Source organism: Gracilinanus agilis, chromosome 2 (assembly GCF_016433145.1).
Source record: "Gracilinanus agilis isolate LMUSP501 chromosome 2, AgileGrace, whole genome shotgun sequence".
Taxonomy (NCBI): domain Eukaryota; kingdom Metazoa; phylum Chordata; class Mammalia; order Didelphimorphia; family Didelphidae; genus Gracilinanus; species Gracilinanus agilis.
Genome location: NC_058131.1, coordinates 348,780,463 through 348,924,641, shown reverse-complemented (window position 1 = coordinate 348,924,641; position 144,179 = coordinate 348,780,463). Strand labels below are relative to the sequence as shown.

The window sequence follows — 144,179 nt, the reverse complement described above, 5'->3', positions numbered from 1 at the left end:
TGGGGGGCTGCCCTGATTTTGGAGGGGTCCAGGGCTGCTCCAGGGTGGGAGGTGGATGCTGGCCTAGGACCTTTCCCTTGTTGCTTCTGCCCCCCCCCCACTCCTGGGTTTCCTTGGATGCCATGTGGCCTTGTCTTAAATGTGCCAAATAAAAAAAGACGAGACATGCTGCTTTTGTAAGACCACAGATTGACTTCTGGTCTTGCTACCCACAGGACCCCAACCATTTCAAGCAATGGAGAAAGAGCATGGAACTGAACAATGGCCCAGACATCCAAAGAGAAGCAACAGGAAGTTCTTCATTGGATCCAGGGCTGCACAAAAAGAAGTTCAGAGACTGTAGACACAGGTAAACTCGTAGGAAGCTCATGGTAGCACTCTAATTGGGTAAGCCCCAGAGGAAGAAAATGTTAATACCTTAGTTAGAAGAAACCTAGCGGGAGCTGAAGACCACCCAGAACACTGACCAAATAAACCCCAGAGAAGACAGATGACCACACTAAAAGAACTGTAAGAGATCATTTTGTCTAACCTCATTTTGAAGATAAGGAAACTGAGGTTCAGGAATGTTAAGTGACATACATGGTCACAGATAATAGGCACTTGAGGTAGGATTCTATCCTACATCTTGCTGATTCTTTTTTTTTTTAAACCCTTACCTACTTTTAAGAATCAATACCGTGTATTAGTTCTAGGGCAGAAGAGCTGTAAGGTCTAGGCAATGGGGGTTAAGTGACTTGTCCAGGGTCACACAGGTAGGAAGTATCTGAGGCCAGATCTGAATCCAGGACCTCCTGTCTCTGGGCCTGGCTCTCAATCCACTGAGCCACCCAGCTGCCCCATATCTTAATGATTCTTAAACCAGCCCAGAGATTAGAGGGCAAGCCTTGGAGTCAGGAAGACCCAAGATCAAGTGAAGAGTAGTAAGAGCTGGGCAACTAGAGTTAAGTGACTTACTTTAGGTCACGCAGCTAGAAAGTGTCTGCTGAAAAATTAGAAAATGAGGGTATGTCCTTTGATTGGGGAATGGCTAAACAAATTGTGGTATCTGATGGCAATGGAATAATATTGTGCTCAAAGGAATAATGAACTGGAGGAATTCCATGTGAACTGGAAAGACCTCCAGGAATTGATGCAGAGTGAAAGGAGCAGAACCAGGAGAACATTGTACACAGAGACTGATACACTGTGGCACAATTGAATGTAATGGACTTCTGTACTAGCAGCAATGCAATGACCCAGGACAATTCTGAGGGGCTTATAAGAAAGAACGATATCCACATTCAGAGAAAGAACTGTGGGAGCAGAAACGCAGAAGAAAAACATAATTGATCATGTAGTTCGACAGGGATATGATAGGGGTTTCGATGTTAAAAGATCACTCTAGGGGGGCATCTGGGTGGCTCAGTGGATGGAAAGCCAGGCCTAGAGACAGGAATCAAATCTGGCCTCAGATACTTCCTAGCTGTGTGACCCTGGGCAAGTCACTTAATCCCCATTGCCTAGCCCTTACCACTCTTCTGCCTTGGAGCCAATAAACAGTATTGACTCCAAGACAGAAGGTAAGGGTTTTAATTAAAAAAAAATCACTCTACTGCAAATATGAATAACATGGAAATAGGTTTTGAACAATGATGCATGTAAAACCCTGTGGAACTGATTGTCAGCTTTGGGAGTGAGGAGGAAAGAGTGGGGTGGGATGGGGGGAATCATGTTAACCATGGAAAAATATTCTAAGTAAAAAAAAAAAAAAAAAAGAAAAGAAAGTGTCTGCTGTCACATTTGAATCTAGGACCTCCCACGTATAGGTCTGATTTTCTATCCACTGAACCACCTAATTGCCCCCATCCCCAGCAATGCACCTTAATCTCATAGATGAGGATAGCCTAGTAAGATCTGCATGTAATCATAACGGGGCTTTCTAGTAATAAATTAAAGCTATTGGGAAAAAAAGAAATCTCTTTTGGGCTTTCCTATACCCTATGATACCCTATGACCATCCCAGAGGACAGAAAATGGGGGAAAAATCCATCTGGTTGGGGCTCAACAGTAGAGCCCCAAAATGCCAACTCTGGGAATCATTCAGTCCTTAAAGTGGAGCAGACCAGACAGCTTCAGATGGGGAACATTTAATAATAAAAATTAAACACGGAGGGCTAAAAGGTGGTGGGGTCAACTGGAGCAAAGCTGTCCTGGCCTGGCAGAGCAGACAGGAATGCCACTGGCCACCCTCTGCACCATATGGGGATGGGACGTGCCTGGTGCCTGAGGAGCACATTTTAATCCGGGGCTAGTTCTTATGATAACTCCCCACTGTGAAGCAATTTCCAGCTTCTGAATTTTTATAAAGGTCCATTTTTTATACCTGGAGAAAATAACTCTTTGGCATTAGTTAAATTATAAATGGGGACAAAAGAGGAAATGGGGATGACGCATCTCAGGAATAATAATCACACAGCTGCACTGAGCCAACAGTGCTTCCTTAGGTTGGTGGCATCTGGACACTCAGTGTCTGCCTGATCGTGGGAACTTCTGCCTGGAGGCTGAAATGGGCCATACAATGTGGCAGCCTCAAAGCCACGCTGGATGAAGGGGCTGGCCAGGAGCCAGGTAACTGGACCAAGCCGGGAGGAGGAACGATTGACTGAGTCTGTTCTCCAACTGGCCCAGGGAAGGAGATGGAGAGCACGAAGGATAAACTTCACCCACTTTCTTGACAGTACCACTGTGTAAGTCTAGAGTTCTTAACCTTTTTGTGTCCTGGGGAAGCCTCTGGACCTCTTCCTGGAATAACATTTTTAAATGCACAAAATAAGTTACTTAGGATTACAAAGGAAACCAAATTTTATTGAAATAAAGTCATCAAATTAAAAACAAAAAAGAAACTAAAAAGTCACACAAGCAAGTTCATGGACTCCTAAATCAAGAATTCCTATAAGGAAGGAAGGAAACAAGCATTTATTAAGCACCCAGCCAGTATGCGCCAGGCACTGTGCTAAGTACTTTATAAGTATTATCTCATTTGATCCTCACAATAACCCAAGGAGAAAGGTTCTATTATTATTCCCATTTTAGGGCAGCTAGATGGCACAGTGGATAAAACTCCAGGCCTGGAGTCAGGAAGTCTTGAGTTTAAAATCTAGCTTCAGACACTTACTAGCTGTATGATCCTGGGCAAGTCTCTTAACCCTGTTTATCTCAGTTTCCTTTTCTATAAAATGAACTGGAGAAGGAAATGTGGCAAAACACTCCAGTATTTCTGTGCAGAAAACCTCAAAAGTAGTCACAAAGAGTCAGACACAAGTAGAAACTACTAAACAACAACATAGTTGAGGAAACAGAAGCAAAAAGAATTTAAATGACTCAACTATGGTCACACAATATCTGAGGCCATTTTTCAACTCAGGTCTTCTTGATTTTATATCTAGGACTCTATCCACTGTATTACCAAGTTCCCAACCCTCTTGGTAGTCAGGAGATCTGGATTCCATGTCTGGAGCTTCCAGAAACTCATTATGGGACCTTGACCAAGACTCTTTTCTTCTCTGGGTCACAGTTTCTCAGTTGGAATGCAAATTTTCTTAGGTCCCTTCCAGCTCCAGGCTAACTGTAGCCAGCGTCAAGAAGCTGGCTAGGATCACAGATCTAAGACTGGAAGGGACTTTAGAGGTTATCTAGTTCAGCCTCTTCATTTGATAGGAAATTGGAGGCCAAAAGAGTTTTAGATGACTTGCCCAGGGCCAGGCAGACTGTGTGAGTAGCAGAGACAGGATTTATATCTAAGTCCCCTGACTCCAACCAAGGCCACCTAAGTCTCTAGCATGATGTCTGGTCCATTGAAGGTATTTAATAAATACTTTCATCTATTTTTCTACCATACCATGCTATGTTGCCTCCTTGCCAGTAACAGCTTCCTGGGCCTTGCCTTGTGATCTCAAGATCCTTGACTAGTAGTAGGGTCTTAGCCTCCCTTGGAGAGTGAGGCAGAGGGGACAAGGAGTCCTCTCACCCTGCTATTTGTGTGTGAAAACTGAGGCTAATAGAAGTTTGGGAGCATGGCAAATGGACCAGTGCTATAGGCCAGAGACCCGATTCTCCAGAACAAGCAGGAGCTACAGCTTCAGGGAATTTCAGTAACATGTTGTCCTTTAAAATGGATATATACACCAACACACATACACGTGTGTGTGTGAGTATAAGCTTGTGCATGTGTGCATTTGTTTGTTCGTACATATTCCTCTCCCTCTCTTGGCCTGTATTGTCAGAGCTTGAAATATTTTTTTTGATTATGAGAACATTTCCCATTAAGTGTGCGTCTCCAGGTTTTCTCTCAATATTTATGAACCCATAATTCTAGAATGTGTCACAATCAGTGTTCCAAAAGTGTATCTGGATGTAATGAAATCATTCGGAAAGAAATGTGGCAGAGGAGACACCCTGAATCTCTCCCACTGAATGAGTAATTCCCAGGGACGTGTATTGATAAATCAGTGTATCCCTTAATTAAGTAAAACATTTTAAGGCAAGGGCATTAATTACCCATGCCTGGTATAAGCTTGGCCCATTATCGCAGGGGCTCACAGGTGGATGAGTGTCTTTTGAGCTAATTACCAGCCCCAATTTGGCTGCCCGTGTTGCCCATGCCCTGTCCCCTGCAGGATGACAAGGCAGGATCTGTATTTAAGGGTAGGAAGAAGGGGTGGGAAGTATTTTTTTTCCAGTTTTATTTTGTTGGTTTTTTCCCCCCATTTTAGGTTGGTGCAGTTTGTCTCTGAGTGTTAGAGAGAGCTCTCCTGACTGAGAAATAAGCACATGATGAATCTTAAGACTGCAAAAGAAGGAAGAGGAATTTGGTTTCAAGAAATCCATTTCCATTCACATTTATTAAGCACCAGTAGAGTAAGCAAAAGAAAGACCCTATGCTAGGCCTCATGCTGGGGATATGAAGGAGAAAAAATGATATAGTCCCTCCACATACACACACATGTTAATTGTTTATATATCTTGAATACCAAGCCTTTAACAGAGAAATTGATACAGATCAATTTCCCATTTGACCACTTCTTTTTTACCCTAAGTACATGAATGCTTTTCTATTTCATCAGGGTTTTTTTTCCCAGTTGTAATCAAAGGTATCTATTTTGTCTTCTATAATTATCTCGGTTCTTTGTTTGGCTAAGAATATATCTTCTACCCATAGCTGTGAAAGGTATTGGGCTTGCTTCTTTTCTAATTTTTTTTAATGCTATGATCTTTGATATTAAGGTCACCTTAATTTAGAGTATGTCATGAAATATAGTATGAGATGGTGGTCTAAAACTAATTTCTGCCAAACTACTTTGTAGGTTTCCCAGAAGTTTTGAACAAATAAGGAGTTCTCTCCTAAGAAATTTATATTTTCTGGTTTATTTCTCATTGTGTTATTGAGTTCCATCATTTCTGTTATGACCCCTTGTTTAATCTGTTTCATTGACCTTCCTCTCTATTTTTTTAATCAATGCCATTGATCTGATGCTTTATAAAATTGTTTGAAGTCTTACTTCATGCCATTCCTACATCTTTTCACTATTTCCCTTGATATTCTAGAGTTTTAATTTTTCCAAATGAATACTGCTATTATTTTATTGACTTCTGTAAAGGATCCCTTTGATAATTATGATTGATACAACATTAAGACTATAAATTAACTTTGGTAGTATTGTCATTTTTATTATATTGGCACAGTCTAGCCATGAGCTCTGAATATTTCTCCAGTTGTTGATTGTTCTTTATTTCTTTTAGGAGAACGTTTTGGTTGAAGTTATGCAAGTATTTTGTGTCTTTTTTTGTGCCTTTGTAGATTGATCCCCCAGCTGTATTATTTTAAAACTTTTTTTCAATTATATGTAGAAATGATTTTTGACAATTGTTTTCTGACATTTTGTGATTCAGATTCTGTCCTTCCATCCTCCACACCCCACTCCCCAGGTGGTAAATAGTTTGATATAGCTTTCAGCAATACATATTTCCATGTTGCTCATGCCATATCACACATATGATTATAAAAAAACTCATAAAGGAAATAAAGTGGAGGGTGGAGTGCTTTGATCTGCAATCAGACACCAACAATTCCTTCTATGGCTGTGGATGGCATTTTTTATCATAAGTCCCTTGGGGTTATCTTGGAACCTCGTTTTGCTGATAATGGTTTAATCCTTCACAGTTGATCATCATACAATATTTCTGTTACTGTATTTGTTCTCCTCATTCTGTTCACTTCATTTTGCATCATTCATCTAAGTCTTTCCAGGTTTTCATCCTGTTTATCATTTCTTTGGGCACAATAGTGTTCCATTACAACCATATACCACAAATTGTTCAGTCTTTCCCTTTGATGAACACCTCCTCAGTTTCCAGTTCTTTGCCAATACAAAAAAGTGCTGCTAAAAATATTTTTGTACAAGTAAGTTCTTTCTCTTTATCTCTGAGCTGGAGGTGCTATTGCTGGATCAAAGGGTAAAAAAAAGCTTTATAGTTCTTTGATTTGGGTTCCAATTTGTTCTTCAGAACAAATATCATATCAGAACAAATGTCATATCAGTTCATGGTTCCACCAACAATGGATTAGTGTCTCAATTTTCCTACATCCCCTCCAGCATTTATCATTGTCCTTTTTTGGTCATATTAGCCTATCTGATAGGTGTGAGGTAGTGTCTCAGAGTTGTTTTAATTTGCATTTCTCTAATCCATAGTGATTTGGAGCATTTTTTCATATGATGATAAATAGTTCCAATTTCTTTCTCTGAGAACTGCCTCTTCATATCCTTTGACCCTTTATTATTTGGTGAATATTTTGTATCCACATAAATTTGACTCAGTTCTCTACATATTTGAGAAATGAGGCCTTTGTCAGAGATGTTTGCTATAAAAGTTTTTTCCCCAGTTTATTGTTTACCTCCCCTTGGTTTCATTGGTTTTGTTTGTACAAAACCTTTTAAATTGAATGTAATCAAAATTATTCATTTCAATTTTCATTATGTTCTCTGTGTCTTGTTTCCCTAGGTATAGTATGCATCTCTCCCCCTGCCCCCCAACTGATTCTTAATAAACAACAGAAATCAGTTGCTGGAGTGGGAATAATGGGAACCTTGGGAGGAAGTGTCTGCCCCATCTTAGAATTTGAGATACTGAGGACAATTAAAAAAAAAAGTTTATCATACAACCTACATTGAGACAGCATGCTTTAAAGTAGTCAGAGAAAGGTTAGGTAGGATTTCATGAACCAAAACATTTTACAGTATCAGTCATCCACAGAGGGATGGAAAGCTTTCAAGAATGGCATTATGAGGGAGCAGCTGGGTAGCTCAGTGGATTGAGAGCCAGGCCTAGAGACAGGAGGTCCTAGCTTCAAATATGGCTTCAGATACTTCCTAGCTATGCGACCCTGGGCAAGTCACTTAACTCCCATTGCCTAGCTCTTGCCACTCTTCTGCCTTGGAATGAATACATGGTATTGATTCTAAGGCAGAAGGTAAGGGTTAAAAAATGAGATTATGAAGACACAAAAAGAAAAAAGGTGGTAGAAAGAAAGGAAGGAAGCAAAGAAAGGGGGAGGAGGGTAGAAGAAATGGAAAAGAGAAAAGGAAAGAAGAAAGGGAGGGAGGATGGAAGTGAGGAAGGGAAGAAGGAGAGGAGGGAAGGAAGATGGAAGGAAGGAGGAAAAAGAAGAGGAGGATGAAAGTGAGGAAGGAAGGGAAGAAGGGAAGAAAAAAGGGATGAGGTAGAAAAGGCAAATAATCTAGATGGGAGAGATATAAATGATAGCTTGAAGGGATGTTAGGGTCAAATGAAGGATTTTAAAGGATGGGGGGAGCCCTCTGCAGGTTTGTAGGCATGAGAGAAGGAAGCCTCAGATAGGGAGAGATTGAAGATAAGAGAGAAGGAATGATTAATGGGGTAAGCTCCAAGAAGGTTTTGGAGGGGCGGGGAGGGGATGAAGGGGATAGAAGGGACAAATAGAGGGCTTGGCCTTGGCAAGGAGGAGGGCCACCTCATCTAGTGAGACTGGAGCAAAGGAGGAGATTCATTAACAGAAAGGGGGAAAAAATTATCCCCCATTCTGAGTTAATTACTTCTAAAGATACAAGTGGTTGTGTTTTATAGCATGCCAATTCTCCAATAACAGAGAAGCTTCTGAGCTGAATCACTAATTAAGGCCCTTTCAAGTAAAATGTTTCCCTTAATTTAAGGCTCAAGCAATTCCCAAATTTCTTAAAATGGGTTTTGATAAATGGTAGGGTACTCAGGAGAAGCCTCTGCAATTGAGGCTCCCACGGAATCTGGAACGTAGCATTTTGTGGGTTCTGGGGATTTTTGACCTAAACTGAGCAAAGTCTGAACCACAGTGGTATGCAAGCAAGGGAGAAGCTTTGTTCTGCTTGACCCAACAGAGGAGAACCAGGACCAGAGAGGGAAAAAAAAAGAGAGCAGAATTAGAATATTTTCTCTTGAGTTAAAAATAGTTAAAGGGAAGAGTCACCATCAGCAGTGGTTAGCATAGAGAACTGTTCATCTGATTTCTCTATAGGGGCAGTTGCTCAGTGAGATGGAGTAGACTGATCCTAGCCCTGAGGTGCTTGGGAGAAGACTGGAGGGAAGTCAAATTGCACAATGGCACCAGGACTTCCTAAAGGGAAGAAGGGAGAGAGCATGTCCCTCTCTAGGAAGCAAACGCATCAACTCCCCTCATCCTCTCTTCATTCCTTCCTTTCTCTCCTCTATTCTTTTACCCCTTCCTCCTTTCTTCCTTTCCTTCTTCTTTTCTTCTTTCCCTTCCTCCCTTCTTCCTTTTGTTCTTCTCTTTCACTCTCTTCTCCTTTCTTCCTTCTTCTCTTTCATCTTTCCTCTCTTTTTTCCCCCTTTCCTCCTGACAGACAAACAGATTTCAGCTCAATATAAGGAAGAATTTCCCAACAAGTAGAATTTATTGCATGGAATAGGTTGTTTCCATTGGTACTGAGTTCATTATACCTGAAGGGATGGGTGAAGAGACTGGGTACATGAGGAAGTGGCAGAAGGGTTTCATGTTTTAGTTGGAGGGAGTCAAACTAGAAGTTGAACTGGATTTAGTACTATGATTTCCTAAGGAGGTTGATGGGAAAGGGACTGAGTTGGCAGTCACTTAGACATGGGAGTATGGGGCCACAAGTACATTCACATTGATCCCCCTCCCTATACAGCTTCATTTTCATCTTTGTATCCTTGGCACCTAGAACGTCATCTGGTACCCAATAGGTGCTTGATAAACATTTGTTGAGTGAATGATTGGATGAAAAAGCATTTATCAAGTGTTTGTTACATGCCAAGAACTATATTAGCATTCAAGATACAAACAGAAAAGCAAAAAGGATATGCCCTCAAAGAGCTCATATTCTAAGGAGGAGGCAACACATAGAGTTAAGAAGGGGCATTTTGGTCCAGACAGGTGGTGAGGGGGAGTAGATTAACACACCCCATTCAGAAACAATGACAGAGTTGATTTGATCATGCTTCCAGAATAAATGGGTTTCAGGGGAGGATATACAGGGTATTTTTCTGAAAGATGGTAGCCACTGTGATGGGAGAGAAAAGAGGCATGTATGAGACATATTATGAAAGTAAAATTGACAGATTTGGAAACAAATGCTGTCTGGCAGGTTAAGATGGTGGACAGAGTCCAGGATGAAACCTAGCCTGTGAGCCTGGATGATTGGGAGAATAAAGCACCCTCCTCGGTGATAGGGAAGTTCAGAACTAATGAGGAGGCACAAAACAGATCCTTTTATATATTAAATATATATATATATATTTGAGATAAAGAGATTAGAGTGTAAAATGAAGTATTACTGAAATAATGGTCTAAGACTGTGTTGATGAACCTATGGCACACATGCTAAAGTGTGCCAGAGGGGGCTGCTTCTTTCCCTCTTCTTCAAGCAGACCTGAGGACATTTTTCTCATCATCTACCCCTCTGCCCTGCAGTCCAATGGGAGCACTTCCTCTCTCCCCTGTCCAGGGTAAGGTAGAGAGGCTCACATGTGGCATGAAAGTTGCAGTTAGGGCACTCACTCTCTAAAAGGTTTGCTATCACTGGTCTAAGAGAAGTAGACACTAGTCAAGACAGGAGTGAATCCAGAGGCTTTGTAACCCTAAAAATTTAAATAAGTTTAAACTTCATCAAGAGAAGAATATACTTTCTAGCTGTGTGACCCTGGACAAGTCACTTAACCCCAATTACCTAGACCTTACCACTCCTCTACCTTAGAACTGACAGATAGTAAAGGTTTTGAGAGAGAGAAGGGAGAGAAGAGGAGAGAGAGACAGAGACAGAGAGAGAGAAACAGAGAGAGAGAGACAGAGAGAGAGAGAGAGAGAGAGAGAGAGATGAGAGAAGAAAGAGAAGAGAAAATATGGGAATAGGGTGTAGAACAAGATGCTACACAGTATAATATTAAGAACACTGGGTTTATAATCAGGAGCCCTGAGTTTAAATCTTGGCTCCTAGATCATCTGTAGTAACTGAGATATTTAGCCCTTCACGGTCAGATTCCAGCCTGGCCTTCAAGGTTTATTCTACGTGATTCTCTTTTGCTCACTCTGTATTCCAGCTCTAATGGCCTGATTGCTGTTCTCCTCAACTCCTCATTCTGTTATAGCATAGTTTGTGCCCACCATAGCAAAGAGCTCCTACCTTACCTCTTCATCTTAGAGTCCCTAGTACAGTAATGGTGAACCTTTTAGAGATGGAGTGCTGGGCCCCACCCCCATCCCACCCAAAAGACTGTGTGCTCTCCCCCACAAGTGCCAGGTGCCCCCCACCCCACCTCTCTTTACCCAACATGGGAGGGAGGAAGTGTTCTCATTGGGCTGCTGGGCAGAGGGGTGGGTGAAATAAGGAATGTCCTCAGTGAGTGTAGAGAGGGGGAGGGGAGTGGCCTAAGTGCTCTGCTCCCCTCCAGCTCTGCCCCGGTGCACTCCTTACCCTCTGTGCACTCCTATTGACTGCTGGGCAGAGGGGTGGTGTGTGTGTGTGTGTGTGTGTGTGTGTGTGTGTGTGTGTGTGTGTGTGTGAAAATGTCATCAGGCACAATGGAGAGGGGGGAGGAGAACAGCTTCACCAGAGTCCCTCTGCCTTTCTTGTAATGAACTCTGGGGATGGTGAGTATGGAGGGAGGGTGGCTGAGTGCCCACAGAGAGCACTTTGCATGCCATCTTTGGTGCCCGTGCTATAGGTTTGCCATCACTGTCCTAGTGTCTTTCAAGGCTCAGACCATGTGTTTCTCTCTCCTGAGAGGAGCCTTTCCTGAGTTCCCTACTTGAAAATTTCCTCTCTTTTCTCAGATTACCATGTATTTACTTAGCAGAGCACAAGTTGTAGTCTCCGAGTCAAAATCTATTTCTTTAGGGACAGGTTTTTATTTTTGCCTTTGTATCAGCGAGGTCCAGCACAGATCCTAGCACTTAGGAGATGATTCATAAGTGCCAGATCAGTCAATTAATCAGCATTTATAAAGTACCTACTAGCACAGGGGTCGGCAACACATGGCTCTTTGTGCAGGAGCCATAAAGTCATTTTTTTTTCAGGCGCTGTTACAGGAGCGCACTGTGAGCACTGTACGGCTCTCATGAAATTACATTTTAAAAAATGTGGCGTTTATGGCTCTCATGGCCAAAAAGGTTGCCGACCCCTGCACTAGCAGCTGGGTGGCTCAATGGATTGAGAGCCAGGCCTGGAGACAGGAGGTCCTAGGTTCAAATCTGGCCTCAGACACTTCCTAGCTATGTAATTCTGGGCAAGTCACTTAAGTCCCATTGCTTAGTCCTTGCTGCTCTTCTGCCTTAGAACCAATATACGGTATTGATTCTAAGACAGAAGGAAAGGATTTTATCAAATAATAATAATAATAATAATAGTATCTACTGTGTGCCAAACATTGTGCTGTTCAATAGAGATACAAAGAAATACTAAAGACAGTCTCTGTTCTTAAGCCTAATGGGGAGATATGTAAACAACTATGTACAAATAAACTATGTCTATAAACTATAAACTATAAATTGGAGGTCATCTATAGAAGGAAGACTCTAAGACTAAGTGGTATGAAACACTTCTTGTAAAAGGTAAGACTTTAGGCGAGGCTTGAAGAAAGCCAAGAGGTGGAGATGGGGAAGGAGAGCATTCCAGGCATGGGGTAAAGCTAGTGCAAATGTCTGGAGTCTAGAGCTGGGAGTGTCTCGTTTGAAGAATAGCAAGGAGGCCAGACTGTAGAATATGTGGAGAGGGGGTGTAAGGTGTAAGAAAACTGGAAAGTGGGTCAGTTAGCACAGTGAATAGAGTCAGGCTAAGAGAAAGGAGGTCCTGTGTTCAAATCTCTCTTGGACACTTCTTAGCTGTGTGACCCTGGGCAAGTCACTTAACCCCCAATGCCTAGCCCATTCTGCTCTTCTGCCTTAGAACCAATTGGTTCTAAGATGGAAGATAAGGGTTTGGATTTTTTTTCATTTTTTATTGTCACTTCCATATTGGTCATCATTCTAAGAGCACACGCATACATAACCAAAACTCCAAAATAAAACCCTAAATATACTGATGTGAAAGATGACTCCAATAGTTCTTTCTCTGGAGGTGGATAGCATTCCTCATCATAAGTCTTTCAACATTGTCCTAAATCATTACATTGCTGAGAGCAGCCAAGTTTTCACAAATTATCATTGTCCAATATTTCTGTTATTGTGTACAATGTTCTCTGGGTTCTGCTTATTTTGCTCTGCACCAGTTCCCACAGATATTTCCAGCTTTTTTTGCTTACCATTTTTTATAGCACAAGAGTATTCTATCACCAACATATACCACAAATGTTCAGCCATTCTCCAAATGTTGGGCATCCCCTCAATTTCTAATTCTTTGTCAAAACAAAAAGAGCTGCTATAAATATTTTTGTATAAGCAGGTCCTTCCCCACTCCCTTCTTAAAATCTCTTTGGGATATAGAACCAGTAGTAGCAATACTGGATCAAAGGGTATGCATAATTTTATAGTCCTTTAGGTGTAGTTCCAAATTGCCCTCCAGAATGGTTGGATCAGTTTTTAACTCCACCAACAATGCATTAGCATTCCAATTTTGCCACATTCCCTCCAACATTTTTCATTTTCCTTTATGTCATATTAGCCAATTTGATAGGTATGAGGTTGTACTTCAGCTTTGTTTTAATTTGCATTTTTCTAATCAAGAGTGAATTAGAACATTATTTCATATAATTATTGATAGCTTTAATTTCTTCATCTGAAAATTGCTTGTTTCTTGAAAATTCATTTGACCATTTGTCAATTGGGGAGTGGCTTGTATTCTTACAAATCTGACTTAGTTCTTTATAAATTTGAGAAATTAGACCTTTATTGGAGACATTCATCACAAAATTTTTTCCCAGTTTGTTGTTTCCCTCCTAATCTTGGTTAGATTAGTTTTGTTTGTACAAAAGTTAAACTTAATATAATAAAAATGATTCATTTTACATCTTATAATACTCTCTATCTCTTGTTTGGTCATAAATTCTTGCATTCTCTAAAGATCTACCAGGTAAACTATTCTGTGTTCCTCTAATTTATGGTACCACTCTTTATATCTAAATCACATCTTCATTTTGGCCTTATCTTGATATAGGGTGTGAGTTATTGTTCTACACCTAGCTTTTGCCATACTATTTTCCAATTTTCCCAGCAGTTTTTGTTAAATAGTGAATTCTTATTCCAAAAGCTGGGATCTTTGGGTTTATCAAACACTAGGATATAAAAAAAATTTTTAAAGACTAGAGGAGAAAGCTAGGCTGTGAAAAAAGATTTTATATTTGATGCTAGAGGTGACAGGAAGCCACTGAGCTTAATGAATAGGTAGGTGGTATAATCAGATATAGGTTTTAGGAAGACCATTTTGGCAGCTGACTGGAGGAGGGACTGGAGAGGGGAGAGACTTAAGACAGGGAGACCAACTAGCAGGCTGCTTCCGTAGTCCAGGCCCTAGGTGATAATGTTCTGCTGTGGAGTGGCAGCAAATGCCACGGGAGGGAAAGAGTATTTTATTAAATTATTGTGTATAAGTAGATATTATTATTATATAAGTAGATAGATATAAATATTACATATAAGTTATTATTTATTTTGAAAGTACAATTGACAGGATTTGGAAAGAATGAGATCTGTAAGGTAAGACGGTGACAGAGAGTGAAGGGTCCAGGGTGAAGCCTAGGCTGTGAATCTAGGTGAGTGGGAGGGAAAGTAGTGTCCTCCACAGTGATAGGGAAGTTCAGAAGTTGGGGAGGAGGCACGTAGCAGGACCTTTAATAAACATTTTTTAAATGACTTATCTCCCTTTGCAAATGTCTAAAGGAATCTCATTTAGAAGAGAGACTAGACTTTGGCCTTAGAGGGCAAAACTAGATTCAAGATGCAGAGGGGCAGATGTAAGCTTGATGCCAGGAAAAAAATTCCTAACTAAAGCTATCCCAGAGTAGAATGAACTGACTCATAAGGTAGTGAGTTCTTTTTCACCATAGGTACTCAAGAGGAGGATGAGATACTGTACATCCTACTCAGGTTATAAGATGTTTGAGCTAACTCTTCCACAACTTTAATAGAACCCCGGGGGCCCTGGAGGCCTTTAGCATCCCATGATTGCCTCAGGAGATGTCCAAGCTGCAGGTCAAATCTCTTGGCAAACAAGTAAAGGAACCACTAGTGTTCAGGTTGCCCCTGGGATGGATAAGGATTTTCCCAGGAGGACTCTGGGCCAGGCCCTAGGCGGGCCTCTGAGAGACATGAAGAGAGACAAATCTGTAAAGTGACTAGAGTCTAATAAATAGAGCATTGGACAAGGAGTCAGGAAGACTTGAGTTCAAATACTTCCTTCACTTACTGATTGTGTGACTAGACAAGTCACTTAATCTCAGTCTTGGATTCCAAGTCTGTAAGATGGAGATAATAATTAAACTGATTTCACAGGGTTTGGGAGGCTCACAGGAGATAATGTTTACACAACAATTCTAAATCTTCACAGGCTATATACAAATGCAAGCTATCGTCCTCACCATCTCTTGTCCAAAAGAGGTCATCAGGTTCAGATGTTTGAATGTGAAATTCTCTCCCATCAGTCCCTATTAAAGGATCCCCTTGGCAGGGCCTTTTTCTTTTTCATTTTTAAAAATTCTCATGCAAAACACACTTCCATACTGGTCATTGCTGTAAGAGCAAACTCATACGTAGCCAAAATCCCAAAATAAAACCAAAGATACACTGATATGAAGGATGACTCCCAACAGTTCTTTCTCCAGAGGTGGATGGCATTCCCCGTCATATTCCTCATCTTTCAGGATTGTTCCAGATCATTGCATTGATGAGAGTAGCCAAATTCTCATAGATAATCATTGTACAATATTGCTGTTTCTGTGTACACTGTTCCCCCAGTTCTGCTTGTTTTGCTCTGCATCACTTCCTGCAGATCTTACCAGCTTTTTCTGAAATCATCTTGCTTATCATTTCTCATAGCACAATAATTGTATTCCATCCCCAATGTGTACCAGCTATTCCTCAGTTGATGGACATCTCTTCAGCTTCCAATTCTTTCCCACTACAAAAAGAACTGGTATAATTATTTTTGTACAAGTAGGTCCTTTCTCCTTTATTATTATTTCTTTGGGATACAGACCCAGTATTACCGGATCAAAGGGTATGCATAGTTTTATAACCCTTTGGGTATAGTTCCAAATTTGGCAGAGCCTTTAACAAAACTTTCTTTTTTTTTTCATTTAATAATTTTTATTTTTTAGAAAAGTTAACATGGTTATATGATTCATGCTCCTACTTTCCCCTTCACCCCCTACCCCAACCTCCCCCTCCTCCCTTAGCCAATGCGTATTTCCACTGGTTTTAACATGTGTCATTGATCAAGACCCATTTCCAAACTGTTGATAGTTGCATTGGTGTGGTAGTTTTGAGTCTACATCCCCAATCATGTCCGCCTCAACCCATGCGTTCAAGCAGTTGCTTTTCTTCTGTGTTTCCACTCCTGCAATTCTTCCTCTGAATGTGGGTAGCATCCTGGGTCATTGCATTGCTGGCAGTACAGAAGTCCATTACATTCTATTTTACCACAGTGTATTGGTCTCTGTGTACAATGTTCTTCTGGCTCTGCTCCTTTCGCTCTGCATCAATTCCTGGAGGTCTTTCCAGTTCACATGGAATTCCTCCAGTTTATTATTCCTTTGAGCGCAATACTATTCCATGACCAGCATATACCACAATTTGTTAAGCCATTCCCCAACTGAAGGGCATAACCTCATTTTCCAGTTTTTTGCCATCACAAAAAGTGCAGCTATAAATATTTTTGTACAAGTCTATTTATTTATGATCTCTTTGGGGTACAACCCAAACAATGGTATGGCTGGATCAAAGGTCAGGCATTCTTTTATAGCCCTTTGAGCATAGTTCCAAATTGCCATCCAGAATGGTTGGATCATTTCACAACTCCACCAGCAATGCATTAATGTCCCAATTTGGCCACATCCCCTCCAACATTCATTGCTCTCCCCTTCTCTCATTTTAGCCAATCTGCTAGGTGTGAGGTGATACCTCAGAGTTATGTTGATTTGCATTTTTCTAATTATTAGAGATTTAGAACACTTTCTCCTGTGCTTATTAATAGCTTTGATTTCTTTATGTGAAAATTGCCTATTCATGTCCCTTGCCCATTTATCGATTGGGGAAAGGCTTGATTTTTTATACAATTGATTTAACTCCTTGTATTTTTGAGTAATTAGACCCCTGTCAGAGTTTTTTGTTATAAAGATTTTTTCCCAATTTGTTGTTTCCCTCCAGATTTTGGTTGCATTGTTTTTGTTTGTACAAAAGCCTTTTAATTTAATATAATCAAAATTATTTATTTTACATTTTGTAATTTTCTCTAACTCTTGCTTGGTTTTAAAATCTTTCCCTTCCCAGAGATCTGACAAGTATACTATTCTGTGTTCACTTAATTTTTTTGTAGTTTCCCTCTTTATATTCAAGTCATTTACCCATTCTGAATTTATCTTGGTGTAGGGTGTGAGATATTGATCTAAACCTAATCTCTCCCATATTGTTTTCCAAATTTCCCAGCAATTTTTGTCAAATAGTGGATTTTTGTCCCAAAAGTTGGGTTCTTTGGGTTTATCATACACTGTCTTGCTAATGTCACTTACCCCAACTCTATTCTACTGATCCTCCCTTCTGTCTCTTAGCCAGTACCATACCATTTAGATGACTGCTGCTTTATAGTATAATTTAATATATGGTACTGCTAGGCCACCTTCCTTCACATTTTTTTTTCATTATTTCCCTTGATATTCTTGATCTTTTGTTATTCCAAATGAACTTTGTTATAGTTTTTTCTAATTCAATAAAAACATTTTTTGGTGGTTTGATAGGGACGGCGCTAAATAGGTAAATTAATTTGGGTAGAATGGTCATTTTTATTATGTTAGCTCGTCCTACCCATGAGCAATCAATGTTTTTTCCAATTGTTTAGATCTAGTTTTAATTGTTTGGAAAGTATTTTGTAGTTGTTTTTGTATAATTCCTGTGTTTGTTTTGGTAGATAGATTCCTAAGTATTTTATATTGTCTAGGGTGATTTTATATGGTGTTTCTCTTTCTACCTCTTGCTGCTGTGATGTGTTGGAAATATATAGAAATGCCAATGACTTATGTGAATTTATTTTGTATCCTGCAACTTTGCTAAAGTTGTTGATTATTTCTACCAGCTTCTTAGTTGATTCTCTAGGATTTTTTAAGTAGACCATCATAACGTCTGCAAAGAGTGATAGCTTAGTCTCCTCATTGCCTATTTTGATACCTTCAATTTCTTTTTCTTTTCTAATTGCTACTGCTAGTGTTTCTAGTACTATGTTAAATAATAGAGGTGATGATGGGCATCCTTGTTTCACTCCTGATCTTATTGGGAAGGCTTCTAATTTATCCCCATTGCATATGATGCTTGTTGATGATTTTAGGTACAAACTGTTTTATTATTTTTAGGAAAGGACCTTCTATTCCTATACTTCCCAGTGTTTTCAATAGGAATGGGTGTTGCATTTTGTCAAAGGCTTTTTCAGCATCTATTGAGATAATCATGTGGTTTTTGTTTGTTAGATTGTTGATATGGTCAATTATGTGGATGGTTTTCCTAATGTTGAACCATCCTTGCATTCCTGGTATAAATCCCACCTGATCATGGTGGAGAATCCTCTTGATCACTTGCTGGAGTCTCTTTGCTAATATTCTATTTAAGATTTTTGGATCTATGTTCATTAGGGAAATTGGTCTGTAGTTTTCTTTCTCTGTTTTTGGTCTCCCTGGCTTTGGAATCAGTACCATATTTGTGTCATAAAAGGAATTTGGTAGGACTCCTTCTTTGCTTATTATATCAAATAATTTGTATAGTATTGGGATTAGTTGTTCTTTGAATGTTTGATAGAATTCACTTGTGAATCCATCAGGCCCTGGAGATTTTTTCTTAGGGAGTTCTTTAATGGCTTGTTCAATTTCTTTTTCTGATATGGGATTATTTAAGTATTCTATTTCTTCTGCTGTTAACCTAGACAATTTATATTTTTGTAAATATTCATCCATATTATCTAGATTGCTATATTTATTGCCATATAATTGGGCAAAATAGTTTTTAATGATTGCCTTAATTTCCTCTTCGTTAGAGGTAATGTCTCCCTTTTCATCTTTGATACTGTCAGTTTGGTTTTCTTCTTCCCTTTTTTTTTTATTAGATTGACCAGTACTTTGTCTATTTTATCTGTTTTTTCAAAATACCAGTTTCTCGTCTTATTTATTAATTCAATAGTTCTTTTACTTTCAATTTTATCAATTTCTCACTTGATTTTTAGTATTTCTAATTTAGTTTTGATCTGGGGATTTTTACTTTGCTCGCTTTCAAGTTTTTTAGGTTGCATGCCCAATTCATTAATCTCTGCCCTCCCTAATTTGTTAATATATGCACTCAAGGATATAAGTTTTCCCCTGAGTACTGCCTTAGCTGCATCCCAGAGTTTGGTAGGATGTCTCATCATTGTCATTCTCTTCAATGAAATTGTTGATTATTTCTATGATTTCTTCTTTGACTAACTGGTTTTGGAGAATCATATTATTTAATTTCCAATTGGTTTTTGATTTACCTGTCCACGTACCCTTACTAATTATTATTTTTATTGCATTATGATCTGAGAAGGTTACACTGATTATTTCTGCTCTTTTGCATTTGTTTGCAATGTTTCTACGCCCTATTACATCGTCAATCTTTGCGAATGTACCATGTGCAGCTGAAAAGAAGGTGTATTCCTTTTTGTCCCTATTTATTTTTCTCCACATATCTATTAAATTTAATTTTTCTAGGATTTGATTTACCTCTCTTATCTCTTTCTTATTTATTTTTTGGTTTGATTTATCTAGATCTGAAAGAGGAATATTTAGTTCTCCCACTATTATGGTTTTACTATCTATTTCCTTCTTGAGCTCTGCCAGTTTCTCCTTTAGGAATTTGGATGCTATGCCATTTGGTGCATACATGTTGAGCACTGTTTTTCCTCATTGTCTATACTGCCTTTTATCAGGATGTAATTACCTTCCCTGTCTTTTAAATCATATTTATTTTACTTTGGCTTTGTCAGAAATCATGAACACCACTCCTGCCTTCTTTTTCTCATTTGAAGACCAAAAGATTTTGCTCAAGCCCTTTACCTTAAACCTGTGTATGTCTACCTGCCTCATATGTGTTTCTTGTAGATGACATATGGTAGGATTTTGGTTTCTAATCCACTCTGCTATTTGCTTCTGTTTTATGGGCAAGTTCATCCCATTCACATTCAGAGTTATAATTATCAGTTGTGTATTCACCAACATTTTGGTATCCTCTCCTAGTTCTACTCCTTCTTCTTACACTATTTCCTTTTAAACCAGTGGTTTGCTTTAAGCCAGTAACCCTTGTTCCCTCCCTTAATTTACTTCCCTTTCTACCCCCTCACTTATTATTCCCCTCTTTTTTATTTTTAAGGCCTAATGAATTCCCTCCCCCTTCTTCTCCCCTCCCTTTTTTGACCTCCCTACTTCCCTGCTCCCCTTGGTTTATCCCTTCTGACTTTCTCAGTAGGGTTAGATAGAGTTCTATATCCCAATGGATATAGCTACTCTTCCCTCTCAGGGTTAATTCCACTGAGGGTAAGGTTTAAATATTACCTCTTAATGCTCTCTTCCTCTCCTTCTTATAATAATATTCATTCCCTCCCTTTCCCATGCCCTCTTTGTATATAATAGACTGTCCTATTTTTCTTATTCATTCAAGTTTCTCTTGGTATCCTCTACTATTCACCCCTCTCTTTCCCACCCTCCATATCATCTTAGACCATTTAGTACTCCAACCTCTCCCTATGAATAATTCTTCTAATTACTATAATAGTGAATAGAATTCACTACAGAGAATTACACATAACATTTCCCCATATAGGAATACAAATAATTAGATCTTATTGAAGCCCTTAAAGAGGCAAATAAAAAAATTTTTTTTTCTTTCTTTCTTTCCTCTGTTTCTTATTTACCTTTCCATGTTTCTCTTGGTTTTTGTGGTTGGATATCGAACTTTCTGTTTAATGCTGCTCTTTTCTGTGCAAATACTTGGAAATCTTCTATCTTGTTGAATGCCCATACTTTCCCCTGGAAGGATATAGTCAGTTTTGATGGGTAGGTGATCCTTGGTTGTAGACCCAGTTCTCTTGCCTTTCTTAATATCATATTCCAAGCCTTGTGGTCTTTTAGTGTGGAGGCTGATAGATCCTGTGTGATCCTGATTGGTGCTCCTTGATAACTGAATTGTCTCTTTCTGGCTTCTTGTAAAATTTTTTCTTTTACTTGGAAGCTTTTGAATTTGGCTATTATATTCCTGGGGGTTGTCTTTTCAGGGTCTAGTGTAGAGGGTGATCTATGGATCCTTTCAATGTCTATATTGCCCTCTTGTTGTAGAACTTCAGGGCAGTTTTGCTAAATAATTTCTTTTAGTATGGAGTCCAAATTTCTATTAATTCCTGCTTTTTCAGGGAGACGAATGATTCTCAAATTGTCTCTTCTAGACGTGTTTTCTTGATCTGTCAATTTCTCATTGAGATATTTCATGTTTCCTTCTATTTTATCAGTCTTTTGGCTTTGCTTTATTTGTTCTTGTTGTCTTGAGAGATTTTTAGCTTCTAATTGCTCAATTCTAGCCTTTAGAGACTAGTTTTCATTTTCAATCTGGTCTTTTTTGGTCTTTAATTTACTTGTCTCACTTTCCAATTGCGAAATTTTCTGCCTTTTAAACTGTTATTTTCTTGCCTGATTTTGGTTTCCAATTTGCTCACCATTTTGTTTGATTTTTTGGCATCTTTCTCCAATTGGGAGTTTCTGCCTTCTAATCTGTTAATTTCCTTTTGAGCTATTTCCTACTTTTCTCGCCAAATCTCTTCCATCTTTCTCATCATCTCAGATTTGAACTCTTCAAGAGCTTGTGACCAGTTTTCATTATTTTGGGAAGGTTTGGATATGATTATTTGTTTTTTCTCCTCTGCTGTTTGATCTGTTGTCTGGATTTTCTCTGTGTAAAAGTTGTCGAGTGTTAAAGATTTCTTCTTGTTGATCTTTCTCTTTTGGGGTTCCTGATTCTGGCTTGCCATTTTCAGCCCCACGCCCTCTCAGCTTTATCCTCACAACCAGGGTCTGTCTGTGCTCTTTAGGCTCCTGAGGTCTCAGGTCTAGTTGTTCTCAAGGTCAAGCCTCCTGTTGGTCCCCTTGCTTGCTCCTCTGCCCGAAGCTCCTTTAACAGTCTCAGGGCGCTGCTTCCACAGTTGTGCACCTCTCTGTACTGGGTCCCCACCCAAGGTCCATGCCTGTGCTCAGGATTCCTGTCTGCGCCTGTGTCTGTGCCTTCCCCTGCGCCTTCACCCTCGCCTGCGCCTTCGCCTGTGCCTGTGCTCAAGGTCTGTGTTCAAAGTCTACACGTTCTTTAGCCTCTTGGGGTCTTAAGTCTTGCTGCTCTCAGGAGCAGGCCCTGGTGATCCTAGGTTTCTGCCAAGGACACCCAAACTTGCTCTAACTCTTGTGCATTGGCTTTGGCACTGTAGGTGGTGTGGGGTGGGGGAGGGGGTTGTTCAGTTCGCGTTTTAGTGAGAGCTGTTTCATCCCCTTATAGCATGGACATGCCCCGATCCCACATACCTTCAATGCTGTGCCCTGTTGTGGGGTCCCTTTGTTCGTCTGGATTTATTTTTATGTCTTCTTGGGGAGTCCTATATGTTTGGGTTAGGAGAGGTCAAGCAGCTGCTTTTTACTCTGTTGCTATCTTAACCCAGATCACAAAACTTTCTGTAGGAGACCCTAAAGAAGAGGTATTCTAAACCAATGCAAGCAAAATTAGAAGGAAAGCAAGAAACTGGGAAAAAAATTTTTATAACAAGATTCTCTGACAAAGGTTTAATTTCCCAAATATATAAGGAACCAAGTCAAATTTACAAAAAATCAAGCCATTCCCTAATTGACAAATGGTTAAGAGATATGAATAGGCAGTTTTCACATGATGAAATCAAAACTATCAATAAGCACATGAAAAAGAGTTCTAAATCCCTCCTGATTAGAGAAATGCAAATTAAAACAACTCTGAGGTACCACTACACCTAGCAGATTGGCCAATATGGCAGCAAAAGGAAGTGATAGATGTTGGAGGGGATGTGGCAAAATTGGGTCACTGTTGGTAGAGTGGGTAGAATTGGTCCAACCATTCTGGAGGGCAATTTGGAATTATGTGCAAAGGGCTTTAAAAGAATGCTTGCCCTTTTTTGTACCCCAAAGAGTTAATAAGGAAAAATACTTTTACAAAATTATTTATAGCCATGATCTTTGTGGTGGCAAAAAATTGGAAAATGAGGGGGTATCCATCGATTGGGGAATGGCTGAACAAATTTTGGTATCTGATGGCAATGGAATACTATTGTGCTGAAAGGAATGATGAACTGAAGGAGTTCCAGGTGAGCTGGAACCACCTCCAGGAATTGATGCAGAGTGAAAGGAACAGATCAGGAGAACATTATACCCAGAGACGGATACCCTGTGGTACAATCGAATATAACAGACTTCTCTACTAGCAGCAATGCAATGATCCAGGACAATCCGGAGGAGTTTATGAGAAAGAACACTATCCACATTCAGAGGAAGAACTGTGGGAGTAGAAACACAAAAGAAAAACAACTGCTTGACCACATGGGTCTATGGGGATATGATTGGGGATGGAGACTCTAAATGATCACCCTAGTGCAAATATCAGTAATATGGAAATAGGTCTTGATCAAGAACACATGAAAAACTCAGAGTGAATTGCACATTGGCTATGGGAGGGGGGGTAGGAGAAGGGGAGGGAAAGAACATGAATCATGTAACCATGGAAAATTTTTCTTAATCAATTAAAAAAAAAAGAATCATAGGACTGTAGTTCCTCAGAACAAAGGCGTCAAACACAAGGCTATGTGGGCATTAGGCCTAAACCAGATTAAGTGTAATTGGGAAATATTTAACAAAGTAAGCAAAAATACAATAGAACAGATAATGTTAATGTGTAGTTTTTTAAATCAATATGTAGTCCTCAGGGGATCCTTACCCTGTTCATCTCCACCTCCTCATAGCTCACTCAACAGACTGGCATATGCAGGGGACCAACCACTGTTCTTTCTCTCCTGTTTACACTTAGAAAGAATCAATAGGATCAGTCATTTTGTATATTCTTGCAGGGCAAGGACTAGAACCTCACTTTTGCATTTGTATCCCCAGACTCTGGTACACGGCAGGTATTTAATAAATGTTAATTATTAATTAACTTACTAATTGATTATCCAGATCTTGGCATAACCCCATTGCTTCCCAGGGAGGGCCTGGACCACTCATGACCTTTTCTCCTGGGCTAGTGTATGATCAATTTAATTCAGTTGAATTCAAGAAGCATTTATTAAGTTTCCTCACTGGGGATACAAAGATAAAATTTTATCTGGAGAGAGCCTATATCCTACTTGAGGGAATGTAACATTTATACTGGGAGCTGAAAATAATATAATTTGAGAAAGGAGAGAACAGGGGGATCTGGAAAGTTTTCCTTTAGGAAGTCATATCTAAAATGAGTCTCAAAGGAACTAGATATTCTAAAAGATAGATGTAGAAAGGGAATGTATTCCAGGAACTGGAAATTGTCTGCTTAAGGGTACGGGTTAGGGAGATGAATGCAAAATTTGGAGAATGGAAAATAGACAAGTTTGTCTGGAACAAAGGATATGAGAAAAGAAGTAACCAATTAATCGATTCTACATGCCAAAACACTATGCCAGGTGCTGGGTGCACACAGATCAAATAAAAAATAGTACCTGTCTTCTAAGAGCTTATAGTTTGATTTAGGGACCCAACATTTATATGGGGAGAAACTACTCCCCATCCCAGTTAATGGTAACTCAGCTGGCCCAGATTTCTCTGCTTCAATAAATCAATCAACCAAAGGTATGGAAGAGGTGTGTGAACTAGTTCTTATTCCGTTTGATCACTGGATAAAAATGGAAGATATCTACATAGGAGATATCTTGAGATTGGCTGAAAGAACCTCTGAGCCTACATATAACCCAGCAAGCCAGTTCACAATTGATCATTCCGATAGCAGGTTGGTCTAGTGATAGAGCAATTCTAGGCAAGCCCCCCAAGACAGAATCGCTTGGGGGTGGAAAAGGGACTCCTGGATGACCTTCTTTGTTTGGAAGATCTATCAGATAGGTCTCACTGGTAACTGGAGGAGGAAGCAAAGTTTGCATAAGAGACTAAGAAGAATCACACCAAAGACAAATTCAACAGGGATCTGTCTACAAGGACTTCAGTCCTCAAAGCCCAGCAGAGAGCTTGTAAAATGAATTTTATTGCTCTCCACCTCCAGAGAAAGTACTGCTGGAGTCAAATGGATGCAGATCAAAGTATATTCTCTTTCACATCAGTGTATTTACAGTTTTATTTGGGGGTTGAGGTTTTGTATGAACATGCTTTTACCACAGCGACCGATAAGGAAGTATGTTTTAAATGATAATGCATGTATGGCCTGTATCAAATTGCTTACCATCTCTAAATGGGGGGAGGGAAGGAAGGAAGAGAGACAGTTTGGATCTTTTAATTTTGGAAAACATAGGTTGAAAATGATTATTATGTGTAATTGGGAAAATAAAATATCTTTGAATTAAAAAAAAAGGAAGAAAAAGGAACTTCGAGAGCACTACATGAAGGGACAAAAGGACTATCTGTGACCAGCTGAGGGTTTGCACTCTGACATCACAAGCCCTCCAAGTTTGAGCCCAGTCTCCCTGGGGGCCTTGTGTATGCAAAGGAAGGAGAGTGCCTCTGGTGTGGAGGACTGTGTCGGAAACAAATGTCCTTGCTATACCTGCTATGTTGTTTAGTCATTTTTCAGTTGTGTCCAGGTCTTCATGACCCAATTTGGAGTTTTCTTGGCAGAGATACTAAAGTGGTTTGTCATTTCTTTCTCCAGCTCATTTTATAGATGAGGAAACTGAGGTAAACAGTGTTAAGGGACTTGTCCAGGCTCACATAGAAAGCATCTAAGGCTGAATTTGAACTCCAGGTCTGGCATTCTAGCCACTGTGCACTCTAGCTTACCATTGCTATACCTGCTTAATAAATACTTTTTCTAAAAGTAAAATGGCTGATAACCAATAAGAAGTATACCAGATATGGGCTCATGGATGATAGTAGAAATCACAACCCTTTAGGGCAATGATGGGCAAACTACAGCCTGCAGGCCAGATGTGGCCCCCTGAAATGTTCTATCCAGCATGGCGACATTATTCCTAATCTGACGAATATGAGTAGGATACAATACAATGAAACCTTGAAAGAGTTGCCTTAGAAACAGACCGAGAGGTGAGCATTTCCTTTCCTTTGGCTCCCTCATTAAAAAGTTTGCCCATCACTGCTTTAGGGTTATCCTCAGACCTCTGAGTAGAGAAGCCAGTCATTTTCTGGGGACCTAGGCTGCCAGAGCAAGTGGAAGTTGGGGAAATAGTCCCAGGTGGGGTGCTACATATATATTAAAAATAGATGCAAGTTCAATTTAATAGAGAAAGCACTAGAAGCTGGGGGTAGGGTGGTGAAGAGATCAGGAAAGGTTACATGGAGAAGGTGATGCTTGAGCTAAATAACCTTGAAAGAAATGAGGGATTCTAAAGAGATGGAAGAGAGGTAGGATTGCATGCTAAGGCATAAAGAATTAGCCTGAAAAGGTAGATTTGAGTTAGACTGGATAGGAATTTCTGAAGACTTTTTCTCTTTACCCCAAATAGAAGATAACATCTCGCTTAGAAATCAAAACCCCAGAGAGGCAAGAGATCTATGGCTTTCCAGCATCATCTCCACAATAAATTTCTCTGAAGCAAAGAAGGGGAGTTGGGAGGAGGAAAAAAATGGCCATGTGCTTATCTATTTACATTTTGTTGTTCCCATTAGAAAGAGGCAGCTGCGGTTCAGTGATTATAAGCATTTGCCACAGAGTCAGGAAGACCTGAGTTCAAATCCAACCTCAGACACTTCCAAGCAGGGTGACTTTGGGCAAATTACGTAACCTCTGATTGCTTGACAAAAGGATCCATTGGAGAAGGAAATGGCAAAGCACTCCAGTGCCCTTGCCAAGAAAACCCCATAGAGAACTATGGTCCATAGGATCACAAAGAGTAGGACAGGACAAACACAAAGCCCTCAAAGCACTTGCAATCGTGCAAACAAACACACCCAAGGCAGAGCAGGATAGGATTGAACAACAACAAAAGTCCCCATTAGAGACAGAAAGAAAAAGCAAACAATGGTAATAGCATTTCCTTAGTCACTTGGAACTGAGACATTTCTAAAGAGGTTGTACATACATGCCTAGGCACACACATAAACACGTCCCCTTACACAGCCAAATGACACACCAGTATGCCCACACATATTTGTGTGTCTGCTTTTCTTACTTCATCTAAAATGAGCCCGTGAGTCTTGGGGCCCAATCTAGATTCTAATCTGTTTTCCCTCACTCTGGATCCTGTTGCTCAGCACTAGGGAAGTTCCTAAGATTCAGGTGAAGGGCTCTATTGATCCAAATTCAAATATACACTCTGAAACCATGATCACTGGCTTCTCTGGGGGCCAGGAGTTAGAGAAGAGCTTCTCATGCTTCCTAGGCCAGAAGGGTTTGGAGGTAGCTGCTTCCCCCACCTCACTCAGCACAGTCAGAGCAAGGCAGCCTGGGGAAGAGCGGAGAGGCAGCAGAGGTGAAGAATCTGACTCTTTTGTTGTAGGAGTTTATCATTCTGATCCAGGAGGCCAGGCTCAGTAGGTGTCCTAACGCTGACATCCACAATTCTCTCTGAAAATATAAACCATGGCAAAGTAGCTTTGAATAGGCCCTCCCGGCCCTCTCTGGGTGTTTATATATAATATCTAAAGGAGAAACACAAGGCCCTGCAGACAGGACTGGGAAGACACATGATTCAGGTATTAAAATGAAAAACAACTGGGTAATTACCAAGCTTAGCCTGTGCTTAGGGCTGTTGGTCTTACACAGGGGAGACTCACCAAGGACACAGTTCCCAAGTGCGTTAGTAAATGGGTAGAGGCGGTTCTCCTGCGGCAGTGCTGAGCCAGGCTAGGACCCTGCTAGGTGAAAGGAAGGGGCACTTTGTTTGTCATCCATACATCCGTCACCAGGCTCTCCTCCCATTCTGGACTTGATCAAGGGGCAAAATATAGGATGCATAGAGAAAGACAGAGACAGAGACAGGCAGACCTAGCCAAAGAGAAACTGAAATGCAGAAAGAAACTCAGGGTCCAAAGCAGGCATTAAGTGCATCATAGAAAAAGCCCTCAAACTAGAGTCAAGAGACCCAAGTTTTAGTCTAAGCTCTGTCATTTACTGGTTGGGTGTGACTTCAGGTGAGTCATTTAACCTCTCAGGGCCTTCATTTTCTCATCTGTAAAATGTGGAAATTGGACTAGATGACCTCTAAGGTCCTTTATAGATCTAAATCTGTATAGATCCTGTGTTCTGGAAAATTAAGGGTTGCATTAGATGATCTCTAAAATCCCTTTCTAGCCTTAATTTATAGATTGAGGAATTTCAGAGCTAAAAAGGACCTTAGAGACCATTTCATCCAAGGGTTCTTAAACTGGGGTCTACATGCCCCCAGGGGTCCATGAATAGATTTCAAGGGGTCTATGAACCTGGATGGGGAAAAAATGACATCTTTATTTTAATCCAGCTCTAACTGAAATGTAATATTTCATCTGACTATAAACATAGGCAACAGAATGTTCTTCTGAGAAGGGTCCATAGGCTCTGCCAGACTGCCAAAAGGACCTGTGACCCCCAAAAGATCAAGAACCTCTGATTTAATCCAACTCCCTCATTTTCTAGATGAGGAAACAGAAACCCAGAGAGGTGACACATGTTGTAAGTGGAAGTAAAATTAGAACCCAGATCTTCTTTTTCCAAATTGAATTGTTTCCATTGGACCTGCTGGCTCTGGGATTCTGAGTGACCAGAGCTGGACCTCCTCCTCTTGGAAGTTCTGGAAGGTGGATCATCATACCCTGCTTTCTAGGGAGAATGAGAGAAATGAAGCAGATGCAGTTAGGAGAAATACAAACTCACTCTCATATAGCATAGCACCATTAGAAGTGGCCAACAGGCAGGGACTGACATGACTATGTCTAATGTCCATCGGTTCACTTGGCTACTTCCCCTGAGGGACCCAAGCATAGGGAGGGCCCTTTTCCCTCCAGGAAGAGACAGTCATGGCCATTGCACACAGGATCTTCAGGAATCTGACTGCATTTATCCATCAGCAACTCAGAAAGAACCAAATACTTGTTGGCACACACAAGAAGATGAAAAGGTTATGTTCTTTTCCATTTCCATTTTCAAGAACTAATTACTTGTTGGATTAGTTCACTGAATTTTGCCAATGTCCTCGTAAGTCCGAGAGGATATTTCTTCCCTTGTCGCCCAGCTCCCCCTTCCCCTCTAGCTACATATCCTAAAAGAAATATCCCCAGACGATCAATAAATAATAATGTTATAGAATTTAAAATCAGAATCTGGATTATTAAAGTTACAAATCTTTAGCTCTTTAATAAAACATGCGCCTATTAATAATGGATTCTGTTTCTAGCTGCTTATGCTGAAAACCAGGGGAAAAATGACCAGCTGAAAGATGCTAATATTTCTTCCCCCCCCTTCCATCCTCCCCCAGCTCCTGCTGCCAGAACTCTGCGTGGCTGACAAAGTGTTCATCATTTACAAAGGTTTAAAGAATTTTAACAGCCCAATGTAAATTAAAGCCAGAATGTTTAGGCCGCCGGGCATGCGCTGGGAAAAAGGGACTGACGGCATCCCAGAGATAAATGGGCCAGGAGATAATCCTTGGTGTAAGGCAAAGTTGCTCTCATCAAGATGGTTTGAAACTTCTGTACTTTCCTCCCTACCAGAGACCAGAGGCTGCTGCCCCTGAGACACGAGTGCCCTGCAGAGCTTCTGATGGAGAAGAAGGACCTGAGAAAGGGGACCTTCTCAGGGTGGGGGATACAGAAGGGAAAAGGAAATAAATAGACTGGGGGATGGGGAGTGGGAGACAGGAGGGAGAGGGAAATAAACAGGCTAAGTCTTTTCTCTAGAGTCTCTGCCATGGTTCCAGGAGGGACGTTATTATTACAAAAACACTAGGCAGCTTTACCTGGTCTGGAAAGCCAGAGTAAGGAGCAACTTATAATGGAAAGATCCTGGAACTGGGGACGGAGGTTCAGGAGACCCAGGGTCTTCACCTTCTGGGACCCTAACTTAATTGCTATGTGACCATGGGCAAGTCACTAGCATTTAATATTTACCGATATTTAGATTTATGTGCAAGGGGCATGTGGGGTACTCATGGAGGACTAGTGTCTCTGGCGTGAGGGCTTACTCATCTATCTCATCTACCTTCGGTGACTACCCAACCTTCTTCTGTGACTCGAAGAGGCCCTTAGCATGCATGGGGGCTGCAGCCTGGTAATCTCAGCTCAGCAGGCAGTCTAAACCAGGTTGAGGATAACTGACAGACCTCGAACCCGCTGGCGAGTTAGGGAGTATCTACCCCAAGCGTGTGAAGAAGTCCCCTGGTGGAAGTGGGACAAGAACAATTTGTCCCATCGACCATCACGACGGGGGTGGAAACAGTTGCTGTGGAAAGTTGAGAGTCTAGTCAGACACTGAGGAAGTCAAGATCGACCGCTGCAACCTCAGGCCATCTCCGATCATCCTGACTTTTGTCCTGCCGCTGGACTTGGATGACTGGAAGAGAGAGTGAAGCGGATGACTTTGTGCGACTTTGCCTCACTGGAATCCGATTCACTTGTGAGTCAAGGCATCACCCTGTGATGTCATTGGTCTTCTTTAAATTGAATGATCAGCAGCAAAGACAGAGATGGTTGGAGATCCGTTGTTTTCGGTCAGTGGGATAAGTACCCTTGTCCTTGTTTTTCTGGGCTTTGGAACTGAGATTGAAAAAAAAAAAGTGAGAACTGACCTTTCAGGATTCACTCAGTTAACTGTTCGGTTGCTCAGTGTTGCAGCTGGGGGCAGCATTTAGCTCTTTGAACCAGAAAGAATCCCAGGAAGTTCAGTTGATATAATTCAGCTAGCTGGCACTAATACATGCTACATGTGTGTGAATGTTGTAGTAATTTGAGGCACGATGCCAACCAATGTTTATTTTTTTAAATTCTGAATATACCAAGCACCATATGTAACGAGCACTTCTGTATACACAACAAAACAGAAAAAGACAACTGTACATACAAAACTGAGGTTCTATTTGGCACAGCTTGCTTTTTAAAATACATTTAATAAATTCGACACATAACTTTCAAAGCTATCCTGCCTGTCTGTGATTCCTTCTGATCTTCCTTCTATTCTCTTCTGGGCATTAAACAGATCAATTAATTTCTCTTCTTATTAACCTAATCCTTTCCCTTTCCCTTCCAATTCCCTACCAGAACACAAACCAGAATAAAAGGAAAAACAAAATCTTTGTAACAAATATGCAGAGTCAAGCAAAGCAAAAAGGGAGTCAGTTCTTATTAGATGAAGTTAGTACTTCAAGTCTTGGGTCAACACAGTTTTTGGATCTCTTAGGGACATGGCAACCAAGGTCTTATATGCCTGCACCACAACTCTCCTGGGTTTAGAGGAAACTCAGAACTTCATTGGGTCTCAGAATATACCAAAGGTTGTTTTGGGATTGGCCACCAGGAAACCTGACTCCTTTTAACCAGGAAAGATGGGCAGCACTACTGGGGCAGAAGGGATACCATTTAACTTTTTTTTTTTTCCAAACCCTTAACTTCTGTGTATTGACTTATAGGTGGAAGAGTGGTAAGGGTAGGCAATGGGGGTCAAGTGACTTGCCCAGGGTCACACAGCTGGGAATCTCTGGTCTCTAGGCCTGGCTCTCAATCCACTGAGCCACCCAGCTGCCCCAGGGATACCATTTAGAGGCAGTGAGGTGCCTAAATATCCTCAAGAGTCACCAGGTTGGGCTTCACAGTTCCACTCCAACCTTCAGCACTGTGGAAGGACCCTTTAAAATTTTCTTAATGGGGGAAGGCAGCTGGGTGGCTCAGTGGATTGAGAGCCAGGCCTAGAGACCAGAGATTCTAGGTTCAAATCTGGTCTCGGATATTTCCCAGCTGTGTGACCCTGGGCAAGTCACTTAACCCCCATTGCCTAGCCCTTTCCACTCTTCTGCCTTGGACCCAATACACAGTAGTGATTCTAAGACAGAAGGTAAAGGTTTAAAATACATTTTTTTTTTAATGGATACCCTCCAACTGCCGGAGAAGCGCTACCTTCCCACAGCATCCACCAGTTCACCTTCAAGAATGGTAAGAACTCGTCTAGATGCCACATCTTTTATTCAAGTCCAGGGCTGATGGTATCATTTAGGATGTAAATCCCAAACTAATAGAAGCTGAATCTAACATAAAATAGCAATTAATTCACATGGAGAGTTACCAGAATTAAGGAAAGCACTATTCAAATATTTATGACAAGAAAGGATTGAGACTGGTGGGGAAAATTGCAAACTGGGGAACTTTTTCCTCCTTAGCTTCGAGTCCTGGCCATCCCTGGAGGGCTATGAGATTGGGGAAAACCTACTTTGTTTAGGATCCCTTTCAACTGTTATATCCTTGTGAAATCATGGGTATAGTGGACAGAACCTGAGATCTGGTATCAGAATTGTGCCCAATTGTGATGTGTTCTCATCATTTTTACTAGCTGTGTGACCTTAGGCCAGTCATTTAACTTTTCAAATCCCATTTTCTTCATCTGCAAAATAGATAATGGAAATTGTATTTGTACTACCTTTATCATAGAGATGTTGGGAGGAGTCTGGTAAAGTGTTTTGCTAACTGTAAAATGATATATAATTGGGGGGGGGTGGCTAGTTGGATAGAGTGGTGGGCATGAAGTCAGGAAGATTTATCTTCATGAATTCAAATCCAGGCTTAGAGCAGTGACCCTGAACAAGTCATTTGACCCTATTTGCCTCAGTTTCCTCACTTATAAAATGAGATGGAGAAGGAAAGGCCAGTATCTTTGCCAAGAAAACCCCAAATGAGGTCATGAAGATTCAGGCATGACGGAAAAACAACTGAATGAATATACGTGTGAGCTATTGGCATCTTGATAAGCAATACCTGGAGCAAGAGGTTGATCATTCTAGAAGGAACCTCAGAAGCCATCTAATCCAATCCTCTCATTATTATAGATGAGGAAACAAAGGTGTGAAGGGTCAAAGTGAGTAAACTACAGAAGTAGGATTTGAACCCATGAACTCTGACTCTAGAGTCAGAGCTCTTTGCATTGTATCCACTCATCCTCTTCTTTCCTACAGAAGAGAGGGAAGATACAGGCTCCCTGGGCCATAGCTTTGAGTTTATTTAGAGTCAGAGAACGTTAGCAATACAAATAGGAGTATATGCTGGCAGATGTGGGGCTAGTTAATTGAGGTTAAGTGACTCATCTAAGATCACGCAGCTAGGAAGTGTCAGAGATGAGATTTGAACTCAGGGCCTCCTAATTCTAGATCTAGCATTCTATCCTAGAATGAGTCACTGATGCTCCTTAATCTGCATTATTAACATTTTCTCCATCCCTTTCTTAAGCCTAGGCGATCAACAAAATAGTAAGGCAAGCTCTGATTTGTAGCATTTGCAAAAGTGTGTAAATGCTCCCGGTGAAAATTTAACAACAGGGTTTAAGCTGGCTCTTTCACAGCCCTGGCTACACCCAATCTCGGAGATAATTGAATCCACTCCTCTTATCTTAGAGAGTGAAACCGATGTTTAGAGAGGGAACTTGGTCCCTTGGCTAGCTTGGACCACTATGGGGACTTGGAGACTGGTCATACAGCCTGAAGCAGAACCTAGATCTCCCCATTTTCCAGGCTGGCCTCTTCACTACACCAGGCTGTCTCTCTTTCCTTCCATCTTTTTTTTTTTCTGTCACACTTCCTGTCACATTCCTCCTAACTTTACTCCCTCTCCTGGGGGAGGAATGGGGGAGGGAGGGATTGATAAATGCAGGGCAAATTGCTTCCCTCTTTCTCCAGGGATGGAAAAGAGAGAATTTCATAAGCAGGATAATGCTAAGTACAGGAAACATAGCTCGGGGCCCCGGGCTGGAGCTTCAGTTTTTGCATGTTGTACGTGAGAGAGTGCTCAATGAGCATTGGGAGCTCATTGCCTGTGCCCCTGTGCAGCTCAGAATGCTAGGCCTGCTTGGCTTGGCAGCTGCCTGTTGGAGAGAGGCTGGGCGTCCAGATGTGCAGCCAGGGGACGTGATTGGAATTCCCATCCCACAATGCCATCAGATTTTTTTCTGCCCAGCCCTACTTCCCCCACCTCCAGTCTTTTGTTTCTTACCTTGTCAGGAAACAAAAGGGTTGTCTCGATTGTCCAAAGATGGTATGTCCCCGTCTTAGGAGGTTGCTTGGATAGCTAAAGATGAAGGGACATAGTGGCCATTCCTGTATCCCTGTTATCATCCCATCCCTGTCACTGGCCCTCTAGCCTAAATATAACGAAACCTGAATAAGCTTTCATAATTTTCAAACTGTTTTTATATCCATTATTTTATTTGTTCTCCATAATAACCTTAAAAAAAAAACAAACTTACCTTCCTTCTTAGAATCACTTCTGTGTATTGGTTCCAAGACAGAAGAACAGTAAAGGCTAGGCAATGGGGGTTAAGTGACTTGCCCAGGGTCACACAGCTAGATAGCGTTTGAGGTCAAATTTGAACCCAGGAACTCCCATCTCTAGGCCTGGCTCTCAATCCACTGAGCTACCTAGTTCCCTTCCTCCCAAAATAACCATGTAAGGAACTCTGGAAAAAGATTATTTTTCTTACTTGGCAGGTGGGAAAATTGAGGTTTTAGATTGATGAAGCGATTTGCCTAAGAACATATGGTTAAATGACAGAGTCAAGGCTAGATCCCAGTGACATCCTCAGGGCAGTTCTTCCATCTCCTCTGCCTATCCCCTGAACTTTGTTGTTGTTGTTGTTGTTGTTGTTAGTACAATTGGACTTCTTTAGGGACAAAAGATTTAGAAGTAAGGAAATTGGCAGTATAGGGAATAAATTCAGAGTTTCTGAATTTATAGATTTCTCCCTGATTCTCTCCCTCTTCCAGGATTCTCCTTTAGGTCTTTGAATCCAGCCATCCCTTGGTCCAGGACTCTTACCCATGAGTCTATCTTATCTAAACCTCCCTTGTCTTTTTCTCCTTTTGGATCTCCCTTCTCTCCCCCTGCTGCCAGCCCTTGAGAAACCAGCAGGTTTCCCCAGACCAAGTAGCCCGATATTGTTTCCCTGCCCTGGAAAAGGTAGTATGATGGCAAGAGCTTGGTTTTGGCGTCAGGAGCCCTGGGCTTGAGATCCAGCTCTGATATCAGATTATAGCTTTAGTTTAAACATAGGATCACAGATTTAAAGCTAGAAGGGACCTTAAAAGCCATTGCATCCAACTCTTGTTTTACAGTGGGGAAAATGGAAGCCTGAAGTTCAATGGCTTGCCAAAAGCAACACCGCTAAGTAAGAAGCAGAATCAGGTTCTTGGGCTCCACATTCAACACAAGCATGGCCTACATGAAGCCTTCCCTGACTCCCCCAGGTGCTAGGGCCTCCTCCCCCAGATTTTCTTGTGTCTCTATTGCATCTATTTGTGCATGTATGTATGCATGTATATATATATATATATTATACAGTGTGCATACTTTAGATATGTAAACATGTGTAATATGATATATGTATATATAAACACATAATATGATACATATGTGTTCACTTATGTTTCTCTCTTGCCTTCTCTCTCACTGACCCCAACACTTTGACCGTAGATGTGCTCAAACTCTTGTCTCTGGACCCCCAGCTACTGGAGAGCTGGAATGGACAGAATTTGCCTGGATCTTGCCCATCCTTTGGAAGGCAACTACTCAGCCCTCTTCTCTCACCTTCCATGGGCCCCCTTTTTACACAGTTGTACTCAGTAAAAGCAGACAGCTCACCTCTTATTCCACTGAGAAAATGGAGGCCATCAGACATAAGCATCCTCTATTTCCCTACTCAACCCCTCAACACTTTTTGGTGTCTTTATCCATCCTTTCCTCCTCTAATAAATAGAAGAGGGGAAATGCTAAGAACTACTTATGCCAAGTTTACTCTAGGCTCAGAAGATGAATCCAGCTTGCTCCTGTTCTCCAGGTTCCACTCCTGTCCTAGACCTGACTCCTTCACTTTTTCCCTTTTGAAGCCAGCTTCCCTTTTGACTTTTCTACTCACCTCAAGCTATGATCCCATCTCTCTCTCTCTCTCTTCAATTTTTTACTGCTTAGCTTTTAGAAAAACACTCTGCTCTCAAAGCCTCCACTTCCTTAATTACCCACTCCCACCTCTACTCTTTGTCATTTTTGTAAAATTTGTAAAAAAAGAAACTTTTCTGATGAAGGCTATTGAAACTACCTCTCTACTGAAAGTGCTTTAGCTCTAAGGTTGCCAAATGCTAAATTCAATGGCTTTTTTTCCTCTTCTAGTTCTCAATTTCCCCTAGGTAGGGATTATTAACATGGAGTCTGTGGATTTTTTTTTTAAACCTTACCTTCCATCTTGGAATCACTACTGTGTGTTGGTTCCAAGGCAGAGGAGTGGTAAGGGCAAGGCAACGGGGGTTAAGTGACTTGCCCAGGGTCATGCAGCTAGGAAGTGTCTGAACTGTCACTAGGCCTGGCTCTCAATCCACTGAGCCACCTAGATGCCCCTGAATTTGTTTTTAAAAATAATTTTGTATTTCAATATAATTGGTTTCCCTTTGTAAGCCTATCTATTATATTGTATGCATTTAAAAATATTATTCTGGTAAGGGGGTTCATAGACCTCAGCAGACTGCCAAAGGTGTCCATGGCACAAAGGAATTAAGAGCCCCTAGACTAGTAGAATGTAAGTTTCTTGAGGGCAGAGATTGTCTCATTTTTGAATTTGAATACTCAGCCCTAACATAGTACTTGGAACATAGTAGGAGCTTTATAAATTCTCATTGATTGATTGGGAAGGGAAGGGAATAAGCATTTCTATAGCACCTGTGAGGGGCTAAGCATTTTACAAATATTATCTCAATTGATCCTCACAACCACCTCCTGAGGTATTAGTCTAAATTTATAGTTGAGGAAATTGAAGCAAGTACAAGTTAAGTGCTATATAATATTCAATGTTATCCTAGATCGCCATCCATTGGCTTCAGAGATATCCCATTCCCTTGGTACTCCCCTTACCTCTTTAACCGTTCTTTCTTGGGGTTCTCATTATCTTTCTGTCCTCTTAATGATCCTCCAGGCTCTGCCCTCAGCTCTCTTTTCTCCTCCTTGTCTTCCACTCCTGTGACCTCAATCACTGCTTCTCTCCATCTCTCTCCCAGATCTCTATAACTAGTCCTGGTGTAGCTTAACATTTGCCCCTGTATGTCCAGGTGCATTATATTTTCCACCAACCTTGTGTAACTCATTTAATGGCACCATGAATCTCTTGGAAAACCAGACTGAAAAAAACCTCAGAATCATCTTTGACTTTGCCCTTCTCTCTCCTTTATTCCCCATCCTCCATATCTGAGTGCTCTCCAAGTCCTGTCATTCTCACTTTCCCAGCATTTCTCATCTCCTCTCTTCTCTATTCCCAGTGCCACCGTCCTAGTTCAGGGCCTCATTACCACACACTTGGACTATATTGTAAAGCACCCCATACTTTGGCTTCTGTTTCTTGTTCTCTACGCTGTCATTCAACTAGCTGTTGCAGTAGAGTGCTAGGCCTGGAATCAGGAAGACCTGAGTTAAAATCTAGCTTCAGATGCTTACTAGCTGTGTGACCCTGCAGAAGTCACTTAACCCACATTTGCTTCAGTTTCCTCAGCTATACAATGGAGACAATAAAACCACCTAACTCCCAGGGTTGTTTAGAGGATCAAATGAGACAATAATTGTAAAGTGCTTAGCATGTCATCTTTCCTCAAATATGTTTCTTGTAAACAACATATAGTAGGATTCTGTTTTTTAATCCATGCTCCTATCTGTTTCTGTTTAATGGGTGAGTTCATTCCATTCACATTCACAGTTACCAACTCTGATTCTCCTCCATCTTATTTTCCCCTTTTGATTTGGCTCTTTTTCTTTTCACTCTGTCCCTACTCACTGGTGTTATGCTTTTTATCACCCTCTTCACTTCCCCCTTCCTCCTATTACCACCCCCTTCCTTCATCTTATTCTCTTCCTACTTCTCTATAGGGTAAGATAGGATCCTATACACCAATGAGTATGGTTGCTATTCTTTCTCTGAGCCAGTTATGATGAGAGTAAAGTTTAAGCATTGCCTGTCACCCCTCATCCTCCCTCCACTGAAAGCTTTTCACTTCTCTTTTATTCGTTTTGTGGTGTTATTTTAAGATTGGTTAGGAAGGATTCTCATAGTGGTTTTGAGATTCTCTGCTTCTACTCTGCCATCTTTGTAAAGAGCTTAGCCCGGTACCTGGCACGTAGTAAGCATTATAGAAATACATGCTATTATTATTATTATTGTTGTTATTATTATTATTGTTGTTGTTGTTGTTAACACATTACTGGAAAAATCTCCATTGTGCACAGGTCTGTGATGTTACTCCTCTTGCTGTAGGTTAACTAGTCTTATGTTTCAGATTTGGAATTGGAATGAAATTAGTGACTCTCAGACCATCTAAAGGTCAGCAAAAGGAGGTTCATTTAGCCAGAGTCTGGAAAGGAATCATGGGAAATTTGGAATTAGATGACTGATTCAGTTGAGTAGAACTTTCCTGCCTCTGTACTGGTTGTGTTGGAACACTGATCGAGCCTGAAGAACAACTTCTGCCTCCTCATTGACTGGCTTTTGAACTTAGGCCACCATAAATTTACATCAATGGTCTGAGCTGTAGTCTCCTGAGCCAATTAGATATCAAGAATGGTTTCAATCCTCTTAGGGAAAAACCAACCGAGCTTACATGGTGGATATTGTTCCTACCACACTTCTGCTCCAAACTCTTCAATGGCACTCTGTTATCATGAGAATGAAAGCTAAATTCTTTAGCCTGGTATTCAAGGTCTTCCACATCTGGCATCAACCTATGTTTCCAGAATTGTTTCAGGATACTCTTCTGTGCACCAATCAAATAGAATGACTTGCTGTTTCCAAAAATGCTCCCATCCATTTCTGCCCTCCATGCATTTGCTCATGACATCCTGTTTGAAATGTCCTATCCTCTTGCCCTGCTTAATCGCTTCTTATTGATTCTTCAAGGTCCATTTCAAATTCCACCTTCTCAATGAAGTCTTTTCCAGATCTCTCTTCCTCTTCGTCTAGTCAGTAATGACCTTCACCCTCCCCACAACCTCACAGAGAATTTTTCAATTCAATGAGAATTTACTGGGCCCCTACTGTGTGTCAGACTGTGAGCTCAGTGCTAGGGATACAAAGACTTCAAGAAGTATGTATTTTCCTGGAGAAAATAATATATACACAGCCAAATAAGCACAAATATATACAACTAATCAACTTGCATTTATTCATTACTGGCTATGTGCTAGGCATTGGTGATGTAAATCTACAAAGATATAGTCCTTGTCTCCAAGAAACTTTCATTCTACAAAGTAAATACAAAGTAATTTGAGGGGGAGGGAATGGAATTGCTAACAACTAGAGAGGTCAGAGGGCAAGTAGATGGTGTAGGGCAGTGATGGGCAAACTACAGCTGGTGGGCCAGATGCAGCCCCCTGAAATGTTCTATCTGGCCACGAGACATTATTCCTAATCTGACAAATACAATGAGTAGGATACAATACAATGAAACTTTGAAAGAGTTGCCTTAGAAACAGACTGACAGAGGAGCATTTCCTTTCCTTTGGCCCCCTCTTTAAAAAGCTTGCCCATCACTGGTGTAGGGGATAAAGCACAGTCTTGGAGTCAGGAAGATATGAGTTCAAATTTGGCCTTAGACATTTACTAACTAAATGACCTTGGGCAAGTCACTTAAACCTGTTGGCCACAATTTCCTCATCTGTAAAATGAGCTGAAGAAGGAATGGCAGACCACTCTAGCATCTTTGCCAAGAAAACCCCAAATGGCGACACACAGAGTCAGGCACTAACTTAGTTAGAGAGATCAGAAATGGCTTCATGCAAGAGGGTTGGCATTTGAGCTGAGCCTTGAAAGCCAGTGGTGATTCCAAGGAAAAGGAATGTGAAAAAACAGGTTGTTTCTCCAGGAATGAGGGACAGCATGTCCAAAGGCACAGAGGTGAGAGATAATTAGGTACTGAGAGAAGAAATTATATCAATTGTGCTGGAACGCAGAGTAAGTGATAGGAAATTATAACAAAATAAATCCAGAAAGATAGGATAGTACCAAATGATGGGGAACTTTAAATACTATCCAAAGGAGATCACATTTTATTTTAGAAATAGCAGAGAAATACTGATGTTTCTTGATCAGGTGAGTTCACCTTACTCGTAGATATGTATCTTATAGGTATTTGGATTTGTCTTATAATCTCTCCACCTCTTATTGTGAGCTCCAGAAAGCCAGGTACTGTGTCATAGCTGAGCTTGTGTTCCTTCAGTGACCAATATGGCTTCTATATATGTTAAAGGCTTTTAATAAACCTTTGTAAAGTTAAATTCATGCTCCTCTTGTCTTTCAATAACATGAAAGCCTCTGGCCCATGTTTATGGCAAACGTGGACTGTTTTTACCTTAAGGTAATATAAGGGAAATATTAGGAAGTTTGTATGTAGTTTTATAATAAAGCATGGAGAAGCTCCTCAAAAAACATGATGGGATCATAGGATATTGGGTATTGGATAGAGGTGACTGATACCATATGGGGAATTTCTAGCAATTGGCTGGAAGGATCAGCTAAGCCTCATGACCCACTCTGGAGGTTGGTTCCAGTAGTCAAGGAAAGAGCCAACTATGGAGGGAAAACTCAGCTGCTGAGGTTGGTCTTCATCTTTTCCCTTGAACCTGTTAGCATCAGCAGAACAGAAAATGTGATGTATTCTATGCATGTCAATAAAGAAATGTCCTGTTCTTCTTCTTTAGAGAATGTAAATTAGAAGTCAAGCAGCAGTATTGCAGGGAGAAAGGAGAGGATTTCTTTCTTTCCCCACTCTCCCCTGGCAATTATTTCTTGCAACAGAAGCTACAAAGGATGTGGAGCTATAGAGTTGAATCATAGATTCATAAAATCATAGATTTAGTGAAAGCAGTCAAGAGTCTAGTAGATGGAGTTAGAATTCCACTTGGAAGATGAGAGTCCTCAGAGTAAAGACTCTCATCGGTCCTAGAGTGTGAGTCTCCTGGGATGTGAGTTGGCCCTAATGCTGGAGGCAGTGGCAACTATAGCTAAGCAGTGAAGGGTCATCCAGAGGAGATCGTGAGACCAAGGTTGCTGTGAAAGGACATCAAGAGCCCTGTGACCCTGCAGCATCGGCAACTTGAGTTCCCTTCATGACCTTGAACACGTGTCCTAGATATGCATGATCACTGCAGGTGTACATCTCTACTATGAACCCTATGGGCATCCACTTTTCCCAGTCACTTTGTGGGAGAGTGTTTATGGGGGGAGAGATTATATTACTGAATTGTTCTTACCCTGCCATTTCAGTAAATGCCTTTGCATGCAGCTAATTATGTCCTTTGCCTAACTAGAACGAAAGTAACTCACTGATGTGGGCTCATGAACTATATAGTTTAAGGAAGAGAGGACTCACAGAGTGCCTTCAATCCAGGGGATTAAGACTTCTTCCAGGGAATCCAGTTTTCAAGGTCAAGTTAGGGAAAGAGAGAAAGACTGAAGTCGGAGCAAATTTGAGACTCAAAAATCTTTTTAAAATGTTAGGAACTATTTTTACATGTAATTGGGGAAAATTTAAATTAAAAAAATGTTAAATTGCATGTAGTTTTAGATTGCAATGGGGAAATGGAAGGACCAGTTCTGGGGGCATGTATAGGGAAGCCATATAAATATTTGATTAGCTTCCTTCTGGAATTTCATGATGACATGGAATGGAAAAGCCCAACTCTCTCCTTTAGAGCATGTGCAGATAGATATTCTCTGATTGTTACTTATTTTCTGAGAGTATAGGAAAGAGCTTTGGCTTATCTACTGAATCAGAACTGAAAGTTTAAGCAAAAGGCTCTGATAGAGAAACCTTTTCTCTGTCTTTCCTGTTGGCTCTAAGGCCTAAAAATGGCTCTTTGAGTTCTGGAGGACCAGTGGGGGCTGTCCTTTCTCTTTTACTCATCAGGACAGCCAGTGAGTGCACAACCTCTTAGGAGAGCCTGTGTCTGGACTGGGTCACCTCCCTAGTTTTCTTTTTCTTTGGTTTGGGGGCCTAGTAAGACTTGGAGAGGCTGGGGAGCCAAGGTCCAGCAGTGGAAATCTAGACATACCAGAGTTTGCTGGCAGCCAAGTTTAGTGCACCGGGAGTATCTTACTTGACCCAATATACAAGTAGATCAACCTAGAAGCCAAGATGTCAAGTCTTGAATGAAACTGAGTGACTTATCTAAGGCCCATGGTGCATTTTAGAAGTAAAAGTGGTGGGGGCAGCTGAGTGGCTCAGTGGATTGAGAGCCAGGCCTAGAGACTCCCAGGAGGTCCTAGGTTCAAATCTGGCCTCAGACACTTCCTAGCTGTGTGACCCTGGGCAAGTCACTTCACTCCCATTGCCTAGCCCTTACCACTCTTCTGCCTTGGAGTATTGACTCCAAGACAGAAGTTAAGGGTTTAAAAAAAAAAGAAGTAAAACTTGGTGCAGGAAATGCTTTGTGGCAAAGACTTTGGGTTTGATCCCACTGTCCAGGAACTGAGGTGATGGGAGAAAATTCCCCTTGTTGGAGTGTTTGTTTCTGTATTTCTCTTCTTATCATATTCTCAGTAAATATCCCTTACAAGGGATATTTTTAGCTTTTATATTTAGCTTTTAAAGCTAAATGATATTAGCTGATTAACTGATAATGGGGCAGTAATCACTGACTATTGCTCCTGGGGAACATGCTGGAACCTGCATTTGAGCTAATAGGGCTAGAACGCTGCAATGCCTCGAGGCTATCCCTAAACCGAAGAGATGTAGCCAACCACATGGTGTGGCTCTGACCTGCTGATGCATATGTGGGAGGGGAAGGACTAAGCATGTATTCTGTGCCTGTTAAGTGCTAAGCACGCTGCTAAGTGCTTCACAAATATCTTGTTTGATATGGGTTGAAAATGTAAGGCCAGAACTTGGCTAGAAGAGTCTTCCTTGCCTGAGTGGAGTCAGGATCATTAATTTAGAGCTGGAAGGGCTTTTAAGAGTCCATCTAGTCAGGGTAGCAAGGTAGCTCAGAAAAAAGAGCCAGACCTGGAGATGGGAGGTCCTGGATTCAAATATGACCACAGACACTTCCTAGCTGACACAACCCTACTTGCCTAGCCCTTACCTCTCTTCTGCCTTTGAACCGACACTGAGTATTGATTCTAAGACAGAAGGTAAGGTTTAAAAAAAAAAGAGTCCATTTAGACCAACCCACTTTTTTTTCAGATGAGGAAAAGTTGAAGGGAGATTAAGCAATTGAAAAATATATGATATTTTATTTTTCCCTATTACATGTAAAAACAACTTTTAACATTCATTTTTTATTTTTAAATTTTGAGTTCTAATTTTTCTCCCTTCTTCTGACCTTCCTTCCCTCCCTGCTCTCCCTCCTCCTTGAGATGGCAAGCAGTGTGATATAGATTTTACATGTGTAATCATGTAAAACATTTTTCCATATTAGTTGTTTTGTGGAAGAGTTCTTAAATGTAAAAAAGAAGAAGAAAGAGCATGAAACGTTTCAGTCTGCAATTCAGACTCCATCAGTTCTTTCTTTAATTTAAGCAATTTGGCCAAGATCCTAGAGGCAGGAAATGACAAAGGCAGAATTCAAACCTAGGTCTTCTGACGTCAAATACCTTGTATTTTCCATTGTGCCATTTGTTGTTGTTGAGTTCTTTCAGTTGTATCTCTGACTTTTTGTGACCCTATTTGGGGTTTTCTTGGCAAAGATACTGAGTGGTTCCCTATTTCCTTTTCTAGCTCATTTAACAGATGAGGAAACTGAGACAAACAGGGGTAAATGACTTGTCCAGGATCCTACAGCTAGTAAGTATCTGAAGTCACATTTGAATTCAGGAAGATAAATCTGACTCTAAGCCCAGCATTCTATACACTGGACCACCTAGCCTCCCATTGTATCATGCCTCCTCATAATTAAACTATAGATATGTCGGGTTTGGGGTGGAGGGTGGAGGGGAGATTAAGAACATGAATCATACATATGACCATGGAAAAATTTTTCTAAAAAAATTAAAAAAATAACAACTATAGATATGTTCTTAACCTATGCGAATGCTTACCTTATAAGAAACAATGGGGCCTGGGTTCAAATTTGGCCTCATTTACTTCCTAGCTATGAGACCCCTGTTCAAGTCACTTGACCCCAGTTGCCTAGCCTTTACTATTCTTTTGCCTTGAAACTGATACTTAGTATTGATTCTAGGACAGAAGGTAAAGATTTAAAAAGAAGAAAAAGAGAAAAGAAAAAATGGTGGAAGCAGCTAGGTGGCACAGTGGATAGTTAGGAGGCCTTGGGTCCAAACTGGGCTCAGACACTTCCTAGCTACATGACCCTGGGTAAGTCACTTAACCCCATTTGCTCAGCCCATGCCATTTGATCTTGGAACCAAGACAGAAAGTAAGGATTTAAAAAATAAAAGAAAGGGGCAGCTGGGTAGCTCAGTAGAGTGAGAGTCAGGCCTAGAGACAGGAGGTCCTAGGTTCAAACCCGGCCTCAGCCACTTCCCAGCTGTGTGACCCTGGGCAAGTCACTTGACCCCCATTGCCCACCCTTACCAATCTTCCACCTATGAGACAATGCACCGAAGTACAAGGGTTTAAAAAAAATAAATAAAAGAAAGAAAGAAAGAAAAAGTGGTCAGGAAATGGAAAATTGGACACGTGTCTCCCTGAAAGGAATGGGGACTCAGGCTGAGTTGTTGAAGCCCCCACTCAGTGATACTAGTGAGTAGAATCATGGAAGTTTTTACATTTCTGAGAGGTGTAGTGAAACAGACTCACAGATTATAAGATGGACATTTTTTCCTATCAACTATGGTAGAGAGTGAACTGTGTTAGGAGCTAGAATCCTTGGGCCTATCACTTATTAGGTCTATGACTTTGGGTAAACTTTCTCTGTCTCAGTGTTCTTATCTGTAGATTGGAGAGAATAATGCCCTCTCGATTTGCCTTACGGGGCTGTTATAATGATTACATAAAGTAACGAACAAGAAAGAGATTTAGAATCACGGAGCAGAACATGATTATCCGCTGGTATTGTTAGAATTATCATTGTTGTTATCATGCCCTGGCTCTCTGCATAAACTCTCAGGCTTTTGTGACTCTCTCCCTTGTCTTTGGCCACCAGGAGGAAGGCTTCTTGGAAGGAAAAAAAAATTGTTAGTAAATCCAGCTCCAGGATAGTTCTTGGAAGAAAAAAAGTATTAGTAAATCCGGCCAGGAAGGCAGCTCTGGAGCTCTGGGAGCACCAGAAAGAAATATGTTACTCGTGCATCTGGCTTATAATGTATATGAATCCCTGACATGTAATTTGAGTAATATATGTAAAGTAAAAAATCCAAGCTCTGATTTAGGAGCCTCATTATTACCCTGTCAGCAGAATTCATGTTCTCTTTGCAGAGCATGCTGGGCCCATCATCTTATCTATAGAGGCAGGAAAGGTACAGGCAGCCTCCTGACGACTAGCAAGAAGGTTGTGGAACCACAGATGGAAGGTTGGCAGGGGGTCCTGGTTTCTGAGGAAATTGGGAAAGGATCATAGCATCCTGGATCTAGAGTGGAAAGTCCCTTTGAGAGCATCGAGCCCAGGCCCCCCATTTTACAGATGAGGACACACTGAGGGCCAGAGAGGTAACCTGCACACTTTTACATAAGCCAGGAAGTGTCCGAAGTGAGATTTGAACCCAGGTACTCCTGATTCCAAGGCCAGAATTCTATTGCTATTACTACTTTATTATTTATTACTCTCTACTATCTTAGCAGGGACCACGGGAAGAGTTGTCATTCAGTTGTTTCAGTCATGTCTGACTCTTCATGATGCTATTTGGGATTTTCTTGGCAAAGATACTTGAGTGGTTTTCCATTTCCTTCTCCAGCTTATTTTATTGATGAAGAAACTGAGGCAACAGGGTTGTGACCTGCTTATGGTTGAACAGCTAGTAAGTATTTTAAATATCAGATTTGAACTCAGGCCTTCCTGACTCCAGGCTTGGCCCTCTATCCACTGTGCTGTCTAGCTGCCCAATGGGAAGATTAGATCAGCTCATTCCCCAGCCCTATATTTTAAGAGCAAAATTCCAAACAGGGGCCTTGTCATTCACATTCTATGAGTATAAGAATGCTCGTAGGCTCTAGGTTCTATGATTTAATATTCCAAGATTTTGTTATTCTAAGACTCCTGGATTCTAAGAATTTTTTTTTGTGCATGTGTGGTTAGAACTATTTATTTATTTACTTAAAACAGTGGTTCCCAAACTCTTTTGGCTTACTGCCCCCTTTCCAGGAAAAATATTACTTAGCCCCCTGGAAATTAATTTTTTTAAAATTTTAATAGCAATTAATAGGAAAGATAATGTACCTGTGGCCATCCATCACTGCCCCCCTGGATCGCTGCAACACCCACCAGGGGGCGGTGGCGCCCAGTTTGGGAATCACTGAAAAGAATGTTTTCATTTTGCTATTTTCTCAATTACAAGTAAAATAATTTATTTAAATTTATTTATTCATTTTTATTTTTTCATGGTTACTTCATTAATATTCTTTCCCCTCACCTTCTCCCTCCCACCTCCTGTAGCCAACGAGTAATTCAACTAGTTTTTATATATATCATTGTGGATTCTAAGAGTTTAAAAGTTCCTTTATTCTTTTTTTTTTTGACCCAATTTGTGATTTCAGAAATATGAGAAACCCCAAGTAATAGAAACACCTCTATCAATATGTTACCTGCTCTTTCTGGGGCACTGAAAAACTTAAGTGACTTGTCCAGTTACACAGACTCTGGACAACAGAGGTAGGATTGGAACCCAAGTTTTCCTTTGATAGAGTCCTGTTTTCTATTCATTTCAAAGGAACACACTACATGGCATCTCATTATGTTATTTTAAAGTTCTATAATTTAAAGATTTTTATGATTCTAAGCTTAATAGGTTGAACTACTGTTAGCATTTTGAACTTACTTCTATGGATGGATGTGGGTGAAATTCCCACACGTTGCACAGGGTTAAGAACCCAGGAAAGCCCACATAGTCTAATCCCTCTTTTCTATGGATAATTCTATTATTCTACAATTCCGTGAGTCAAATCTTACAATTCTAAGAGTCTGTGATGTTTTAATATTATGTGAATCCAAGGCTCTGTGACTCAGTGATTAGATTCTGAGAGACACTGTGAGCCTATAGCAGGGAGAGAAGGCCAAGATCTTTGCATTCACCAGCCAGGTTCCCTCCTACTCTCCAAACCATTGCTCAGTGGTGTGTGGGTACTTGGTCCAGGGCCACAGGAACTGAACCACAGCTCTAAGCCCCACTCTCTGTCTGGCTTTCAGATTGGCTCAAAAGGTGGAAGAGACTTTTCTCCCCTGATCATGCAGGGACATGTGATTTATGCGCTTTACGGCATTTTTATGATCTGTTTTAGCCAGTCACACGGTGTAATAACAGCGCAGTAATTGTGTTGGCTGTGTTGGCCGTGTGGCCTGCCACTTAATTATCATCATGTCATCGTTGCTTGCCAGCCTCCCCCCAGTAACCTTGCCATATGGCTCAGAGCCAACTGTAAAAAAAATAAATAAATAAATAAAAATTAAAAGGGAAAGACAATGAGAAGAGACTTCACCCTTGCCTAATCTCCTTCTTCCAAGCACAACTTTGACATAAAAGTTACATGAAATTAGTTGCTGGACAGAGTGTCAAGAGATCTGAGTTCAAGCCAGATTCTACTACTAATATACTTTGTGACCTTCTACAAATGGCTTTCTCCCTCTGGGCCTTGGAATCTCCATTTGTAAAACAAAAGGGTTAGATGATCTCATCAGGACTTGAGATTCTACAGGTTATATTTAGAGTTATCTTCCATCTTTTAAACTTGAGGATGTTAGCAGACTGGCCAATATGGCAGCAAAAGAAAGTGATAAATGTTGGAGGGGATGTGGCAAAATTGGGACACTAATACACTGCAGGCAGAGTTGTGAAGTGATCCAGCCATTCTGGATGGCAATTTGGAACTATGCCCAAAGGGTTTTAAAAGAATGTCTAGGGGGCAGCTGGGTGACTCAGTGGATTGAGAGCCAGGCCTAGAGATGGGAGGTCCTAGGTTCAAATCTGGCCTCAGACACTTCCTAGCTGTGTGACCCTGGGCAAGTCACTTGACCCCCATTGCCTACCCTTACCACTCTTCTGCCTTGGAGCCAATACACAGTATTGACTCCAAGACAGAAGGTAAGGGTTTATTAAAAAAATAAATAAATAAAAGAATATCTGCCCTTTGATCCAGCCATACCACAGCTTGAGTTTGTACCCCAAAGAGATAATAAAGAAAAAGACTTGCACAAAAATATTTATAGCTGTACTCTTTGTGATGGCAAAAATTTGGAAAATGAGGGGATGTCCATCGATTGGGGAATGGCTGAACAAATTGTGGTATATGTTGATGATGGAATACTATTGTGCTGAAAGGAATAATGAATTGGAGGAATTCCATGTGAACTGGAACGACCTCTAGGAATTGATGCAAAGTGAAAGGAGCAGAACCAGGAGAACCTTATACACAGACCGATACACAGTGGCACAATTGAATATAATGGACTTCTCTACTAGTAGCAATGCAAAAATCCAAGACATTTCTGAGGGACTTATGAGAAAGAACGCTATTCACAGCTATTCTATGGAAACAGAAATGCAGAAGAAAAACATATGATCAATCACATAGTTTGATAGGTATGTGATTAGGGTTTTTGACGTTAAAAGATCACTCTATTGCAAATATGAATAACATGGAAATAGGTTTTGAACAATTGAAGCTTGCTAGCTTCAGGAGGGGGGAGGGAATCATGAATCATGTAACCATGGAAAAATAATCTAAATTAAAAAAAATAAACTTAAGGATGTGAGTCTCAGGTTATCTCCTGAAAGTATTGGAGAGAGTTAGGGTAGGGGTGTAGGTGCAAAGACAAATGGAGGGGCAAGGGTGGGAAGGGACAAATTGGTAAATGGGGCGGGGGGAGAGGGGAAGGGGGAGAACCAAAGGCCAATTTCACCTAATTAACTTTTCTAAGGATGAGAATTGGTCAGAGGAAAAAGCAAGAGAGCATGGATTGATTACTGTAAACTCATCCCTGCTACTAGAAGACAGTTCATATCCCTGTGTTCTGGTGATGGAGTCATCAGATATAGTCACTAAAAACATTCAATATGTCACTAGATCTCTGATCTCATTAATACGAGTATTTCTACCAATAGCATATACTATAGGGGAGCTAAGTGGTACAGAGGATAGAGCCCAGGGCCTGGAGCCAAGAAAACCTGAACTCAAATCCAGTGTCAGATACCGGCTATGACTCTAGGAAAGTCACTTAATCCTTTTTGCCATACACATATAGAGGTGTGTGTGCACATGCATATGTGTATGTATATATGTATATGTTACGTATATCTATAAACTTATATATAAAATATAAGTATGTATGTATAGATATACAAAATATAATTATATATAAATTTGAAAACACAGAATATATATATTGCAACCCACCCTCTTGTCCTGTGTGATTCTTGTCTAGGGCTTCATTTCAATTTTCTGTAAAGAAACTAGCTACTAGTAGCTGGAAGCTTTCTTCTGGGTTTTTAAATATTCTGTTAAAAGTGCCTCACCTGGGCTATCCATCTATTATTCTTCATTATTGATACATGACAAGTCCACCCCCATTTTCTGTCATATATCTATTGAATGATGTCAGTTATACCCCTTCTTTCTGCAACCTACTTATGTCCACTTTAAGTTTTCCATTGTTCTTTGGCTCACCTACAATTTGGATTTTGAGAGACTGGGGCATTCTATGATTACCAGTTACATAGCAGTGAAGAAGGATTTATTGGAGTTTAAAAAGATTTTCAAAGTTGATCACTAGCATAACTTATTTTAAATTATTGGGGTTTTTTAAGTCTTGTGCTTATATGTTGCATTTACTTCTGAATATTTCCCATACTTCCTCCACCCAGTGTCAACTCTTGTAATGAAGAATGGGGAAAAAAAGAGAGAAAAAAAGCATTTTGGCAAGACTAACTTATGAACCTTGTCTGATAGTCCATATACACAGTATCCCATTGTAGTCCCTGACCTCTGAAATAAAAGGATGGAGATGTATCTCATCTCTTCTCCAGTGTCAAACGACCAGTTTTGCGAGGTTTAGTTTTGTCATTGTTCTTTCCTCATGTTCATTTGTGTATGTTGTTTTCCTGATTCTGCTTAGGGAACTACATCAGTTTATATATGTCTTCCAAGGCTTTTCTGAATTCCTTTTTTTTTTTGGTCATTTCTTACAGCGAAATCATATTCCATTATGTTCATGTATTATAATTTGTTTAGCCATTTCCCCAATCGATAAGTGCCTATTTTGTTCTGTAATAGGCAACTTCTGGGAAGAAGATGGAGACCAACTTGAGTGACAGATCGTCAGTTAAAGAATTTAGAATTTATCCATGTGGCACGAGCCAAGGGCAAAAGACAGTTGCTACGGCCACTATAAAAGCCCAGGGGCAGAAGACTTCAGGGTCTCATTTTGGAGAAGGTTCCTGGGTGGTGTGGGTGGGCAGGCCTAAAGACATCTGTACCTTATTGCCTCAAGCAATCAATTCACCTATTACTGATTAGGGCTGAGAGATACACATCAAACACCTATCAAGAAGAAGGTCACAAGCCCTCCTTTCACCTGGTCTAGGCCACACTGGGCCTGACTAGGGACTGTGGGGGAGAAGAACCTCTCCAGCCAGCTGCTCACTTGCTAGTGATTGATCAGTTTACTCCTGCTCCTATTAGATTAGCATAGTCATCCCCAACACCACTTTCCTTATCCTGAATCCTACCCCCTTTGAGTTTAGTACCATTAAAGCCTTAAACAAAGTTAAGTGAAGACTGGTGTTATTCTGAAAGACAACCTAGCAGATACCTCTAAGGGGGAAGGATATAGTTGAGTAAATTGCAATCAATTGCATTAATCCAACCTTATTAATTATTATCCTTAACATAAACCTCATCCATCAACCTAACCCCAAGCCAAGTAGCCAGAGGAGCTGTGTGTATCAATATATAGCTTCTCACTTATTCACTTTGGTTTGGGCACTGTTCATGGGTCAAGTGCTTAGCTGAGCTGAACATTTATAAGCCCTGGTGGTTACCAGCAATACCTTGGTGGCCATTCAGGCATCCCTCTCCTCACTCAGCTTAGATCCATATACCATCTAGGATCTTGGGCCACCTCCATCAGGCCCATCCTACAGGAACACCATACCACCTTGTATAATAATTCCAAGTTCTTTGTTAAGACAACAGGAAACATAGTGAAATTATGGGGTTAATGCTTATTGGGTCTCATCCAAAGAATTGACTTATTTCTCAAAATGACTCTGTTCCAAAATACTTATTCTTGTAAGTATAAGAGAATAAAGTTACAGAAGAACTAGTATAGTAAGTAATTAAGGTAAGGAGGTAAGGAGGTGTGATAAGTAAAGGTATAAAGTGAGAGAGAATAAAGAGTATGTGCAGGGGTCAGGAATGTTTTCTATCTAAGGAAGGGGCCATTTGTTTGGGCAGTTGTTGCCTTGTGTCTCTAGGCAACTGATGTCACTTTACTCATGTCCACTTTGGTATGCATGGCTTTACTCATGGTTCACTCTGTTTGTTGGGTGGGGGTGGTGGTGGAAGAGAGAATAAATGCTGGGTAAATGGGCTGCTAATTATTTGCTAACTACTCTGGGGGCAACTTTTGGTCAAATTTTTCTCTTTTCTGGGCAGACTCTAAAAAAGGTAATGAGTGTGGAAACTGAGAATTGTTTAAATCTAGTCCTGTGTGACAGAGAAGCTGAACCACCTATACTTGTAGTCCAGAGACCCCCAACCAAGGATTTTATGTCTAAAGATTAATGTGAGAAGTTTTCTCAAATTTGTGACTCTAAGCAACTCATATGTCTTCTCCAAATGGTGGGACCCATACTAATCAACTAGTTGTTATTTCTTTTTTTTAATTGTTTACAGCTCTTTGGCAGGATTTCTGGGACCTTTCAGTACATTACTATGTATATTTCCAAGGGTATGAATTTCTTACAATTCATCTCTGTATTTTATAAATCCATTCACTGACTGAATAATTAGTAAGCACCTGTGGTATATGGTGTTCTCTGTATTCTGAGCTAATCTCAGAGCCAAGAAGACCTGGATTCAAGGCCTAGCTCTGACACATCCTGGATATATGACCTTGGGCAAGTTATTTAACTTCTCAATGTCCTAGGCAACTACAAGTTGCAGAGGAGGTACCACTTTTCATTGGTAGAAATTCTTCACTAGGAGCTCCTTCTACACTTAGCATCACAAGTCCAGTCCTTCTACCAATCTCTCTCTCTCTCTCTCTCTCTCTCTCTCTCTCTCTCTCTCTCTCTCTCTCTCTCTCTCTCTCTCTCTCTCTTTCCCTTACCTTCTATCTTAGAATCAATATTGTGTATTGGTTCTAAGGCAGAAGAGTGGCAAGGGCTAGGCAATGGGGATTAAGTGACTTACCCAGGGTCACACAGCTAGAAAGTGTCTGAGGCCAGATGTGAACCCAGGACCTCCCATCTCTAGGCCTGACTCTCAGTCCACTGAGCCACTCAGCTTCTACCAATCTCTTATGTCATAGACTCATGGATTTTGAGTTGGAAGGAAATTTAGGGAACATTTATCACTTTAAACATGGTGCCTGGTACATAGTAAGTATTTAATAAATGCTTCCTTCCTTCCTTTAAAATTTACAAAACCCTCTATCTACTTTACTTCATTTAGGCTTCCCAATAACCCCGGGAGTCAAGTTTTATAGGTACTATTACTCTCCTAATTTTATAAATGAGGAAACTGAGGCTTTGGGAAGGAAAGTGATGGTTCCACTATCATATCTTGATAATAAGTATCAGAGGTCAGGTTTTTCACCCAGACCCTCCCTGAGTTTAGGTCTTGTGTGTTTTAACTCCATGGGACTCTTCCCATTCTGCTCCAAGTTAAGCCCAATTGCTAAATAAGGGTAAGAATATCTGGGCCTTTCTAATAGTTAGTATTTCATAAACACATTAGAGAACTGGAAAAAACAAAATGTTAGTGAGGTTGGAATGATGAGGATTACTACTGGAAAGCTTTCATGATAGAGATGGAATTTGAATTGGCTTTTAAGGGGTGGGTTGGAATTTTGTTGTTCAGTTGTCTCTGACTCTTCATGACCCCATGGACAGTATGATCCATGGGGTTTTCTTGGCAAAGATAATGGGGTATTTTGCCATTTCCTTTTCCAGGGGATTAAGGCAAACAGAGTTGTCAAGGTCACATAGCTGAGGTTGAATTTGAATTCAGGTCTTTCTGACTTCCAAAGTGTGGGCTGGAATGTCCTAGATGAAGAGGAAAAGGAAAGGCATTCCATGTGGAAAGAATAACAGGAGCAAGGCATGGAAGAATGAGAGTGCCTGGATATATTTGGGGGACAGAGAGTAATCTAATTTGACTGAGAAAATGGTGTTCCAGAGTGGTGGATTAATTTTTCCAAGGTCACACAGCAAATACCAGAACTATGATTCTAACTCAGGATTCTTGCCTCTCAGTTCAGAGTACAATGTCACCTAGTTCTGCCAAGAGGGCAGAGCATCTATGCCTCTCAACAATTTAAACATTAGGAGCATAGCAGATGCAAGCCTTCCCTCAATCTCTCTTCCTTACCCTGCTCACCCTTGGCAGGATAGTAGGTGTTATCAGATCCAATAATTAGGGTGGGAAGTTGCAGGACTGAGCCAATGCCCAGAGAAGGTCAGCAGAGCTGCATCTGTCCTCATCCGTCTGGCAGTGATGTCTGGCTGGTATTTTTAGCAGGGCAGGAAGATGTCCCTCCTCACACATTCCCAGGGAAGTGCCTCCCTGATGTACTTGAGTCCTTTTACTGCCTAGTAGACAAGGGGAAAACCTGCCCAACAGGGAGTCTTTGAAAGCTAGGCTGGAGGAAAGGGAACCAGAGTTGGGAGAATAAGAGTAATTCACATTTCTGTGGCCCCATGAGATTTACAAAACACTTTTTTTTGAAACAGCTCCTCTCCTTGGCTCCATAGGTAGGCAAGAAGTACAAGGTAGTATGGTACAGTAGAGTGAGAGCTGGATTTAGACCCAGAGAATAAGAGTTTAGATCTGGATTTTTGTTGTTGTCATTGTTGGGTTCTTTCAATCGTGTCTACTCTTCATGGCCCCATTTGGGGTTTTCATGGCAGAGATCCTGGAGTGGTTTGCCCTTTCCTTCTCCAGTCTCTTTATACATATGAGGAAACTGAGGCAAGCAGGGTTAAGTAACTTGTCCAGAGTCACATAACTAGTGTCTGAGGCCATATTTGAAATCAGGTCTTCCTGACTCTGGGTTGGGGACTCTATCTACTGTGCCACCTAGCTGCCCAACCTGGCTTTATCATGTGCCAACTGTGACCTTGGGCAAGCCACTTAACATCTCTTGGCCTCAGTTTTTTTCATCTCTAAAAGGAGAGGGGTTTGACTATATGTCCCCTGATGCCCTTTTCAGCTCTAACCCTAGGATCTTTTATTCTTATTGCCTCTTTGCAGATAAGGAAACAGGCTTATTATCTAGAAGTAACTTGCCTGGACAATATTTGGATATCTAGATAGTAATTATTGGAATCCGAGTCAGAGAAGGAGGCTAACTTCTTGGTGAAACATATCTCAGAATGACCTCTCTAACAAGGTTACTATGGGGGAACCAAATGAGATAATGCATGTAAAAGGAAGCAGGATAGTTTAGTGAGAAGAGCATTGATCCTGGCATTAGAGGACCTGGCTTCAAATCCCACTCCTGGCCCTTACTACCTGTGTCACTTTGGTCAAATCATGGAACCTCTCTGCATCTCAGTTCCCTTATTTATAAAATGAGGAAGTTGGATTGGATGGTCTCAAAGGTCTCTTCACCTCTAAATTTATGACCCTAAAGTGACTTGTAAATCCTAAAGTACTATCTAAATGTTACTAAATAGCAATGATTTCCCACTGAGTTTGAGCAGTGGGTCTAGTCCATGTCTTTGCCTACCTCAGGCTAGGTCAGTGATGGTGAACCTTTTAGAGACAGAGTGCGATGCCCCCCACCCCCGCCACATACTGGGTACATCCCACCCCTTCTTACCCCACACAGGGGAGGGAGGAAGCACTCCCACTGGACTGCTGGGCAGAGGGATAGGTAAAGTGATGAATGTCCTCAGTGAGTGTAGAGGGGGAGGGGAGTAGATTGAGCACTCTGCTCCCCTCCAGCCCTACTGCCTATGAGCCAGCCATCTTACCCACTGTGTGCTCCCATTGGCTGCTGGGCAGAAGGGTGGGGGATGTGAAAAAATGTCATTAGGCACAATGGAGAGGGGGAGAGGAGCCACTCTACCCAAGTCCCTCTGCCTTTCTAGTAATGAACTGGGCTGGGGTGGCCACATGCCTACAGAGAGTGCTCTGTGTGCCATCTTTGGCACCTGTGCCATAGGCTCACCATCATTGTGAAGCCGAGTTGCACAAAGTCATCAACCTCACTTTCTCTTTCAGAGTCACTGAAGTCCAGTGGCAAGACAAAAAGTCAAGATGACTGGCTATGGCCTGGTATACGGTGGATGACCTTCATGTCTTCAATGTTTGACCAAACTCTAAGTACTCCACTGTGCCTGCCTCAGCCACCTGCATGGCTGCTGGAACAAATTGTTCTCATTTGCCCATTCTGCTGGAGGAAGTCTTCAGCTATTTGGGGTAGACATCCCCCTAACTTACTGATAGGTGGAGTCAGTTACCTTGAGCTGGGTTAACTCACCTGCTGAGAGAATTTACTGGAGTGTGGCTCTTGCAAATGCTACAATTTCTTGGAGTCACAGCTGAGAGTTGGGTGCCAGATAGCTACCAAAGGTGGATGAGCAGCCCTAAAAAGGGCTCAACAAGCCCTCACACCAGACATACCAGTCCTCCCTGTACGCCCCAGATACTATGTCTTGGAAGAGCCCCAGAAACAAGAGCTCCAGGCATTGAACAGTGGAACAGTGTAGGATCTGACAGGATTGGGGTGGGAAGTCAGGAGATAGAGAGTTGTATGTGGTGGGGATGGGGGTTTGGGTAGGCTGGCCTCCATCTTCCTAGGAAGACAGCACCAGAAAGAGTAGATAGGGAGCTGGACATGGAGTCTAGAAGGATGAAACCAATGAAATGGAGATAATGATACTAATCTCACCTCAGACACTTACTGGGAGAATTTCATTTAATCTCTCTAACCTCAAGTTCCTTGATCTGTAGAATGGGGCTAATAATAAAACCAACCACATAGGATTGTTGTGAGGATCACATGAGAATCTGATGTATGTAAAGGGCCTTGTAAATTTCTGAATACCATATAAATGTGAGCTATTGCCATTGTTTTTATTGTTAGTCTAATTTGTAGGGGAGGTAGGGTCATTGGCAGTGGGGATGGAATTGGCCCTTTGCACAGCAGAGGTACCAGAACTGTCTTGGAAGTTAATCTTTTGGAGAACTATGTTTCCTTTTAACTGGACCCCTGTGGAGGGAGACTTACCCTGGATGCTTCCTGGCTTTTTTGATTCAGTCTAAGCCTCTCTCTTTCCCAGAGAAAATTTTATCCCTTGAAACACTGAAAAAGGTTTGTCTGGAACAGGGCTGGTTAAGCTATTTGGTAGCTGACATTAAACTCCTGATGTATTTCTCATCCTTTGCAAACTATTTTTTGATGGTGAGGTTCACCTGTAAGGGGCTGATCAAAGAGTCATTACCACAAGTTTCCTTTTGGAGACCTGTTGGAATTTCTTCAAGGCAGGGAGAGTACTTCCTCTGGACTTTCTCTTTAAAAAAAAAGAATTAATTTTTTGTTTTTATTATTATGCATTTGATAAATGCCAGAAAATATGATTGTTTCCATATACAGAGAACATAAAGAGAATTTTACATAAAACCATGAATCTCCAACAGTAAAGTTTATTTTTGTCAAAATATAAAATATAAAAGCCAAAAAATATACATATATAAATATCACAATAGTTCCAAAATCGTAATGCTTTTCTCTGTTTTTTAAAAATTCATTCTGTTCTGGTCTGTGCCCTCTTTTTAAATGCTTCATTAACATTCTTATCATTCTTATTATCCCCTTCTACCTAGTTCTCTACCACCCAATATTTTATAAAACCCTCTTTTGTGACCAATAAGCATAGTCAACCAAAATAAATCCATATATTGTCCATGGCTAAAAATGTATGTCTCATTCTTTGCCTCCAGTTCATTGTCTCTTGGTTAAGAGACGGGAGGCATACTTTTTCATATGACATCTAGAATATCATGGTTGGTTATTACATTGATCATAATTCTTTTTTTTAAACCCTTAACTTCTGTGTATTGACTTATAGGTGGAAGAGTGGTAAGGGTAGGCAATGGGGGTCAAGTGACTTGCCCAGGGTCACACAGCTGGGAAGTGTCTGAGGCCAGATTTGAACCTAGGACCTCCCGTCTCTAGGCCTGGCTCTCAATCCACTGAGCTACCCAGCTGCCCCTCATCGATCATAATTCTTAACTGGACTTTCTCCAAAAGGATATGGCTAAACCTAGGGGAAACTGAGTCTCTTTCTTCCCTCCTCCCTCATAACTATCCCTTCTACTGAAGGGAATTTCCATTAGTGTTCATGGTCTATAGTCTCTATTCTTTCTTTGACTATTATCTTTGTTTGGGGCATAAATTGGGGATGACAGAGAAATCTCCCATGCTGCCTGGCAGTTCCATGGTTCTGTGACTCTGGAATTGGCTATTTAGCTGGAAAAAATCATTAAGACTAAACTTAGGGGGCAGCTAGGTGGGGTGCAGTGAATTGAGAACCAGGCTTTGGGACATCCTAGATTTAAATCTGGTCTCAGATACTTCCTAGTTCTGTGACCCTAGACACTTAGCCCATATTGCCTATCCCTCACCACTCTTCTGTCTTGGAACCAATACTCGGTATTGATTCTAAGACAGAAAGTAAGGGTTAAAAAAAAATAGACTAAACTCACTTGGGATTTTGGGCTGCTGTTTGTTAATCAGTGTCAGGATACCTAGGGCACTGCTGACACCACCCAGCAGAGAAGGAGGAGTGAGTATATTGTGGCCCTAACTTAAGCATCCTGCCTTCCTCTATATTTCAGCACCAAGGCCAGAGGTATACGTGTATTGTAATCATAGGATCATAAATATGGAGCTAGAAGGAATATTAGAGGTCATGTCATCTGATCTCTTCATTCTGCAGATTAAAAAAAAACTGAGGTCAGGAAAACTTAACTGACTTACTCAGGGTCACAGGGTAAGTGACAAAGTCAGAATCTGAATCCAAGTTCTCTGCTTTCAGAGCTGGTGCTCCTCCTTCTATTGTGCCATGTTGATTCTTCATTGAGCAGGAGCCTGAAGGACCTCCCAAGGCAACCTCCATATTTATATTTTCAAAGAACCCTGGATTTGGGGCCCAAAGGCCTAGGGACATAGCTTTGCTAGTTCTATGACCATGGGTTCAGAAAGATTAACCCTTCTAGACCTCAGTTTCCAAAACAGATAATCCTGCCCTGCTTACATTGGGAGGCCGGTGTTTTGTATAATGCAAAGCACAATTAAGATACAAGTGATTATAACTGGATCAACCTGAGAAGCCCCTAGTGAGGCTAGGAACAAAATCATGTACACCCTGATGATACCAAAGGCTTTGGAATGCATTACTAGTAGATAAACTGCCAGTTTGATCCAGGGGATATTTAAAATAGAGCAAGTGAAAGAAAACTGCCCAGATGGAAAGATCTGCGTGAACTGATGCAGAGAGAAATAAGCAGAATCTGGAGAACATTGTACACAGTAACAGTAATACTGTATGATGATCAACTGTGAAAACTTGATCACTCTCAGCAATGCAATGATCTGGGACTTATAATGGGGAAATACCCACCTCCAGAGAAAGAACTATTAGAATCAGATGGATGTGAATCAGCGTATACTATCTTTCAACTTAGTGTATTTATGGTTTTATTTTGGGGTTTTGGTTTTTACAACAATGACCAATAAAGAAGTGTGTTTTGCATGATAATAAAATAAATAATTGTTCTTAAAGATAGGGGAAAAGAACACAAGAAAACTGCCTAGAGATCATTGAAAGCCAAGATTCAGTGTAAGGTAAATAGTATGATGGAAAAAGAGCAGAATTGTAGAAATGTAGATTTAGAATTGGAAGGAACCTAGTCATCCAGTATGCCACCCTTCTTTTACAGGTCAGAAAACTGAGTCTCACAGAAAAGACTCGCCCCAAGTAACATAACTAATAAGTAAAAAATCTAGTACTCAACCTCAGATCTTCTCCAAATTCAGTGTTTTTTTTCTGATTATTACTTTACACTGCCTCTTAAAAAAATGAGAAGGGGGGCAGCTAGGTGGCTCAGTGGATTGAGAGCCAGGCCTAGAGGCAGGAGGTCCTAGGTTCAAATCTAGCCTCAGATACTTTCTAGCTGTGTGACCCTGGGCAAGTCACTTAACCCCCATTGCTTAGCCCATACCACTCGTTTGCTTTGGAATCAATATCAAGTATTGATTCTAAGATGGAAGTTAAGGGTTATAAGAAAAATTTTTTAATGAAAAAGGAAGACCTCATTAATTAAATTTACAATCTAAGGTCACTCTGGGCAACAAGTCAGGGGAAAGAGGTATAACCTCATATATCTAGACTCTAATCCCTAACATATGCTGTATATTGGTTTCAAGGCAGAAGCACAGCAAGGAATAGGCAGTGAGGGTTAAATGACTTCCCCAGGGTCACGTACCTAGGAAGTATGAGGCCTACTAGCAGTGAGGGCCCAGTTGAGGTTACGTAACATAAATTTGTAGTGGACCCAGACAGAATGGTTGAGTGATTTTCTCTGTCTTTGTTCAGCAGCATGTGTGTAGGAACAAAAGCCAGATTTGTCTGCTACCAGATCTCTAGGACTGGCTCCCAATCCACTAAGCCACCTAGCTTTCCTATCCTAATAATTTCTGATCCGTCTTGAAGCTACTTCCTTTTTACATTTTTACCATGGTAGAAAAACTTATCCTTTCTCTATATTCCATGAAATCCACCCTTCTAAAGTATAAATACTTCTTAGCTTATGGCTGATCTCTGCCCAGTTCTTTCCTTTTCCTAGTTTCTCCTGTTATTGTAGAGGGCATCACCATCCTCTCAGGTTTGCATCCTTAATGTCACCCATGATTCTTCACAATTTCTTTCCCCACAACTCAATCTATTATCAAATCCTGCCATTTCTAAACATGTCGTTTTCAAAACACCTTTTGCGTATAGATCTCCTTTCCCCCCTTGCTACTATCACCTTAGTATAGTTCCTCATCACCTTTAAACTAGACTATTGCCATAGCCTTCTAATTGGGCTTATTGTTTTATGTGTCTTTCCACTTTCATCCATTCATCATTCACTTGACAAAATATTTATCAAAAAGCACAGGTATGATGATATCTTGACTGTAAACTTCTCTTCTCCCCTCAACTCAGTAAATTCGAGTGGCTCCCTATTAGCTTCGAGACCAAATATAAAGTTTTCTGTTTGGCACCAAAAGTTCTAATAACTTTTCCTTTCCTTTCCCATCATTCTGGCGTTATTATCCTTTTCTCCCCTCCAGGTACTCTATGATCAAACTACACTGGCCTACTTGCTATTCCTCAAGCACAACACTCCTGGGCCTTTTCACTTGCTGTCTCTCATTTTTGGAATGTTCTCCCTTATCACTTTGACTTCTGGCTTCCTTTAAGCCTCAGCTCAAATCCTACCTTCTGCAGGAAGTCCTGTTTTCCCACCCACTCATCTACCCAAGTTCCTTCTTTCTTCTCTTCTCTTCTTTTCTCTTCCATTTATATCTATATCTATGTCTATATCTATGTCTATATCTATATCTATATCTATCTATATCATGCATATTCATGATTATTTGCATGTAGCCTCCCCATTAGAAATGTAACTCCAAAAGGCAGGGACTATCTTTTTTACCTTTCTAAACAAAGATGATCATACTATTCTGACTTGTTCCACCACAAATTTATGTTCCATAACATCAACTGGGACCTCCATGCTTCTGGCCAATCCTTCTACATGTTCCTAATCAACTCACTATCCTATTCACCATAGCAGCTCCTCCAAATATTTTCATCCCTCCTCCAACCTTCCATGATTTCCCTTTCTCCCACCCTCTCAGCTAGAAATCTTGTCTCATATTTTACTGGAAAAAAATAATAACGGCATTCACCCAGAGATCTTTCTTTTCTCCTTTTCATTTCATGCCACTCAAATGTCTTCTGCTACTAAACCTTCTTTCATCCCTGTTTCACATGAAGAGGTGGCTCTTCTTTCCAAGGGAAACCCCTCTGCCTTCACACATGATCGAATTTCATCCTATCGCCTCCAGAAGATTGCCCCCTTTATTATCTCCATTATCTCACTTATCTCCAATCCCTTCCAGGCTAGTAGTTGCTTCCCTATCTACAAATATGCCCATGTCTCTTATACCCTTAGAAAGATCTCTTATTGATCCTTCCAGAAAACCCACTAATTATCATCCCATATCTTTTTTTGCCTTTTGTGGTTAAATTCCTGGAAAAAGTCATTCACAAAAGGTGCCTTCATTTCTTCTCCTGTCATTCTCTTAACTCTTTACTATTTGGCTTCCAACCTCACCATTCAACTGAAATTGCTTTCTGAAAAGTTACCAAATGATCTCTTAATTGCCAAATGGCCTTTTCTCAGCCCTCATCTTGTCAATCACCCTCTTCTCCTTGATATTCTTTCTCTAGGTTTTTGGGATATTATTCTTACTTGGTTCTTCTCCTACCTATTGGACCACTTTTTCTTAGTTTCCTTTCCTGGATCTTCCTCCAGGTCATTCCACTAACTATGTGTGTCTCACAGAGCTGTGTCTTGGGTTCACTTCTTTTTTTCCTCTGTACTATTTTACTTGGTAGTCTGATCAGCTTCAATAAATTAAATTATCATCTTTAAACTAATGATTCTCAAATTTACTTATCTAGTTATAACTGCTCAGCTTACTTCCAGTTTTTTAATTATCTCCAATTGACTATTTTTTTAAACTCTTACCTTCTGCCTTAGAATCAATACTATGTGTTGGTTCCAACACAGAAGAGTAAGTAAGGGTTAAGATGTTAAATGACTTGCCCAGGGTCATACACTTAGGAAGTATCTGAGGTCAGATTTGAATTTAGGACTTTCTATCTCCAGGGCCTTGCTCTCTATCCACTGAGCCACCTAACTTCCCCTTCCAATCGACTTATTAGACATCTTGAACTGGATGTCCTGTAGTTACCTTAAGTTCAATATGTCTAAAACAGAACTTATTATCTTTCCCCCCAATCCTGAACTTCCCTATTACTGATGGGGGGCATTACGCTCCTCCCAGTTCCCCCAGGCTCACAACCTAGGTATCATCTTTGATCATTCACTATTTTTCATGCTTCAAAGCCAATCTGTTGCCAACATCTCTCAAATATGTCTCCCTTTCCTTTGGTACTGCCACTACCCACATCTCACACTATTGCCATTACCTGCAGGTTGGTCTGTCTGCAACAAGTTTCTCTAGTCATTTATCCTCCATTAAGCCAAAAAAGTGGTTTTTCCTAAAGCTCAGACTTGACCATGCGATTCTACTCCCTGCCCCACAATTTAATAAACTCTAGTGGCTCCTGATTATACCTAAGTTAAAAAAACTTCTGTCTGACATTTAAAATCCTTCATAACCCTTCCAGTCGTCTTATAACTTATAACTACCTCCCCACACTCATTTTTTGATTTCAGTAACAGGTCCTTGTTGTCTGCTGAATGAAACTCCCATCTCTTGGCTCTGGGCATTTTCAGTGGCTATCCTCCATGCTCTCCTTCCTTATCTCTCTCTCCTGGCTTCCCTGGATTCCTTATAGTTCCAGCCAAAATCCTGCCTTCTACAGGAAGCCTTTCCCAATCTCTCTCTCTCTTTAAAAACCCTTATCTTCTGTCTTAGAATTGATGCTAACTATAGTTTCCAAGGCAGAAGGTTAGGGCTAGGCAATTGGGGTTAAGTGATTTGCCCAGGTCACACAGCTAGGAAGTGTCTGAAGCCAAATTTGAACCCAAGACTTCCTATATCTGGGTCTGGATCTTAATCCATTGAGTCATGTAGCTGTCCCCTATATAACACTTTATGTTACAAAGATCTCAACAGATCATCTCATTTAATCCTCACAGCACTCCAATGAGAGTGACAAGAAAGGACTGATGGTGACATAATCATAATGATAGCAACCACTCATAATCCTCCAGTGCTCCCCGCTCCAACAACCTTTTGAGGCAGGGAGTACAAATATCACCTCATTTAATGTAGTTTTATTTATATTCATTCATTTGTGTGTAATGGAAGTTTTTTGCATGAAGCTTCTTACGTTAATAATATCATAAGTCTGATAAAAAATGTATTTTTAAACTATAAATTTAGCAACCACAGACACTGATAAGCTTTGAGAGAAAAGCCCTGAGATGGGGGAGAGGTTTCTTGTGACCTAAACAAGGGTCCAGGAAATCCTGTGAGCATGTTTAGGGTTTCAAGGTTACTAGAAAAAAAAAACAAAACTTCAGTTTCTCATCTTCCTGTGTCATAGGCTAACCCAAGGTGATTTGGAAAGAAAAAAAGATTGATCATCATGACCAAGCTCTTTGACATTTTCTGTTATGGTCATCTAGAGATGCACATGACTTTGGACAAATCACTTAATTTTCTCATTTCTCTCATCTGTAAAATGTGGGAGTTAGAGGAGCTAGTTTCTGAAGTCCTTTCCAGTTATAGAACTATGATTCTCTGATTCTGTGACCCATTTAGGAGCACAGCAAGGTGTATGGGTGTTCAAGAAAGACTAACACCTTTGGCATGAGGGCCACTCATTTACCTTTGGTGTCTACCTGACACTCAACTCTCATCTATGGCTCCAAGATTCTGTAGCATAGGCAGCAGGGTCCCCCCTCTCCAACCTTCTGTCTTTGCAGACAGGTTAAACTAGGCTGAATTTGAACCTGGCTAACCTAGGGCTCAAATCGAGTCAGTGAGTTAAAGGATTTATCCCAAGCATGTGAAGACTTCTCCAGCAGATGACAACAACGTACTTCAATGGTCATGAAGACTGCTGAAGAAGGCATTGTGGAGTGCTTAGAGCTTGGGTCAGATATCAAAGACATCAGGTCTACCCATTGCATCCTGGATTACAGCCAGCCATCTTGACTTTTGTTCTGCCACTGAACTTCAATGATTCTGTAAGAGACAGTAAGGCTGATGACTTTGTGCAACTCCAGTTAACGGGCAATTCAAGACATCATTCTGTAATGTCACTGTCCTCTTCAAAAATGTTGAGCAAACAACAGAAGTAGAGCAAATAAGAGGGTTCTACTACCTTTTCTACTCTCTCCGCTTCCATGTTCCTTTTTAAGCAAATGGCTTAATATATCACCATTTCTCTACCAACAGGGTGGAAGATTCTTTGCTCTGTTGGGGGCTGGATTTGTCATCTTTGGCTAATGTTGCATTGTCCTGGGGATTCTAGTAACCCTGGCCCACTGCTGGTCAATGCTCTAACCTTTCCCCCTTTCAGTCTCTCCCTTTCATTCCTCTAATCCGGTTTAGATTTGGATTTTAGGTTAAGCAGGAGGGGCTGAAGTCCTGGCCTGGATTTCTGTGGGGCCACTCCTAAACTGCAAGGCCCTCAGGCTCCCTCAGTTGTTGTTCAATCCTTTTTCAGTCCTGTCTGACTCTTTGTGACCCCATTTGGGGTTTTCCTGGCAAAGATACTACAGTGGTTTGCCATTTCCTTTTGCAGCTCATTTTATAAGTAAGGAAACTGAGGCAAAAAGGGTTAAGTGACTTGCACAGAGTTGCAAAGCTAGTGTGTAAGGACAGATTAGAACTCAGGAAGATGGGTCTTCTTGAGTCCAGGCTGGGCACTATCCATTTCACCACCTCTTTGCCTTCAGTGTTGAGACCTGAGACTGAGAACATCTTGAGGACTCTGACTGGGAACATGTGGGCTAACGTATATGAAAATGTATTGGGGAAAACATGGAGGGTAGTGGGGCATAACATGGCCAAGAACATGTAGAATAATGTTACTTGAGAACATCTAGGAGGAGTGTCATAGGCTGGGAACAGGCCTCAACAAAGTTAATTACAGGATTGTTGGGGGGTAGGGGTGGAGGAAGGCTACATCTGTTTTTTGCCTGGGACTCAATTAATTTGAATAGGTTGCAGGAGAAAAGGTTTCCTCATTAGAACAAATGCCACACATCTACAAACCACCTCATTTATATTTCTGTTAATGTTATTCTGCTTCAGTAAGTGAGTCCTTAATGTCGGTTTTAATTAAAGCATTTGCCTTTGATTGTGGACTTCCATCCAATGAATAGTCAGGAGGGTCATTGGAGGTGGGAGACCCTGCCCTTGATGATGAGAATTCTGTGGACCTGCAGTCATGTAGGCTGGGCCAATTTGATGACTCCTTAATGAAGATCATACTTTAAAGATGTCAACACATCTTTTGTTTAATAATAATAATAATAAAATTAATTAGGGACCTCAAACGAAACCTCAGACGGACAGATTTGTGTTAAAGGACCTCTGTTCTTAGTCAGTGCTCTCTAAGAAGCCGGCAGCGTTGTTTATTGAGATGAATTTAGGAAAGCAGTATGAGGATCCTGGATTGGGTCAGGGAAGGAGGACCAGGGACAGCTCTTGAATCAACAGAGGCAGGGATGCTGAGATGGATAGAAGACTGCATCTGGAATCAGAGAGTGTGCTAGATTTTTAGTTGAAGGACCTGAGTTTGAATCTTGACTCTGCTGTTTCCTACTTGTGTGCCCGTAGACAAGTCACTGAATTCCCTGAGCTTCCGTTTCTTCATTTGTAAAATGAAAAGGGTTGGACTAGATAGCCTCTAAGGGTTCCTTCTAACTGGAAATCTATGATTCCCATGTACTGGGTCTGAGTCCTGATCCTGCAACTTAGTACCTGTGTGACCTTCTGCAAGTCCACTCCTCTCTTGGTGTTACAGTATTTTCATCTGTAAAATGAAGATAACAATAAAGCCTGGTTCTGCCTCATTCACAAGGGTTGTTGGGAGGATCGGATGAGATAATGGATGGCAAGTGTTTTGTAAGCTCCTGCATCTGGTTCAGTTACATACACAGAATATTATTGTTAGAGGCCTTTGTCTTCCTCTTCAACCTTGGGTAAGTTACTTCCCCTCAGTTTCCCCATCTGCAGAACTGAGCGTAAAGAAAACCTCCAACTCTCTTTCTGGCCCAATACAGGATCCTTTCACCTCGTTGTTTCTACAGATTCATAAGATGCCCGTCCCCAGGGTAAAGAAGGTTTAAGTTAGGGTTGAGGGACCCGGGATGCTGGGACTTGGCCTCTTCCGATCCGGGGCATTTAGGTGCAAACGGATGAAGACAGCCAGGGCCCCAGACTAAGCTGTCTCCTCCATTCGCTGCGTCCGGCCTCTCCGAGACCCGGCAGAAGCAGAGGGCAGAAGATGCTGGGGGATGGGGTCCCCCGCCTGCTCAGCTCCGCAGCAATCCGCCCATGGATGAGGGCGGGGCGGCTCTGCTCCGGGGAGCCCCATCCCCATCCCCCGAGAGGGTGGGGCTTGAACCGGAGGGATGCCCCCTCCCGAAGGCCCTCCCGGGCTGCTCGCGCCCCGCCCCTAGCCCCGCCTTCCCCCGCGAGACCTCGGGCCTTTCCAAAGTCGACTTGAGAGAAGGGGTATCGAGAAGCCTACCCTGGCCAGACCTTCTTCCGGCTCGGCTGCAGCTCCCTCAGCGGTGCGCCCTGACGCACGAAGAGGGGTGCGTGCGCCGGGTGGGCAGGAGCGCAGAGGAGTCAAGCTGTGAAGGTGCCAACTCCCCCTCATCCTTCCCTTTCGAGCTCCCCCTCCTACTCGCGCCTCAGTGGTGCGTACCGCGAGAACGACTAGCCACAGCCCGACTGGCGCCGCTGTCAGTGCGTCCGGGCTCCCCAGCGGTGTGCGCGGGGGGCCTGCTAGAGGCTGCAGCGGCGGCGGCGACGACAACGAAGACGACGGGGGTGGCCACCACTTCTCTGGCCCCCACCCCTGCATTAGTTCCCTGTGCTGCCCCCGCCCCTGGGCCCTTTCTGCAGCCCGTGCGAGACTCGCGGGCGCTCCCGCCTCTCGGTCCCCTCCTCCACTCGGCCCTCGCTCCTCCCCACCTCCGCCTCCCGTTGTTTCTCGGAACCTTTTTTTGCTCCTGACCTTTCTTCGCAGGGTGAGTGGGGCTCGGGGGGTGGAGCGGGTCAGGAGAGTCTCATTTCCCCTTCTCCTGGTGGTTTTTCTTCTTCTGTTCTCCGCACCCCCCCCCCATCTCCCCCACCCCCTCCTATTTTTAGAAACACTTTCAGCTCCTGGAGGGAACCACGTGCTGGCCCGGGACGGAGTAAATACACCAATAAGTAGAGGCGCTCCGGGGGGGAGGGGGGGAACGAGGCCTCGGCGGGCTCCCCTGGGGGGCTCGAAACCTTCCGCCTTGCGCGGCTCGGATGCGCCCCGCTCCTACCTCAGTCGCGAGAACCGCCGCCGTCCAGGTCTCCGGGTCGCCGCGGGCGACTCTGGTGGCCCCAGGGGTGCTCTCGTGGCCGGGCCTGGGAGCTAGGGGGGGAGGGGTGACCAAGAAGGGGCGGGGTGGCGATGGCGCCGAGGCCAGGGCGGCTCCCGAGGGACCCGGGTGACTTCGGACCCTATGGACCCCCGGGACCCGATCCTGCACTCGGTCCCCGGCTACACGCCGGCCTTCCCGCAGTGAGGCGCGCCCTCCCCCCGGCTCTTCCGGGCGGAGGCTCGGAGGCCGCCCCTGCTGGACGGGGCCCAGCAGGAGAGGGCGCAGGTAGCCAGCTCTTCCACTCGGGGCTTTTGGTTTGGAAGAAGTTGTCTCCCACTTAAGAGCCCGGGGCCTTTACAAGGGGGATGCTTCTCCATTCTGTTTCTGTCTGTCTGTCTGTCTGTCTGTCTATCTCTCTGCTGCCCTCTTCCCCCCCCCCACTGAAAAAGTAGTTTTTATACTCTAATGTGAATTATAGAGAACTTAAAGAGGTCACTCAGATCAGCTCCCAACCTTTAGGTGGCCAAGGAATTATTTTCCTTATTTTAACTTTGAGGCCACGAAAAATGCAAAGAAAATTAAAATGAATTCGTTGAAGGACTTTCTGTACCATTCTCACCCTCCCTTTAGTGGTATTGGGGAGAATAATAGGCAGGGAGGGTTTTTTGAAGGGCTGAGAGGAAGGAAAGCAATTTGTCCCAAAACCCAACTCTGAGAAATTCCTACCCAAGGGGTCGCTTGTGGAGATCTCTAGGCTGAAAGGTAATCTAGCTCTAAATTTACCTTCTTGTAGAATGTAAGATTCTTGAGGGCTGCTGGGGCTGTTTTTCCTTTTGTCTTTATATCTCCTGCACTTGGTAGGCTTGTTGAATTGGATTGTTGGATTGCTGCCATCCTGTTGGTTCTTTGAACTCTCTGGGGAAGTTCCTGGCAGGGTGTCTCGCCTGATATGTTTGGGGTTAGGATTGAATGAAAACTATGGTCCCTTACAACTCCAGCATCCTGTCTGAAGCTGATTTGGGGGCCCATAGGCAACAAACAGGGCCTTTTAGTCCTTAGAGGTCTCAGCTTGAGATCCCCTAGCCCGGATTGGAGAAAGGGGGCTGGGCAAATCCTTTTCTTATCTAGGTTGAGACTTGGGGAAGGAAGAAGTGGCACCTGTTTGGTTAAAGAGAATTGGATAAGGAGAGCTGGGTTGGTGGGGGGATAAGGTATCCAAGTTTGGCTTTCGATTTAAGCTTCTCCTCTGCCTTTGGAACTCCCAGAAACTGTTAGTGACTCAGACTAGTAAGTTTGACCCAAAGCCTCTCCTGAACTGAATCCCAAATAGCATTAAAAATCACCTTCTCTTAAGTATGTCAGGGAAAGAACTCCAGGTAAGCTGCTTATGCACTTCTGGGATATCAGCTGGTAGAGAGTTTCTAGTCCAATCCTATTCTTTGTAGTGTGGAGAAGGCAGAGAGGAACTGACTTGCCCAAGGGCACAAACCTTAATAATCAAAGTTGAGATTAGAGCCTAGTTTTCTTGACTGTTAGTCCAGCCTTTCCCCTCAAAGACTGGGGCCCTCTTCTAGGAAGATGAGGTCTGAATTCAAAGCTTCCTGTGGTAGATAGATCAAGAGGATCATTGGAATGGATCATCTTTCTGAAAGATTGTTCTTCTGACCTTGCTGATCTTGGGGGGAGATTAGTTTAGGGGGAAGGATTACTTTTTGGCAGCTGCAGGAATCCCGACCTAGAGTGCTACGACCCAGTTAGGGGTAGCATTTGGCTGAGAACCTGGGCTTAGGAAGAGTTCCTCACATTTCTTATCAGATGTAAACAGGGATTCCAAGGGTGGGGGGCAAAGGAAATGAGGGAGGTAGGCAGTCCTTCCCATAGAAGAGGCAGCTGCTATTAGATGCCTTGCTCTGGGGTGGCTGAAGATAAGAGACGGGGACAAAAGGAGTCTGACAAGGAACTCCTGGGGCCTTCAGTGACCCAAATAACTGCTCAGGGATGGAGGACAAGATCAAGATCTTGATAATGAGGATGTTGTGTGGCCTCCAAAAGAATCTAGCAGTTTTGGCTCATCATAATGATCTGTGGCACTGGAAAGGCAGCCTGACATATTGGCTAGGACTCTGGACTTGGAATCAAAGAAGGTCTGGGTCCAAGTTTAAGTTCATATTCTTAACCCTCTTAACTATATTAGGGAGTTTACATCCATAAACCTTAGTTTCTTCTTCTGTAAAATGGGGAAAATGGAAGGTTAAAGGAAATAACATGTGAAGAAGTTTTCACATTTTTTAGTGCTATCTGTTACTTATTTTTCTCTGAGGCTGCCTTTTGAATTTCTGGGAGAAAAGAACTGGGAACTAGGTATAAAGTAGTTTAATGTGGCAGTGGTCTTTTTAACATATTAGAAGGGAGGGCCTTGAAAAGGGGGTCAGGAGAATTTAGTTTGTTTTTTTTTCCTTCTATTGGCCTCAGATTCCTTATCTGTAAAATGAAAGGATTGAACAAAAGTATCTCTTATTTCCCTTTTTATTTAGAGTCTGTTTCTGTTTGTGGGAAGAACTAGAAGCAAAGAGAAGATTGGTGCTTCTCTCTCTCCCCCTTCACCTTGCATCTTAGCACTAATGACAATACCTTGGTCATTTCTGTGTCCTGTCCTTTCCCAGAATGTTTCTGTACCTTTCTCTGTCAATGCAGTTTGGGTAAAGCCAGCCTATGCTTAATACTTGTTTGGGGGCAAAAATGACATGCGTGGTGTCATGTAAAGAATGAATTTGTAGGTCCAAATTCTGGCTCTGCTGCTTACTTTTTTCAATCTTGAGCAAAGCCCTTCTGCCTTCTGAGCTTCATTTCCTTGTCTGTAGAACAAGGAGGTTGAACTAGAGCCTCTCCAGTCGGTCCCTTTCCAACTCCAAATCCTGTGCTTTAAGGGAAGAGGATCATAGATCTAGAGCTGAAAGGGACCTCAGAGACCATGTAATCCAACTTTCTCATTTTTGCACATGAGGAAACTGAGGCTTTGGGGAGGTGAAGTGACTTACCCAAGGTCCTACAAAGTTGTGCCAGAGGTAAGAGTTGAAATCTGATCCCAGAGACTTTTTTTCTCCCTTCAGTATACCACAATGAAGGTATGGCCAGACAAAAGTGCTTGGGTCAAAAATCTTGGAATTACAGTGGACTGCAAGCCCAAAATGAGTTGTGAGAGAACATTCAGAAAAGCTAATTCACTGTTGTGTTGAATTAACAGAAACATAGTGTCCTGAATGAGAATGATGATAGTCCCATGGCACTTTGTCCAGGTCAGACCACATCTGAAGTATTATATTAAGTTATAGGCACCATATTTTTAGGAGGGATTTGACAAGCTGGAACCTGTCTAAAGGAGGACAGCCACCTTCAGGAGTGGCCTGGGGACTATGGTATATGATGATATACCATGATGATAGGATGTAGGAAATGGGAGTGTTTAGCCTAAGGAAGACTAGACTTGGGTGTAGGATGTGATCACTATCTTCAGGTATTTGAGGGGCTGCCACATGAAAGAGGGACTGTCTTATTTTGCTTTGTCCCAGAAGATAGCAATAGGTGGTAGTAGCATATTTGGGCTTGATGGAAGGGAAAACTTCCTAACAATTAGAGTTGTCCTGTCCAAAATTAGAATGATTATTCTTTAGTGGCTACCACTTGTCACTAATCTAGAAGAAATTATGGTTTAGGTAGATTAGTTCTCTGAATTCCCTTTTATTTTTTAAGAAGTTTTATGATTTTTTTAAAAACATTATTGTAACTTTCCAGTGACATCCTCCCTTTGTAATAAGTGGGTATAGAGTCATGCAAAACAAAACATTGGTCACATCTGAAAATGTATGCCTCATTCTATATCTGTAAATCGGCTACCTCTCTGCTTAAGGATTGGATACCTATTTCACCATGATTGTTGTGAAATCTTGATAGATCACTGCTTTTATCAGAATTTTGAAGTTTTTCTGTGTTGTTTTCTTTTCTAGTATTGTGGTCATGAAAATGAGACATCTAAGTGACAGTCATTTAACTGAGGCCCGAGGAAGAAATGGGACTTGATCAAGTTAATGTAGTAAATTAGCCACAGATTAGCTTCCAAATCTCCTAGGATCCCAAGTTCCTTGTTAGGAGCTCTTTCTATCACACTATTTTATTTCTAAAAGCATCTTTTTTCTTAAGAGTAAGAGAGACTGCTCTAGCTAGGCACACTGATCCACATCATGCTTAGTCTCATTTTAGGCCAGGCCATTGATTTTTTTTAAAAAAATTATTTGTTTTAAAGTATTATGAGGGCAAAAATCTTATTAGGCATCTAGAAGGACCCTCCCTTTGGCCCCAGTGACCTGGGCTTCTTAATTCCTGCTCACTGGCCAGGATTGAGTTAAGTGAAGTGAGCTCTCGGGAAGTTTACCATCTAAGCAGTGAGGAAGATCCCTGGGTTTTATAGTCTGAAGACCAGAGTTTGAGTTCATATTCTATGTAAGATGTGAGGAGGTTGGACTAGTTTATCTTTAAAGCTTCTTCCAGCTCTGACATTCGAGGATTCTATAAATGCCATTTGTAAAGACAGAAATCTGCTTGCTACATGTCAAGATAAATCACTACTTCATTCTCACTAAGTGTTTTCTATTAAAAGCCCAAATTTATAAGTTCCCTGCTATTGGCTAGGCAATATTAATTCTGGGGGAGTTTATCTCTTTTTTTTCTAGTTTCTTGTTTGGGCTTTTAATTTGGTATCGGTTGATCCTTTTGTTTACTTTCCTTTCTAACTTGTAGGGAATCAAAAAAAAGTAATTTCTCTCACTCATCATCTCTATTGGGACAGGGTTTTCTTTAAGAAAGATTTACTTAGGCTATAGTAAGAAAGAAAGTAAAATACTGCCATGCAAATGGCCAATTCTGTATTTTGGGACTTTTTACAGTGTATCCCCAAGGAAGCTCAAATTATAATAGAGAGAGGACTCTTAACTAAATATAGTTATTCTTCATTATCGTAAAGATTCATTCTGAGTAGATTTTTCATGACAATCTCTGTTGCCTTCAGGTGTGTAACTTGCATTAAACTTAGCTTCTCCCAGACTCTGTTCTTGGTTGATAGAAACTTTTTTAAATGTTATTTTTCCCCAATTACCTGTAACACAATTTTAAAATCATTTAAAATTTTGTGTTCCAAATTCTCTTCTTTTCTTCCCCACGATTGAGAAGGCAAGCAATTTGAAATAGATTATACATGTGCAGTCATGCAAAACAGCTCTATATTTGTCAGTGTTGTGAAAGAGGACACAGACTAAAAAAACCTAACTCTCCCCCAACCCAAGTAAAATAAAGTAAAAAAATTTTGCTTCAATCTGCATTCATATTCCATTATTTTTTTCCTCTGGAGGTGGTTGGCATTTTTCATCATAAATCTTTCAGGATTGTCTTGAATCATTATGTTGCTGAGTATAGTTAAGTCATTCATAGTTGATCTTCATATAATATTGCTGTTATTGTGTATAATGTTCTCCTGGTTCTGCTCACTTCATTCTGCATCAGTTCATGTAAGCCTCTCCAGATATTTCTGAAAGCATTTTGTTCATCCTTTCTTATAGCACACTCTCACAATCATATATTACAATCAGCCATTCCCAAGTTGATGGTTATTCTATGAATTTCCATTTCTTTGCCACCACAAAAAGAACTATATAACTATTTTTGTGTATATATAGGTCCTTTTCCCTTTTTAAAAATCTCTTTGGGATAAAGATCTAGTAGTGGTATTGCTGAATCAAATGGTATGTATAGTTTTTTTAGCCTTTTGGACTAATTCCAGAATGTTCTTCAGAATGGAGATCAGTTCATGACTCCACCAATAGTGCTGTAATAGTGGAAGGAAACTTAAAATAGGGAGATTATTTAATCTTGTTGGCCCTTCCCTCTCCTTCCCTACTAAAGTTTATTCATTCATCACTACTGTTGCTAGACCGTTAATCCTAATGAAAATTCATTTACATAATGATTTAACAGTTCACAAATATGCTTTACTGCTATCCCATTCAATGTAACAGATCTGTGAAGTCAGTACTGAAAGTATTGTCATCTCCATTCTGCAGATGAGGACACTGAGATTCAGAGAGGGTTACACAGGTCATAAGTAGCAGAAGCATCTTACTCAATAATCCAGGACTCTCATAGTACCTGCACCCCACACTGCCTTTCTAAGAACACCTTACATTTATCTACCCTTCCATGATTTAAAAAGGACATTATCTCATTTGATATGTGGTATGAATGAAATCTAGTCCCTGCCTTCAAGGAGAGCACAAATACCATAATTCATATTAGAGCCTGTCAAGTCCATGAGAGGATTATAAATTATGAAGTCAGTTGGGGGAGAGATCACTTGAGGCTTGAAGGGGATCCTAAAAAATTTGTGGAGGTAGTAGCAATGTTAGAGCTGAGTTTTAAAGGGAAGAGTTCTTGGACCTGAAGTCTGGAGACCTGCTTCTGAATTCAGCCTCAGGCATTTATTGGATGGCCCTGCCTGAGAATGTCACTTAACTAGAGATCCAGTTTCTTTTCTGTAAAATGGGGATAAAGAATACTTGCATTGATCAGAGCACACCATTTTTTCACCCTATTTTCTTCTAGAGGTTTTTTTTTTTTTTAAGGAAGATCTTCCACAACATGAAGAATATGGAAATATGTATTAAATAATAGTACATGTATAACCTAAATCAAATCATTTACCCTTTTAGGGAGAGGGGAGAAGGTTGAAGGAAAGAATTTGGAACTCAAAATATGAGAAAATTAATGTTAAAAATTACTTCAACATGTAACTGAGGAAAAAATAAAATCCTTCTGAATGAAAAGAGAATATTTGCATTGACTATCATATGATTGTTGTGGAGAAAACATTTTGCAAACCTTGGAGTGCTATATAAATATGATGATTATTTTTATAGGAGGGAATGGCATGAACAAAAGGTATTTGAGTCAGGATAGCATGAGATAAAGTAGAACAGAGAGTAATCCTTTAGGGCTAGACTATGGAGTGCCTGGAAAGAAGTAGTAAAATATGAGAAGCCTTGAAAGAGAAGTTGGAGCAAAACGATGGAGGCCTTTGAATGTCAGGCTGGGGAGGCTGGACCTTATCTTGTAGGCAGTGAGGGGGATTGTGGAAGGAGCCAGGTAGAGATTTGACTAGGGTATTAGGAAGATGAATCTGGTGGCATGTGCTGGATAGATTGGAAACTAGGAAACCAGTTTTCAGCTTGATCTCTTTCATAACACTGATTCAAAGAAGAAATTTGTCTCAAGAATGACTAATTGCCCAGTGTGTATATTTCAGGAAGGTTTCTGCTCTACTTAAAAACAAACAAACAAGAGTTAGGGTCTGACAATACTCATCCATTAGTTGTATGTTTGCGTGGGGGTGTGCGGGGGCACCATACTTTCTTTGTCTGCTTTTATCCCCCATGTGGACCTGACTACCTGTTCTACAGTTTTACCAAATCACTTTGAAGACTGAAGCGAACATGGGTCATATCTTAGAGCTTTTCTTTCCTCTTTGTTCTGTCAGTGAATATTAGAAAATGTTCCTTAAATTACCCAGTTTGGAGAAATAAAACGGCTCTGCCTATTCCCTGGTACGCTTTCATGTTTTATAGGAGCCAGGTCATCTACTGTTCAATTTGGCTAGACCAGGACTTCTCATATTTGGGGCTTTTAACTGCCGTCTGTGAAAATAGCTGTTGGGTCATCACTAGGAGGGACCTTAAAGGCCCCCTAGTCTAACCCCCTTAGCTTACAAAGAAAGAAACTAAGGCTTAGAACAGTAAGTGACTTTGGTGACAGTTACACAGGTAAAAAGTGACAGGGCTGACATTCTAATCAGTACTGGCTAGTGTTTTTCCTCCCATACCACACTGCTCCTTAAGGGACACCAGAGCTGACCAGACCCAGATTGCAGCATTGTATGTGTGGACTACACCTTCCTCTGCTCATTCAGTAATGATTTCCTAACCACCTGCTCTGTGCAGGGCCTCCAGATGGGTGAGAACACAGATGAGTGAGACCATAGCCCTGGCCTATTGGGGCAGTGATGACACAGGTAAATGAAAACTCTCATTTCTATTGAGCTTTAAACAAACCATTTTCCTTGCAGCAATTTTGAGAAACAGGTAGTACAAGTGTGATCATTTTATAGATGAGAAAAAGGACGTTTAAACAGACTAATACTCCACCAGGGCCACACAGTTATTGTTAGAGTCAGAATTTGAACACAGGTCAAAGATGAGTGAGTTGCTTCCACTATACCATGCTGCTGCTTCATAGATAACTGGAATACATAGTTGTATGGGATAAATCTGTAATGGAGGTGATTACAAAAGTGCTGGGAGAATTTACTTTTAGACAAGGGAATCAGGAAAGGCTTCACAGGGGAGGTGGCATTGCACAGGGAATTGAAAAATGGAAAGAGTCTGACAGGCAGAAGGAACAGCATGAGTGGGATCTTGCCAATCTTCAATCAGTCAATCAATAAACATTTAGTAAGTGCTTATTATATGCCAGGCATTGAGAATACAAAGAAAAAAGCAAAAATGAAATATAAGTTCTACCATTGGGAGGCTTACTTTTTTTTAGCCCTTTTAGTATTTTTATTATCAATTTAGTATCTTTAATATCAGTTCAAAGATAGAAGAACAGCAAGGGCTAGATGGTCGGGGTTAAGTGACTTGCCTACAGTCACCCAGCTAGTCGGTATATGAAGTCAGATTTGAATCCAGGCCTGGTACTCTATCCATTGAGCCACTTAGCTGGCCCTGAAAAACTTGCATTCTGAAAGGAGTGACATATAATTAAGTGTATTTAAACTGTATATATAATATTTTTGGCTTTGTTTCTTCTAGGTATTCTATAGTCAGGACATTCTTTTTCTGAGACTGCCAGGACTTGTGGTAGAGTTAACTGTTCTAGGTTTATCTCTTGGGTTTCTCTCATGCTGTAACATTTCTTAATTGGATTTGACAGGTTTTTTTTTTCTATTTACTTATTTAACTCTAGCCTCAGTTTCTAGACAGAGGCTTTGTGTTTGGGTTAGACTCTATTCCCTCCCGTATTCTTCTTAATAGATGAGAATGGCTTCCTACCTTCTGCAAGAATTCCTGGGTTTGGGCTCATTTTCTTGGTGGTACAGCTTAGGCTTTGGCCTTGGACAACTCTGTCTCCTTCTCCTTGTGCCATCCTGAATCCAGAGTTGGCTCTGTTCTTTGTAACAGGCTGCAACTGGATGATGTTTGTATTGGTAGCAACCTCCTGCAAGGCCCCCAGGTGCAGTGCTGGCCCTTTGTTCTTTTGTGACTCAAGCAATTGGCTACTTAGGTCGGTCCTTGTCTCCTGCTGAGCCTTGGGAAGGCTGCCTGGACCCTGCTCTCCTCATATCTCTTGTGGTGGCTGGGATGTAAACCAGATGGCCTGGACCTATTTCCTCCTTTGGATCCGTGGCTGCTTTTATGCCTCACCTCTTACCTACCCTTTTTTTTTCCTTCTTATAGCTTCCATAGGATTCTGACAGTATTTGTATTATGTGGAGGAACTTATAGGTATTAAGAAATTTTTTTTTTAATTTTCTTTATCATTGTTCCTTCTGGTACATTTATTTAAAAGCTTTATTGGGGTATTTGTGGGAGGTCTGGGCTTTTCTAGGTCCAAACATGCTGCCATCCCATAAATTCCCCAATACTTATAGAATAGATGGAAGTTTCTAGCAGCTGGAGGGGAGGGAGAGGAAGATCAAGAAAGGCATCCTGTAGAAGGTGACATTTGAATTGGAGGAAGTCAGAGATTCTAAGAGGCCGAAAGATCAGGAGGGAGAACCTTCTAGCCCTGGTGAAAAACAAAATGGAATGTCTTGTTCACAGAACAGCAAGGAGGCCAGTGTCTCTGAATTACAGTTTGGAGGGGAAAATAAAGTATAAGAAACCTGGAAGGGGCCAGGCAAAAAGAGCTTCATTGCCAAGTGGAGGACTTTATATCTGATCCTGGAGCTAATAGGGAGCCATCAGAATTAGGGCAAGGGGTATGGCATGGTCAGCTCTGCACTTTAGCAAAATCATTTTGGCAGCTGAGTGGAGGATAGATTGGAGTTGGGAAAGACAAAATGGTGATAACAAATAGGAGGTTATAACTGTCTTCCAGGTAAGAGGTGATGAGGGCCTGAACTAGGGTGGTGGCCATGTGAATGGAGAGGAGGTGATTGATAAATATAGGGAATATTGTGAAAGGTATAAATGACAAGATTTGGAAATGGCTTTGGATATATGGGGTAAGTGATTATGAGGAGTCGCTGAAATTATAAAACTGGATGATTGAGAGGATGGTGTGCCCTTGACAGTGATAAAAGGCTCAGAAGAGGTGAGGGTTTCAAGGAAAATATAATGGTTTTTTCCTAGATGGAATAGGAACATTCATAGATGGAGTAGGCACATATATCTAATGGGGTAAATTCCAACAACTCACCCCTTTCTCTTGTATCTAGCATGAGGCAGCCATGGTATGATGGCAAGAATGGGATTTGGAATTATAGGACTGAGTTCAAATTCGTGGCTCTGACATTTACTACTACATTTGTGACGTCAGGTCAGTCTCTGTCCCTTTCTGAGCCTTGATTTCCTCATTTTAAAACAGAGGAATGTTTTGCATGACAGCACATGTATAACTTTTATCAAGTTGCTTGCTTTCTCAATGAGGGAACTTATTAATTAAAATAAAATGTTCAAGTTAAAAAGTAAAACTGAGAGGGTTAAAACCTTTAGGGTCCTTCCTAGCTCTAAATCCTATGATTTCTGGAATTCTAGCATTAGGACTTCATTCTGTTGAAATCTTTTTCTTGTTAGACCCTCAGGTGCTGTAACTCCTCCATGAAGCCCTTTCTGATCTCCCTGCCTTCCTGAAGTAAAAGCAATTTCTTACCCATCCCTACCAAATGTTACCAAACGCTTGGCCTAGACCTCACTTTTTTACTCCTCTTTGCTTTGCTTCATGATTACTTTTGTATTTGTTCTCCACCCCATATAGGCCCCATTTGAAGTAAAATTCTAGTAAGGCCTATTATATCTGTCTTTATAACCCTATCAGTAAGCACAGTTAGGATGTTTCCTGTACATAGTAGGTGCTTATTAAATGTTGAATATGTCAAGAGTTAATTCCTGAACTTTTAAAAATATGTATTTTGAAAACTATTTCAGCATAATTTCCTTTATAATCCTGTGTATTATATTTTAGGCCTTTAATTTTTTCCTTATAAGGGATCCAGATTGCCAAAGAGTTCCTGATTCCCCCCACCCCCCAAAAGGTGGAAAAACCCTTATTAGATTGAGATCTCTAGGTCTGATCTTTGTTAAAAGACCATTTTCTGTTTCCCCTTGTTCCCCAGAGGAACAAATAGTGAGCTGTTCTGTTAATGAGTTTTGTATTCTTCTTGAGAACAGGTTTGGATTGGGGAAAACTAGCAGTTAGGTGGCACAGTGGATAGAACATGGGACTTGAAGTCAGGAAGACCCGAGACCTGAGTTTGAATCTTGCTTTAGACATTTATTAGCTGTACAATGCTAGGCAAGTCATTTAAATTCTCTGCCTCAACTTCCTCATCTGTAAAATGGAGATAATAATAACACCTACCATCCAGAGTTGTTGTGAGGTCTAAATAAGGTAAATTATGTAGAGTGCTGTGTAAATCTTAAAGCATTATATAAATTATTATTAGGTATCAATAAGACTGATATTTGAGGGGGCAGAAAGGAAATTGGTAACCCAGGGACTGAATTCAAACTGTGCTGATGGCCATCTTTAGCATTTTGACTCTGGACTGATAGACATGGAGTCTGTCTGACCCAGCCCACCTAGGACCACATTGTCTCCCCTCCTTTGACAGGCAGAGCACATTGATCTTAGTACTTTGGAAAAGCTAGGAAAGTTTTGGGCTGGCTTAAAGGACTTGAGAATGCTGAGCTGGGTCAGGGCACTTGATCTTCATAATTTCTGAGTTCCCTTATGGCTATGGGGTTTCTGCTCCCTTTCTTAAGGCATGGTTGCACTATCCACTCATCTTTTGACCAGTCTTCCTTAGAACCAAGGACTCATTTTCTCTGGATAATGAACTGACTTCTTCAGCGTTGCCTTCAGGCTCCCATAGGTGCTGAGAGCAAGTAGATTTAGGGTGCAGCCTTTAGGCTTTCTCAGTGTCCAACTTGATGTGTTCATGATATAAGATCCTTTTGCTTATCCCTTCTGCCTCACCTTGTATGTTTTTTTTTCCTCCCAGTTACTTTAAGCTTATTCCTTTGATCTCTTTGTAGCATAAATTTGGTGAAAAACTTTCCTCTTTCTAATTTTTCTTTCAACTTTTTATAGTCCCAGACACCTGACTTCCATTAGCCTTTCTTGTACCTCAGTTTCCCCATCTGTAAAGTGGACATTAAAACCTGGATAATAATTCCTTTTCTGTCTCCATTATGAGGAATGCTATTAGATGAAATGAGATCATTCATGGATGTGTTTGTCCAGCGTATGAAGCTAATACAGATGTGGGAGATAATTATTCCAGAAAACCAGAAGGAATCCTTCCTCTGCTTTGCCAGTTAGAAGTGTTATGACCATGGGAAAGTTGCTTTACTTTTTCTTCTTTGGATATTAGTCTCCCTCTATGTAAAATGAGAGGATATGATGTCCTTCAAGGCCTTCTCCAACTGAATTCTAATAGTCCTCTAATGATGGTCTCTGCATTATAGCTGCAGAAGCTGGGGCACAAAGAGTCATCTAAGTGATTCTCTGGAGTCTCCCACCCCCTATTATTGGCCTTCCTCAGGACCAAAGGTATGTTTGTGTTTGTAGGTTTGGGGCCTGTTTTACCAGGCTAGTTCTTGAGATACCTTGAGAATACTGCCTCCTGCAAACCTTTCTCAGGTCCTACTTATCATTCACTCCTCGAAAATGTGTCATTCACAGTGGCCTCTAGGCACGAAGAGATTATTTTCAAACAGTATATACCTTCCTGTGTGGATGTTCTGTAACCAAACAAAGGTTATTTTCTTCTGTTGCAGTAGAAAGCAGAGCTACCCTGTCATAGGTAAGGGCAAGGAAGGCTCAAGCCTAGTAAAACCTACCTCCACAATGTCTTTTCTAAGGGTTTCTTCTCTATACTTACAAGACTGCCAGTTTGATTTTGTCCTGTCTCTTATCACCTCTCCTGCCATTCTGTATTCACAGTGCCTCCTAGTTCCTTGTACTTGGCATACATTCTTTCTTCATCTCCACCTGTTATCTTTCCTTCTCTTTTTCCTTTAAAGAAGGTCTAGCTCAAGTGCTGTTCCCTTTTTGTTCACCTTCCTAGCTAAAAGTGCCCTTTCCTGCCTTGCTTTCCTGGAGTACTTTGAATTTTTCCAGGTATATCTCCCTTGTATTATAAGGATTTGTGTACATGCATACAGTGTTCTTGGCACCCCATTCCCCAGTAGATTAGTTAGTGCCTTGAAGGCATCTTTTGAGTCCTGAGAGATGTTTATTGACTTGACTGACTTGATGGGAGGAGAGGGTGGATTGGCCAGAACTAATGCTTATAACCCAGCTGTACCTTCACTTAGTGGATTCTGTCTGTGTTTTGTGTGTCTGCCTGACTGATTTCATAACTCATCCATGAATCTTTTCCTTCTAGAGCCTATCCATATGTCCCCTCCTGAGCCCACATCTTTGTCTCTGTGTCCTTGCCAGTCTTAACAATATTTATGAGTTCCTACCTAAACAGCTGTGATCCCTTATTTCTGAGTCAGTTCAAAGAATCATAGATTTGGATCCAGGAGGGATCTTAGATGTCATCAAGCCCAAACCTCTCATTTTACACATTTCAGAAACTCAGGTGTACTGAGAATTCTCTGGGATGATAGTCAAGGGGAAAAACAAAACAAAACCAGATGCTTTGTCTCTGGGGGATAGAACTACAGAATATCTGAAGGGGAGGGGCTCTGGGGCCCCCTAAATGACCTGAGATGGTTACTAAGGTTTCTCCCTATCCCCCCCTAATTTTTATTTTTATTTTTTCAAATTCCTTTGGTTTTAATTCCTTTTATTTTCCCCCTTTTAAACCTCTCCTTACTAGTGGCCCTACTTAGATTTTAATGGCTTATTGGAACCCACCATTTGGTGTCTCCAAATCTCCTGTAATCAAGAACCAAGGCAAGCCAGCCATAGTTCTGTTCCTCCTTTGCTTCCATTCTTTAAATTCTCAAACCAAATAGGCTTAACAACATTAATATCCAGTCTACTTTTATGATTACATATAAAATGTTAGCATCAGTCCTCAAGTTCTAAATATTAGACATTGGTAGGATACAGCAGAATAATCACTCAACATTTGTTAATCTCAAACTATTTGATTGGAAAGTTCATGCTTATACTAGCAATATTTCCAGTGTTACAGTGTCATACTGATGGATTTTAAACTATTCTGCTGCAGCCCCTGTAGGATCATCACCAAGGATTGAATTTGACCCTTTGTTCCAGAGTCACCCTTTACCTAGATGTCTTACCGTCCGCTTGTATATCCAAGTAAAATATTTGTATTTATGACTACCCTGGTCTCAGAGTTCTGTGTTTCATTCCAGTTTTCCAGTTATATCACTCTTTTCTTTTTCCAGTAGGCCAGAGACCTTAAAAAGACCTTGGACTTGGAATCCTGAAACTTCCATTTGAGCCTTTGCTCAGGCACTTATAATATTAATATCCCTCCCCCCCTTTCATTCCTTCATCTGAAAAATACAATACCTGCCTTCCAAGGTTGCTATGAGGATGAAATGAGAAGGATGAAAAAGACCTGCCTCATTAGAACCTACTACATAAATGAGTTGTCTTTATTTAACCTGTTTCCCACTCATGCCCATGGAGGAGAGGATAAGCATTTCTCATACATCTGCTAAGTGCTAGGCACTATGCTAAGGTCTTTACAAATATATCATTTGATACATCACCTCTGGGAGGTAGGTGCAGTTATTATACCTATTTTACAGGTGAGGAAACTGAAGTAAACAGAGGTTAAGTGACATATGAAGGGGCACACAGCTAGTATCTGGGGCTGGATGTGAACTTGGATCTTTCTCGTTCCAGGCCTAGCTGCCTAATTGGCATCATAAGTTAGTGGAGAAAGAACTAGATTTGGAATGAAGAACTGGATTCTTATCCTTCCACAGTCATACCTTTGTAACCTGAGGCAACTTACTTGATTTTTTTTTCTTTTTTAACCCTTACTTTCCACCTTAGACTCAATTCTGTGTATTGGTTCCAAGGCAGAAGAATGGCAAGGGCTAGATAATGGAGGTTAAGTGACTTGCCCAGGGTCACATGACTGGGAAGTGGCTGAGGCCAGATTTGAACCCAAGACAACTCTTTTCTCTAGACCTGGTTCTCAATCTTATGAACCATCTAGCTGCACCCTACCCCTTGATTTCTTGGAGTCTCTGTTTCTTCATCTGTAAAATAAGGGCATTGGACTGGATGCTTTTTTAAAATTAAATTAAAATTTTTATTGTCATGCAAAACACTTATATTGGCCATTGTTGGAAGAGCAAGCTCATACACAACCCAAACCCCAAAATAAAAACATAAATACACTGATGTGAAAGATGGTGGATAGCTTTTCTTGTCATAAGTCTTCAGAATTGTCAACTGGATGCTTTCTAAAGTCCTTTGTAGATCTTAAATCTATGATCCTATGATCTTTCCACATGCAAAACCTATTAATTTAAGCTCTTTCTAGCATGTTTTTCTCTATCTGCCTGAGGCTGCTGTCAGATTAACCTCTAAACAGAAATTCTTTGTTGTGCTTATCAGGAGTTAACCCCACTTAGGCAGGTAACAGCAAAGTTTGGATTCAAACTCAAGTCCTGGAATCCTAAATCCAGGGATCTTTCTACTATATTACTCTTTCATTGATACTTAAATGAGGGCAGTGCTCTAGGTAGGTGGTAGACAATGTGAAGAAGGGTAAGGCCTCTGGCATACATAGGTCATTATGTGTGTGTGGTTTAAAAAGGATAGAGCAGAGAATCAAAAACTAACATTTTCTGACTTTATAATTGGAATAAATAACTCTCCCCAAACCCCAACCATATTTCAGTGATATTATTTTCTTTTTTTCCTTCAGCACTATCAATAGTTCCCCTCTCTCTTTATTCACTAGCAGCAGAGACTCCTTAGAAAAGGAGATAAAAACTGGTGTTCATCCTAAACTCTTTGAAAAAAAGATTTCAACTGGATCAGGGAAAGAATTGGTAAGATCTCATGGTCAAAAATTTTGTAAAGGAAGTCTGTAAAGGAGGGGTTGGGAGCTCTTAAGAATGCAATTCTGTAGACTCAAAGAGAAACAATTCTGATGAAGGAAGGGGAAGAGTAGTTGTTTAAAGAGACTGATGTGGGTGTTTACTAACTAGTCAGCCAACTTAGATTTTATTTATTTTTTTTCCTTTATTTTTTTCTTTTAAATTTATTTATTTAGAATATTTTTCTATGGTTCCATGATTCATGATTTATAATTCTTCCCATCCCTCTTTCCTCCCCCCCCCCCCTTCCTGAGCTAACAAGCAATTCCATTGGGTTATACATATATAATTCCAACTTAGATTTTAAAAAGACTAGACTGAAGGTATAGTCCTTTAAAAATAGTGTCAAGAGTGCTAAAGCTTAGAATGAACTAAGGCTGGTGAGAAAGATTTGAGAACAACAGAGTTGGCTCTTCAAGCTATTCGAGGAAAAGAGAATAAAGAAAGGATGTTTGGTCTACTGGTTATTTTTTTTTATCCTGAACCTGAATATTTTCCCCAAATCCTGATCATATCTCAGTGACCCTATTTTCTTTATTTTTTCTATATACTAGCTATAGTTCCTTTTCCCTCACCCCCTCCTTCAATTAAAAAACAAAGAAAAAGAAAAGAAAAACACCACATTGTATTACATATGCATAATCAAGCAAAACAAATCCACACATTGGCCATGTCCAAAAATTTATATCTCATTCTATACATTGAGTTTATCATATGTGTCACTTTTTTTTTTTAAACCCTTACCTTCCATCTTAGAATCAATACCGTGTTTTGGTTCCAAGGCAGAAGAGTAAGGGCTAGGTAATGGGGATTAAGTGACTTGACCAGAGTCACACAGCTGGGAAATGTCTGAGATTAGATTTGAACCTAGGACCTCCTGTCTCTAGGCCTGGTTCTCAATCCACTGAGCTAACCAGCTGCCCCCTCACTTGCTTCATCTTGAATCCTCTAGTATCCTAGTTGGTCATTGCATTGATTAGAGTTTTTGTGTTTTTCAAAGTTGTATGTCTTTACAGTATTGTAGTTAATATATAAATTGTGCTTCTGGCTCTTCTCACTTCATTCTGCTGTTCATAAAAGGCTTCCTAGGTTTCTCAAAAATCATCCCTATCATTTCTCACTATACATTAATACCATATTCTTATACCATAATTTGTTCTGCCATTTTCCAATTGATGGGAACCTCCTTTGTTTCCAGTTTTTTCTTTAATAAAAATTGCTATTGTATGTGTTTTTAAAAACATTTATTAATATTCATTTTTAACATGTTTACATGCTTCATGCCCCTACTTTCCCCTTCTCCCCCCGCTCTCCCCCCACCCATGGCCGATGCACATTTCCACTGGTTTTAACTATTGTATGTATTTTTGTGCATATAGGTCCTTTTTCTTTTTCTTATATCTCTTTGGGGAGTAACAGTACTGCTGGGTCAGATAGAATGCACAGTTTAGTAATCTTGGGTATCATTCCAAATTCCTTTCCAGTATAACTGAACTAATATATAACTTTACTGCAGTGTTTCAATGTGCTGGTTTTTCTACAGCCTCTATGTTTGTCATTTTACGTTTTTGTCTTCTTTGTCAATGCAATTAGTGTAAATCATAATTTAAGAGTATTTGCATTTCTCCAATTAGTGATTTGGAGCATTTTAAAAATGGAATTGTTGATAACATGGGTTTCTTTGAAAACTTCCTATTCATATCTTTTGCTATATTGGGAATAACTCTTCATCATCACCTTCTCTACACCTATAGAATCATTTCTTGGAACAAAAAGAAAAAGTGTTTCCATGCTATTTTGATGGCTAGGGGACCTTTCTTTGTGTCAGATTTCCCTTGAGTATGTCCCTAGGTGTGAGGCCTCTGGGTCAAAGAGTATGGGCAGTATCTATGGCATTATCACTTTTTTTAAATGTCCTAATTGTTTTCTAGAATGTTTAGACCAGCTTACATAGCCACCAACTCCTTATTAGGTAATTTTCCTCAACATCTAATGCCCTCTCCTTTAAGATTCCCTTTTATCTTGTTATGTTTTGATTTACGTGTGGAGTCTTTTCATTATAATGTAAACTCCTTGTGGGCAGGGGCTATTTATTTTTGCTAGTTTCTTTGTATCCTTAGTGCTTAGCACACTGGAAGCCCTTAATAAATATTTATTGCTTGGCTGTCTTTCTTCAGCCCTTCTTCTATCACTATTTTCATATTTTGTCATCTTTGTTCATTTGTTGGTTTGGGTTATAGCTTCTGACCTGACTTGGGACTGCTTAGGGCATGCACCTGTCAATATCCCCTCTGCAATATATCCACAGGAAGATGCTAAAATTTGGTTCAGTGGGTCTCTGTGACTTTGTGCTTATAAAATTCACCTCTTGGACTCTGTCTCTCACTTAGGATAGCATCAGGGCCTGAGGAAAGAAACTATTAAAAACAAGAATTCAAAATCAAGCTGATTTTAATTTCAAGTCAGTTCCTGGCCTATTGGGCTGCCTTAAACAACAGCTTACTTTTTGAAAGGACTTGCTAGATAAGTGGCTCTTCTTGATTTAAAGTGTACTATAGGGGGCAGCTGGGTAGTTCAGTGGATTGAGAGCCAGGCCTAGAGACGGGAGGTCCTAAGTACAAATCTGGCCTCAGACACTTCCTAGCTGCGTGACCCCCATTTCCTAGCCCTTACTGCGCTTCTGCCTTGGAACTAATACACAGTATTGATTCTAAGGCGGAAGGTAAGGGGTTTAAAAAAAAAAAAAGTATACCATAGTTTCTTATGTTCCCCATAGCCTTAATTCTGTTCCATATGTGAAGCACCATAGTAATCTTCATAACAACTGGTTCTGTTCTCCTAGATAAAAATATAAAAATGGGAAGTGAACAATCATGAAAAAGACATGACTGAACGTATCTTCTCTCTGGTGATATCAATAGAATCACAGAATGTGAGTTAGAAGAGACCTTAGAACATAGAACATCCTCCCTCCTCACCTCAGTCCTTAGAATAGCTCCCTAGTTCCTTCAAAGCTCAGCTCCTCAGATTCCACCGGAATGAAGCTTTTCCAGATCTCTCAGCCTCTTTGGTTTCCTCTACAAAATACCTTGTAATGTAAGCTCCTTGAGGTTGGGGACTTTCTCCTTTTTTCTTTGTATCCCTGGCCCCTGACCTGGCACACACTCAGTACTTAATAGATGCTCATTGGTTGATTGATAGAATTTCATAGCCAAGAGGAACTTTAGATTGCCAAAGTCCTTTATATGGATTATTTATTTTATAGATAAGAAAACTGAGGCAAAGAAAATTACTTACCCACAGACACATGGATAAGTTATCAGTTAGCATTTGAACTCTGATATTCATTAGGCCACTTTTTTCTTTATACCTCATTGCCTCCAGATTGTCTCTTGGCTTATAGGTTCAAAAAGGAGCTTAATTGCAGAAGGAACCAAGTCCTCTGCTTCTTGTGCCTAAAGGTGATGGTGTAGAGCCTAAACTTGATCACCGAGTTCACTACTGTTTGAACACACAAGCCTTTCCAAGCCACTCAGTTTTCTACTAACCCCATGCAAAACATCATAAACTTCTATATTGAGCCTAGTATTTCCTCCTACCTCCCTGTTTTTGTATAGCTGCATATTATCTTTAAATTTTTTTTTATTGATGCTTTTTTAAAAAAATCATTTTCTTCTCATTGACTCCCTCCTTCCCAGAGTACTCTCATAACAAAGAAGTGTAGTTAGGGGGTGAGGAGAGACAAAAACAAATAAATTGGTTATTCTGGAAAATACATGCTTCCTTCTATACCTATAGTTCACTCTCTCGGCTGAGAAGAGGGAGGCTTGCTTCACTGCCAGACCTCTGAAGTAAGTCTCAATTGGTGTCCAAGATCCATTGTCCCAGCTGATTCAAATAGTCCTAAGAGAAAGACAGGGACAACGATCATTTATAAATCCCCATCTTATTAAAAAAACCAAGACTTGGAGATGAGGGGACAAATAGCTGATGGAGGCACAGTACTGAGGCATTGCAATTAGGGATGCTTTTTAAGAATTTTTTTTTATAAATAAACATTTTTAACACTGGAAAATCCTACTCTTCCGTTCCTGGAGGGATTTATTTTGTGATAGTCAAGTTGTATATGTTACTGTGAAGGCTGTTCCCTGGTGAGCAGTAACACACTTTTGCTTGTACACTCTGGTGAAAGAGAACATGCTTTATCAACACCATTGTCTTTTGTCTTTCATTGTTCGGTGGGTGAGTGGGGTAACCATTCACCTGGTTTAAAACCTGGCCTGGAGTAGAACAGTGCCTTGGCTCTGGGAAATAGGTGATGGGCTCCCACACACCTAGCACTAAGTGGACTGAGGGAAAGAGACTGCAGTTAGCCAAAGACCCATATTGAGAAAAGGGGCTGGGTTTATGGAAACAGAGGCCCAGCCCAAGTCCCAGCACAACAAATCATCTTTAAAGCTGAGCTCATGCTTACTCTTCAGCTGCCTGATTTGTAAATAGCCTGCCCATGTGGAATTTGAATTGTCTACAGTTTATGTAGACATCTCATGGCCCCTTAGAAAACAGGCTAGAGAGTATCTCAGAGAGGAGAGCACCGTTGAGGATGGGTGGGAGAGGGCAGAAGAGAGATTCATTCCCAAGGCCAGAGCTCAAATCTCCCTGGACAGGTAGTAACCAGTGTATTTCTTCAGGCTGTAATTAATCTGCTTTCCTGACAAATGGGAAGTTCATTGTGATATTTGCCTACAAGTAATGGCAGGCCCATCATACGACCCATACTAGAGTTCTGGCAACTCCCTTGGCTTCTAGGGGTAGAGTTCAGCTCTTACTTGGATGGCCAGGGTGACAGGAGGCCCCAGATCTCAAACTTTCTGGCTTAGAGAAGCCAAGTCATCCTTTGAAGGAGTTCCTAATACATAGGAGAGGTTGGGAAGTCTTCCACATATACACAGGGTAAGACAGGCCTTGTTGGTCCTGAGGGGCGGGGGTGGGATGAGAATGGTTTTTAGTTTCAGGCAGCACAACTGGCTAAACTAGGACCAAGTCTTAGTACTAAGAGCTATTTCTGTAACATGCATGAAGGTGACCTTATTTCTTAGCCTAGAGAGACACTGAAGACTGGTCCAGTCTCCGAATCTCCTTCCCTCTGCCTTTGCTTCTTCTCACAGAATCCAGAATTTAGGGATCAGAAGGGACCTTTGGCTTCTAGTTCAACCCCTACCTGAAAAAGAATCCTTTCTGCAGCACTACTAACAAATGATCATTCAGCTTTTGCTTGAAGACCTCCAGGGAGGGGGAACCCACTACCTCTTTAGGAACTCTTCCTATCATTCCTTTCTATCTCTTTTCCCCTCTCCTATCTCATTTCTTTTCTTCCTTTCTCTTCTTTTTCCATTTGTTTCATTATACCCTTCCCATCCCTTTTTCTTCCTTCCTCTCTCCATCTCATTCCTTCTCCCTTTTCATTTGTCTTTCTACTCTTCCTTGCTTTTCTTAACTTTTCTCGCTCTTTTCTCATCCTTCTTTCACTCTTAATCTGCCTGTTCATAGAACCACACTTCTTTAGTGTTAAGAGTCAGAAGAACCTTAAATATTATGTTCAAACTCTTCATTTTATAGAGGAATTATTTGAGGACAACCAAAGGAACATGGCTTATTTAATGTCAAGAGTTGGTGGCCCTAGAGTTGACTGAAAAAATCAGTTGAAATAATTAACAACTTTAGCAAAGTTGCAGCTTATAAAATAAGCCCACACAAATCATCAGCATTTCTATATATTGCCAGCAAAACCCAGCAGGAGGAGAAAGAAAGAAAAATTCCATATAAAATAACTGTAGACAGTATAAAACTCTTGGGAGCCCAGATGGTTTACCAAGACATATACAGGAATTACATGAGCACAATTACAAAACACATTTCACATAAATATACCTAAACAATTGGAGAAATATTAATTGCTCATGGGTAGACTGAACCACTATCATAAAATGGCAATACTTTCTAAATTAATTTACTCAGTGCCATACCAAACTACCAAAGAATTAATTGTGATAGGGCTATAAAAAATAACATTCATCTATAGGAATAAGAGGTCAAGAATATCAAGAGAATCAGTGAAAAAATAGAGTTCTAGTAGTATTAGATATCATTTCTTCTATGTTACAAAACAGTTGGATACTGGTTAATAAAGAGTAGTTGACCAGTGGAACAGATTAGGCATACAATATATAGAAGCAAATGAACACACTAGCCTAAATTTTGATAAATCCAAAGCTACTGGGGCAAGAACTCACTATTTGACAAAAAATGCTGGGAAGATTGGAAAGTAGTCTGGCAAAAAATAAACATGGATCAACATCTCACACAGTATACCAAGATAAATTCAAAATGACTATATGTTTAGACCTAAAAGGATAATATAAGCAAATTAGAAAAGCATGGAAAAAATATCTGTCACATCTAATAAGAAGAGAAGATTTCAAGACCAAACAAAAGATAGGCTCAGAGGAAGTAAAATAGATAATTTTGATAACATAAAATTAAGAAGTTTTTGCACAAACAAAATCAGTGCAGCCAAAATTAGAAGAAAAGTAGAAAACTAGAGGAGGAGGGGGAATTTTGTTCCAAGTTTCTCCAATTAAGTTCTCATTTCTCAAATAGACAATCAAGACAAAATTTTTATTTTTTTTTATTGATTAATTAAGAAAAATTTTCCATGGTTACATGATTCATGTTCTTTCCCTCTCCTCCTCCTGCACCCCTCCCACAGTCAATATGCAGTTCCACTGGGTTTTATATGTATCATTGATCAAGACCTAAAGACAAAATTTTAAAAATAGGAGCCTTCCACCAAATGATAAATAAATGGTCAAAGGATATGAGCAGGCAGCTTTCAGAGGAAGAAATCAAAGCTCTCAACATATGTGAAAAAAATGCTCTAAATCACTGGCAATTAGAAAAATGCAAATTAAAACAACTGATGTTTAACTCAAACCTGTTAGATTGGCTAAGATGACAGAAAAGGAAAATGACAGATGCTGACAGGGAATGTGGGGACATGAAAATCGGTACACTAATGTGCTGTTGGTGGAGTTGTGAACCATTCCATCCATTATGGAGAACATTTTGTAACTATTTACAGAGGACTAAAAAGCCATGCATACCCTTTGACTGAACAGTATCACTTCTAGGTCTGTACTTTGAAGAGATTAAAGAAAAAAGAAAAGGACTCATATGTACAAAAGTATAGCACCTCTTTTTGTGATAGTAAAAGACTGGAAACTCAGAGGATGGACATAAATTGGGGAATGTCTGAACAAGTTATGGAATATGAATATTATAGAATACTATTGTGCTATAAAAAATGGTGAAGGGAATGGTTTCAGAAAATCTAGGTAAACCTATGTGAACTGATGCAACAGTAATATTGTAAGGAAAATCAGCTATAAAAAGCCTAGTAACTGATCTATACAATGATCCACCACAACTCCAAAGGACTCATAATATAAAATGCTTTATATTTCCAGGAAGAGAACTGATTAATTCAGAGAGCATATTGAGGCATCTCCCACATACACACACACACCTTTCTTTTTCTTGCTTTTTTTCTCCCAGAAGATGACTAATGTGGAAATATGCTTTGTATGATTGTATATGTATAATAGGTCTCATATTCATTGGATGGGGATGGAGTTGGGGTAAGAAGAAAATGTAGAAAATAAAAATAAAATTTAAATTAAAAAAAGTTAAGGCAGAATTGAAACTAAAGCACAAATCTCTTGTTCAAGGTTTTCTGCTATACAGCATTTCTTGTCAATATGATATCACAGTAGAGTTTGAGATCAGGAGATGGAGAATGGGCTTGGAATTGCTGGTGATCTCTATAATGTCACACTAATAGACAAGAGAGAGAGGACTACAAAGGATAGGATCCTCTGATGGAAGGGGAGTGGAAAAATTCTTGTCCTGGGGCTCATACCAGGTCCTCAGCTTTATTTTATTCTGTCTCGGGTAACATTGTTCTGGTTTCTGTAGTCAAAAGGGATCAGACAATCCTTTCACCTTGGCAGGCTCCTGTGAGACTGCTCAATGCAGAGTAGCCTGTCGAGACTCAGGGATATAGAGCAATTGTCAGCTTTGAATCCTGGTTAATCAGCCAATTAAACTTTCCCAGCCTGAGAGCTGAGCTCCTGAAGCCCAAAGCTCAAATGATCAACAGGGCCCAATCAACTGTATAGTTTAGAGTTCGTACAGTAAGAGAAGAACATTGAATTTGGAGTTATCAGACAAATCAGTTATCATTTCAAAACTTTGGGCGAAACTTATTAGCTGTGTGATCTTGGGCAAATTGCTTAACCTCCCTGAGGCTCCATAGGGATCATCAGACTTGCAGTGCTTTCCTTCTGGGGCTCTAGAGGGAAAAGCAGGCCATGAACCTTATAGGAATATATACCTGGAAGTGACTTGGCTGCCCTCCCCCACTCCTCCCATATGATTTCTCCCTCTCTTTGTTTGACTCCCTTCTGTCCTTTCTTTTCCTCATTCTACTTCAATGGACAAATTTTGCATTGACTATGTGCAATGCAAAGTTTTTCTTGACTCTTTATGAATTAATAGAATTCAGTAATTCCCCAGACCTCCCAGTTACCTGATGTTCTTGGTGAAGAGGGACCTCTAACTAGCTTAGCCATGTTTCTGGACCTACCTATTAACCATCTGAGGACAGAACTGTTCTTTTCTACCTCAGGCCACACAATAAACCAAACTTGAAGAGACTGCCCCTAGGCCTTCACTTACCTGCATCATGCCTTACTGTTTTGCCTATTCAGGAGTCCTTGGTTCTGAGCTAGCTAGAGTCCTTCAGGGCCAAGAAGCCTGGCCCAACCCTTGGAACACTTCACTTTTGTATCCTGGCCTCTTTGGAAAAAAGAGAGACAAAGAATATGTTTCAACAAACGTTTATTAAGCCCCTCCCATGTACTAGACAATATACTGGGAGTTGGGAATACATAGACAAAAACTGTCCCTGTCCTCAAAGCACTTACATTCTACTATGGAGAAGGGAGTGTTTGGAGGAGACTTAAATAAAAGTTGAAAAAAAAATTTTTTTCCCCATCATCCATTTTTTAAATTTGATCCTTAACAAACACCATGAAAAATGGAAGATGAAAATTATGCTCATTTTTTGGAGAAGAAAATAGGCTCCAAGAAAATATCCTACAGCTAGTAAGAGGCAGCATTTAAAACTCAATGTCTGAAGGTTGGAAGATACTTCAGAGGTCATCAAGTCCAACTCTCTATGAAGACTTCAGGTGGTGGGAGACAGTATAAAAAGACTGAATTTGGAGTCAGATGGGAAACCTGGTTCAAATCCTGTCTTTGCTGTTTACTCCCTATGTGACCGTGGTCAAGTCATAATTTTCCAAGTTCTCAATTTCCTCCTTTGTAAAATGAGGCATTTAAAGTTCCTTCCAGTACTAAATATATTATCTTGTAAATACACTACTTTTGGGGAGACAGCCTCATCCTCCTTTGGCCAGCTCTAATTGTTAGGAAGTTTTTCCTTAAATCAAATCTTAATCCACATCATTGTGACTTCCACCTTTTGGCATAGGTATGCCCTTTAGGACCAAACATAGGATTATAAACTTGGAATCAAAGAAACTTTAGAAATCATCAAAGTTCAACCCTTTGACTTTGTAGATGAGATAATCGAGGTCCATAGAGACTAAGTTGCCTGGGGTTACACAGCTAATAAATATTTGAGTAGCATTAGAAGCTGGGTCTTCCTGACTCCAAGTCCAGCCAACCCTCTGCTACAACTTAAACATAGCAATCATGTCTCTTCCCTCCCCACCTCATCTTCTCTTCTCTAGGCTTCAGTGTCCTCAGTTCTTTCTGTCTCTGGACCTCACCAAAAGCAGTGGGTAAGAATGGGCCTTTTTATAAGCATAAGATCATTCATTGAACAAACATTAAGCACCTACTGTGTTCAAGTAGGGCTAGTGAAGATTTAGAAGTGAATTAGATGTGGTCCCTCACAGTGTAGTTGATGAGAAGTTTGGGCTGGAACACTGGCAAATAATTGTAATACAAGGGAGAGTCTAATGAGTGAATAAGGAATATTAAATGCCAGAAGATTAGATGGGTCAGTAGTTATTTTTATTGGGGGGACTGGGTTGGGTATGGGCTTTAGGGAAAGCTTCTTGGAGGAGGTGATATTTGAGGTAGGCCTTGAAGGATGGGTAGGACTTGAGCATTTGGAGATGTGTGCATCTATGGGATTAAGCTCAAGACAATTTTGAACTTCATCCCGTCTTTTTCTCTGCCCTGCCCACATTTGAGACCCTTGGTGTTCATACCCATTGGGTCTAGATTGTAACCCAAGAACTGGCCTCTTCAGCGCCTTCATGTGTCCCAGGTGATTTCACAGACATTTCTAGCACATGCTCCTTTTAGCAGTGTTCCCATAGCTTTTACATCAAGATATCCCTTTTCTATACATGTAACCACATGAGTGCAGCTAGACACACACCATCCTCTCATATAGGTACCCTTCCCTCTCTCTCCAGTGTCAACTTCCTCTTTTTTCCTCTTACCTCCCTATCTCCCTTCCAATAATTCAACATTTTTGAAAACTGACAGTAACAACATTTTATTCCAAGCAACACCTTTTGTGAAACTGGAGGTGGCTGGTGGATAGATATGAGCATCTGCCATACAGATGGATAGCAATATTTTCTTTGACTTTCCACCATGTTGGGGATGACTCTTTGTCTCTATGAGCATTCATAGGATCATAATGTAGAACTTCTAGTCCATCTCTCATGTGAGGAAATTGAGTCTCAGAGACTCTTAAGTGACTAGGTCCAACCCAGGCCCTCAGAGTCCAAATCCAGTATCCTTTTGCCTCATAAACCATGCTTTTCTCTTTTTCTGACTTATTTCTTCTCTGTGTTTCTTGTCTATATGTATTTTCTCAGTGTGTCTCTTTGCCTCTGTTCCTATCTCTTTAGAAGTGCTTTTTCCTTTTTTCTCCTCATTTTTAAATAATTGTCAGTGTCTGTTCTAATGAGAAATCTCTCCAGACAGATCTGTCCCTTTGTGATATGAGCCTCCAGGCAAAACTGGGGACAGATGAGTTAGAATTATGCCCAGCACCTTCTGCTTTCTGTACATCTATACATATCACCCCCTGACACACACAACCCATTTCTCCATACATGCTTACACATGGATGCATGTTTCTGCTACGTGCGTGCGCACACACACACACACACACACACCCCAGTGCTGTATCTACAAAGCTTGAGAGAATAGGGCCCCTTCCTCAATAGGAAGTGGGCTAGGAGTCAGGAGGCCCGATTTCTAGGCCCCTTTCCATCACTTAGCTACAAGACAGCTAGGTGGTTCAGTGGATAGATCTCTGGGCCTGAAATCCAGAAGACTTATGTTTAAGTCTGGCCTCAGACACTGATAAGTTGTATGAACTTAGGTAAGTCACTTTAAATCCATGCCTCAGTTTACTCATCTGTAAAATAGGGACAGTAATAGTACCTACTTCCCAAGTCCAAATGACATAATATTTGTAAAAACTCCTAAGCCTGGCCCATAGTAGATGCTCATTCTTTTCCTGTGTGATCGCCAGCCAAGCCCCACCCTCTCTCTGAGCCTCAGTTTTCCTCAGCTATAAAAATCAAGGGGTTTGGATTTGATGATCTGAAAGATCTAGAAATCTAAGCCATCAGAATCCCAGTTTTCTATCTGGGGACTCCTTCTTTCTCTCTCTATTAGATTTGGGGATCCACCCTTCTTTCCCTGGCAGTTTAAAGGGCTCTCAGCTCTGCCTTACTGTTCTCTCTGATCCCATCCCCCTCCCCTGACCTTGCTCACAAAAGCCAGCAATCCTTTTTTGCTAACCAGTGGGAAGGCTCTCCTTCAGCTAAGGGAGAAGCATAAGGGTTCTAGGGACAGGCCTTTTTCTGGGAGGGGTTCTGGCAGCAACTTTCACTCTCAAGATAATGGAGAGAATAAGTATTAGGAGACCTATTGCAGCCTGGGCAAGCTGTTTGAATCCCCTTCTTGCCTGGGACAAGGGGTGGGGCCTTCTCTGTAGGAGGTTGTAAGGGAATGGATTTCAAAGCCTTTGTCTGTGGACCCTTAGGGTTAAGGTTCCTGGATAAGAGAAAGGGGATCTTGAAACTGTTGCCTGGGATAAGAAGAGGTAAGGGGATTAAAATGGAAAAGAAATGGAAATGGAGAAAATAACAACAAAAAATTCTAAAACACAATTTATAATGACCAAACTTGATCTTAAAAAGGTAAGAGAATGCATGTCCCTCCCTTTAAAAAAAGGGAAAAAAAATTATCTATGGAGGATATTGATAATTGTACATACTGTCAGATTCAGTTGATATAATGATAAGTTTTGCTGAATTGCCCCCCTTTTCTTTCTTTGTTACAAGGGATAACTCTCGGTAGAGTATTGGGGAAGGGTTACAAATGGGAAAAGGCTAGATATAAAAGCAAAAGATTTCAAATAAAACAAAACCATAAGAATCGTTAATGGTGCATTGGAAAGAACACTATTGTGTAGTTAAAGCCAACAGACTCCATCTAGTGGAGGGGAGAAGGGAAGAATGTCTAGTCCCAGGGAGGAGGCAATAGAAGGTCTGGATATAATTGACTGCATCTGCCAACTTCTAATCTAAGCCTCAAATATCTTGTTTGACAGAATTCTATAGTTTTGCTTTGTGGCTATTTGAACACTGACCCCCATGGAGGTGAATGGCTGCCTGATGTAGTAAGCAGGTTTGGGAGCCTAGAGTCAGGGGAAGATTCCTTGTTGCAGTGTGGGTTGAAGTACATTAACTTCAGGACCAAAACTCTTAACACTGGTTTTGGTTCTCATCAAATACCAAGGAAAATGGAATCTGAATCAACCCCAACCTAGAACCATGGAACTAGGGACAGTTTCAGATTGGGTGAAATGGAAAACTTTGTAATAGTTACAGTTATCTGTAAATGTGATTGGCTGTCTAGGAAGTGAATTCCCTTTTCACTTTAGGGTCTGAAGCTGGATGACTACTTGTTAGAAATGTTGTAGAGGAGATTTCTTTTCAGGTCCAAGTTGAACTAGAGACCACTGAGGTTCTTTCTAATTCTTGAGATTCTCTAATCCTATGAATTTCTGAGCTGGAAGAAATCCCAGAGATTCAGCCAGAGCCATTACAGGTTGCCAGGGAATCCTCCATTCCTGGTTGTTGGGAATAGAGAACCTAGGTATATAGAAAGTACTTAATAAATATTAATTGATTGATTGGATTTAAAGTCAGAGAACTTGGGTTCAAGTTTCCTCACTGCATACATGCTTTCTATTAGAATGTAAGCTTCTTGAGAATAGTGCTTATTTCATTCTATCTGTATTCTAGCTTGGTGCCTGGCATGAATTAAATACATTAGAAATTCTGGTTGGTTGATATCTATGTAACAAGTCGTCATCTTTCTGATTTCAGCTTCCTCTTCTTTAAAACAAGGAGTTTGAATTAAATGGCTTTTTAAGATCTCCTCCAACTCTTAATCTGTGCTCTATGATTTTATATCCATACACATAGACAAATGTGCATATTTGTATGTACACATATACTTCCTTAAGTTAGATGTGCTTTGTTTAGCTTTTTCTGCTCCAATGGACCTGGTCTGCTTGGGAATCAGGGAGTTGTCAGACTCCTAAAAAGAATAGGATTTGGAGGGAAAAGTAACAAATAATAAAACCCCAAATAAACACAAAAATAGAAATTCTGAAAACAAAAAGAGATAAAATTGAAAACAAAACAAAAAATCTCAAACCCATGGAGTTTGAATAATGAATGAAACTAAGGCTAATCTTATGAAAGGGCTGATAAAATAGACCAGTCCCATTACCTAATTTGAGTTTTTAAAAGAGAGCAGAAAACAAAATTACCAAAATATAAAATGAAAAGAGAATTCACAATAGATGTAGAATATGGCACAGCATGAGAGGACAGCTCATTAGTATATCTGGTGATACAAGTCTGTATTTAAAGCCCTTCACAAACTGGCTTCAGCTATCTTTCCAGCCTTTATTATTTCTCCCCTTAAATATTTCTCCCCATTGAGAATATACTGATATCCTCTTGTCTCCCGTCTCTCTTAGAGCCTTTGCACTGCTTGATCTCCATGACTGGAATGCGCTGTCATGGTCTCCTCTTAAAGAGTCCCAAGTTTCCTTCCAAGCTTAGCTCAAATACTATTTTCTACATGAAGCTTTTCCTGATTCCTTTCCCCCATTTCCCTGCAGTTTGCCATCTATCTCTTTTGTCTCTACCTCCCTATACATATTTTCTCCCTTTGAGAAGAGGGATTATCTTTTTTGTCTTTGTATACCCAGTTCCTAACATGGTGCCTAATGCCTGATTCAAGATAGGAGCCTAATAAATGCTTGCTAATTGACCAATTGATTGCCTGGCACATAATGAACCTTTAATAAAACTTTGTTGAATTACTGCCTCTGATATTTGTCTTAGGCAAATCACTGGTCCTCCTGAGCCTCAGTTTCTGAATCTGTAAAATGAGAGGTTTAGACCAGATGGCTTCTGAACCTGCTCCTGTGATTGACAGTGGGAGTGTGGCCTATATGTCATGAGAAGTCTGGATTGGTTTGGATTAAAGACCCTAGGAAAGGAAAGCAGATCTCCCATCTGCCCCTTAAGGAGCCTTTGCTGGAATCTAGGAGCCCCAGATGTGGGGATGTATCCCCTGAGCTTTGGGCCTCCATGTTCCAAGTCTTATCTGAAGTGAACAAGGATGGCTGCTAGGCGCCTGCATGCCAGGCCCATAATCAGGCCCCCAGCTGCCGAACAAAAGGCTTCTCTCAGCTCCCAATAAATTGGTCCTCTGGGAACTGGCTCCGAGATTCTAATTGACGCAGGGAAGGAAAAGATTCATTAGTCTATGGACTCATTAAAATGCTCTGCTGTTCACCTACAATTTATTCTTGGCCCTTCATCAAGAAGAATTAAACAAGTTGGTGCCTGGGGAGGCAGCTTGTGCGGCATACATCCCACCATACCCCTTGCTGCTAAGGGTCTTTGGCCTCTATCCTATCAGTCTGGGCCTGGCTCAGAACCCCGTGCTTTAACTTAGATATGGAAAGAAACCATAGAACTTCAGAGCTAGAGGAGTCTTTAAAGGTCTTCAGGGTTGTGAGTTATAGAGGGAACCATGATGTATTTAGAGAACTGGGCTTCAGAAAATCCCAGTTCTAGCATGTATTATTATTTCACTACAATGTCTAGTAAGTAGTAACCTCTCTGGGGGTTTCATTGCCTCCTTTGTTAAATGAAGGGATTAGATTAGGTAACTTTTTAGCTCTAAATTTATCTTAAGATCTAGTCCTGTTCTTTTATTATGCAAATAAGGAAACTGAGGCTCACAGTAGAAAGCAATTTTCCCTGACATCAGTCAGTCATTGGAAGAGCTGGGCCTAGAATATAAGTCTCTTGTCTTCCAGTCCAGTGATAGGAGAGGCAGGATTTGTTTTAAAGCCCCAACAGAATAATTGATATTCAGAATGTTGACCCAAAAGCCCTGTGACATCCTGGGGAGCTTTTTGAATCACTGAGAAAAGATTCAGTCATGCTCATTGTAGTTTTAATGATCCCTTGCATCTGAGTACTGTGATTTCTATATTTCAAAGAAGTTTCCTGTCTACTCTCATTTGATTTTCTTAGTAATGATTGAGGTGAAAGGAGAAAAGGCCTGGACTGGGGATCAAGAGACCTGGGTTCTCCTCTGACTTGCTGGGTTTCTTCCTCTGTTAAAACAGTTATTGGATCAGATGATTCCCAAGGTGCTAATATTATCCCAATTTGTTGAATAGGGAAGTTGAGCCTGAGAGAAGTTAAGTATTTTCTCCCTATAACTTTTTCTCTTTTTTCCTTTATTTTTAACATTTCTTTTGAGTTCCAAATTCTCTCCCTCCATTCACACATTAAGAAGGCAAGCAAAATTATACATGTGAAGTCATATAAAACATTTCCATATTAACCATGTTGCAAGAAAAAGTGAAAATACTTTGCATCAATCTAAGTCACACATTTGAGTTTAGCTGGCAAAACCAGGGCTAGTCTCCAAGTATATTTTATTATATTCTTATCTCAGAATAATTCCTTGGAATTATTTCTCTTAATTCTTTAGAAATCAATAATCTAGGGGGGCAGCTGGGTAGCTCAGTGGATTGAGAGCCAGGCCTAGAGATGGGGAGGTCCTGGGTTCAAATCTAGCCTCAGATACTTCCCAACTGTGTGACCCTGGGCAAGTCACTTGACACCCCCCCCCCCCCCCATTGCCTACCCTTACTGCTCTTCTGCCTTGGAGCCAATACACAGTATTGACTCCAAGACGGAAGGTAAGGGTTAAAAAAAAAATCAATAATCTATGATATGTAGACCATCATTTGTAAACTTTGGGGGAGAAGTTATTGGCAATAGATGAAGTATGAAGAATTTCCTAGCAATTAGAGCCATTCTGCTATGGAATGGATCATCAGTCAAAAACATTATGTAAATGCTTCCTAATAAGCAAGAACTTGTTAGGCACTAAAGTTACAGAATAAAAAAGGAAATGTCCTCAGGGAGCTTAGATTTTATCAGAAGAAACCTGTACACATGTAAATACATATATAATATAAACAAAAGGTTAATTGGGGTGAGAAGGACAGGCTCCCTATAGTGGCCTGAGAAGAATTTTGAAAGAAACACTTGATTTTTCAAAAATAATCTTTTTATTGACATTCTTTTTCTTATCTCACAAGAGCATTTGATATATCCTTTTCCCTCCCTCTCCCTGAGAATCATCCCATATGACAACAACAACAAAAAAAGGCAGCACAACTGATCGATACATTAAAAAAGGCCAAAAACATGTGCAATGTGTAACACCTGTACTCTTCACACCTCCATGAAAAGGGGTATTTTGGAGATGTCTCTCATATTTCTAAATTTGGATTCTATTTGATCTTTATAATTTTGTTATATTTACTTTTTATTTGGTGTGCCATTTATTCCATTTACATTGTTGTAGTTATTGTGTTGAAATATCTGTGAAATAAATGGTTTAGGGGGCATTGATCCCAAGAACAGAGGCTAGCTCTGATGCGGTGTCCCAATGTGCCAGAGTCAGCTTAACACCCCCACCAAAGGGCAGACAGCATAACTTTTTTTTAAAACCTTACCTTCTGTCTTGGAATCAATACTGTGTATTAGTTCTAAGACAGAAGAGTGGTAAGGGCTAAGCAATGGGGATTAAGGGACTTGCCCAGGGTCACATAGCTAGGAAGTGTCAGAGGCCAGATTTGAACCTAGGACCTCCTGTCTCTAGGCCTGGCTCTCAATCCACTGAGCCACCCAGCTGACCCCTGATATAAGCATTTTAATCCCTATTATTTCTCTCTCTCTCTCTCTCTCTCTCTCTCTCTCTCTCTCTCTCTTTATAACTAATGGTGATTGAGTCTCCATATCATATTTATTTGTACCAAATACAAAATTCTTCATATGATATAATAATCTTCTCATCATTACCATATGAAGGGGAAGCTGTAGAAACCATCCGTGTCTGGAGCAGAGAATTGAATGAGATGCACTTTAGAGCCCCTTCCAGCTCAGAGTCTTATGATTCTATTTAACAAGAATATTGTTAACTAAAGTACTCTTCCTTTCATGCATTACTAACAATTGTAGTCTAACAGAACTGGAAGAAGCCAGGTAAGAATTCTAGCAGCAGGTTCTCAGTAATGGGACTTCTGGGAAGCACTAATCAGCCAGCATTGTTCTAGCTTTCAGACCCTCCTGTGGGTGCACTTATTTCAAGAGGGAGAAAATGAAGGAGTCACAAAGTGTTTGCAAACAGCCTGGGGAACAGGGAGAGAACCAGATAGATTCTGGAAAGTTGACTTCAGGCCTAGGGAGTTTTCCTATTTCTTTCCTCAGGTTTTGGAGTAGTTGAGATTGAAGAATGAATGTGGAGAGAGGAAGTCAGGGCTCAGCTATGGTACCATATAACTGAAAAATCAAGAAGAACTTGGTTTGAACAACATAAAAACCTGAAACTTATTTGAGAGTGTTGTGCAGCAGAAAGAGCCCCAAATTGGGTCATTAGGATATCTGGGTTCAGTTTAGGTTTAATGCTTACTTTGTTTTGCATTAGTTCATATGGATCTTCCCATTCCTCCCTTCATATTCATTATTTGCCACTACTGTGTGATTTTGGCTTTTTCCTTCTTTGGTCTCTAGTTTTCTTATCTGCAAAATCAGGGTAATAGCCAGCATTACCAACCTCATAGGACTGTTTTGAAGAGATCATAGATGTGAAAGCCCTTTGAAAATCAGTGAAGTATCAGGCAGCAGAAAGCAGCAGCAACAGCAGCTCCAGCAGCTCCAGCTCCAGATTAGAGTGGGATAGGTCACGGTGTGGCTAAGGTACAAGGACCTAAGAATACAGATGTTTCTGTGATGGGTAATTTTGGCCTGGGCAGATAAAGACCAAAACTCAGAGGTGATTGCCACTGAGAGAAGAGGGCAGGATCTGGACAAGGAGTCAGGCCTGCCATGAAATGGATGAGGCCAACATGGAATCAGAGAAGCAGATTGAAGTAAAGCAAGCTCAGGGGAGCTGCAGAGTTATTCTGAAAGATTAGAAGACAAAAGACAAAAAAAAAAGGCATCCAAGGTCCTGTTCCAATTGAATCTTTCACATGCCTTTCCCCCCTTTATTTATTTATTTTTAGCATCCATTGTTAAAAATTTTGAGTTTCAGATTCTCTCTCTCCCTCCTTCTTATCCCTTCTTCATTAATTGAGAATGCAAGCAATATGATATTAGTTATACATGTGGAGTCATGCAAAACATTTCCATATCAGTCAAATTATATAAGCAACCCAAAAAAAGCATGAAAATAAAGAAACTGGGAAAAGTATGCTTCAGTCTGCAGAACTCATCAGTTCTCTCTCTCAAGATAGATAGCATTTTTCATCAACAAATACAACCCTTTTTGGACTGGACATTCTCCTTTCTCTGTATAGTATCATCAGATCACAGATCTAGAGCTGGAAGAGACCTTAGAGGTCAGTTAGTTCAGCCTCCTTATTTACAGATGAGGAGACTAAGACCCAAAGTGGTTAAATGATTTGCCCCTAGGCCATACTGGTAGTAAACACCAGAAACAGGAGTTGAGCCTAGCTAGGTCCTGACTCCAGAGCCAGTATTCTTTCCGAATGCATTGCCTCTGCTTTCCCTGCCTGTTCTCTCCGTTGGCTTTCCTGGGTCTGATCCCAGGAACACTTATCCATCTGCTCCATTGCAGAGTGTCAGAACCCCTCTAGGTTTAGATGTCTTGGATTCACAACTTGCACCAGCCTAGTCTACCTGTGCAATTTATAAAATTTCTCTGGGCTTCAATTTCCTTATCTGCAAATTTAGAGGATTGGACTTAGATGACCTTTGACATCTCATTTCTGCTGCCATTATCCTGTTGGCTTTCATTGGGAATGGAGACTTTCTTTTACTTTTATTTGGATTTCCCTTTCAGCATTTGACCATAACTGACAGGGAGAATGACTCCTAGCAGCCCAAACTAACCTCAGTTATTTGGTAGAGAATTGGATAGGGGAGTTGGGAACTGGAGACAGGCCCAAGCATCTGCTTATATTTCAAAGTCCAAAAAGGACCCTAGGACCTCAAGCATGGGCTGCTAAGATCCAGGCAATGTTGAGGCCTAGGCTTGTCAAAAGAGTGCTGTAATTGGAAATCAGGAGACCTGAGTTTGATACTGATGAGCTAACAATTGTCAGCAAGTTAAGATCCTCAGATTTTTCATTCATGAGAAGATGATAATTCTCTCACTGCCTACCTCATAGATTTTTAGTGAAGAAGATGCTTTTGTACAATTTAAAGAACTGTGTACTGTGAGATAAGAAATGAAGAGCAGGTTAATTAAAAAAAACATAGAAGGACCTATGTGAAATTATGAAGAGTGAAATAAGCAGAACCAAGAGAACATTATATGCAATAAAAATTGTTTGAAGAATAATTGTGCATGTTCAATTCCAGAGGAAGAACTGATCAAGAGAACCATGTATGATATAGTTTTATGGAGTCATATATATAAATTAAAAAAAAATTTTTTTTGTCAAATAATGCCTTCTCTAGTGAGAGGAAGGAAGAAAGGAAGGGAGATACCTGGGAACTTTAACGCAAATTTTTAACAATAAAAATAAAACAAAGATGTTAAACTAGGGCGAGAAAAGAGCTGTGGAAATTTTCCTTCTGCAAATTTTAAAGTATATGAGCTCTTTTCCTCCTCTTCCTTCTATATGTCCTTCAGCATTTACCAAGTTCAGAGCTCTGTGCCCAGCACAGAAGAGGATACTTAACAAAGTATCCTTGTCTTCATATCTTAGGGCTCTGATTGGGGTAAAAGAAACAAATGGAAAATAATACAGGATGTAATATAATCAAAATGACTCATGTAAGGTCAGAAGTGCTTGTCTTTTATAAAGAAAATTAATTTTTACTGGTGCATTTTGTTTTTATATCATGTTTATTTATTAATACATCCATCCCCCAACCCCCACTCAGAGAGCTATTTCTTTTTCCCTTTTTAAAACGTAGATTTTTTTTCAATTACATGTGGAAATTATTTTTGACAATTGTTAACTGACATTTCCAGATTCAGATTCTCTCCCTCCCTTCCTCCTCAGGGCAGCAAATAGTCTGATATATGTTATATCAGTGCTGTCATGCAATATATATTTTCATATTCCTCATGCTGCAAAAAAGGACACATCACACATACAAGAAAAAACTCATGAAGTAAAATGAAAAAGTGGCGTTCCTGGGTCTTATAACTTCTTATAACAAGGAAAAGGTAAGGGGGAAGCTGTTCAGTAAAACTAATAGCCATATCAGTCAAACATGACAGTATATACAGGTTTCCATAGTCATATTATTCTGGCCCTTCAACTCTTCTACCCCTTCTCCAAGGTAAAGAAGGGAAAGAGATATATTTTCATATCTTTTTTGAGGGGACCAAACTTGGTCATTATAGATAGTATTTCTTTGATTTGTTTATCTCACTTTGCATTATTTAATATAAATATTTCCCCTTCTTCATTTCTCTCAGCATAATAAGATTGTATATCATCAGTGTACCATAATTTGTTTGGCCATTCCCCAATGGGAATCTACTTTGTTTCCAGATCTTTGCTTCTACAAAAAGTGCTGCTGGAATTATTTTGATATATATGGAGAAAGTTCCTGTTCTCAAGGAGCTTACATTTTTATCAGAGAAAATGTTTATACATATAAATATATGTAAAATAAATATAAGGTAAATTGGTATGAAGAGGGGCACTAGTAGCTAAGGAGATAAATTTAGGCTTCTACATAAAGCCTTTATTTCTCTCTTTGATCTCTTTAGGGTATATACTTAGTGGCGGGACTTCTGGGTCAAAAAATATGGCCATTTTAGTCACTTCCTTTGAATAATTCCATTTTTTTTTTTTTTGGTCCAGAATGGTTGGACCAATTCATAGCTTCATTAGTGTGTCTGTCTTGCTGCAGCCCCTACAATATTAACTATTCCCATCCTTTGTCATCTTTGACAATTTTCTGAGTATGAGGTAGGACCTTAACGTTATTTCCAATTCTCTGATTAGTCATTTGGAACAGTCTTTCATATGGTTGTTAATAGTTGGCACTTTTGGTAAGAACTGTTTGTTCATCTCCTTTGACCACTTATCCATTGGGGGTAATGGCCTTTTGCTATTTGGAGTGCTGTCTTAATAACTCACATTTGCATGGCCCTTTTGCTTCCATTATTTTATATAATTTTCACAATAGCCCTAGAAGGCAGGCACAGCTTCCATTATTACTCTCATTTTACAAATGAGGAAGTAGTCTCAAGTGGAAGGACCACAATTGGAGCTCAGGACTCCTGCCCACAAAGTGGGTCTTTCTACTAAATCTTGCTGCCCCCACCTCTTTTTTTTTATAAGTGATGAATCATTTAGAGAGGTAAAGTGTTCTGCTTGATCCCAGAGAGTCTTTGAACTTGGAGCAATGAATAGAAGTTACAGAGAGGTAGATTTAGGTTTTACTAATAAAGAAAATTTTCCTAATAATTAAAACTGTCTCCAAGTGGGATATACTGCTTTGGGAAGTGATGGGCCCCTTCCCCCACTCCATTAGAGGTTTTCAAACAAGGGCAGGGCTGCTCGATCACTTGTCAGTATGCTATAGAGACGCTGAGATGTGTGTTGGATTAGTTGGTTTTTGATGCCCTTTCCCATTCTGATATTCACCTGACTGAGATTGTGGCCAGAAAGCCAAAAGACCAAAGACCTGCCTATGCATGTATATATTGCTTTGTAGTTTACTTTGTTGCCATTATCACCTGATCACAGTTCCTGTTCCCCTAACTGCTCGGGACTTAGGTAGGCACAGACTCATATGGTAGGGATTCTCATCCATAAAATTGCCTCTGTGGTTTCTTTGTCTCCACTCAGAATTGGGAACTTCTGAAACTAAGATTAAAAATTAATATCCAAATTCTCCCAAGTATTATTATATTTAACAAGATTTACTAATAATAACTTGAAGCAAAGGAAAATAAAAAGCTAGAGTAAAGAGGAAGCTAACTCAGCTAAGGTCACAAGAGAAGAGAGTGAGGGCAGGGTTACACACAACTTACAAACAATACCTAAGCAGGCAAGGTGGGGATGAAAGAGGAAGGGGATGCTGGGAGATGTAGTTCAAAGGTACAGAATTTCTATTTATACACTAACTCTTAAGTTATTCATTTTTGGATTTTCTAGCAAACCAAAAGTTACTAGTAGATTTAGACATAGATGACATTTATTTAGGATAGAAATGAATAGTAAACTTAACAGAATTCAACTGCAGCCTATGTTCTTTATGAGTACCATCTCGTTCTCCATCAGTCCCACATCCAGAAGAGTCCAAGGCTTGCCTCCTTCAAGCACTCATGCCTCCAATCTCTAGAGCTGGAATAGGGGAACAGCATGGTTTGGAAACTGGCATGTTCTACTTCAGATCAATTTCTGCCACATTTTACATTTTGCTCTAGCCAGAATGTTTCCTGCACCTGACCTATTTGTTTCAGTATTGTGTGTGTGTAAGAGCACGTGCACACACACACACACACACACACACACACACACACACACACACACAAATACACATAAAACCTGCTTAGCTCCCACTCTCCTGGATACCCTTTTTCCTCTAAATAGCTGTCTTTCTGAGAAGCTTCTGTCTCCATTCAACAGCTGAGAAAGAGTAGAAAAGTCATCAGAATGTAAAAGCCAGAGCAGGCAGCTGGGTAGCTCAGTGGATTGAAAGCCAGGCCTAGAGACAGGAGGACCTGGGTTCAAATCCGGCCTCAGACACGTCCCAGCTGTGTGAACCTGGGCAAGTCACTTGACTCCCATTGCCTACCCTTACTTACCACTCTTCCACCTATAAGTCAATACACAAAAGTTAAGGGTTTAAAAAAAAAAAAAAAAAGAATGTAAAAGCCAGGAGAGCTCCAGGAAATGGAGACCATGCTCTTTTCTAATGAATACATTGTGCTCTTCCCCCCTTCTCGCTCCCCATTCACATACCCTGGGAAATGTGGCCTTTTCTCTCTTGGACATGCTTGTCATACATTGATGTAGTGCTTTTTGATTTATAAAGCATTTCATGTTCATCCTTTCCTTGCACAAGTTCTATAAGGTAGTGGGACAAAGACTATTCCTGATGTACAGATGAAGAAACTGAGATTCAGAGAGCCTTGAGTTCAGATTTTTGTCTAGACAGAATTTAGGCCAGAAACCAGGTCTTTTGATTCCTCAGTATTCTTTCATGACACTATCTTAGGTACTTATAGGCACCTTTCTCGTGGACCATAATAGTATGAATCTTAATCCTTTCTCTCTTTTCTCTGTAGAGTTTTTAAAGAGAACCTATTATTGGGGGGAGCGTGGAATGAATTCTAGACTTGAAGTTAAAAGTCCTGAGTTAGAACCCACGTTCTCACTGGTTATACCTTTTGTGTATTATTGGACATGTTACCTCCTTTCTCTAGATTTTATTTTCCTCATCCTTAAAAATGGAGAGATTGGACTATACAGACTCCTAGGTCATTTAGAAGTGGCTTAAGTTGGGTTAGGAACCCAGGCCTTCTGACTTCCAAGCCTTCTTCTTTCTGCAACATCAAACTCCCATACTAAGTTAACATACATGGTCAAGTCTAACTCTCCTCAAAAAAACCCAACAAAACATACAGGATATTTTTGGAGATGGGGGTCCCTATAGCACTGTTTCCCAGGAAAGCCTACTTTGTTGGGGGTGGGGCTAAGGCTCCACTGTCATCCTGGGATACTGTCTTCTCCTGAGAAGAGCTTGAGTCTAAAAGAATGGGCATTGGAAGAAAGAGATTCTAGACAGAAGGAAAGTGTAAAGCAAAGACATGGAGGAATGTCAAGTGCAGCTTGGCCTGGAGCACAGGAAAGATTAAAGAGAAGCAATGGTAGAGAAAGCTGAGAATGAGAAGACCCTTGAATGTTAGTTTGGAAAGGTTAGATTTTATTCAGGTATGATGAAAATCACTGAAGGAAATGAGGTTGTCATACTAAAGAGTCGTGTGTCCTCCTTCTCCCCCCCCTTCCCCCCCCCGTGAAGAGTATATGCCATATTTTTATTCTCAGATCTTGAGTTTTTGTCCCTTTTTAAAAAATGATGGTCCCTTTGCCTAGGTTAGTCCTGCTAGCAGGCAGTGGGATGAGATCTGAGGATTATGGATATTCGGTTTCACAGACTTTACTTTTTCTGGAATGACTCCAGTTCAAGAAACCAGTATAAGAATCCTCTCTCTGCCACATAACTCTGTGACCTTGAAGTTCCTTGCCCTCCCTGAATCTGTTCCCTCATCTTTGGAATTATGCTGCTGGACCCACTGGTCTCTGAGGACCCTTCTAACACTGCCATAAAATTCTGAATTTATGGCTTTGAGATCACAGGAGGTGTTAACTCTAGGGCCACTTTGAGAATTCTAAGTGGGAGTCAGCTAGAGGATTGCAGAAGACCAGGTCCTGGCTTTAGCTGGACAGTATTATATATGGGCTATGCCCAAATATATACCAAATGTTGACCACAACTAAAAAGCATTTACTGATCAGAGAATCATAGCTTTAAAGCTGGAAGGGCCCTCAGCCCACTGTCAGCTCCTTCATTTTGTAGATGAGGAACCTCAGGCTTGCTTAGGTTAAGTGACTTACCCAAGACTGTATACAGGTAGTGTCAGAGATGGGATTCACACCCAGGTCTTCTTGACTTCAGAGCTAGTGCTCACTCATGCTGCCTCCTCCCTCTGTGTTCTTGGGCAGGTCACTTAACCTTGACCTCCTTACCTGTAAAATGAACGGGTTGAACTGGATGGTCTTTTAGGTTCTTCCAGTTTACTCAGGCTTTGAATATAGATGAGGGCCTCAGACTTAGGGGAAGTCTTGTCCTGTTCTCAAATAGGCTAGGGCTGTGACCATAGCACATGGTCAGGGCCCCAGTGGCCTTTGCTGTGTGGCACCATGAGACAGGATGTGACATGGCCATCTGAGTTAGCCCTTGGGGTGTAAGTTTTTCCTAGCTATATTTATGAAATAAAATCAAACATGGCAGTTGGGCTAGAGCCTGATGGATGATGCCCTGGTGGAGAGGGCAGCCCCTTCAGGTCCCTCCTGGTGTTTTTAGGGAGGAGAAGGAATGTTGTAATGAGGAAAATATTGATTCCCCATAAAAAGATTTTAATCAAAATGCTCCGACCCCCAGGGAGGAACAGCTTGGCCTCAGTGCCAGATTAAACTTCCATCTCCCCCCAGTCTCACTGGCTAGAGCCCATTGTAGGCTCCCAAACCTCATCCATCACTGAGAGTGAGCTAAGTGAGAGCCGCAAGGGTGCCCAGGCCTCTTCATATTGGGAGAAGTTTGGTGTTTGAGAGTATGTGTGGGCCTGACTGGAGACCGAAGAGCCCCAACTTCCAATTTGGCCTTTGTTTTCTCTCCCTATCTCAACCCTCTCACAGGATAGGAAAAAAGGGGGGACGGTTTGGTCACAGAGCTGAAGTCAGAGCAGAGAAGTCTAGGTACCTGTAAAATCTAAAAGAAATCAGTCAGTGGACCAAAAAGAAAAGGAATAAACTCCTTTATAGGTTTTTGTGGGAACAAGGAGTCAATAGGTACACTGTGGTGCAGTGGAAAGAGCCCCAGACTAAGGAGATAGGAGATAGGTTCTAGGGCCAGACCTGGATATGTATGTAACATTAGTCAAGTCCTCCCTTTCTAGGCATGTATAAAGTGGGGATGGGGGAGCCATAGGGGTAGGTGGGTGGGGTTTAGATAATCTGTAGTCCTTCCATCTCTGACATTCTGTGATTCTAGAAGTATAAATTGTTGTTTGGGGTGGATATTATGAAGTATTTCAATTTAGCAAACATAAAGTATCCACTATGAGAGGCAACTTGTAGTTAGAGAGCTGGCCTTTAGGTCAAGTTCCACTTCTAGGCCAGGAACGTCAATCTCAGATAGAAATAGGGGCCATTAATCTATAAGGATCCCCATGGACCATATACTTGACTTAGTCTTTAAATGTAGTATTATTTGTTTTATTGTATTTTTGTTTTTTATTTTTTAATATTTCCTGTTTGATACCTCTTTTCTTGCCTAGAGCAGAGAAAAGGCTCACTTGTGTTAGTAAGAGGAGTTTCCTCATTTTTCTTTATATTAATAAAACCATACATTCAGTCCCTCTCCCTGTGGTGTGTAGAGAGCCCTATGTTGGGAGAGATACAAAATTTAGAGAAGTCGAAAGTCCCTGTCCTTACGGCTCTCACAGCAAAGAAAGAAGATAAGACACCAACGCATAATACACAATTTTATATGATAATTGCTTTATTATTTTGGAGTAAACCTGTGATTTCACTGTTATAGGGAACTCAGTGAGAAAAAAGACCTCTACCAATGCAGACTGATATCATTTCTTCAACTTAGGGTCTTAGAGTTGCCTCAGTGCCCAGGATACAGAGAGGTGTGACCCCAAAGCCCAGTATTTGATCTAGAGACAGGCCTTGAATTTAGGTCTTCTTAATTCCAAAACTAATCATGAGGCTTTTAAATTGCATTATAGAAGTAACAAAAATGCCTTCTAAGATCTTTTGAGAGGAGGACATCACCCACTGGTGACTCAGGGAAGACTTCCTGGAAGAGATGGAATTCAGGTTGGGCTCTAAAGGACACCGCACTGGGGCAGCTAGGTGGCACAGTGGATAGCATACTGGGCCTGGAGTCAGGAAAACTCATCTTCATGAATTCAAATGTGGCCTCAGACCTAATTATGTGACTCTGGGCAAGTCATTTAATCATGCTTGCCTCAGTTTCCTCATCTGGAAAATAAGCTAGAGAAGGAAATGGCAAACCACTCTAGTACCTCTGTCAAGAAAACCCCAAATGAGGTCACAGTGTCAGACAAGACTGAAGTGACTGAACAACAAAAGCAACTAAAGGACCAGTAAAGATTCAGCATTAAAGGAGGTAGGGAGGAACTAATGGGATGCTTGTCCCAGTTCTTCTTATTGCCAGTGTCCAACTGAAATTTAGACATTCAGGATCCTGACCAAAGATCCTGACCTGGGATCTGTAGTGACTGAAGAGGAGACATAGCAAGGACCCCAGTTTGTCAGCTGCATGGTTGAGCTCTCTTCTAAGCTGAAGACAGTCTAAGAGGGCTCTTCTAGCCCAGCAATGTTTTCCCCCAGAGCCAGACCTGGAAAGAGATGCCTGAGTAATGATAAAGCAAGGATTTATTTATTTGTTTGTTTGTTTGTTTGCTTGTTTTGTCATTTTCACCCCTGTAATTGGAACTAGGCAACTCCTGGCCACATGACAGATGAGAGGCCTAGTGGGGCATTTATCAACGCCCAGCTTCCTGGTGGGAACAAGGCTCATAAGTCACAGCTGACAAATCTTTTAATGACTTTTAAACATCATTTGCACAGAAGAATGTCTATGATCAAGAAGGGGTGCTTTGTGACTATTCATGCCTGAGATCCCTGGCATTAGCTTCTGGGAAACAACAACCTCAAGCATGGGGTATTAAGGGGGCTCCCTGTTCAGTTTCAGAGGATGGATGGTATTCCTAATGGGGAAGAAGTGGGCTATTCCTTAGTGTGGATCCTTATACATAGGCACTGAAAGCTTCCCATGCCTAAAATGTACTCCCTTCTCACTCACTTGAACCTCTTAGAGTCTGCTTAGGTGTAGCACCTCTAAAGAGGGGAACCTTTCCTCATACCCGTTGCTGAAGGTACTCCCTCTCCCCTCAAATACACTGGTAAATGCTTATCAGTTTCTATGTTCTATCCCTCCCCCCAGTAGAATGTAAGCTCTTTGAGGTGAGGGACTATTTCGTTTTTGTCTTTCTATTTCCAATATCCAGCATAGTGCCAGGCACATAGTAGCTTTTAATAAATTAGTTGATCAGATTGGCTTATGGAGGTAGGAAAAGTGATGAATAGAGAGAAGGCGTCTTGGGGTGGAAAGGGACAGGGGAACTGAGAAATGGAGCCCTGGGCTAGCACCTTACAGGATAAATATGGTGAAGAATTAAAAAGCTTGGGGGGGAAATTAGTCCTGCCTGGCTAGTAATGATCATTTGGGCAGCACTAATGAGATGGCTGAGTCCTGCACTACAAGAGGATTTGAATGAGATTAATAGATGCTCTGTCAGCCACAGCCTCAGTAACCTGGAGCTTTTCTACCAAGATGCCCCTAGTATCTGTCCTACCTAATTGCTTCATTTTCCTTCTAAAATATTTCTCACTAGAGAAAGCTGTTTCTTTTCCAAGCCACACAGATACTACCTCGCTAGGCTTTGAGGACTTGGGGCTGGTCACACTCTGCTGACCTTGAAATTCTGGCTTTGATTTCTAAGCAAGGTCAGGAGGCAGGAAAGAATCTCATACTGGGAGTTAGAAGAGCTGGGTGTGAATGCTGACTTGGCTCTTGCTAAGATATAGAAGTCATGTGCCCTCCCTAGATTTTTTTTCCCCCCTCACAAAATAAAGTTGGTTTGGGGGTGAATGAGGGGGGAGAGAGAGACAGAGAGAGAGAGAGAGAGAGAGAGAGAGAGAGAGAGAGAGAGAGCTGTCTCTTATACACATCNGAGAGAGAGAGAGAGAGAGAGAGAGAGATATGACTATCAATCAGCCTGGCTAACCGTGGGCAGGCATCAATAGAAGGTAAACTGGTGGGTGAAAAAAAATTTTTTTTTTTTTCAGCTTTATTCCCAAAGTGGGCGCCACTGCCCCCTGGTGGGTGCTGTAGCACTCCAGGGGAGCGGTGATGGCCACAGGTGCATTTATCTTTCCTATTAATTGCTATTAAATTTTTTAAAAAATTAATTTCCAGGGGGCTAAGTAATATTTTTTCTGGAAAGGGGGCGGTAGGCCGAAAAAGTTTAGGAACTGGCATATACTAAGGCATAAAGGGACCTAGGTCTCTACTGGTAGAGAGATCAGCCACAGTGGTGCAAAGTCAAAGTCCTGATAAAATTAGAGCGGGCTAGTCTGTGTTTTAATAAAGGAGGCTGGGGTTAAAAGATCTGAATCTGAGTCCTGGTCTGCTATTTATTAGCTATATGACCCTGGTCCAGTCACTTTTCCTATCAATCTCAATTTCTTCATCTGTGAAATGGGGTTAATAACTTGATTCAATGAATATTAAGGGCCTAGTAAGAAGAGAATACTATGCTAAGGGCTAGAGCTATAAAGACCAAAATAAAACAAGCTTTGCTTCTCAAAGAGCTTTATTCTAGTGGGGAGAGGGGAGATAACACATGTACACAGAGAAGCAAATAGAAGGTCATTTGAGGAGAGAGAGAGCACTAAAGAAGTTAAACCTGGGCCAAGCCTGGAAGGAAGGTCTCAGGATTCTGAAAGGTTAGAATTGGGCAGGGCGGGATGTGGGAGAGGTGTACACTCTACACAGGGAGTATGGTTGTGCAAAAACATGGAGGCTGAAGATAGACTTTTGAGTCAGGGAATAGCTTGCAACCCAGTTTGGCCAGAGCCTAGAACACATGAAGGAAGGTCATGTGAAATAACGCCAGAAAGGTAAGTTGAAGTCAGATTGTGGCAGGCCTTAAACAGCAGCCCAAGTAGTTGATACATTATCTTAGAGGCAATAGAAAGCTCCTGAAGGCTCTTGATCAGGAAATCATGTGGCCAGAGACCTAGTGTCCTAAGAAGTTTGTTTCGGCAGCCCTGTAGAAGATGGATCAGTGAGGGGAAGCAGAGAGGTCAATTATCCAGGGAAGGCTGTAGTACGAAAAGCTGTAGAAGAAATGTGAGCTGTTATTGACCTTAAATGGCCCTTCCAGTTTTAAGGCATTAAGGCACTGTTTTCCATTATGACTTCAGCTAGGTTGAGTTGAGGATAAAGGCTATTCTAGGGGGAAGTTGCCACCTTTGAAAGAATATAGTCCATGCTGTGGGGATCATGTGAGGTGAAATTAGGGAAGTGATGGTCCCATAACTATGGAGGGTGAGGAATTGGCAATTGATTCTGCAGGCACCAGGGAGCTATAGATAGTTCTTGAAGTATGCAAGATCATAACAAGGAATAGAAATACCTTATCATAAAGGATAAAATGGATCATTTTAATTACATGAAATTGGAAGGCTTTTACACAGCAAAACAACACAACTAGGATAAGAAGGAAAATAATTTTGGGGGAAAATGTCTGATAAGGGTCTGACAGTCAAGATATCTATAGGACAGTGATGGGCAAACTATGGCCTGGATCTGGCCCACAGGGAATAGTTTGCCCATCACTGCTATAGGGTACCAATACTATTATGTAAGATGAAAGCCATTCCTCCGTAGAACACCAAAGGATATGAACAGTTTTCATAAGAATTATATATTAATAACAGACATGAAAGAGGACCCCAAATAACTAATAATGGGGTGGGGGAAGAGTCACAACAATGCTGATCTCTCACTTTGTATCCAACCTATTGGCAAAGATGGAAATACTATTGATGAGGTTCTGGAAAGGCAGACACATTACTACACTATTGGTAAAGGTATGAATTAACTGGTTCTGAAGAGCAATTTGGAATTAAATGAAGTAATTGTAGTGCTCATTCCCTTTTTCTGAGCAATCCCATTGCGAAGCATATACCCTAGGGCAGAGAAAGATGAAAAAAGGAAGACCCCTTTCCTTATACAGCAGAATTCTTATATCAGCACTTTGGTGATAAAGAACTGGAAACAAAAAAAGATGGACTACCTGTTGGGGAATACTTAACTAAACAGTGGTACATGGATATTACTGAATGCTAAGAGGTAAAGAATATGAAGAATATAGAGAAGCATGGAGAGGCATAGGCCAACTGATAGAAACAAGCCCTGCCATGAGAGCATCTCTGTATCTCCTGTGTACCAAGGCCAGCACATTACTTTCTGCTACTTTTCTGACTTACTAAAATTCTATTCACTTTTCCTAGACTGGTGATTGATGCCATCAAAATGACTAAAATATTTCAACTGAGAAAATGTTGTGGGGTTTTTTTTAGCAGAAACATGCTATCTCCTAGCTATAAATCATATATCTATATACATATATATGTATATTTATAATATATATGTTTTTTAACTCTTAATTTGTCTTAGTAACAGCTCTTAAAACAAGGGCAAGGACTAGGCAATGGAAGTTAAGTGACTTGCCCAGGATCACACAGCTAGGAAGTATCTGAGGCTAGATTTGAACCCAGGCCCTCCTGACTCCAGGCCTGGCTCTCTGTCCTCTGAACCACTAACTGCCCCTAAATTATATTTCAAATAATTTGTCCCATGGATGGCTGTAAATCAGCTTAAGGTATAATTTGGATAAACTAGCCCAGACCTGGACTAGACTCCCTCCTCACTCTTAACTTTTAGAATCACATGTCTCCTTCGGTGCTCAGCCCAAGTGTTCTCTCTTAGATTGCTTGTGTAATGGGCGAAATATGTAAACTTTTCAGAAGGTTCTGCAAGGCTGTCTCCCATTGCCTAAAGTTTCACTGACCCAGTTCAGGAGATCCAGGTTCAAGATCTAGCTCAGCAACCAAGAGGAAGCAAATGTGATGTAAAGTGGGCCAGATTAGGAGTTGGGAAAAGTCTTTGTTTGCCTCAATCACAATCTCTGAAGACAACTATAAAATGAAGAGAATAATAGCAGTAGAGAGTAGTGTGAGATAGTGGGCAGAGGGGTCGGCCTTGGAGTCAGATCTTGCTTCTGATACATCTTTGCTTCCTACCACAGACAGTCCTCTCAGCCTCTTGGTGCCCCCAAGCAGCTCTCTGAGCTCCCCAGGTTGCAGAGAGAAGTGTTGTTGTGGAGTTTCCACACCAGGGAGTTCCCAATGCTGATGAAATCACCTCCCCCAAAATAGCACTTTGCTCACAATCAGTTGAGAGGATCAGATGAGATAATGTATGTAAATCTTTTATAAATACAACTCCCATTATTCTCTATCTGGAGTGCAGGGGAAAGATTCTGACTCTGGATATGGAGGAAGAAGACTTGTGTTTAAAATCTGACTACCTGTCCTAGTGAAATCCACTTAATATCTCTGAGCCTCAGTTTCCTCATTTGTAAAAGGAAGGGATTGAACTAAATACTCCTCTAAGGTTCCTTCCAGCTCTAAATCTATAATCCTATGAGCCTATTCTTGTCTGTCTCTTAAACCGTCCATCTGTTTGTTCATTTCTGACATTCTCAATATATCTCAGACTCTATTTCTGTCTGTCTGTCTGTCTCTGTTTTTCTGGTTGTGTCCTTGTCAAACTTAATTTGGATTCTGGTTCTTATTCTGCCACTTGCTCATTGTTTGACCTTAGTCTAAACCCCTTTTCCCTCCCTGGACATCAGTTTCCTCATCTGTGAAATGAAAGGGTTAGACTGCTTGACCTGGATGGTCTCTTCTAGTTCTCACATTCATCTCAGCACCCTTAATTTCAGTCCAAACATTTTCTGATTAACTCTAGTAACAAATTTGACTGTTCCTGTCCCCAAAGGATTTTCCTGCTCTTTTATAGTCTTCCTCACCTCCTCTATAATAATCCATAGCCACTGACCCTCTCTGGGAGGCAAAGCCAGCTGGGGCAGGTAAGAGAGAGTAGGCAAGTCAGAAGGCTCCCCAGACCCTGAGAGAACCAGATGAGGATATTTCCCAGGCATGGGTACCGGAAGCCACAGAGGTTGGGTTTCTGTGCAGTGTTCTGAGGCAGGGAGAGGCTGGTGCTCTTTTGCCAGATATTAATATTCCTTTATTATAGTCCTCCTCTGATGCCTCTTGGCATGGAAGTGAACCTTGGTTCTCCAGGCTCTGCCACTTTTGATAGATCTTACCAAAATGGCAGTCTTCAGAGACGACTCAGGGACAGAATGTGTGTTAGTCATTGTAGAACTATGCTAGTTAAGTTTAGAGGCTTATCGCTAGAAAGATGAACAGAGGACAGTTAATTTTTTTCAGTCTTAGCAATCCATGAAGACTGGTTCAAGGTTTTAGTCTGCATGGGTGGGGAGAGCACCCTCACTTATGAAATCACAGTTCCTTGAAATATCAAAGTTTTGTAGGCTTGCCCTTTTCCCACAACATCCTAGTAAGGTTGATATTATTCCCATTTTGCTGATGGAGGCAATGAGGCTTGGGGTCTCGTGGGAGTGGGGGTGGAGGGTGATGTTCTGGTTTGGTTGATTTTAGTTGTGCCTAACTTCTTGTGAATCTATTTGGAGTTTTCTTGGTAAAGATAAAAAAAAAATAGTTTGCCATTCTTTCACCAGCTCATTTTCCAGATGAGTTAACTGAGGCCAACAGGATGAAGTGACCTGCAGAGGATTACACAGCTAGTGAGGGAGGCCAGATTTGATCTCAGGAATATGAGTCTTCCAACTCTAGGCCCCAGCACTCTTACCTACTTAGGGCACACAGCTGGAATTGGAACCCAAGTCTTTTGATTCTAAGGACATTGCTCTTCTTAATCTCACTAGCTAGTCAAATCATGCAAGTGTTTTGTAAACTGTATAAAGTATTGTATGGTAGTGCATTGTGGTTCTGGACCTATTCTGTGATTTCATCAGAATGGGGGGGTTCCCAGGGTGGAAACTTCCCCTGCCAATGTAGATTGCCACCTTGTCTCTACTTAGTGAGTCACGTGAGGGCACTTAGTGAGAGCTCATGGTCGGACAGCTACCATGTCCATGTATCAGAGGCTAGACTTGAACCCAAGTCATCCTGACTCATGACTGGCTATCTCTCCATTATCCTATGAAGCCTCTCATTATCAAACAGTTAACATGCATTTGTGCTAGGCACCAGGGAGAATTAGAAAGGCTTTCCAGGAGGCAAGGTGCCACCTTGAGCTTTGAAGGAAACTAGAGGTTCTTAAAGTTGAAGGTCAGCATTCCAGGCATCAGCAACAAAGGTGGCATGGAAAGGGGGGGGGGGAGGTCACATTATCATGTGAGAGACAGTAATTAGACCAGTTTGGCTGAACTATAGAGTAATGTGTGTATTCCTGGAGCCCATTGTGAAAGACTTGGGGCCAGACAGAACTGTTAAATTAGCTTCTAGAGCAGTGATGGTGAACCTTTGAGAGATGGAGTGGCAGGCCCTGGCCCTGCCCCCACTCCCATAGACCCTTTGTTGTGCTCCCCCCTTCCCCTTACCCCATAGTGGGAGGGAGAAAGCACTCCCATTGGCTACTAGGCAGAGGGGCGGGGAGGTGAAAAAAGTCATCAGGCATGGTGGAGAGGAGGATGGAAGTAGCTCTGTCCAAGTCCCTCTGCCTTTCTAGTAATGGTGGGGAGGGGTGTGGCAGCCACATGTGCACAGAGCATGCTCTGTGTGCCACCTTTGGCACCCATGCCATAGGTTTTGCCATCACTGTTTTAGGGCAATAAAGGCCGGAACTTAGTGGGGTGGCTATGTGAATGGAGAGGAAAGAGATTAAAGAGATATTAGGAAGGTTGAATTGGCAAGACTTTCATTCTTATGGTTAGAAGGAATAATAATAATAAACTTTTCAACTATTTTAACTTTTGGAGGGCATAAGACTTGATATTTTTTGGTATCTCCTCCTTTGTCACTAGATACCTCCCCATTCCCTCACCTAATCCTCCCTACAACCTTAGGCTTTCCTTCAGGCTGCATGGTCTGGAGACCTCCAGCTGTCTGAAAGCTCTTTTTACTTTCCAACCCACCTCACTAACTGCCAGGAGCCATTTGGAAGTAAAAGATTGCTTCACCAACCTCTGGGGGATCTGATACTCCAGCCCTAGAGGCACCAGGTGCTGCTATCAAAGCTCAGCTCAGTGCCAGGAGATGTTGGTCTTAGACTAGGGAAGACTTAGCTCAGGGAGGTGTTCCTATGAGAGAAGCAGAAGATATTGGAGTGATGGCAGCTATGGGCAAAGGCCATATTTCTCCAGTTCTTTGCCACAGCAGAAAAGAGCTATAAATGTTTTTCTACAAGCAGGTCCTTAGGTAAGGATTTTAATAAATAAGGTAGCAGAACCCATTGTGCTCCGCCCCCTCTTATTCTCTGCCAGTCAGGGAAGTATGTAGGTCTAGACTAGCATGTGGGTCAATGTGGTAACCTTATTGAGTTTCTGTCTTTCTAGGTCATCACCATGTCTCTGAAAGTGCACACAAGCAACATCACCAACAAGAATGACCCCAAGTCCCTCAACTCTCGAGTCTTCATTGGGAACTTAAACACAGCCATGGTGAAGAAGGCAGATGTAGAGACCATCTTCTCCAAGTATGGCCGTGTAGCTGGCTGCTCTGTGCACAAGGGCTACGCCTTCGTCCAGTACGCTAGCGAGCGCCATGCCCGTGCCGCTGTGCTGGGCGAGAACGGGCGGGTGCTGGCAGGGCAGACTCTGGGTAAGGAGTAGGCCCCTGCCCTACCAATATCTGGGTTCTGGCAGACCTTTACTCAAGCTCAAGGCTGGCCTTACCCATAGGTGAAATAGGCAAGAACTACCTGTGGGCATGTGATTTGCTCTCTTCTTCCATTTCCCACAGTGGCTAAAATTCCTTTAAGAAACTCAGCCTTTAATGACACACTTAGAATTGAAATCTCTTGAATGAAGCAAGCCAGTGACTACTTATCTGTATCCTTAGGTGTTAGGGAGGAATATCAGGGCTTTCCCTGATAATAGGTTTGTGTAATGGAGAGGAAGAAGAGGGCAGGGGGACCCCACGCATCTGGGAACAAGTATGATCAGAGCACGGAAAACAAACTCCCAATCTCAAAACCTCTGCTTGGTTCATTGATACCTGTCCTTGACCAATCCTGATCAGCTTCTCTGTAGTTGATTATTCTCTACTCTTGAGATGCTTCTGGCATAGGCGTGTAAATCGATACCTAACCACTTGGATGAGTATCCAGAGTGCCAGGGAAGCTGGGAACTGGATGATTGTTATCTACCTGGGGAGTGGGGAGGAGGGGGTAGAGGGGACAGAGGATGGGTCACAGCAGAAACCCTTTTCTGCTAGGCTGGTGAGGGCGAAAGCAGGCACCTTGCCAAGCTCTACAATGCCACTTGGTGGCAGAAAAGACACCCTGGGTATGTGCTAGTATGGGTGGGACTTAAATGTGTGAGTGCTCTTGCGGATTTGAATCTGGTATGTGAGCATAGGTGTATAGAATGTGCATTTTTGTTTTTATTTTGCATAGATAAATATATATGCACAGTTCTTGCATGTGGACAAAGCTATGCCTTAGTATAATTTGGGGGGTGCATGAGTGTGTATATTTTATATACAGTTTGTGCTCGTGGTACCTATATGTGAAGAGGATGCCTTAGGAACCAGAGGCATTGGGCAAGGGAAGCCTCCATCCAGTCAAGTCATCTCTAAACCTAGAATAAGGCCCTGTCTGGTGTAGGTGTGAAGTGCCTCTGTGTGAGTGTGTTCACACATGCACACATGTGTAAGTATGATGCTGTCACTCCATCACCTACCTTGACTTCTTCTTTGTATAGACATCAACATGGCTGGAGAACCTAAACCTAATAGACCAAAAGGACTCAAGAGAGCAGCTTCTGCCTCCTATGGGTATGTGTGTTTGTCCTTTAGTCTCTGTCTGTCTGCGGGGTTAGCCCTAAAGACAGAGGGACTCCTTGCCTGCTGGTGCAGTGTCCCAGATCAGGAACTAGGGGATACACCTGGGCTAACACTGAAGGTCTGAGAGTTGAAGGGTGATTGGGGTGGTTGGGGCTTGAGGAACTCAGGTCCCTAGGTCCTGTTTTTGACCTCCTACAGGGGTCGGTGCCTTCTTCAATTCAATTCAACAAGCATTTATTGAGAGGTAGTTAATGGATCAAGAGTGGCAGGAAGGAACTGGGTTCTAGTCTTGTCTCTAACATATATTAGTAATGGTGACCTTAGGCAAGTCACTTCTCTCTCATTGTTCCTGGGCAGCTCTCTAAGACTATTTGGTTTTTTGTTTTAAACTCTTGCCCTCTGACTTAGGATTGTTATATAAAGTTTCATTTCTAAGGCAGAAGAGTGGTAAGCTAGGCAGTTGGAGTCACACAGCTGGGACGTCTCAAGAGGCCAGATTTGAACCCATGTCCACCCCACTCTAGACCTGGAGCTCTATCCACTGAGCCACCTAGTTGCCCCTCTGTTCTTTGCAGGATAGTCTCTAGACTGCATTTTATGAGATCTTCTTTACATACACAATGAAACCATAGATTGGAGGTCCCCACCACCACCACTTACAGCATTTATTAAGCACCTACTGTGTGCCAGACACTGTGCAGACCTTCTCTCCTCCTTCTTAAGATCCTACTCTTCCAGAGCCTCGAAGAGGAGAGGAAGCTTCAGCAGAGTGAGCATAACTAATTCTAGAATGGACTAAAATGAGAGGTATAGTGTGTTCAGAAAAAAGAAGGTGAAAGGCCTAGTGTCATTCATCCTGGTCAGAGCCCATGTGGAGTATGGAGTTCAGTGCTGGCTGCCATGTTGGAAGAAAAACATTGCTAAATTGAATTTTGAGCAGAAGAAGGCCACCAGCATGGCCAAAAGCCTGGATCTTGGGCCGGTGAGGGCTGATTGTAAAGCCTGCATCAGGAGGCTAAAGGGACCAGGACAGTCATTTTCATGTACTTGAAGGTTTGTCTTGTGGAAGGAAGATGTAGTCTGCTTGGTAGAGCCAAGAACAGAATGGTGGAAGTTTTAAGAAGGCCAGATGTCAGGACCACAGAGCTGTCCACAGGGAGAGCCAGGCCACTTCTGGGTGCAGTGAGCTCATTATTAATGATGGGTTTGAGCAGGAGCTGCATGGTCAGCTGTCAGGGGTATTTGAGAGGGGATTCCTGTATGGAACAAGGTGTTAGACCAGATAACCTCTGAAGTCTTGTCTGACTTTTAAAATTCTCTGACTCTAAAAGTCCTCGGCATGTTTACTCACAGTCCTCCCGTCTTCCTCTCTTCCTCATCCTTAGAATCCCAGAGAACAAAGTAGTCAAAAGGCTTGCATATTTGTCAGCTCCAATGTAGGGTCAGTCAGTGAAGGGTCATTTTAATAATCCTTGACATTTATATCGTACTTTTAAGGTTTGCATAGGTGGTCTCACATAGCCCTGTGAGGCAGGTATTAATAGATGTCATTATCCCCAAAGTGAATCTCACAAGGATTAAGTGACATGTCAAAGGTCACATGATTAGGCAGCATCACCATTATCTCATTTCACAGATAAGAAAACTAAGGTTCAGCTAATGAGTGATCCTTTAGGGTCACATAGCAAGTTAGTATCAGGAGTGAATGGAGTCCAGGTCTTTTTAACTCCCAAATTCTTCATTCTATCTACCACACCTCACTCTTTCCACCCTCACCTAGATTGTCATGACAGCCTCTCCCCTTCCCTTCTCCCCCAATGAAGCACTGCCACCAAATTAGGGATTAAGACCCAGTTCATTGCATGGTGTAAGATGAGTGGAACAGTGGCTGTTCTAGACAAGACGTGTGAGGAAGGAGGTCAGGAAGGATCTAGCCACCAGTGGGCCCATGGCTTCCTATAAGTTTTGAAGACCCAGTGAAAGGAGTTTAGGGGTTAGGCTGTCCCTTCCAAACCCCTCTTCTGGAGTATAAGTGAGCTACAAACCCCTGGTTAGAATCACTCTTTTCAGTATACAGAGGGATTGATTTCACCTCCTTACTGGAATATAAACAGGCTTTAAATGGACTCTTGCTAAGTACCAAGACACTGACCTTATTCCTTCCCTCCCTTCCCCCCCCCCCCCGCCCCGAAACAAGAAGAAGAACCAGCAAAGAGTCTAGCACCCAAATGAGAGGGCCAGAGGACCTCTGAGATTCTGGAGGGTTGGGGAGACTGCATAATCAGAGAAGGCTACACTTGATGAGCTAGGCTCTCAGATGGGCCTCAAAGGGGAGGATTCCACTGGAGTCAGGAGGAGAAAGACTGAACAGTCCAAGGAGGAAGAATAGTTGTACCAAGTTAACAGCAGTGTTTTAGAGGTCAGAGGATTTAATACTAGAAGGGATCTTAATGGTCTCTTAAGTTGTCTTCCCATTTTGTAGATGAACTGAGTTCCAGAATGGTTAAGTATCTTGGTCAAGGTCACCTAATTGTGTGACAGAGGCAGGATTTGAACCCAGCTGCCTAATTCCAAATACAGGGTTTTCCCCACTATTCCACACTTGTTGGATATAACATCCTGAGCACAGAATTGGGGGAACAGTTGCTTTTATGGATTTGGCCCTAAGCAGGTGACAGGCCTCAGTATCCGAGTCTCTTATGAACCAGAGTCATTCCTAAATAGCCTCCCCAATAATAATAATTCAACTATGTGGATGAGGAAAGCACTGAACTTAGCCTCAGAAAACCCAAGTTCCTTTAGATCCTGCCTCAGATACCTATTATCTGGATGACAAGTCCTGTATTGTCTCTCAGCCTCAGCTGGCCTTTGGGGGTGAAAATGGCACTTAACTCATCAGGTTGTTGTGAGGTTCAAATGAATAACATGTGTAAAGCGCAAACCGAAATGCTAGTTCTTGTTATTATAAATATCTCTTCTGTAGAGAGCACTTTCCCCCACAAAAAACCTCTGTGAGGTATAGAGTGCCATGGGTATTATCCCCATTTTACAAGAAGGGGACCAAGGCTCAAAGAGACCCAGGGTCACCCACCTGATAGGTATTATGGGACCAGATTTGGACCCATGTCTCATTCCCAGTGCTACATACTTTTCATTGCACCATGGGCCTCTGTTTTACCACCTGCTAGCCAGATGGACCTTGAGAAAGTTAATAACTTTCTGAGGATCTCTCCCTTCAGTCTTTCCTCATCTCTAGTCTGGGAATGATAACCCCTGTCCTTCCTTCTTACCTCAGGGGTTGCTATGATCTCAGGAGAGGTATCAGGACACATGCAGAGTTCACACCAACATTTGCTGGATAGGAGAGAGAGACTAACCCTTGAGTGTCTCCCCTTTATTTCCCCAAGGGCTATGTCTTTGACTATGATTACTACAGGGAAGTCTTACATGACAGATGAGCAGAGATCAGGAATGATGGGATGTCTTTAGCCATAAGGAGGTGAAAGGGAAGGGGACTGGGGAAACCAGTGGCCATAGGCAAGGGGGAAGCCAGCATGCTATAATGCAGTTCAATCACCTCTGAACCTAGCACAAAGATCTGTACACAGTAGGCACTTAATAAGTGTTTGTTGAATTAAATTGAAAGCCAGGATTTAATGACTGAAGGCACTCTTTGTCTTGGCCGGGGAGAGTACAGAGGCTACTCTGAAACCAGAAGGCCCCAAAGGTACACTTTCAGAATGCCATCCTCCTCTCCCCAGCCCTGTCCCCCACACCAAGTCCACCAGGCTCTGCCCCTCAGACACTGGGGTTACTGACCAGAGATCTTCATGCTCAGCCTGAAGTTCTGTCCTCTCCCCTGTTTCTCTTTCCTCCCCTTCCTCCCCCTGCCCCAGCCCCAGTCCCAGCCTCAGCCTCAGCCTACTCTTGGCTGCCCGGGAGAAGGGGTTTCCGGCTCCCAGCTCAGGAGTGCAGTCAGGACCACTGTCCGAGGGAAGGCATGTGAACCCTGGGTTCTTAGTCCCCAGATCCACCACGGAGCCACTGTGTGGCCTGAGGCAAGTTGCTTGCCCTCTCTGTGCCTCAGTTTCTCTATCTGTAGACTGGAGGGAATGGGGGAATGGAGGGTGGGCAGGCTGGTCAGGGTGGGCAAAGAGAGAGTAGGTTGGCAAGGTCCATAACTTCCTCCCTTCTCCAGGTGGGTGCCCTCAGGTGCCCTTTTACCTTGAAAAATGATTTCTTGCTAGATCTTTACTACAGACCCTGTGAAGTAGATCAGACAGGTCTTGCTCTCCCCATTTAACATATGAGGAAATTGAAGCTTCATTGACTGTCCAAGTTCACACAGCCAATTCAATAGCAACCCTTCCCCTCCCCCTGAAAATCCCTCTTTTATTCCTCACCTGAGAGCCCTGCCCTGTTCTTAAATCTACCTTCCATTTTCATGGGCCACTGTTCAGCCTGTTTTAGGGGGGCTTCAAATCATCCAGAGGTCTTGGGCCTGATGTTTAAGGGTTGGGAGGAATTGGGAGGCTGGGGCCTGGGGTCCCTGGCAGTGTGGGCTGGGGGGATATGGAAGAAATCATTTCCCAGAAATAACCTGAGAGAGAAGGGAGGTCAAGATAGGGCCTTAGCCACTGAGCTGCTGGCCTCAGCCACAGTTCAGGCCACAGGGCTCCCTAAGGGGCCACATCTTTTCCCTAGCTCCCCAGTCCCTCTGTCCATCCCTCATGCACCCTCCATCAATCCATATGTAGTTTTTCTCCCTCCCTCAATTCACCCTCTCTCGCTCATCCATACTCTGTCCATTCCCCATCCCTCCAGTCCTTCTTACATCCTCCATCTCTGGTTTGGCCATTGGACCCTGGGGACACGCTGCCTGGGACACCCAGTCTGCAAGTCTCTGTCCTGTTTTGAAATTCAGGCTTTTCGAGCCCCGGGGCCGGCTCTCTCCAGTCCCCAGGGTGGTTCCTGTGAAGCGGCCACGGGTCACCATTCCTCTTGTACGGCGAATCAAAGCAACTCTACCTGTCAGACTCTTCGCCCGCTCCACCACCTCCAACAGTTCGACTAAGTTAAAGTGTGAGTGTCAGGGCTGGGATGATGTGGGAAGCAGCTGCTGTTAGACCCTTAACTTTCTCTCCAGGTGTTTTTTAAGATCTCTAAAACTTCTTTCCAGTCCCAGGGATCCCTGAACCAACCTCCCAACCACACCAGGGAACCCTCTCTCAGCATTCCCTCCCCCCCCCCCACCCCCCAAAAAAATCTTCAAGCTTTTTCCCTAGCAGGCTCTTGGGAACTTCCTTTCTTCACTACACAACTCTTAGGAAATTCCTTGCCCCTGCAGGGAAATCCTGTCAGTCCCCTGAGCCAGATCATCAAAGAGGAGACAAGATCTGAGAGGCCCTGAGAACATTGAGAGCTCCTCCAGATAAAATTTGACTTGAGTATGGGATGGTCAGAAGAGTCCTAGGAGGGGAGGGGAGGCAAGAAGCCTCCATTGAGTTCCATCAGTCCTGTAGGTGGTCTGCCCTGGAGAAATCACTTCACCTCTCTGAACCAGTATCCCTGCCCCCACAATGGGTGCACTGCTCCGTACATTTCCTGTTTTACCAGGTTATTATGAGGAAGATACTTTGTGAAACTTTAAAAAGTATTAGAATGTGAGGAGACAATGATACTTATAGGGCTCCAAGATTGGGTTAAGTATAAGGAATAACTTAAATGCTGTAATGACGGGATGAGGATAAGGTGTAGTCTGATTTCTTATTTACCCAGGGTCTGGAGGCCAGGAAGGTTTAGATGGGTAAGATTAGAGGGACAAAGGCTAGGATTCTTAATGCCAACAGTTTCTACTTTTTCATACTCTAAGTCCCAAGGGCCACATACTGAGAGGTTGAAACCTATCTCAGCTTCCTGGACTCCAGCTCTCTTAAATCAGAAAAGGCCTAGTTTAGGGCTTAAGGCAAAGGCAGAGGCCCTCATGCAGCTTCCCTGATGTTGTTGAGACCCAGTGAAAATTTGCTTTTGGTGGCCTAGCTCTAGAAGCCAGCAATTCAGCCTTAGTCTGAGCTCAACTCCCCCTGAGCCATAACTAGGGTAGAGCCATTAATATTTTGTTCTAGGGTGTGAAATTCAGAGCTTAGCACCATCTAGGAGCCCTCTTTCTCCTCTGCCAGACCTCACCCCTTGCAGCAGTTTCCTCCCAGCACTCAGTTTTTCATCTTTTAACAGTTTAAAAATTTCGTGGTGACCTGAGGTGGATTTCTCCCTCCAGGAGATGGTACTCTAAGTGAGCCCCTTATTCTTGCTTGCCCTGAGAGCAGAAATTGTCAGTTAGAGATCTGATAGTCTTGTCCCCCTGCTTATTGGTTCTCCTCTTGTACCACCAGTAAAATGTACTGAACTGCAGACCATCAAAACAGAACTGACCCAAATCAAGTACAACATTGAGGCCCTGCTGGGGCGGCTGGACCAGATCTCGGAGGAGCAGAGTCCTAGCACAGGTGAGATCCCTCCATTCCTGTTTCTTGAGGAGCTTGTTCCCTAGCTCAGTCCCAGGGAAGTACAGGGAATAAAGAAGAGGGAAGGGAAGCATAAAGGGAAAGATAAAAAGGACAGCTTGGGAGAGCAGAAAGAAGACTAGCTTTGCAGCCAAAGGCCCTGGGTTAAAATTCTACCTCTTCCATTTACTGCCTGTGTAACGTTGGGCAAATCACTTCCCTCCTTTGCAAAATGTGGGGCTTGGGCTAGATGACTGAGGTAGATTAATTCTCAGGTCTGTGTTCTGACATTTCTGGACGTATGAGGGGTGGGGCCTCATCTATCTGAAAGCCATTCCTAGACCCTAGACCCCTTAGTTCTAAAAATGTGGGGCTCTGAGACTGGTTTCACTTTAGTCTAGTGATCTTTTATTAGGTGGCTGCTGTATGCAAGGCCTTAGGCTGGTCACTGGTAGGGAAGGGAGCATCTAAGAGAAAAGTGATGACAGGTAAAAACTAGGGTTTCCTGATCAGGCTCCCAGAGGCCTCAATGCCCTCTTGTGGGCCAAGCTCTTCCTGATAGGGAGCCACCCTGCTCTGAGCCTTTGCTTCTTCCCTTCTCCCTCCCCGCAAAGATGGCAAGAAGAAGAGTGATGGCAAGAAAAGTGAGGCCACTCAGGAGGACACAGCTTCTGAGGCAGAGACACCCTTGGAAGAATTGTTGCCTGGGGATGAAGGTGATGAGGCGCTGGCTCAGGATGACTTCGAAGACTTGGTGAGGGTTGAGGGAGGACAAAAGCTGGACCCCTGAATGTCCAACCTTCAGTCTCCAAGGTTTGCCTAAAAGGCATAGGCTTGGAGGTCCATCCCCCCCGCCCCACCACCCCACCACTCCCAGTAAGAGGCACCTGGACAGGCGGCTTTCAGGTATTCATTTTGCTCCAATGTGGGGGAAACAAGGTTACTTCGAGAGCCTACCTGTCCCTACTCCTCTCCTAGTTCTTGCTTCCTTCTCTCTGCCCCATCCCCCACTATCCCTGCCCATTTCTCCCAATTCCTGTCCCTTTCCCAGCTTCTGGACCTAGCCTGTGCCCTTGTCCCTGCCTTTGTTTCCTGACCCAAAGACCAAAAAAAAACCCATCCCAGCATGTACACAGCTGTGTATTATCTATCATATCTATGTACATAGATAATTATATACAAAATAAAAACCAAGTAAATTTTTCTCATGGGGGAGGAGGGGGTCAGTCACTGGCAGCTTGGGGGAGGAGAGGTAGTGACCATGAGTCTGGGGGCCCAGGAGCATGGAGTGAACTCAGCAGTTAGGCTGAGACACAGACAAACTACCCCAAAGGACTCACTGTCAGGTCTTCTGGCAAACCCACAGCCCAAGGAACCATATGTACCCCCACACAGAAATGGGCTTGGAAACTATAAACTGAGTGATGCTTTTGGGGATCTCAGGGGCTCTTAAGCCACCAGCTGTTTTCTTTCTTTTCTTCTGTGTTTTATTAAAAGCTTAGCATTAAACTTAATATAACCATTGGAACTTTGCTCAGTATAGATTTATATTTAAATAAATGCCAGTGCCTAGTTTCCAATATAATTTCCTTTTAGAAATTATCATGGTACATTGAATAGGAGAGAAGCATAAACTTCATTCAAAAAAGCTGAGTCACTGGAACTCAAAAGAACTTACAAGTAGTTGTAATTCTATTAAATTCTGGCCATGCTGAAAGGTAAAAACAATCCCTACTAAGAGGAACACTTTCCAGTTGATATGCCATGTGACCTTGGGCTTCCTGCCCTGCCACCTCATCCTCCAACTCTGGCCTTGATTCACACTGCAGATGTAGAACATCTGAGCTTGAAGTAGCTGTAGAGACTACTTAAGCCAAACTCTTCATTTTTCAGAGGAAGAAACTGAGCCTTGGAGAGGCCACACAAGGCAGCTCTAAGACTAGAATCCTGTGACCTCTCCACAACCCCATGGGCCTTCTCTGTTTCTTCTCAATCAAGGTCTGGAGGCCCCAAGGTTGAAAACTGCCCCCATCTGTCCAATGAAATGTACCGCAGTGGCATGAGCTGCTTTTGTGTAGCTGGTGTCCTTTGTCCAAGCAGAGGCCAGATGGACACTCCCACCCTGCCCCATCAATGATATAAAGAGGCTGCTCGGAGGAGATTAAGCTCTTCGAGTCCACTTTCAGCACTGAGATTCTTATGAAATGGTTTATTGAGGACCTACTATGTGCAGGCACTGAGGACTCTTAAGTCCATCTGATTTCTCCTGATTTCTTTTAGTCTCTCTTCTCTTACCTGACCAGCCATAGCACAGCCAAAGCACAGTAGCATTGCTCTTGGGCAGTTCTTTTGCTAGACAGCCATAGTTGCACGCCAAGCATAGACTCTTAAGTCAGAAGGGCTCCAGAAGTTTCAAGTTCATCTTACATTCTGCTGTCTCCTTGAATTCTTCCAGTGATTGGAGGCTCATTATCTTTCCCTTCTCTTTCATTTCCTTTCTTTTTTTAAATGTTCTGTTAAAAGCTTAACATTAATACCACCACCTAGTTTGGCTTAGTAACTTTTGACATTTACATTAATTTCAGCACCTAAAGTACCATATTTTTTTCATCAGGATTTTTCAACCATTCGTTCTCATTTATTTTTTTCTTTTTTATGGTCAGAGTTCCTCTGTGCACTCTTCTTGTTCTGCTCATTTTTCTTTGTATTATTATGTAAAGATCTTTCCAGACTTTCTTTGATTTTTCATACTTGTGTCAACTGCACTATGGTATTCCATTACATTAATAGGCCACTTCCTATTTAATTTTCTCTTATTGTTGGGCACTTAGGACCTTTCCAGTTTTTTACAGTTGCAGATGACTATGAAAATCTTTATGCAGATAGCCCTTTTATTTTTTATAACACACTCATGGGATGTATCCTCAACAGTGAGATTATTTGTACAACTTTAATTTTGTACTAGATGGCACTCAGAAAAGATTCTGCATTGTCTGCATTTCCACCAGCAGCGAATGAGGGGAGGATACCTATTATTCCACAACAATTTGCCACCATTGGGTTTCCTTTTCATTATTTTTTCTAGTTTGAAGTGTAGTAAAACAACCTAAGAATTGCTTTAATTGACATCTCTGATTATTAATAATATTGAGGAGTTTCATGTCTTTCAAGGCAGCCTCTCATCCCATTGTTGAAAAGCTTTGATTTCTTTAACTATTGAGCCAAAATGCATATCCCTTTAGGTTTTCTTCCTTTCTACTTGCCCCCTCCCCCACTGATCCTGTTTTTGCCTTTCAAAGTACAAATCAACTCCTCTTCTCCATGATAGCTCTTCAGATCTTTGAGGACAGAAATCACATCTCCATGAAGTCCTATACTTCTCAGGCTAAAAATCCCTGGCTTCTTCAATGAACCATATGGTCCCGACTCCACTATTCATCCTGGCTGCTCTCTTCTGTGTGTTCCATCTTGTCAGTGCCCCTTACAACAATACCAACCCCAAACTGAACATAGCCCTTCACATGTGTTAACCTATTGTCTCCCTCCCTCCACTGTCCCCTCCCCTCTCTCAGGACAACAGCCGATACACAGAGCTGGATGAACTGACTCTGCAGTAAATGGTATGAGGCCTGGAGGGACTGAGGTTTGGGAGGAGGGTGGGGTGGGCTGGAATTTGGGTTCATGGAGGTTTTATGGGTCCCATCAAAGGACCTCTAGCCTAAAGTCAGTTTTTCCAGCACTGACGAGAATACTGTAATAAGAACTTCCTCCCTCTCCATTCACCCTGTTCCTACTCATGGGCTTCCCACAATGATTGTTAAGGTGGGTTAATTGAGTGCTTGTCAGTTTTGGGGGCCTGGCTTCCCCTTCTACTCCCTAACCTGACCTTGCTCCACAGGCCTGAGATGGTGTCCAGGACCTCTTAAGCCACCAAAAAATGCCCCTTTTCCTTCTCCAGGACATTAACCGTCCCCACCTACTACTCATCCTTCTCTAGGCACCCCAGGATTCTTTTCCCAAGGATGAAATGTCCTCAGCATCTTGCATCCAACTAAAGAAGCATTAAATTGCATCAGGAGAAGCCCATAAGTCTCGTCTTAAAGCTGATGGAGAGTTGTTTGTTTGGTTTTTTTTTCCCCCTCTGTCTCTGGCCTACTGGACAGGAAGGGATCATAGATTCAGAGCATTTTACATATGAGGAATCTCAAGCCCAGAGGGGCTAAGTCACACAGCCAATGTGTTGCGCAGGATTTGACCCCAGCCCTTCCCGTGTCCAAGTTCAGCTCCGTCCACTGCCTCATGCCTTATTGTCAATGCTCCCTCCCCAGTGCTCAGCTGTGCCACTAGGTCACCGTTATTAATAAATAATTGCTATCATTTATAAAAGTGCCTGACATATATTCTCTCATTTGATCCTGACAATATATCCCCGTGTGGTGTTTTCGTTATCCCCTTTTTTTTTTCTGAAGAAGAAACTGAGACCGAGCCAAGTTAAATGACTTATTGGGGAGGGGGAGGAAAGGGGGGGTCAGAGAGCTAGCAAGTGTCTGAAATTGGATTTGAACTCAGATCTTGCTGACTTTGTTTTCCAGACACTTGTGTCCTCTCCCACCTGACCCCCAGAACCTCACTTTCCCTTTTTTGTAACAGACTATGTAAGAAAAGGGATAATAAGCAGCAGCTACCATTTGTTTAGTAATAATGGCTGACGTTTAGTACAGCTTTTTAAGAGTTTTGGAGTTCTTTACCCACATCTCATTTTATTCTCACAACAACCTCCTCAGGTAGGTATTTGGAATGTTAGTAGCCCCATGTTATAAATTAAACCAAGGCATTTAAGTGGTTGAGTATTGGAAGTAGGATTTGGTGCCAGCTCTTTCCTCATTTCAAATCCAAGACTTTTTACAATGCACCAATTTTCCTGTAGCACTTTCTTCACAATTGTCTTGTGAGACAGATAATGCAAGGATTATTAGCCCCACTTTACAAAGAAGACTGAGGCTCTCAGAGGGGGAAAATGACTTGGCCCAGGACTCAGACCAGCTCTCCCAAATCCCAGGCCCCAGGCTTTTCCCCCTCTGCTGCAAGGCTTCTCAATATGCTTCTCACTGGGATGCAAACTCCCTGATGCTCCCTGTTTCGGTGGTGCTTTTATCTCCACACTCAATGAGAAACCCCAGGCAGGAATTGACCCATTCATAGCCTCCAGACAGCCTGCTCTGTTTTGCTTCAAACCAGTGTTTCTTCCTTATGTTCCATTCTCACAGCGGGATAGGAGGGACTACAGGCTGACCCGAGGAGGACGGTATGAGGGCAAACCCTGACCCTGGCCCCCTGAGCCAGGCACCCATCACCCCCCAACCCCCCAGGTGCCATCATCCCCAACTGGGCAGCGGAGGAGAACTGTGGGTCCGACGGCTTCCACCCACCTGTCACCCATCAGTGCCAAATCCAGCCAGCCCCTTCTCCAGATGGACCTGGTACCCTCAGCAGCTCACCTGGGCACCTTCCTGCTGGAGCAGATAGCAGGAAATCTCTCCCCCAACCTCCCACCCCTCAGCCCCCCAACTAACTGCCTTCCTTCCTGCCTGGGACTGGCTGGGCAGAGCACAGAAGCTGTATTATATCCTGGACCAGGACACTGCAGGGCTTTGGGATTTTCTAGGGGTTTGGGGAGGGCAATCCACAAGGCGGGGGACTTCACAATGACCCTGATAATAAAGAGTTTGGATCCTGAATGTTCAGGTGGATTGGATGCTGCGTTTGTCTTCAGAGCCATCTTTCATACCATTGGCATTAAGGCAGAGAGTTGCTTATCAAATTATTCAAAGCTAGGGAGGGAATTAAGAATCTGTTGGAAAACAGAATTTGGTTCCCTAAAACACCTCAGCAGGCTGGAATGCTAGATCTTCAGAATCGAATCGAATAGGGGTAGATTGAAAGTCCTAAGATTGGGTGCAAAAAGCCAGTTGTATGCGGACTCTAAGCTCCCCTTCTGGGGCTAAATCCTATGATCCTGAGTTCACGATTGGGGGAGATAGGATTAAATAGGGATTAGTGTGAAAAACCTGGGCGTTTGAAATGACCAGCTTACTGTGCGGTTCATAGTGTGAATAAGGCAGCCCGAAACGTTAGGGTGGCTTTAGGTTACAGATACACGTGATAGAGACCCAGCATCCCGAGGGATGGGATGTGCTCGTGCTCTCTGCCCCCATCAGATCCCGTATGGAAGTTGTGTCCAGATCTAGGGCCACATTAGAAAAAGCACAGACGAACTGGGTCATGTCCATGGCGAGGATGGAGGGGGGACTGGAAGCTTCTGTGCTTCACAGATCCTCTGAAAGAACCGGGGAGATTGAAAGACATAAGGGGGGCGTGACAGCCGGCGTCAGATACCAGAAAGGTGGGCGTTCATAAAGAGGGGTTGGGTTTGTCCTACTTGGTCTTAGGGACCATTGCAGGGGGAACAGGGAAACGGTTTGGGCCTCCATAGGAGGAGGAGCTTGCTGCACAATTTGAGCAATACAAGGCAATGGGCTACTTTGATAGTCCCCCATCACTGGAGGTCTTCGAGCATCTGCTGGACTTCTCAGGGATGGGTGCACTGGGTAGGGGATTTGACTTGACTCTCCCAACTCTGGGATTCTATGATTCCACTTTATTAAAACGCTTATCTTTTGTCAATCCTCTGCTTGATTCCTTTCCTCCATCCCTGGACTGTTGGCTCCATGCTATTCCTCTGCTGGGATTTGTCATTCTCCAGTGAAAGTTTTTAAGGCCAACGTGTCTGGGCTCCGCTCTCCACTGCAGGCCGGCGACACGCTTAGGAATGATGTTACAGGGCATTACCAGGCACGAGTGTCAGTTCACTGTGGCATGCACGCTTGTTTGTGTTTGTACGTGTGAATGCCATCAGCTTCAGAGGCCAGCAAGGGCGTGGGGCACAGCGTCTGTTATGGAGGATTTGAGAGACTTGGAAATTGCCGCCTGGAGCCAAAGTGCCAGTGAAGAAAAGCCCAGAGAGATGCAAACCGTGGGATCTGGGACAGATCCCTTACCTTTTTTTTTTTTAAACCCTCGCCTTCCATCTTGGAGTCAATACTGTGTATTGGCTCCAAGGCAGAAGATTGGTAAGGGTAGGCAATGGGGGTCAAGTGACTTGCCCAGGGTCACACAGCTGGGAAGTGTCAGGCCAGATTTGAACCTAGGACCTCCCGTCTCTAGGCCTGGCTCTCAATCCCCTGGGCTACCCAACTGCCCCTCCTTTACCTTTTCTGGGCTATAGTTTGCCCATCTAAGAATGCAGTGAGGGGGTGGATCTAATGAGGGTCTTTCCAGAACAGGCATTGTGGGATAATATGAGGAAAAGTGGAGCCAGTCTCCCATCGGCCTGACCCAGGCAACCAGAGGAGGCAGGATCTTTTCCCTTTCTCTTCAGCATGCCCCTTGTGAAATCCTTGGTGTTAGGGGAGGTTTGATAGCTGAGGAGTAGAGACAGGAGAGGTTCGTTGCTTCCTGAACCACAGACTGACCCCATCCAAGGCCCTTGTGCTGCACATTCCGGGTCACCCAGGCCTCAAAGGTTAACTAGGGTCCTAGGATCAGCTCTGGAGGGCTTCATTCCTTTGAGTGAGCTTGAGGAATACAGAAATGTCCCCTTCCCCTCCCCCCCCCAACTAAACTGACAAGACAATTCCATTTTAGGACCTGTCAATGGGTTGTTTTGAAAAGAGTTTGGGGATTTGACATTAGATAACCTGGTTTCGATTCCTCCCCATCCATTAGTTACTTCGAACAAATAACTAGCATTTCTGGGCCTCAGTTTCCTCATCTGTAAAATGAAAGGGTTGGACCAGTTGATCTCTAGTGTCTTCAGCTCTAAATTGATGATTTCCATTCACTCATGTCTGAGGGGAGCATTTGTTGATCTTAAAAATGCTTGAACCAGTAAAGAAAAGGAAACTGGAGCAGGGTGGAGAACTTGGCCAGATGCCATGGAGTAGATGGAGAAAATCGGCTTTGATCCATCATCTCTTTGTGTGGCACTTGGTTGTTTCCCAGGAAGAAGAATTTACCTTTAGAGAGGGATTGGAACCCCTGTTCTGGAAAGATTTCAAGGGACTTTCACTAGGTGATCTGTTGCCCTTCCCATATCTGTACTACAAATCTGACAGCACTTTCAGAATTTTCTAGGCAACAGTCATAAGAGTATATGGAGGGGGGCAGCTGGGTAGCTCAGTGGATTGAGAACCAGGCCCAGAGACAGGAGGTCCTGGGTTCAAATGTGGCCTCAGACACTTCCCATCTGTGTGACCCTGGGCAAGTCACTTCACCCCCATTGCCTAGCCCTTACCTCTCTTCTCCTTAGAACTAATACACAGTAGTGATTCCAAGATGGAAGATAAAGGTTTAAAAACAAAAAGTATATGGAAGCTGAACTCTACAAAATAATGCCACAATTTTGCTAAGTTGAGAAAGGTGTGCAGTGGTCACCCTGAAGCACATAAACCACATGGTGGGGATTCCCAACTCAACAGCAACCATATTGTATGTTGAGACACATCCAGAAGACCAGGAGAAATTTCTAACTCGCTACAAAGGTGTCAATATTTTTAAAAAATACTTCCTTGTGTTGAAAATAGAATTCTTAACTAATCCTAGGAATAAATGACAATTACTCATGAAAAGAAGATGGCAATGGATTAACAATTATAGATGTTGTAAGCCTAGCAAGACCTCTGACAAACCCATAGGGACTTCTCTATTTCTGGTGAAGAAAAAAGAGAAGGATAAGATTGCTAGTCAATCCTTTACTTGCTATGAAAGGAGCCCTCTCCATTTGAGTCCATAGAGAAGAAATTAAGGACATGAATGCTTCCTACTGTTCCGTCCTATCAAAGGGAAGTGAGCCAGGACGGAGAGCACCCTCTTATCTGCCCAGAAGGGAAGTGAATAAAAGGCTAGAAAATCTGTATCTTGTCCCACTACTACTACTGGCCAAGCCACATCAGAGCCTGTGGGGTTCCTTTTTAACATTTGCCTACCTGCTAAGCTCTTTTAGCACTGATGATCATAGAACATTTTGTGCCATTTCCAAGGAGAGTCAGTTTTGAATCAGGAAGGTCCTACCTTATTCAGAAAGCTGTCCCCTCAATCTCATCGAGAGGGAACCATACCTACCAATATGTCTGTAGCCAGGGTAGAGTTGAAGGGTTGAAATGCCTTTCCAAACAAGACTAGCAGATACCAATTCTTAATTATGATAAAAGCCACGTGGTACAGTGGGAAGACCAGTGCTCTAGAGGGCAACTAGGTGGCTTGGTGGATTTAAGAGGCAGGTCCTGGGTTCAAAACTGGCCTCAGACATTTTCTAGCTGTGTAACCACTTAATCCTGATCGTCTAACCTTTGCCTTTCTATCATAAGAGTTGTTACAAAGACAAGGTAATGGTTTAAAAAAAAAAAAAAAAGGTAATGCTCTAGAATCTAGATGAGCCAAGTTCAAATTAGTTGCTTTTACCTATGAGCCTCAGTTTACCTCATCTGAGAATAAAGTTGTCAGATTGGATGGCCTTCAGCTCTGGATGGCATCCTATGATACTGTAGTGTTAAAGGATGGCTGAACAGAGGAGGTTGTGAAATAATGCTAATGGATTAGAAATGATTTCATTTTTATTTGTCAGTGTGTCTAGTCTTGGGGTCAAATATGTATGTAAACATACACACAGAGTTTGGCTCTACAAAGGTATAGCAGAAAAGATACCAAAAATTATAATATTTTTTGAAGGCAAGGGATGATTATTGGTTCTTTATTTCCTTTCTTCCTTCTTAGTGACAACTCTTAAGACAGAAAGGCAAGGGCTAGGCAAGCAGGGTTAAGTGACTTGGCCAGGATCATAATCAAAAACGTGTCTGAGGCCAGATTTGTGATTCTTTTCTTAATTGTATCTTAGTGGCTTTCCTAGGATTTAGAACCACACTTTGGAAATGATGCAGTCTAATGTCTTCATTGTCCAGAGGAGGAAATGAAACCCCGAGGGTGGGGCCTTCCCCAAGGTGACCAGAAAAGAAAAGAATAAGTGGGAAAGCATCCACGAAGTATTTATTAATTGCCAAGCACCGTGTGAAGCTCTGGGCATGCACATCCATAAGCAAGACGGTCCCTGCCAATATAGAAAGGGAAGCAGTGGTCAGGCATAAGCATTTTGGTTTGGGAAGTCATAGGGATGATGAGTGGAGCCATCATAGAGGAGTTGGATGACATTCCCTTTCCGATAGCAATGATTGTGGTTCCAGAACTGGGAGAGTGGGAGAAAGGGATGGGGCAGGAAGGGATGTCTCACAGGAGGAGAGTTGGCAGCCGCCCCATAGAGGAAGCTCTATCACATTCCTGACAAGTGGTGGCTGTCCAGCCTCTGCTCAAAGACCTTCAAAGAAGGGGAATCCAGTGAACGGTGTGGGACAAGCCTCCTCGCTTTTGAACAGCTCCATTGGGGTGGCAGATCGTTCCTGAAAGCAGGTCTAAACCATTGCTCCTGGTTCTACCCTATGCAGCCAAGCAGAATAATTCAAATCCCTTCCCCTACCTAACAGCCCTTTCAAATGCTTGAAGGCAACCATCACCCCCATTCCCCACCCTCTAGCCGTGTTGCAGTGGCGAGGCCAAAGGCAAGACGTCCGGGGTAGAATAGGAATCATGGCTAGCCCTGGCCAGTTAGAGTGGCATCAACCAAGATGATGCTGGGCAGGGTCAAGGCGTGAGGACCGGAGCTCAGAAGTCTTCTAAGAGAAGGGAGTCATCCTAGGTAGAGGATGAGGACTGGTAGTTGGGAGTCCCCAATCAGTAGAATGTAAGCATACAACAACCACATATGTTGGAAGGGTTCGCACGGTAGGGGTGGACGAAGGTTGGAAAAGAACCCTCAGTTCTATTCACTGTGAACTTGGGCTGATTTGCAACTTCTGCCAAATAAGAGCATCAAACGCTTTTACCCTGACTTGGAAAAGGGGTTTAACGATGTCTTCTCTGTGAATCCATGTTTATTGTCAACTGGCTGATCAGTGTAACCAGGAAAGAAAGGGGGCCGCTTATGCAGAGAAGAGGGAGGATGCAACAACCCACCCACTATTTCAAAAGCAGCAACCAGGGAGGTACTCCAGTGTGTTGGCCGAACCCTGTGGATGATTTACAGAAGGCCACGGACAAGGCTTGATCAGGATCCTCCAGGGTAACCCCTTTACCAGGTGACAGCAGGTACCCTTTGGGCTACTGGCCCTACAAACCTGGGCAGCGGGGAGGGAGGAGGAGCTCTTAAAACTGGATAGAAAAGGCACAAGTGCCAGGTTAGGGCTTTGAGCTTCTCCTTCCTAGTTAAACACTCGGGGAAAGAGACACCCAGGTAGAGTGGGGTGGAGAAAGAGAACCTCAGTGACCGGGTGTGGGTCCCAAGGCCATGATCTAGGAGCCAAGGTGAGCTTCAAGAATTTGGAAATGAATGCTCTTTGCTGGTCGTACAATTACATCAGGAAATGGCCTACCTTGGGGCCAACTTAGAGGCAGAGTACATAGCATATTCTAAGTAGAAATAGCAGGAAGCCAAGAGCCAGGTTCTGCTGCCTCTGCCTCTAGATAAGCCATTTATTAAGCTCTCCAAGCCCGAGTCTCCCCACCTTTCAGATGGGGTTAATAATCCTTCTGGCCTGTCTGCTTCACAACGGCAGGGGATGCTAGCCTGACAGAATGTGTAAGAAAACACTTTATAGCCTCCCAGATCACTTATGAAAGAATCAAAGAGAGACAAAAAGAATCTTTTATGTGCAACGATTTTTGTGGTAGCCAACTGTTAAACACAAAGGGGGTGTCTCCCCATTGGGGAGTAGCTAATCAAATTGTGGTATATGAATGTGATGGAATTTTACTGTGCCATAAGAAACGATGAAATATACAATTTGAGAGAAAACTGGAAAGACTCCTACATCCTGCAGAGAGAAGTGAGCAGAACTGGAACAATTTATATAACAATATTATAGAGAAAAAAACCCAACTTGGATAGACTTTAGAACGAGGATCAATGCAATGGGAAACCACAAGTCCAAAAGAATGAAGATAAAGCACGTGGCTCATTGCCCAACAGGGAGGCGATGACTTTTTAAAAATAATATAATTTTTTCTTTATTTTATTCCAGTAACAAATTTACACATAACTTTTCCATGGTTACATGAACCTTGTTGTCTCTCTCCCAGAGCTGACAAGCAATTCCACTGGGTTATATATATTATCACTCAAATTCTATTTCCATATTATTCATTTTTGTAATAATCTTTTAAAACCAAAATCCAAAACATATACCCAAATAAACAAGTGAAAAATTGTATGCTTTTATCTGCATTCTGACTTCAGAAGTTCTTTCTCTGGAGGCAGATAGCATTCTTGGTCCCAAGTCCCTCAGAATTGTCCTGGATCATTGTATTGCTGAGAGAGCACTTGATCTTTCCACAATATTGCCATCACTGTGTACAATGTTCTCCTGGTTCTGCTCATTTCACTCTGCATCATTTCACTGAGGTTCTCCCAGTTCACATGGAATTCCTCCAGTTCTTTATTCCTTTGAGCTCAATAGTTTTCCATCACCAAGAAATACCACAATTTGTTCAGCCATTCCTCAATCGATGGACAGCCCCTCATTTTCCAATTTTTTTGCTACCACAAAAAGCAGTTATAAATATTTTTGTATAAGTAGGTCTCCCCCCCCTTTTATTATCTCTTTGGGATACAGATCTAGGAGTGGTGTTACTGGATCAAAGGGTATGTATTTCTTTATAGCCCTTTGGGCTTAATTCCAAATTGAAGAAATAAATTTATTTTTTTAATTGAAATTCTTTAATCAATTAATTAATTAATTTAGGATATTTTTTCATGGTTACATGATTCCTGTTCTTTTCCTCCCCTCGTAGCCAATGCGCAGTTCCACTGGGTTTTACATGTCATTGGTCAAGACCTATTTCTGTATTATTGATATTTGCACTAGGGTGATTGTTTAGTCTACATTCCCAATCATATCCCCATTGACATGTGATCAGACAGTTGTTTTTCTTCTGTGTTTCTACTCCCACAGTTTGAAAAGATAAATTTAAATGGGGAAAGCGTCAGACATTTTTGGACATAGCAGATGTCAAGATTTGTTTTGCTGGACTATGGAGATATGCTTTTTTTTTTTTTTTTTTAAACCCTCACCTTCTGTCTTAGTATCAATTGTAAGGCAGATGAGCATTAAGGGCTAGGCAATGGGGGTCAAGTGACTTGCCCAGGGTCACACAGCTGGGAAGTGTCTGAGGCCGGATTTGAACCTAGGACCTCCCATCTCTAGGCCTGGCTCTCAATCCACTGAGCTACCAAGCTGCCTCTTTTTTCACGTTTTTTTTTTTAAATTTTATTCGCTGGGGTAAGGGGATAGTTAGTGGGAGGGACACAAGAAAAAAATTCAAGTATTTTTATTTTTTATTTTATTTTATTTAAACCCTTACCTTCCATCTTGGAGTCAATATTGCATATTGGCTCCAAGGTAGAAGAGTGGTAAGGGCTAGGCAATGGGGGTCAAGTGACTTGCCCAGGGTCACACAGCTAGGAAGTGTCTGAGGCCAGATTTGAACCCAGGACCTCCTGTCTCTAGGCCTGGCTCTCAATCCACTGAGCTACCCAGCTGCCTCCTTCAAGTATTTTTAAAGGTATTAAAAAACTAGAGTCTACATTTATAAAAATTAAATAGTGACAAGTGTATACACATACATACATATGCATATACAGATATATAGCGTGTCCCAAAAGTTTTAGTACAGTTTTTAAGCTACTGAAACTTAAAAAAATATACGCATATCTCACAATATAAATGGGATGTCCCAAAAGTCTTGGTGCAATTTCTTTTTTTAACCCTTAACTTCTGTGTATTGGCTCCCAGGTGGAAGAGTGGTAAGGGTGGGAAATGGGGGTCAAGTGACTTGCCCAGGGTCACACAGCTGGGAAGTATCTGAGGCTGGATTTGAACCCAGGACCTTCTGTCTCTAGGCCTGACTCTCAATCCACTGAGCTACCCAGCTGCCCCTTGCAATTTCTTTTTAAGCCCTTACTTTCCATCTTAAAGTCAATATGAAGTATTGGTTCCAAGGAAGAAAAGTATTAAGGATGAGGCAATGGGGATCAAGTGACTTGCTCAGGATCACACAGCCAGAAAGTGTCTAAGGCCAGATCTGAACCCAGGACCTCCTGTCCCTAGGTCTAGCTCTCTATCTACTGAGGCACCTATCTGCTCTGATGCATTTTTATTAGTTTTATGCAGTTTTAATTAGTATTTTATTTTATTATATTAATTTTTATAATAGCAATATATTATATAATACATATTATATAACATACATAATAACAAATACTATAATAATAAAAAGGTTATTATTATCTTAATTAGTAACATTAAGACTTTTGGGACACCTTGTCTCTGTGCATGGTATATACGTATACACACATATATGTACATATGAGTGTGTATATTTGCACCTAGAGGTGGGTACTTTCCCCCCGCATCTGTAATTCCATGGGGGGAAATCTTTTAGTGTCAAAACTCCCTGTGCTTGTGCAGCTTGGCAATTTAACTATAAGTTCTCTTCTTGGGCGTCCAGAAGGGGGACACGAATGACAGTCTGTTACTCTCTTGTTCAATTCTACATACACTTTTAGAAAACTACCCAACAGAAGTTCATGGTCTTATATTCAAAGCTTTTTTTTGCATATTGAAATATTAATGTTTGTGAGTGACCATGAAGTTCATCATTTAAAAAAAAGCATTTTAAACACTTGTAAAATGTGTTTAAAAACTTGAAAAAAGGACCCTTTGGGTAGTTTTAGAGTTTCCTGGAGAACTAAGACTTAGTGACATGGCCACAGGCATACAGCTGGTATGTGACCCCTTCAGGGTCTTTCTGACCTGAAGGTCAGTCTTCCATTTACTATACCATACTGCCTCTTAGGATAACAAGGAGAATTAATAATCATTGTCATCATTTCCAGAGGTGATTGGACCTATGAGTTCATTGGTATAGGGCAGTGATGGTGAACCTATGGCACAAGTGCCCAAGACAGCACACAGAACACTCTGTGGGCATGTGGCCACCCTCCCCCACCCCCCCAGTTCATTACTAGAAAGGCAGAGGGACCTGGGCAGAGCTGCTCTTCTCCCCCTCTCCACCATGCATAACAATATCCCCCACCCCTCTGCTCAGCAGCCAATGGGAGTGCACAGGGGGTAAGGTGCGTGGCTCACAGGCAGCAGAGCTGGAGGGGAGCAGAGCACTCACCACTCCCCTCCCCCCCTACACTTACTGAGGGCATTCGTCACTTTATCCGCCCTTCTGTCCAGCAGCCCAATGGGAGCCCTTCCTCCCTCTCCTATGTGGAGTAAAGGGAGGAAGGGAGACTGAGGGGTTGGGCATACCGTGTGTGTGTGTGTGTGTGTGTGTGTGTGTGTGTGTGTGTGTGTGTGTGTGTGTAAGGGCATGGCACTTGGTGGTAGTGGGGTGCAGCACTTGATCTCTAAAAGGTTCACCATCACTGGTATAGAGAATCCCCACTGAATTAACTCCCTGATAATTAGGAAATATTTAACAAAATAAATACAAATACAATAAAAAAAAATGAACATTCTCTATTAAGGTAGTCTGGCACCTATTTTGTAATTTGGAGTCTTACAGAATCGTCTGAGGATGCTACGAGATTATGTGAACTGGCCATGGTCTCATACCTTGTATGTGTCAGAGCTGACCACCAGTCAGAGGTAGAATTTGAACCCAAATCTCCCTGGTTTTGACACTGATTGCTTAATATAATAGCCATACTAGTTGACCGACTGACTGACAATGCCTTCAATATTTATTAATCACATACTATTTGCTAAGTGCTGGAGACACAAAGGCAAAGCTAACTCTTCCTCTCACAGAACCCAGTCTAATGTTAAGAGAAGCATGCAGATGACTGCACAAACAGGGCACATGGGAGGCAGCCTCCAAAGGAAGCTGGAAAGGCTTTTTGTAGAAGGGAGCACTATAATAATGATGATGCTTAAACACTTTTAAGGGCTGCAAAATGATTGTCTAGACTTGCGTTGGTGAGCCTATGGCATGTGTGCCGAAGGGGACCGCTCCCCTCCCCCTCTCCATCACTCCGGAGGTCATTTCTCACAGGCTCCGCCCCTCTGCT

The 144,179-nt window shown here is 41.8% G+C and overlaps 1 protein-coding gene across 4 annotated transcripts; it reads left to right on the top strand.

Moving 5' to 3' along the window:
• The first annotated feature begins 67,206 nt into the window (after nt 1-67,206).
• RALY (RALY heterogeneous nuclear ribonucleoprotein) lies at nt 67,207-133,674 on the top strand. 4 transcript variants are annotated; one of them, XM_044664387.1, is made up of 9 exons: nt 67,207-67,487; nt 119,984-120,248; nt 121,352-121,424; nt 125,330-125,491; nt 126,358-126,515; nt 127,826-127,939; nt 128,551-128,690; nt 131,509-131,556; nt 131,895-132,322. In XM_044664387.1, exons 2-8 carry the CDS (start codon nt 119,993-119,995, stop codon nt 131,551-131,553), a joined length of 948 nt encoding a protein of 315 aa, XP_044520322.1. In that variant the 5' UTR covers nt 67,207-67,487; nt 119,984-119,992; the 3' UTR covers nt 131,554-131,556; nt 131,895-132,322. The 4 variants fall into 4 exon arrangements, with proteins under 4 accessions (XP_044520322.1, XP_044520321.1, XP_044520320.1 ...); XM_044664386.1 differs by having other exon boundaries at nt 67,209-67,487; nt 131,934-132,322; XM_044664385.1 differs by lacking the exon at nt 131,895-132,322 and adding an exon at nt 133,204-133,674 and having other exon boundaries at nt 67,211-67,487.
• Nucleotides 133,675-144,179: the final 10,505 nt, after the last annotated feature.

Excerpts from the sequence above, each read along its gene's own strand:
- RALY (XM_044664385.1), top strand. The coding sequence starts at position 119,993 with ATGTCTCTGAAAGTGCACACAAGCAACATCACCAACAAGAATGACCCC. Across the intron at positions 121,425-125,329 it reads GCAGCTTCTGCCTCCTATGG|CCCCAGTCCCAGCCTCAGCC; the intron begins GTATGTGTGTTT and ends CCCCTGCCCCAG. Across the intron at positions 125,492-126,357 it reads GAGCCACTGTGTGGCCTGAG|GCTTTTCGAGCCCCGGGGCC; the intron begins GCAAGTTGCTTG and ends TTTGAAATTCAG.